The sequence below is a fragment of the Oncorhynchus clarkii genome, chromosome 28 (genome assembly GCF_045791955.1).
Source record: "Oncorhynchus clarkii lewisi isolate Uvic-CL-2024 chromosome 28, UVic_Ocla_1.0, whole genome shotgun sequence".
Lineage (NCBI taxonomy): Eukaryota > Metazoa > Chordata > Actinopteri > Salmoniformes > Salmonidae > Oncorhynchus > Oncorhynchus clarkii.
The window spans coordinates 13,468,420-13,605,052 of record NC_092174.1 but is presented as its reverse complement, the minus strand read 5'-3'; the positions used below and the strand labels follow the sequence as shown (position 1 = coordinate 13,605,052).

Sequence of the window (136,633 nt, the reverse complement as noted above, 5' to 3'; positions counted from 1 at the left end):
AAAGGCCAGGGTCCGATGGCAGCCAGGGTGGCAGGCAAGCATGGAGGAATGAGCCCATTCCAGCGCCTCAAGGACCTGGTTCTCTATTACGCAGCCGAGGGTTGCCGCCAGGCATGAGGAGGATAGGATTGTCTCTGGGTACGAGGGTGTAGATACGGGGCTATAGTGGCGTGAAAGCTTGTCCGGCTTAACATTCTTAGACCCCGGGTGGTAGGAGATGGTGAAGTTGAACTGGGTGAACAAAAGGGCCCATCGAGCTTGCCTGGAGTTGAGACACTTGGCGGTGCGGAGATATACCAGGTTCTTGTGGTCCGTCCACACTATGAATGGAAGTTCTGCCCCCTCTAACCAGTGTCTCTACTACACCAATGCCTTCTTCACCGCAAGTAATTAGCGATTTCCCACATTATAATTTCTCTCAGTGGCGTTAAGACAATCGGAGAAGAAGGCACAGAGATGCAGCTTAATAAGGTCCAGGGCAGAATGCTGGGACAGGACAGCCCCCACTCCGACATCCGACGCATCTACCTCCACCCCAAACTGACGGGACAGGTCCAGATGGATCAATATGGAAGCTGTGGTGAAGCGGTGCTTAAGGTCCAGGAAAGCCCGGTCAGCAGCTGGGGGCCACGCGAACAGAACCTTGGGAGAGGTGAGTGCTGAGGGGGGAAGCCAGGGTGCTGTAACCTCGGATAAAACGGTGATATAAATTGGCAAATCCTAGGTAGCGTTGCAGCTGCACTCTGCACTGTTCTTGAGCCGAGCGGGGAAAGATAAACATGTCGTCAAGGTAGACAAGCACGAACCGGTTCAACATGTTCCGGAGAACGTCATTAACCAGGGCCTGGACACAGCAGGAGCATTGGTCAGACCGAATGGCATCACCAGGTATTCATAGTGTCCGCTAGCAGTGTTGAAGGCTGTCTTCCACTTGTCACTTTCCCGTAAACATGGCAGGTGATAGGCATTTCACAGGTCCAACTTAGAGAAGATAGTGTCCCCTGGAGCGGCTCGAAAGCCGAGGCAATGAGTGGTAGTAGGTGCACGGGTGCCTCAATGTCATTGAGGCCCCGGTAGTCGATGCACGCGTGCAGGGTTTTGTCCTTCTCCACGAAGAAGAACCCTGCGCTGGCAGGGGAGGCAGAAGGACGTATACCCACTGCAGCCAAGGAGTCCTCGATGTCTCCATAGCCTTGGTCTCCAGACCCAACGGTGAATACAGCCCTCCCCGGGGTGGTGTAGTGCCCGGGAGAAGGTCGATCCTATGGTCATACGGTCGATGCGGAGGGAGTGAAGTGGCCTGTGCCTGCGCTGCAAACCTCCCGGAGGTCCTGGTATTCTGCGGTAACGGCGGAGAGCTCTAAGGCTTCTTCCGAGCCAACAGGAAGACGTCCCGGGGCAGGCTGCGCTGACTTCAGGCAATGGCCATGGCAGAACGGGCTCCAGCCCATGATAGTACCAGCAGTCCAGTTGATAAGGGGATTGTGGCGCTGGAGCCAAGAAGATCCCAATAACCCCGATTGGGACCAGAATAGACCAGAATAGACCTCCTCTCCTTCTTATGTTCCCGTAGTCGAGATCGGTAGGCAGCTCCTGTCCTTAACCACCTCCGATAATCCATGAAGGAATGTGTCAAACAGGGATTCCGTGTTCCAAGCACTCCCGTCAGCCACCGAAACCTTTTTTTTTACCTCAGTCACAAACTCCTCCAGGCTGAAACACACGGCAGATTGTTGTTCCCACAATGCCATAGCCCAGGCGAGAACCCTCCTGGACGTTAGCGCTATGAGATATGCTATCTTCGAGCGGTCCGAGGGGAAGGACGAGGGCTGCATCTCGAAAATGAGGGAGCACTGGGAGAGAAACGCCCGACAGGTTCCTGACCCTCCAACGAAGCATTTTGGAGGAGGTAAGCAGGGTTCTCGGGAAGCCGAGGTGGCGGGGCTTCTGACTTTGCAACTTGGCCAGATAGTGATGAACACGCACCCACCTGTTCCCGTTACAATACCATAACATCAATTTGTAGTTTGATTTGCTAACTCACAGTTCTACCCCAAAATATTTTCCTCTATTACAAATAGTTTGTAGATGTATCATTAGACTGTGAGAATAACTGATAACCATTTTAGTTTAAATATTTTGCATTGTATAGACTACTCTTGCACAGCAGGTGGTGCTAGTAATGCCGATGATTAACAGTTATAACGCTGACTAGCATTTTTCCACTCATTAGATTTGCTACAGAACACTCTGAGGACTTTCAAAGTGATTTAGAAATTATATAAGTTAAGGGCTAAAAGTTAAAACAACCACTCAATGTAGTATGACAACTGTGAAACTAATAACAGGAAGGAGGTCTCCCCACCCAGGGAGGGGAGAAACCCTTAGGCTTGTAGTAGATTAGGAAACATGTTGCAGAATATGATAAGCAATGACCATTTGGAGAAGACTTGTACATGGCATTTGTTTATTGAGTTAATGCCAAATAATAGAAGGGGACATTTAACACGTGTGTGTGTGTGTGTGTGTTTCAAAGTAGATTAGAGAAATATTGACAATTATAGGATGGAACATGTCTGTGTGGATTTGCAGGAAACAATTTGGTCTATTACTCTGACATTATAGACTAGACTGTGCTCTGAGAAGAAAAGTAAGTCAGGCACTGGGAAACCACAGAGGTGTGCTGTTTTGAGCTCGACTTGTCAGTTGCAGACATGTAGATAGAGTTAGATGAGAGGAGGGGCATTTATAAAGTGTATGTCATAAACAAATGTGTCAGGTATAAAAGGCTATGTGCATTGTATGATATTCAGAGCTCTCGTGAATAAAGAATCTGACTCTTGAAAGCTTGGTCTCCGTCTGCTTCATTTAAACCAGAACCTTACAAACTCTGGGTTGCAGACTGAGTAGATTAATTAAAGTTCCGTTTAAGAACATTGAGAACATAATTCTCTTAACACATAGTCAACTATCGACTGGACAGATAAGCCAGTTATCTAGACAGGCCTACATTTGAGCTGTTGAAGTGAGATAGGTACAATGGAGGACAGAAGCCTTCCTCGTATTGTGGTCATTACACTGTCTGTGCTGATCTACATTTCTGCTTTGGCAATAAATGCCATGGCAGGAGCTGGAAAGGGTGAGTGAGTTTATCATGTAACTTTGAACTCAGTGTGTAATAAAGTGCTATCATATGCTGCAACTATCTATGTGATGGCTTCTTCTAGTAAATGTTTGGGCAAGAAACCAAACATGTTGGGCAATGATACCAATGTCATTATTCTGTTAATTTGGTAATATTAAGTTATTACTTTGGAAGTAGAGGCACAAATGTAAAAGCAGAAGTCCCCCCAGCATGACATAAACTTAGGGAGGAAGTCCTGTGCTTCAGAAAACATAACTTACTGACACAGAAACATCTACTGTAGTTTCGCATCTGTTACAATGCACTTGTTTTGCTACACTTTCTCTCATAGGACCATTCCATTGGAGTACAGGGAACATCTCCAGGAAGTATGAGACTGACATAACTCCGTCCGGATGGACCTTCTCCATCTGGGGGCTTATCTACACCTGGCTGGCCCTCATGGTCATGTAGATCATCTCCTTGATCTACAGAGGGTATGGACACACAACTATTGGCCTGCCTATATCAGATAATCCAACCATGCAGCCATCCATCTGCCTACTATTCTATTGTATGTACTGTCATCTATTCTATTACATATTTTAGGCCACCATCCTACTGTAGCGTCAACATGTAGACAATGAAGTGCAGTAATTCATTTATTAGAAATGAACATTGTATTATTATGTAGGTATTGAACAGTTTTGATGTTGGTAGCTACTGTAGAATGTGTGTTCTTCTGACACCAACGTTTTTCTTCTTCTATTCCTCAGGAGCTGGACCCTCTCTATGCTACTGTGCGGTTTCTACCTGTCCTGGATAGTTAACATGGCCCTCAACATGACCTGGCTGCTCCTATGGGATCAAGAGTGCATAACAGTCTTTTAACACCTTAAACCAATGAGATCCAATGTCTTTATCAGCCATGGGTGAATCATGTGCTGTTCCTGTTTCCTGACTAGCCTGATTTAAATGGATGTGTGGATGCAAAATGGCAGCATCTCTCCACTTACTGTAACCGTACAACACCGCCCACACATGGGCCTCTGCCAGTCCGTATAGAACATTGAGACAAGTTGAACCACATAGGCCTAGCATTTCCCCCAACTCCTTTGCTTTTCAATGTTGTTACTACATAAGGTACAACATAATACCCATTGATATTCATCATATTGCTCTGGGTCTCTATCATGCTATGACAAATACCAGGCATGTAGATTGGCAGCTCAAAACACAGAGGTAACTTGTCGATCAAATAGAGTGGTCTTTTTTCTTTTTTTTACTGTTCCTGACAGGCAGGTGACTGCTGCATTGATTGTAATGGCGACCATTGCTGTCACCTACTACTCCGTGGGCTTCTTCTCCTGCTATGGGCTGAGTGTTTACGGAGCCTGGCTCAGCCAGAACCACCCCAGGGACCTCTGGTGCATTCGGTTGCTGGTGAGTTTAATTTGAGGGTTAATCGAGTTAGTTGTTCGATAATCTCACGCCAGCATCATGATTGTAGCCTGGTCCCAGATGCGCTTAAGCCAACTCCAGTCAGCGTATTGTTTTTCATAGGATTCATGCACGCCATTTAATTGAATGGCAAAATGTATATTGAGAGGAGTTGGCTAAAGCACATTCAGATCTGGAGCCTGGCCATCCTAGTGCTTTTTACTTTACAGTAATTATATTGTGCTGTTGTTTCCCTAGTTATTTTAGGTAATCCACTTTCAGTTCCTCTATCCTTCATTTGTCCTCTTATGAGGAATCCCACAATTCTACAGTCATACTACAGGTATAATTTTCTTAACTCTTAGGTGCAAAATAGCATTGCGCTGTACAGCACGTGGACAACCATCGCCACTTTGATCAACTTCACTCTGGTGTTGGACCTCTCTGGAGTGGCAAGGAGCACTGCAGCCACCGTGTCTCTCTGCATCCTACTGGTGGAGGTGATCGGATGGTGAGCTCAGTTTAACAAAGTCTGTCGTATGAGAATCAGGCTCATCACTTTTTATATTACAGTTTTGGGCATATGATCCAATCTCACGTACTTTAGGCATATCTTTCATTTGTTCATTATCTAGATGTTACTAAAAATTGGACCTCTCAGCACATTTGTGCACACAGCCACATACTCTCAATGTAATTGTAATGTGTTTTCATTGTAGATTTGGTATTGAGAACTTCCTGCTGCATCAGCATGTGAGGTACATCCTGACAATTTACCCTGTGGTGATCATTGCAGCACCAAGCGCTAATGCTATCTTCATGGGTGAGTAGTCGTCATCTCTCAGACTAGAGATCTATTACCAAGTGCAAAGTCAACGACACCTGGTATACTCAGTGTAAATGTAAATGATGTCTAATAATTCACTCTGTGTCTTCTGTCACTTCCAGTTGTGCTCTTGGTGATTTCCTGTGTGCTCCTGGTGGTGCGAGTCTCCCTGGTGATCAGGAGAACCAGGAACCAGACCCTTCACCCGGAGGCTCTGACCTCACCCAGCAGCCTGTCCAAGAAGCAGAGGAACATACTCATGTAGACAACTGGTACACACTTACTTACTTACTGACTTTATTGTCCCCATGGGGACATTTTGTTGTAGTGTCATATACACGTTTAAAGTGGCATTTAAATACAAAACAAAATTGACAATACAACTTTCATAACAGTTACATACCAATAAAACATTTAAAAAATAAAATAAAATAAAAATAATAAAGACTAGCCTGCTGGCCTTACTGAGTCGATAGGAACATTATCCCAAGCTATTTAGGAGGGATATCACACCTGGCACAAATGATTGTCTGGTTCTGTTTTTCCTGCTGAGGGGTGCCCTATACCTGCGCCCATAGGGGAGTATTTCAAAGTCCGGGAACAGGGGGTGGCTTGGGTCTAAAATGATTTTGTGAGCCTTGCGGAGGGCCCTGACCTTAAAGATCTCATCCATGCCTGTCTGTTTGACTCCAAGTACCTTGCTTGCTGTGGTGATAATCCTTCTCAGCATATTTCTCTGGCTGACAGTGGCATTGCCAAACCAACAAACTATACAAAAAGTTCAAATACTCTCATTGAAAGATTGGTAAAACAGAGTCAGTATAGTACAGTCTACACCCCACTGCGATCTGTCTTATCACCGAAATGTCAAAGCCCAATTGCCTATAACATACATAGCACATATTTGCCTATCTTACACCATACACATTCATTATTCAGTTTGGACAGGTTTTGCGGCTGGAGTCTACGTGTCACCTTACTGCCTTTAAAACGTTTTCCCCTTTACACTTTACATTCAGTATTCAAATATCTGTATTTATCCAATCACAACACTTCGCTCAGCTGATATAATACATATAACCCATCTCTGTATGCTAATCAATGCACTGAATCATGATCATGATCATACGATTCCAGTGTAAATAACACTATATATTTTAACATGATTAATTCTTACTATTTTGCGTAGATTTTATAAATAAAAACACATATTTTGCCTAGAGATCCTTTTATTTTGGTTAGGTCTCTATTTTGGTTAGGTCAGGGCTGTCTATCGTTGTCTCTGAAGGTTTTCCCACTGGTTTTTTGTAGGATCTTGTTTTTTGTGTAGCTGCCTGTGAGCAGCCCAGAACGTCACATTTCATTTCTATGTTGTGGTGAGTTTCATATTTATTAAACATGGTATGGTTCCATTCATTCAGACGATTGTGACAGAGACAGCTGTCTATCGTTGTCTCTGATTCACCAGTCCGGGAAACTGTGCCGGTCCCACGCATCAGGCCTCCAGTGCGCCTCCCCAGACAGCCTTTGTTTATTAATCATGTGGAACACTAAGTACGCTGCCTTGGTCCATTAATTCAGACGATTGTGACAACAGTCTACTGTGCTGTATTTATAATGACATGTTCACTTATGAAAATCTATTAGTCTAGACACTGATGATGTTATTTTATTTATTCAACCTGGTAAATTGACTGAGAACACATTCTAATTTACAGCAATGACCTTGGGAATAGTTACCAGAGAGAAGAATGAACTAATTGAAAGCTGGGGATGATTAAGTGTCCATCGGGGTATGGGGGTGTCACGTGTGATCCCTCTCCAGCCTCTAGGTCACCAGGCTGCTCATTATGGTGCACACCTGTCACCATCATAATGCGCACCTGAGTGTCATCAAACTCACCTGGACTCCATCACTTCCCTGATTACCTTCCATATATATGTCACTCCCTTTGGTTCCTTCCCCAAGCGTTATTGTTTCTGTTTCTGAGTTATGTCTGTGCGTTGTTCATGTGTTCTTGGTTTGTATTATGTTACGTTTATTTATTAAAACACTCACTCCTTGAACTTGCTTCCCGACTCTCAGCGCACATCGTTACAGAATGATGCCTCACCCAAGGGAAGCATCAGGGAGTGTTTTTATTTATGTATTATATTATTTATTTATTTAATATATTAATATGTGTGTGTATTTATTTATTTATTTTTGGGTGGGAATGACGTCAGGTCCGGGAGCCCCTACAGCCTCTCATGCCTCAGACAGATCGCCAGGCTCCCCTGCCTCCGCCGGCTCGTCAGGCTTTCATGCCTTCGCCAGATAGCTAGGCTCCCCTGCTTCCACCAGCTCATCAGGCTCTCATGCGTCAGCCGGATCGACAGGCTCCCCTGCCTCAGCTGGTCAGGATCCCACGCACGCATCAGCGTGGTGACCGGTTCGCTCCTGATCCTCAGGATTGTCCCTTTGGTTGGCGTCCTGCGGCTGGAGCCAACCGCGTCGGGGAGGGGGTACTGTCACGTGTGCTCCTCTCTTGCCTCTAGGTCACCAACGTTACGCAGACCTTGGTTCATTCCTCTCCCTGGTAAAACTCACCTGGACTCCATCACTTCCCTGATTACCTTCCCTATCAGGTCAGTTAGGATCACCACTTTATTTTAAGAATGTGAAACGTCTGAATAATAGTAGAGTGATTTATTTCAGCTTTTATTTATTTCATCACATTCTCAGTGGGTGAGAAGTTTACATACATTCAATTAGTATTTGGTAGCATTGCCTTTAAATTGTTTAACTTGGGTCAAACGTTTCGGGTTAGCCTTGCACAAGTTCCCCACAATAAGTTGGGTGAATTTTGGCCCATTCCTCCTGACAGAGCTGGTGTATCTCAGTCAGGTTTGTAGGCCTCCTTGCTCACACACGCTTTTTCAGTTCTGCCCACACATTTTCTATAGGATTGAGGTCAGGCATTTGTGATGGCCAGTCCAATACCTTGACTTTGTTGTCCTTAAGCCATTTTGCCACAACTTTGGAAGTATGGTTGGGGCCATTGTCCATTTGGAAGACCCATTTGCGACCAAGCTTTAACTTCCTGACTGATGTCTTGAGATGTTGCTTCAATATATTCACAATTTTCCGACCTCATGATGCCATCTATTTTGTGAATTGCAACAGTCCCTCCTGCAGCAAAGCACCCCCACAACATGATGCTGCCACCCCCGTGCTTCACGGTTAGGATGGTGTTCTTCAGCTTGCAAGCCTCCCCCTTTTACCTCCAAACATAATTATGTTTGGTCATTATGGCCAAACAGTTCTATTTCTGTTTCATCAGACCAGAGGACATTACTCCAAAAAGTACGATATTTGTCCCCATGTGCAGTTGCAAACCATAGTCTGGCTTTTTAATGGCTGTTTTGGAGCAGTGGCTTCTTCCTTGCTGAGCGGCCTTTCAGGTTATGTCGATGTTTTACTGTGGATATAGATACTTTTGTACCTGTTTCCTCCAGCATCTTCACAAGGTCCGTTGCTGTTCTGGGATTGATTTGCACTTTTCGCACAAAAGTATGTTCATCTTTAGGGGACAGAACACATCTTCTTCCTGAGCGGTGTGACGGCTGCATGGTCCCATGGTGTTTATACTTGCGTACTATTGTTTGTACAGATGAGCGTGGTACCTCCAGGCGTTTTGAAATTGCTCCCAAGGATGAACCAGACTTATGGAGGTTACAATTTTTTTTTCTGAGGTCTTGGCAGATTTCTTTTCATTTTTCCCATGATGTCAAGCAAAGAGGCACTGAGTTTAAAGGTAGGCCTTGAAAGACATCCACAGGTACACCTCCAATTGATTTGTGTATGTAAACTTCTGACCCACTGGAATTGTGATATTGTCACGTTCTGACCTTTATTTCCTTTGTTTTGTATTTATTTAGTATGGTCGGGGCGTGAGTTGGGTGGGCAGTCTATGTTTGTTTTTCTAGGTTTTGGGGATTTCTATGTTTCGGCCTAGTATGGTTCTCAATCAGAGGCAGGTGTCATTAGTTGTCTCTGATTGAGAATTATACTTAGGTAGCCTGGGTTGCTGTGTTTGTTTGTGGGTGATTGTCTATGTGAGTGGCTTGTGTCAGCACAGGTCTCATTTGTAGCTTCACGGTCGTCATTGGTTTATTGTTTTTGTATAGTGTTGCAGTGTTCAGTGTTTTCGTTATTAAAATTCACTATGGACACATACCACGCTGCATTTTGGTCCTCTGATCCTTCTCGCCTCTTCTCTTCAGATGAAGAGGAGGAAGACCGTGACAGAATCACCCACCAACCAAGGACCAAGCGGCGTGGTAAAAGACAGCGACGACAGCAGCAGCAACAGCGGCCAGCATCACAGGACTCCTGGACATGGGAGGAGATACTGAACGGAGAGGGACCCTGGGCACAGGCTGGGGAATATCGCCGTCCAAAAGCAGAGCTGGAGGCAGCGAAAGCTGAGCGTCAGACACCTGTTTAACATGCCATCTGAAAGACATGCCCTAAACAGGGCAATGTCCCCAGTCACTGCCCTGGGTGTTTGGGATTTTTCCTTTTCTTTTGACCAGAGGAAAGAGAGCCTCCTACTGGCCTTCCAACACCACTTCCATCAGCTTCAGGTCTCCCATATAGAGACTGACCGGGACCAACCCTGCATAACTTCAGGGATAAGTCACAAGTGGGATGCAGGGTGGCATGCTGCTGGGATGGGTATGAGTGGAAATGTGGAATGCTTGTATAGACTTCTCCTGCACTGACGGTGGCGCTAATGCCTATGATTGACAGTGAACATGCAGACAAGCATGCCCTGAAGAAGATTATATTTACACTCATTACATTGTTTACCAAGCAAACCACACCATACTGTGGGGCCTTTTATCGACTGGGTTAGCCAGTTATCTGGATACATTGTAGCAGATGTAGTTAGATATAATGCATGTGAGAAGCCTTCCTCATTGTGGTCATTGTACTGTGTGCTGATCTACAGGTAACTGACAAAATAATGGAAACACCAACATAAAGTGTCTTAATAGGGCGTTGGGCCACCACGAGCTGCCAGAACAGCTTCAATGCACTTTAACATAGATTCTACATGTGTCTGGAACCCCATTGGAGAGAAGTGACACCATTCTTCCATGAAAAATTCCATGTTTATGGTGGTGGAAAATGAGAAATTCCAAATATCTGTATTTATCCAGTCCTAACACTCAGCTCAGCTGATATACATAACACTATCAGTGTTTATAATACATGTAATATATTATTTATATTTATGCACTGAACGATCGATCGTAAGATCATAATCATACAATCCCAGTGTAAATTTTACAAAAAACAAAAAAACACTATAATTTACGTGATTGCAATGATTTTTTAAATAAAAAAACACATTTTGCATATAGCCTCATGTTAATTCAGTTGCTGAACATATATTAGTCTACCCCCGAGTACTGATTAGTTTTAGTAGAAAGGTGGAACGCTACAATAACATGGGATGTTAGTGTTTTATTTTATGGCTTACGTCCTATGATTACATACATCTTTATCAGTCTGTCAGGCAAAGTCAGCTCTAAGTCAAAATGGAAATGATCTTGTAGTATGAAAAGAGCTGCAGAAAATAGTACATATTTACTACATGATTAAATAGACCGCACTATTGCGTAACACATGTCCCGTTCATGTAAAAGCAGCGCAGCTTTGTTTACGATTTTATCGTGTATCACTTCTTAGTTAGTGTTTTGCATTGCAAAATTTGGTGATTAAGACGAATTGTGCTATGTAGTAACCCCAGATAAAGTTGCCAAACGGATAGAACTCGCACTGCATCTGTCTACAATAAATTATAATAATACAATCTTATATTCGTAAATGTACGGTAGTCGGGGTAAAGGTTCATGCAACATTGATACGTCCCCCTCAGATGCGAAACCTCTTCTTCAAACTAGGTACAATTAAGCCTGTAAACTCTTATCTTTACAAGTGACACTCAAGCGACTCTTCACGATGGTTTGAGTATTTGAAGTTGAATGTAACAGATGCATAACGTTTGCTTTTTTGACAGTTTGTAAGCTAACCATAATGCTTCAACACTACTTGGTGTACTGTGTGCGCATCAGCTTTTTTTCGTCCCAGAACGACACATTGTTTACAAACGAAGCAAGTTGCCTGTTTGGTCCTTACATAGGGACAGACAGACTGCACACGGTAGACCGAGCATTTAAAATAGTTCTGTTGGCCTTTTTAACCGACTAAATTCTCGACCTAATCGAGAATGAGTTATGAGTTAAAGGGCAAGTCCACCACTTGTCAACCTCGTTTTCATCATCCCCACCACAATACCAGTGTCAGTATACGTGACAAAGGCGCATCTAACTTTTTGAGAAACAAATGAAAAGTTAAAAAGTTATACCTGATGACATGGTAGTTAATCTTTTTTTTTTTAAACAGTGACTTTTATACACTGAGATTCACAGTGACATAGGGAGCAAGAAATTACCGTTTGAAAATCAGTGTGTTACTTCTAATCCTACCCTGCAATGTCACAGAAAGGATGTATTTTTACACAGATCATAGAAACGTGCTGGTTTCACATATGTAAACACTGGTTTGGTGCTGGACGTTATGAATATGATGTTGAAAAATGTCGGAATCTTAAATATGGACACATGCGCTGTGCAACATCAAGTAGGGGTATGTTGACAGTGTGTGTTGTATGCGAGAGAAGCCGTTGGATACTTGCAGTGAACTAAAATAACTTAACTTAATTCTTCCGAATTTAGTTGATATGGACCAAATTTAAACTGGATGTGGAAATACAGTACCAGTCAAATGTTTGGACACACCTATGTATTCAAGGGTTTTTCTTAGATTTTACTCTATTCTACATTGTAGAATAATAGTGAAAACATCAACTATGAAATAATACATATGGAATCATGTAGTAACCAAAAAAGTGTTAAACAAATCAAAACATATTTTATATTCTTCAAAGTAGCCACCCTTTGCCTTGATGAGAGCTTTGCACACTCTTGGCATTCTCTCAACCAGCTTCACCTGGAATTCCTACAGTCTTGAAGGAGATCCCACATATGCTGAGCACTTGTTGGCTGATTTTCTTTCACTCTGCAATCCAACTCATCCCAAACTATCTCAATTGGGTTGAGGTCGGGTGATTGTGGAGGCCAGGTCATCTGATGCAGCACTCCATCACTCTCCTTCTTGGTCAAATCGCACTTACACAGACTGGAGGTGTGAATCGCTGCAGAATGCTGTGATAGCCATGTTGGTTAAGTGTGCCAGCCATCTTGTCTCATGGTGGGAACTACATATGCAGAGATCATCCTTTCACCTGCTCTGTGCCTCACAAAAACACAGTGGTTGGAACCAAAAATCTCAAATTTGGACTCATCAGACCAAAGGACAGATTTCCGTCTAATGTCCATTGCTCGTGTTTTTTGGCCCAAGCAAGTCTCTTCTTATTATTGGCATCCTTTAGAAGTGGTTTCTTTGCAGCAATTCAACCATGAAGGCCTGATTCACGCAGTATCCTCTGAAAAGTTCATGTTGAGATGTGTTTGTTACTTGGAACTCTGTGAAGCATTTATTTGGGCTGCAATTTCTGAGGCTGGTAACTCTAATGAACTTATCCTCTGCAGCAGAGGTAACTCTGGGTCTTCTTTTCCTGTGGCGGTCCTCATGAGAGAGAGTTTCATCATAGCACTTGGTTTTTGCAACTGCACTTTTTCCAGATTGACTGACCTTCATGTCTTAAAGTAATGATGGACTGTAATTTATCTTAGCTTATTTGAGCTGTTCTTGCCATATAACAGAATTGGTCTTTTACCAAATAGAGCTATCTTCTGTATACCAACACTGCCTTGTCACAACACAACTGATTGGCTCAAACACATTTAGAAGGAAAGAAATTCCACAAATAAACTTTTAACAAGACACAGCTGCTAATTGAAATGCATTACAGGTGACTACCTCATGAGGCTGGTTGAGAGAATGCCAAGAGCTGTCATCAAGGCAAAGGGTGGCTACTTTGAAGAATCTCAAATATAAAATATATTTTGATTTGTTGAACACTTATTTTGGTTACTACATGATTCCATATGTGTTATTTCATAGGTTTGATGTATTTGCTATTATTCTACAATATAGAAAATTGTAAAAACTATTTAAGAAACCCTTGAATGAGTAGATATGTCCAAACTTTTGACTGGTACTGTATGTTTTGATTTAGCTTGCACATGTTTTCCACTTTTGGATAAGGCTGACAGCTCCACTTCTAAGCACTTCACCTTTGTAGGGACTTTTTCAAATTACAAATGCATTGATCTTTAAGAACTTCATCCACTAGTCTAATTTGAACCACACCATGTGAGCTGTCACAATGTGTCAACAATATAGTGTTACAAACTGTAATGGGCTGCTGCTAAAATGTAACTATTTTTAGACAGCTGGAATAGAATTTATGATAATTGGTTCAATTTTCAACTGGTTGTGATGTAGTCATGCATATTCTGGGGAATAAGACTGGCCTCAAGACTGTACAACAGAAATTGAAAATGTTGAATGTTCAGAAATATATGTAGCTTATGTGGAGAAGGAAAGATGTGAGTCAAATGTCAATATGAATGTATTTGGAAACATGGGCTGATGGCTGGTGACACATGACTCTCTTTTTTTCCCCACAAGGGGGTCTCGAGAACTAAAATTCCAAAGCATCATCCCCTGTACAGTAAAGGGCGTCCTATATAGGGAAAGTCAAAATGTCCCTCCAGGCGAAACAAGTCAGAGTCCTGGTCCTCAGAGATATGGAACAGCTGGGAAGGACACTCTTCCGCCTGGACCAAGGTACTTGGACATTTTTCCCGTTTATGCATGGCTTAGGCTACCATGATATTGACTTATTGAGAATGAGAATAACGTGATATTTTAAGTGGTATTTAAATATGATACTGGTAGAAATATTTGCCAGTGTGCTATTTCTGTAGCTAGCCCATGGGGATTGGGGAGTGGTGTGGGTGCAGGCGGATATGTACACATGTCCTAGTCTTGTTGCGTTGCAGTTTTTTTTCTACGTTTTGTTGTTTTTGTGATGTGGGAGTTGTCTTTTAGTTTATTATAGTCCAAATTATGGCATGGATTCAGACACGTTTTAATCCTGTGTGATATCTGGTAACGTGAGACTATATTATGAGATATATCCAACATAGTTTGCTTCTTTAAGACAAGATTCTGATTTAGAGGATTTGAATAACCGCTTTCATTGTCGATTCTTTTCATAAACCACAGCTACAGATGCACAGCGAAAACTGGATTGAACAAGTAGAGATCCAGTATCACTCAGAATCTTCCAGTTGAGCAACTGTGCAGGCGCAACCACACTTGATAAGGCAGCTGCTGCTGAGCTTATTAGCAGTACCTATTTTCAGATATCAGAAAGAATTTGTTTAGTTACATGCACACTATAATATGATTATTGTGAATAGTCAGATTAACATACAGTGCATTTCCGAAAGTATTCAGACCCCTTGACTTTTTCTACATTTTTGTTACATTACAACCTTGTTCTAAAATGGATTACATTGTTTTTTCCCCTCATCAATCTACACACAATACACCCATAATGACAAAGCAAAAAAAAACTTTTAGAAGTTTTTGCAAATGTATTAAAAACTGAAATATCACATTTACATAAGTATTCAGACCCTTTACTCAGTACTTTGTTGAAGCATATTTGGCAGAGATTACAGCCTCGAGTCTTCTTGGGTGTGACCCTACAAACTTGGCACACCTGTATTTGGGGAGTTTCCCCAGTCCTCTCTGCAGATGCTCTCAAGCTCTGTCAGGTTGGATGGGGAGCGTCGCTGCACAGCTATTTTCCGGTCGTTCCAGAGATGTTCGATTGGGTTCAAGTCCGGGCTCTGGCTGGGCCGCTCAAGGACATTCAGAGACTTGTTCCGAAGCCAATCCTGCGTTGTCTTGTCTGTGTGCTTAGGGTTGTTGTCCTGTTTGAAGGTGAACCTTTGCCCCAGTCTGATGTCCTGAGCGCTCTGGAGCAGGTTTTCATCAAGGATCTCTCTGTTCTTTGCTCCGTAAAGGCCGGATTGGTAGAGGGCTGCAGAGATGGTTGGCCTTCTGGAAGGTTCTCCTATCTCCATAGAGGAACTCTGGAGCTCTGTCAGAGTGACAATTGGGTTCTTTGTCACCTCCCTGACCAAGGCCCTTCTCCCCCAATATCTCAGCTCTAGGATGAGTCTTGGTGGTTCCAAACTTCTTCAATTTGAGAAGGATGGAGGCCACTGTGTTCTTGGGGACCTTCAATGCTGCAGAATGTTTTTGGTACCCTTCCCCAGATCTGTGCCTCGACACAATCCTCTCATGGAGTTCTACGGACAATTCCTTCGACCTCATGGTTTGGTTTTTGCTCTGACATGCACTGTCAACTGTGGGACCTTCTATAGACAGGTGTGTGCCTTTCTAAATCATGTCCAATCAATTGAATTTAGCGCAGGTGGACTCCAATCAATTTGTAGAAACATCTCAAGGATGATCAATGGAAACAAGATGCACCTGAGCTCTCCTATCAAAGAGTCTGAATACATCTGTAAATAAGGTATTTCTGTTTTTTATTTTTAATAGATATGCAAAAATTACTAAACCTGTTTTTTGCTTTGTCATTATGGGTATTGTGTGTAGATTGATGAGGATTTTTATTTATTTAATCCATTTTAGAATAAGGATGTAACGTAACAAAATGTGGAAAAAGGGAAGGTGTCTGAATACTTTCCAAATGCACTGTAATAGTTTGATTTAAATGTTTACATGCTTTGCAGAAATAACTATTTTCGTAATCATCCTTTTTTCATGGACACATCTGAAACCAGTCTACCTGTTTTATTTCTTTAAACTTTTAGGGGAGGTAGATCAGCTTTAATATTGTAGATAGATTGTGGCTTCCATCAATGTAATTGTCTGCATAATTTCCATTTTCCCATATTCTTTTAGTAAATATATACAGTACCAGTCAAAAGTTTAGACACACCTACTCATTCAAGGTTTTTCTTTATTTTTTTTACTATTTTCTACATTGTAAAATAATAGTGAAGACATCAAAACTATGAAATAACATATGGAATCATGTAGTAAACAAAGTGTTGAACACGTTTTTATATTTGAGATTCTTCAAAGTAGCCACCCTTTGCCTTGACAGCTTTGCACACTCTTGGCATTCTCTCAACCAACTTCACCTGGAATGTTTTTCCAACAGTCTTATATAGTTTTTTTTCCCCTTCACACTGTGGTCCTTCCCATCCCAAACCATCTCAATTGGGTTACGGTCGGGTTGTTGTGGAGGCCAGGTTATCTGATGCAGCACTCCATCACTCTCCTTCTTGGTCAAATAGCCCTTGCACAGACTGGAGGTGTGTTGAGTCATTGTCCTGTTGAAAAATGAAAGATAGTCCCACAAAGGGCAAACCAGATGGGATGGTGTATCGCTGCAGAATGCTGTGGTAGCCATGCTGGGTAAGTGTGCCTTGAATTCTAAATAAATCACTGACAGTATCACCAGCAAAGCACCCCCACACATTACACCTCCTCCTCCATGCTTCACGGTGGGAACCACACACGCGACTGCACTTGAAGAAACTTTCAAAGTTCTTGAAATGTTCTGGATTGACTGACCTTCATGTCTTAAATGAATGATGGAATGTGGTTTCTCTTTGCTTATTTGAGCTGTTCTTGCCATAATATGGACTTGGTCTTTTACCAAATAGGGCTATCTTCTGTATTCTACCCCTACCTTGTCCCAACACATCTGATTGGCTCAAACGCATAAAGAAGGAAAGAAATTCCACAAATTAACTTTAACAAGGCACAGCTGTTAATTGAAATGCATGCCAGGTGACTCTCTCAACCAGATTCATGAGGTAATGCCAAGAGTGTGCAAAGCTGTCATCAAGGCAAAGGGTGGCTACTTTGAAGAATCTCAAAAATAAAATATATTTTGATTTGTTGAACACTTTTTTTCTTACTGCATGATTCCATATGGGTTATTTCATAGTTTTGATGTCTTCACTATTATTCTACAATGTAGAATGGAGTAAAAATGATTTAAAAAAACCTTGAATGAGTAAGTGTGTCCAAACTTTTGACTGGTATTGTATATAACATTCTATTGGTTGCAAGAATTTTATATAATAATTTAAATGGAAAAACTCTTAAGTTTTGAATCCAGAGCTGTTGTGTGTATCAGGTCATAAGCCATGTGCCATGGAATCGAAAATCTCTTCCCAACTGCAATCTAAGCTCAGCAATAAAAGAAACGTCCATTTTTCAGGACCCTGTCTTTCAAAGATAATTATTAAAAATCCAAATAACTTCACAGATCTTCATTGTATAGGGTTTCAACACTGTTTCCCATGCTTGTTCAATGAACCATAAACAGTGAATGAACAAGCACCTGTGGAATGGTCGTTAAGACACTAACAGCTTACAGACGGTAGGCAATTAAGGTCACAGCTATGAAATCTTAGGACACTAAAGAGGCCTTTCTACTGACTCTGAAAAACACCAAAATAATGATGCCCAAGGTCCCTGCTCATCTCCGTGAACGTGCCTTAGGCATGCTGCAAGGAGGCATGAGGACTGCAGATGTGGCCAGGGGAATAAATTGCAGTGTCCGTACAATGAGGTGCCTAAGACAGCGCTACAGGGAGACAGGACGGACAGCTGATTGTCCTCGCAGTGGCAGACCACGTGTAACAACACCTGCAGGATCGGTACATCCGAACATCACACCTGCGGGACAGGTATAGGATGGCAACAACAACTGCCTGAGTTACACCAGGAACGTACAATTTCTCCATCAGTGCTCAGACTGTCCGCAATAGGCTGAGAGAGGCTGGACTGAGGGCTTGTAGGCCTGTTGTAAGGTAGGTCCTCACCAGACATCACCGACAACAACGTCGCCTATGGGCACAAACCCACCTTCGCTGGACCAGAGAGGACTGGCAAAAAGTGCTCTTCACTGACGAGTTTCGGTTTTGTCTCACCAGGGATGATGGTCGTATTCACGTTTATCGTCGAAGGAATGAGCGTTACACCGAGGCCTGTACTCTGGAGCGGGAATGATTTGGAGGTGGAAGGTCCGTCATGGTCTGGGGCGGTGTGTTACAGCATCATCAGACTGAGCTTGTTGTCATTGCAGGCAATCTCAACGCTGTGCTTTACAGGCAAGACATCCTCCTCCCTCATGTGGTACACTCCCTGCAGGTTCATCCTGACATGACCTTCCAGCATGACAATGCCACCAGCCATACTGCTCGTTTTGTGTGTGATTTCCTGCAAGACAGGAATGTCAGTGTTCTGCCATGGCCAGCAAAGAGCCCGGATCCCAATCCCTTTGAGCACGTCTGGGACCTGTTGGATCGGAGGGTGAGGACAAGGGCCATTCCCCCCAGAAATGTCCGGGAACTTGCAGGTGCCTTGGTGGAAGAGTGGGGTAACATCTCACAGCAAGAACTGGCAAATCTGGTGCAGTCCACGAGGAGGAGATGCACTGCAGTACTTAATGCAGCTGGTGGCACACCAGATACTGACTGTTTATTTTGATTTTGACCCCCCTTTGTTCATGGACACATTATTCCAGTTCTGTTAGTCACATGTCTGTGGAACTTGTTCAGTTGATGTCTCAGTTGACGATCTTGTTATGTTCATACAAATATTTACACATGTTAAGTTTGACAAATAAATGCAGTTGACAGTGAGAGGACATTTTTTTTGCTGAGTTTATATGGCACAGCTGTCAATTTTTGGTCCTTAAATGAAACGTATATACTTTTTTATTAATCACAATTTTCTTTAGCCAGTTTTGGTCTTTTAATGCAGGTCGGACAGACAAGTTCCTTACTTTCTCACCCTTCCACTTGCCTCTTCTATTTTTGTGGTATTGCTGCAATTAGCTGGTTCTAATTCTGAGTAAAGCATTTCCATATATTTGTATTATCTGCATGTGTGATATCACTCCACCAGTCCTATTTTATGATATCATTTACAAAGATCATACCTTTTTTATTTTTTATTCCCAAAATATAGTTTTTTTTTTTATCAATTCGTATATTTGAGTTTAATCATAATGTTTGTTGTAATATGTGTTCTGTCTTTTCAGATGGATTAAACTGAAATTGCAACCAACTTTATATGGCTTATTTTAAAAATAGCAATATTTTGGAGATTGTTTCCTTTTCAAATAACTGAAAGTGAGAGGTTGTAATCTGAATAAAGGGAAAAAGGTCAAGTATAACTTTTTGTATGACTGTGAGATGTTAAATGCTTTAATATTTAATAATATCTGCCCTCCAAAGTCGTGTTCATTATATAAATAGGCCCGTTTTATTTTATCTGGCTTGCCCTTCCAAATAAAATGACATATATTTTGCTCATAGAATTTACAAAACAAGCCATTAGGTGTAAGCAAGCCCATAAGCATATAGGTAAACTGGGATATTGACTAAAGACTTAATGTAGTACGTAATATAGTAAGTAAACTTCTCATCATTTGGTTGTAATCCAGATAGGTTAGAAAATTGTGGATTTAAAAGAAAACGGGAATCATCCGTGTACAATGACACCTTTTGTTTTTAAGCCACGGATTTCTAGGCCCTTGATATTGTTGTTGGATCTGATTTTAATGTAATCTGATTTAAGGTGTTGACGTGGCCTATTCATTTGAAAGTTTGCTCCGAAAACCATGTGTTTTAATCAACGTCTGTTTACTTCCGTTATGCCGATTTAAGATCAGCAGAGTAAGGTGTTTACATGACTAATGCTGTACTCGGCCTACTGCCATAATCAGTTTAATATAAAATGACTAGTGTGCATGTAAACGCACTAATTTGTTATCCCTATATCTAGCTGTTAGCTAATAACTAATAGTCTACATGGTATTTATAAACCCTTTCTTACCCGTTCATAAAGAGTAGCAACATGGCAGGCTACCGTTGAATTCTCGCTAGCGGGCATCGTGTGACCACTAAAGACATTCTTCTATCCCCTTAACAGTGGCAACAGGGTTGGAGTGCTACGGTCTGGGTTTCAAAACAGGCATGGTGGCAACTAGACTTTAAGGGGTGGTGTCCACAGATTAGGCTAAATACGGGACTAAAAAGTCATCTCATTAGAGAGTCTCCATTGAAGATTCTTTTTTTTGTCCGGGACTAGGCTAAATATGTCTGGGGAAATTGGTCCCAAATTTGTTAGCTGGTTCATTAATAGCGATGTGCAAAATGTCCTGAATTAGTAAACAATTGTAAATTGGAAGGGATTGTATCAGTTAGTGGTGCATTCGAAAGCATGGGGGAAGGGGCGGCGTAACTCGATCCATGTGCCTTGTGCCATGCTTTTAGCTAGATCTGCCATTACAATCTGGGGATGTTACCTGAGTAATACCTGAGGACATATCTGTCGAGTTGTGTACTTTTATCATATGCTATGGAATGTATTGTATCCTCAGGCCTTGTTTGTACCATGTGTTTCTTCTAAGGCTTTGAGCTCCAGTTCCGTCTGGGCCCTACTCTCCAGGGGAAACATGTGCGCGTGCAGACTAACTACCCCGCCCCAGGGGAACACTTTGACCGTCACACCTTCCGGGCCCTGGACTGGCACAACCCCACGGGAAGAGAGGACGACTCTGATAAGTTCTGCTCCCTAGACCTACAGATCGCTGGATCGTACCAATACAACTTTGGTCACGGGTGAGACGCTATTGTGATACAGACGACATGTAGCATTCATATTCCATTTCTCTATGAGACACGGCATCACTAGGCAACTCATTGGAGCTTCATGTTTTAACTAAATATTCAACCCCCCCCCCTAGCCACGAGGAGAAGTCAGGCGGTGGCTACGTGGTGGTGGACCCAGTGCTGCGTGCCGGAGCTGACAACCACCACGTCCATCTGGATTGTATCACCATCCAGACCTACCTGTCCAAATGCCTCGGGCACCTGGATGACTGGCCAGACAGACTGAGGGTGGCTAAGGAGTCTGGTGAGAGAGCAGGGAACAGGGGACAATCCTTATGCAAGCCTGCCTTTACCTGTTGTGTCCTTTTGAAGGCTGTCTAGTCTGTGTAGTGCTTTAATTGATCAACTAGTCGTCAACTAAATTAGGTGGGTCAGGTGTGTAATGCCTGCACACACGGCGGTCTTCCAGGATCACGAGCGAAGAATACTATTTTAGTGCATTGTCTCACCTGGAATTTTGAATCCCATGTAATCACAATGAACAGGGTTAGTCTAATTTCTTAGGTCACTTATGGACAACAGTGTAGTTCAAGGTCCCAAGCCAATGTTTACACTACATTTCACCTTGTCATTCTGCAATATCCCATTCTTGAAAGAGGGCTAGGTTAATCATTAACATGCTGACGGGTTACAAAATGCCTACATCTAGTAAGTGACAGAAGTAACATAAATGATGTCGTATGATTGACAGTGTTCCCTGTGTCATTTGTATGGATGTATGTATGTATGTATGTGTTATTCACATATTCACATGTATGTGAATAAAGAACATTCAGCTAATGTCTTCGAATATGTCTCATAATATCTTATAACATGTTATTTCTTATAGTACTCATTTATTACATTGTTGATTTTAAGATATTTTGTTTGTTTCCCAGGCTACAACATGATCCACTTTACGCCTCTGCAGACGCTCGGTAAATCCAGGTCCTGCTACTCCCTAGCTGACCAACTAAGCCTGAACCCAGAGTTTTCGCCACCGGGAAAGAACTACACCTGGACAGATGTGGGAGAGTTGGTGCAGAAACTGAAGAAAGAGTGGAACATGATCTGTATCACTGATGTGGTCTACAATCACACAGGTGTGTGTTTGCGGGAGAGCATGGACGTGTGTGTGTGTGTGGTGGTGGGATGGGGCGTGAACGTGGGTGTGCGTCTCCCACTCCTTGGTTGAACGACTAGCTGCCCAGTAGAATACAGCAGTCTGTTACAATGAGGCCATAAGTAAAGAGCAGTTAGTTCAGGGGAAAAATAACCAGGGTTTGTCAGCAAATCTCACAATTCACAGTTTAGTAGTCACCCCTAAGAGTCCTCTACATGTGTGGGGGGGGGTTGTTATCTGTGTAGTGTCGTGTGTTGACTAAGTTGCCATAGCAGAACTCCTAATATCACAATATCACAATGCATACTGCATGCCTCTGACTGAATATAGACTAGGGAAAGGCCACTATTGAAAGGCCACAGTCACAAAAAAAAATGGTCCTAGGATCTAGTGCAAGCTTTAAGATGAGTGCCATGTTATAAATACCCTCCCTTGATAATTCTGCCATAACTTAGTTATGGGTGAACTTCAACCTAGCCACTGTGTGCAGCTCTGTAGTCAAGCTGTTTGCATAGCAGTTCAGGCAGACACTATGTGGAGTCTTTGTGACCAGCATGCTCAACTAAAAAGGGAGAATGAAATCATTGACTTATGCTCCAATTGATTAGATGTGTTTTGAATAGAACCTGCGTCAAAGGGACTCGTTGCCATTGGTTCAGAATTGGTTTCTTTTGTCCTAGTAGTTGAGTTGTTTTTCTATTGTCTACTTGTTCCTGTTTAGTGCAGTTACCCTTTTTGGTTTGCAAGTTTATCTAACGAGGGTCATTTATTATAGTGCAGTGTAGTTAGCCTGCTTCAAAAAAAACGAGATAAGGCTTGGAGAGTATAAAGGCTTGAAAACAGAATTCTCTGGCCCAGGCCCAGTATTGTAAAAGGTTGGATGGTCAGAGAAACCTTATCTCCATGGCAGCTTAAAGGCCATGTGCTAGCTGACACCCAACCTGGGCTGGCTACTGGTCTGCTCTGTGATCAGTGCAGCTCATGGTGAACCAATGGGTGTGCTCGGCTGTTACCAGATGTAACATTACGAAATAGTTACCGTAGTTAGATTTCCCCTTTTCTGTCGTATGTGCTCATATCATAAGCAGGCACACACTATGGTTAGAATGCTTTTCGTACTCACAACCCTGGCTCGAATCTTATCCAATGTTATTCACAGCTGTAATGGCTTCCAAAGGTGCTTCGAACAAGTATTAACTCTGGGGTGTGAAGACATACGCAATCAAGACAACTTTTACATTTTTAAAATTAATTTGGAAACATATCTATACTTTTTTACACTTTGGAAATGTGGAGTAGGTTGTGTACATTTGTAGAAAAAAAATGAAATGAATCCCCTTTTTTGAGGCTCCCGAGTGCCGCAGCGGTCTAAGGCATTGTATCTCAGTGCAAGATGCGCCACTACAGTTCCTGGTTCGAATCCAGGCTGTATCACATCTGCCCGTGATTGGGAGTCCCATAGGGTGGCGCACATTTGGCCCAGCGTCATCCGGGTTTGGCCGCGGTTGGCCGTCATTGTAAATAAGAATTTGTTCTTAACTGACTTGCCTAGTTTAATAAAGGTTAAATAATAAAAAAAATATTAAATTTTAAGGCAGCAAAATGTGAAGACTGCATTTTAGTCATATGCCCAACGATTATCCTACCACTGACAGAAGGTTAGCTTTTACATCATCAGGGAGTGTCTGCGTAGGGAGAGTCCATTAACCTTCATTGACCTCTATATTAACCTCTTTAATATTCCTTGGCAAAAGGCCTCAATGTCCTCCATAACATTTAGGATGTCTGTGTGGTAACTCTTGCATTGTCCCCTTCCCCTTCCATGTGCAGCCACCAACAGCCCATGGATCAAGGAGCACCCTGAGTGTGGCTACAACCTGGTCAACTCCCCCCACCTGAGGCCAGCCTGGGTCCTGGACCGGGCCATATGGCACATGACCTGCAACATGGCTGATGCCAAGTACGCTGCTAACGGCCTTCCCGCCCAGGTCCAGAATGAGGGGCACCTCAATGTGAGTGTCTGAAGGTCACTTTCACAGCTAGGGTTGCAACATTCCCAGAAACCTTCCTAAAATTCATTTTTTTCTCCTGAAAATCCTCAAACCGGGAACTTAAGGAAAGTTTATTGAGTTTTGTAACCCTCTGGGTCCAGAGTTTTTCCTGGTCATGCCATGATGTGGTCAGGAAAAACTCAAGGCCTTACACATATCACCTTATTGGCTTTGTCTCGATGAAATTGTGAGCTTCGTTTGTGAAGAGCTGAACCTTGAACCGTTTATATGTATATATTTCTCTCTCTCAGGCAATCCGTGATGTTCTGTGGGGGCAGGTCTTCCCCAAGATCAAGCTGTGGGAGTTCTTCCAGGTCAGAATCGAAAGCGCTGTGGAGGAGTTCAGGGACCTGCTTGCAGATGGTGAGAGCATTCAACTGAGCGCTGTATGTACTGTTCTGTCTTTCTGTTCATGACATCTGCTGTTCATTATAATAACTGGGATGTATTCAGAAAGAACCAAACAGATGCAAAGAGGCCGAAACAGGGAGGGGCTTGTCCAATAAGAAACTCTCGCTTTCGTTGCAAAAAGTTTTCCGCCGTGCACTAATGAATACACCTCTGTGTTATAAACCCCTAACGCCAGAGGGTTGTGCGAAAGAGTAACCGTCTCCCCTTCTCATGAGCTCCACCTGTCCAAACAGTGACCGTGTATGGATTCGCACGAGAAGTAGATCCAAGTCACAGTCAAACAGGCACCTTACCTCAATGAAAGTTTGTCCATGTCTGATGTGAAACAAAAGGAGTCAATAAAAAAGAAAAAACACATAAATGTTGTTGTTGAATTTATCGTTATCCAATTTGTATTTTAAGATGAATTTTGGCAGCTACAGTACATGCAACCTAATCCACCACCCTTGTCAATCAGAGAAATGATGTGTGTTGGTATTGATTCATTAATTGAATGGGTTGTGGTATTATGTGGTTGTAATCAGGAGAGAAACCAGACCAGAAGAAGACTGGGGGTAAACAGGGACTGAAGATCATTCAAGACCCCAAGTTCAGACGCTTCGGAAACGAAGTGGACATGGACTCTGCCCTGGAGACCTTTGTGCCTCAGAGGTAAGTACATTGACATTCTAATTTCCTCAATGCTTTAGTTTGCAATTGACCCCAAACCTGGTGTGTGTTTGGTACTTTATAAAGCAGTGTCAAACCTATTTTACCACCTTGCCCCATGGGACCTCGTCTTCCACGAGGTAAGGAGGGACGGGCCGCACAATGTTTTTAAAACATTTCCTTGCCGGCAAAATGTGCAGAAAACAGTCCTCTACCTACAGTTTTGGGAATTTGCAATGCTCCCTGACTGTCTAGCTTTTGTTAGGGTGATTGTTAACAAGCTGGACAGAGTGAAGAGACTGTATAAATGTAGGTACGTTATCATGTCTACTCAGTTTCCATTTGGTTTTAGTCATTTCAATTGAAAGAAGAAAAACAACAAAAATGGTTTAACTCAAACCACCGTGTTGATTAGGCTCGCAGGCCTTATGTTTGACACTTCAGACTGTAGTTACTTGGATTGACAACGTTGATGATCCTAACTTTACATCAGTTGATTGAGTGGATTCTGAATCAACCCCCAAATCTAAAGTCTCATTCTGCACCTGTCAATCCTTTTCCCTGTCCAGCCACAGTACACAAGCCATTCTGGAGGCCTGTAACAGGCTGTGGGGGAGACTTGAGGAGATCAATAAAGAGCAGTACCAACAGATGATACAGCACCAGGAGAAGGTAGGTACCAACCTTAGCCTAGTGGTTAGAGCATTGGACTAGTAACCGGAAGGTTGCAAGTTCAAACCCCCTAGCTGACAAGGTACAAATCTGTCGTTCTGCCCCTGAACAGGCAGTTAACCCACTGTTCCTAGGCCGTCATTGAAAATAAGAATTTGTTCTTAACTGACTTACCTAGTTAAATAAAGGTAATATATATATATATATATATATATTTTTATCAGTAGCTTTGGTATGCTCCATATGCATGTTTGGATAATGTAGTCCATCCATTTGACAATTCTCTGTTCTGCTTATTTCTTTCTACCCAGGCCTCTAACTGCATTGTGGGAAATGTAGTTTATGAGCGCCTTGCTGACCATGGACCCAAACTGGGCCCCGTCACCAGGAAAGACCCTATTGTTCCCAGGTAGGCCAGTGGTCGGGTCGGGGGAACTGCAGTGGGGTCGTAAAAAAAATATAATATATATATATATATATATAGCCAAATTCTGGCTGAAAATATGGGGTCCTCGCTGAAAAAGTTTGAATACCACTGAGGTAGGCTGTGTGCTGACTGTATGTAGATGTTAAAATGCTTCATGACCTAGTTTATTTCACTCACATTAATATAAAAAACTGCTATAGAAACAAGGTCGACATTATTTTGACTATAATGTTAGATTAACTTTATTGAAATCTCTGCAGTGAATAAAAAAAGTTCCATCCTTGACATAAGAGATTTTATCATGCTAAACTTCTTTCTACAGGAGTTCCCTCCTCAGGGCCGAAGCAGTAATGCACATGCAAATCACGTTTCATTATGGTTCCAAGTCAATAAATGTGTGTGCGTTGACAGATACTTCACCTTTCCGTTCGAGGAGACAAGCCTGGAGGATGACCTGAAGATGACGGACCAGCCAGACAAGGCCTGTCACTTCCTGGCTCACAACGGCTGGGTGATGGGAGACGACCCTCTTAGAAACTTTGCAGAGCCTGGTTTGCACTTTTTATTTGACGTTCATTCACTTCTCCCAAATTGTGCGCGGCTGGCACATAGGGCAGCAACAAAAGTCTTCTCAACTGTGCCCCAGCTCTGCTGATGTTGGTGCTTAGTAAAATGTTCTAAACATTATAATAATTTCAAAAGATGCTCTTATCCAGATCAACGTACAATATGTGCTTTCCGCTAAGGAAGATGATAATACCTTACACTCACTTATTTCATCAGGCCAAAGATCAGTGTCTCTCTATTGGGTCATTGGCACCCAAACAGTCTGGAGATGCATGATCCAGTCACTCTCAACTGCTATCTTACCATGTGTAGCCTAAGTGATATAGAATGCTTAGTTTAGACTTCCGAGAGTCACTCGGGGAGGCTCCCGAGTGGCACAGCGGTCTAAGGCACTGCATCTCAGTTCCTAGAGGCGTCACTACAGACCCTGGTTCGATCCTGGGCTGTATCACAACCGGCCGTGATTGGGTGTCCCATAGGGTCGGCTCACAATTGTCCCAGCGTGGTTAGGGTTTGGCCTGGGTAGGCCATCATTGTAAATAAGAATTTGTTATTAACTGACTTGCCTAAAAAAAAAAAAAAAATGTAAAGCTGGAAATAGCAATGCCATTCCAGTGGTAACCTGATTATTCCACAAGGGGGAGCCAGTGTGATGTAAATATCATTCCCAGTGTTACTAAAGACCCAGTCCCTGAGAACGTCAAGAAACAAATGCCTCTTCTTCTTTCCAGGCTCCAACGTGTACATCAGGAGAGAGCTGATCTGCTGGGGCGACAGCGTCAAGCTTCGCTATGGCGACAAGCCCGACGACTGCCCCTACCTGTGGACCCACATGCAGAAGTACACAGAGATCACAGCCAAGCACTTCGCGGGAGTCCGCCTGGACAACTGTCACTCCACCCCCCTGCACGTGGCTGAGGTACATTCCATTTAGTCTGAGTCCTTTTAGTTTGTTATTACAATCCGTGTAGCCCATGCCATACCCCTCTCTATGAAGTGCATAGCGTTACTGCGTCTAAGTATCTTCCAAGGTAACAATTGATACACTTGATGTATGAATAAAGTTAGGGATCATTTGCTGTAAAGGGACAAAACAATGTCATTACTGAAACCACTCTCCTTCCGTAGCACATGCTGTCAGCAGCCAGGGCGGTCAGGCCCAACCTGTATGTGATCGCGGAGCTCTTTACAGGCAGCGAGCTCATTGATAATGTGTTTGTTAACCGCCTGGGGATAACCAGTCTTGTCAGAGGTACCCGGATGTTAACATGTAGTAGACAAAGCACTGGAGTGGTGGGGGTTAAACCCTAGGTTACACTTTATTTGACATATCTGGTGCTTACTTACTAACATTGAAAATGTGTATTTAAAACCACGTCATAATTACATTTTGTATAATCTGTTACTTGTTTCTTCAATGTAAGTACCAGAAAGTATCGTTGGTTACCACATAATTTTCGAGTAAACGCCAAGTACCATATTAGGAGTGTAAAATAAAGTGTTACCAAAAATGTTTTGTTATGGCATGACACTAAATCTCTGTTTTTGTCTCTTTCTGCATGTCTCTCTCACTACATCTCTTACTCCCACTGATACTTCACATACCGGAACTATTGCTCTGTCTGATTAACATTTTTGCATTAAACACATCACCTGTTGTTTACTTCCTGGTCTAAACACCTCATTGACCTTTTGACCTTTATAATTGGTTGTTTTCCTCACCCCTTTGTCGGTTCTCTTCTCATTTTCTGTCTCTTTGTTTGGTCTCTGTTTTGGGTTTTTGGCATGTTTTCTTTTGCACTTTGACCCCCCCCCCATCCATCACTCCTACATACTAACCTCCTCTCCTGCTTAGCTTTGCCGCCTCCCTGCATTTCTACTTCGTCTTCCCTATTCCTCATCCATCCATTCCCTCCCTCCCTCCCTCCCTCAACCTAAACCTATACCCCCTCCTTCCCCGCTTTCCACCCTCTCTCTGTGATTTAACCCCTTGTTGACTGGCCTGTGGATGTGGACATGTAGTACATGTTGGACGTGGCTCGTGTGGCGATGCCCAGTCTGTACGTGGTGGCTGAGCTGTTCACGGGCAGCGAGGACCTGGACAATGTCTTTGTAAATAAGCTAGGCATTACCTCACTCATCAGAGGTAGGACTACACACCACTAGTCTGGTCCCAGATCTGGTTTGGTCAGCCTTGCCAACTCCTTTGGTCGTTGTCATGAATGACCATAGGAGTTGGTGAGACACCACAAACAGATCTGAGACCAGGTTAGTGCATCACTGCATCTTTGAAGGAAAAATGGCATCAACGGGCATTCTCGAGTCCTGCATGTTGGCTTCGTATGTGATTGAAACGACGACAAAGTAATACAGTAGTATAACTGTACATCCCTTCTTCCCTCTCTTTCCCTCTACCTGGTCCCTCCAGAGGCAATGAGTGCAGGGGACAGTCACGAGGAGGGCAGGCTGGTGTACAGGTACGGAGGGGAGCCCGTCGGAGCCTTTGTCCAGCCCAGCCTCCGGCCCTTGGTGCCCAGCATCGCCCACGCCATGTTCCTGGATGTCACCCACGACAACGAGTGCCCCATCCAGGTACCTTTATTCTTAAGTGCCCTATTTAGGTAGCCTATACTTGAGTTTCACTATTCGGGTACAGCACAGCATTATAGTGGCCATTGCTAGTTCATTGCTCTAAAACATATCTAGGCAATGTTTCAATATGCAGACTAGCTAGCATACTACTTAGAATGAAGCAAATACACTGGCCATGTATTCTAAGTGATATGCTAGTATGTACATTGAAACATATTGTTAAACGATATAGGGGCTTCACACTGTTCAGAACCTGGTTAATTTCAGTATGAACTTTGGGTTTAAATCCAGTGCTATATGAAACTCCAGTGAGTCTGTTCACTAAAATGGGAACATTGCCCCCCCAGTAAAAAAAAGTAAAAAAAGGAGAGCTCCACAAATCTGGTTGTGTCAATTCCTTTCGTTGTTGTCTATGTTCCAGCTCCGCTCTGCGTACGACTCGCTCCCCAGCTCTGCCATCGTCTCAATGGCCTGCTGTTGCTCTGGCAGCACCAGGGGATACGATGAGATGGTGCCTCACCAGGTAACACACAGACACACGCAAACACGCATACACACTCACACCGTTTCTCTGTCATAACATTATAATGACTTTTGTCTTGATATTTGCATATGTTAATTGCATATACACCACTATAGCATCACTATATATACAGTGCCTTGCGAAAGTATTCGGCCCCCTTGAACTTTGCGACCTTTTGCCACATTTCAGGCTTCAAACATAAAGATATAAAACTGTATTTTTTTGTGAAGAATCAACAACAAGTGGGACACAATCATGAAGTGGAACGACATTTATTGGATATTTCAAACTTTTTTAACAAATCAAAAACTGAAAAATTGGGCGTGCAAATTTATTCAGCCCCTTTACTTTCAGAGCAGCAAACTCTCTCCAGAAGTTCAGTGTGGATCTTTGAATGATCCAATGTTGACCTAAATGACTAATAATGATAAATACAATCCACCTGTGTGTAATCAAGTCTACGTATAAATGCACCTGCACTGTGATAGTCTCAGAGGTCCGTTAAAAGCTCAGAGAGCATCATGAAGAACAAGGAACACACCAGGCAGGTCCGAGATACTGTTGTGAAGAAGTTTAAAGCTGGATTTGGATACAAAAAGATTTCCCAAGCTTTAAACATCCCAAGGAGCACTGTGCAAGCGATAATATTGAAATGGAAGGAGTATCAGACCACTGCAAATCTACCAAGACCTGGCCGTCCCTCTAAACTTTCAGCTCATACAAGGAGAAGACTGATCAGAGATGCAGCCAAGAGGCCCATGATCACTCTGGATGAACTGCAGAGATCTACAGCTGAGGTGGGAGACTCTGTCCATAGGACAACAATCAGTCGTATATTGCACAAATCTGGCCTTTATGGAAGAGTGGCAAGAAGAAAGCCATTTCTTAAAGATATCCATAAAAAGTGTTGTTTAAAGTTTGCCACAAGCCATCTGGGAGACACACCAAACATGTGGAAGAAGGTGCTCTGGTCAGATGAAACCAAAATTGAACTTTTTGGCAACAATGCAAAACGTTATGTTTGGCGTGAAAGCAACACCCTGAACACACCATCCCCACTGTCAAACATGGTGGTGGCAGCATCATGGTTTGGGCCTGCTTTTCTTCAGCAGGGACAGGGAAGATGGTTAAAATGGATGGGAAGATGGATGGAGCCAAATACAGGACCATTCTGGAAGATGGAGTCTGCAAAAGACCTGAGACTGGGATGGAGATTTGTCTTCCAACAAGACAATGATCCAAAACATAAAGCAAAATCTACAATGGAATGGTTCAAAAATAAACATATCCAGGTGTTAGAATGGCCAAGTCAAAGTCCAGACCTGAATCCAATCGAGAATCTGTGGAAAGAACTGAAAACTGCTGTTCACAAATGCTCTCCATCCAACCAACGACTTACAGCTGTAATCGCAGCAAAAGGTGGCGCTACAAAGTATTAACTTAAGGGGGCTGAATAATTTTGCACGCCCAATTTTTCAGTTTTTGATTTGTTAAAAAAGTTTGAAATATCCAATAAATGTCGTTCCACTTCATGATTGTGTCCCACTTGTTGTTGATTCTTCACAAAAAAATACAGTTTTATATCTTTGTTTGAAGCCTGAAATGTGGCAAAAGGTCGCAAAGTTCAAGGGGGCCGAATACTTTCGCAAGGCACTGTGTATATATATATATATATATATATATATATATATATATATATATATATATATATATATATATCTCAAATCACTTTAAAGGGTCATTTAGAAAAATGTCATCTTCATATTCATCATCTCCAGTATGTGAAAATGGGGTGTTTCTATATTTTGTATGTATTTTGTGTTTCCAATGACATCGTCAACCAATTTTTAGACAATTATTAAGCAATACCTACTCACAATTTGTCGAAATCACACAATGCACACCGATGATGTCGTTGGAAACACTTACCTTCCTCTATCTTTTTTACTACAAAACATAGAAACGCGCCATTTTCACATAATGTTGATGTTGGGGTGGTGCCGGAGATGAAAAATTGTGAAGTTTCCCTTTAAGTATAAAGCCAAAGGAATGTTTAGAATTATATTAGGTACTATAGTAGTATTGTACAGTAAATAGCCATGGAGAATGAATGACTAAGCTCTACAGTAACCATCTCCTCTGTGTGTCTGCCTGTAGATCTCAGTGGTGAAGGAGGAGCGTTTCTACCCCAAGTGGAACCCCGACGCCAAGGCCTCGTCCCCCGGCGAGGTCAACCTGAAGACGGGTATTATCGCCGGCAAGCTGGCCCTCAACAAAATGCACCAGGATCTGGCCTCCAAGGGCTTTAACCAGGTGGGTGTGTGGAGGAGTAAACGAAAACTGAAATGAAAACTAATCATGAAATAACGAGTTAGTAAACTGAAATTAAATCGAATGGGGTTTTCAAGCTTTTTTCCCCCTCTCTAATTGGGTTGTCAGGCTTCTGAATCTAGTGTGGTGACTCAGCGAGATGACATTGTCATGAACGGCACCGCAGATGCTGGTTGGTCGCGTTCCCCTGCTTAGACGTTGCATGCGTCAATAAATGGTTTCGTGCCACGTCATCGACTGTGCAGTCGGGCACCAGATTGCTGTAACATGTCAGTCATGTTCCTCTGCTCAGACATTTGTAACGCATGCCAGATCTTACAACTCCTGGATAAGTATTTTACGTATCAGTTAACCACTTTATGTTATAGCAGTCTGGTATCCGACTGCACGGTCGATGATGTGGCCCGCAACCATTGGTTGATGCATGCAATGTCTGAGCAGGGTAACGCGACCATGATGTGGTTAAAGGGTACGTAAAAACACCCATCTAGGTGTTGTAAGATCTGGCAGGCGTCAGCAGCGTCTGAGCAGAGAAACGCACCCATTGAGATGAGCGCGATGCAAGACTTTGCCTCTATGGCTACACTCGCAATGGCCACCAGTCCACCCATTATGCCTTTATTGACTTGAATGTATCAGGCTCCCGACTGGCACAGCGGTCTAAGGCACTGCATCTCAGTGCTAGAGGCGTCACAACAGACCCTTGTTCGATTCCATGCTATATCACAACCGGCCGTGATTGGTAGTCCCATAGGGCGGTGCACAATTGGCCCAGCGTCGTTAGGGTTTGGCCCGGGGTAGGCCGTCATTATAAATGAGAATTTGTTCTTAAACTGACTTGCCTAGTTAAATAAAATCAAAATGGGGATGCTCGTTCTATTCATTATATTTCTATGGCAGCACATGCAGTCAGGAGTGAAGGAGAGGATAAAATGTGTGTCTTTTTTGCTTTTCAAACGGTTATTATATTGAGCTCGGCCATTTGGCTGGCCAATTACCATCATCCAAAATGCCATGACCGTCACAGCCCTACTTTAAACCTAACCTAACCAATCACATAACTCATCACCTTATGTATTAATGCCCCACAGTAGCTTGAAGTGACATCCCCAAAAACAGAAACTATACAACACATAAATGGCTGTTAGCCTCCCACGCACAGGTTACTTTTTGTCCCCAACACTGAAACTAAATAATATTAAAAAAAAAAAGAGAAATGCCTCTCAAAAAGCACGTTATTTTATTTCCGTTTACTAAATCGTTTTTTCATGCTTATTTTTAGTTTCCGTTTTCTATAATAACCTTGGTGAATGTATACATGTATTTGTATGATAAGAGTTATGTGTAACAGTGCTTGTTATTTCCTCTGTTCCCTTCCTAGGTGTACGTGGACCAGGTGGACGAGGACGTTGTGGCGGTGACGCGTCACTGTCCCAGCACACACCAGTCTGTGGTCGCCGTGTGTCGCACTGCCTTCCACAACCCCAAACACCACCAGTATAGGAAGGAGGTTCCCCCCATGTTCATCCCTGGTATGATGCTTCACTGTTACCACAAACAGGACACTGCCCTCAGAATGGACCATCCATAGAAATACAATAATACTAGAGTGTCATTCATTCATCTTCATAACTTTAGAATGTGCTGATAATGGCAGACATCTTGGTCAGGGATTAGTTCCAAACCAGTATTGTTGGAACAAATGGCAATAGAGGTACAGGAGATGACTTGGATGCAGGACCTACCATTTTAACACAATCAACTTAATCTCTCTCCGTCTTCCAGGTAAAATTGACGAGGTGGTTCTCGAGGCGCGTGTCATCGACAGGCAAGCCGGCACCTACAAGAAATGTGAGAAGTACATTAACGGCATGCCGGAGTACACTGTGGAGATTAAGGAGCACATCCAGGTAACGTGATGCCGGGGAACGTGGGTAATTACAGTTGTTTAGGCCCCCTGTCACAATGGGCTTGAGATATAAAGTCTTTCCTCTCAAACAAATCCATTGTCAGACTGGGTCTTGAAGAACAAGCTGCTTCAGAGGCATCCGGTTACATTTCACAAGCTGCTATTGTGTCTGTATTCTGTCTGGCTTGTTTGTGAGTTTCTATTGAATTCCATTTCGTTTACATAGCTATTTACTCAGTGTTATCTGCTTCGCTAAATGTACTTTTTGCATTTTAGTTAAAGTAAAACATTTGGTAATGATTAACGCCATGTTTTTGCAATGATTTACGCTAGATGACTAACAGGAGCCGCTTTTTTGAAGACACCCCACCACCATCTTGGTACTACTCCTCCATTGTAAAAAAATAATATATATATATATTGGAAGCTATAGAAATGGATTTTTTTACATTTTAACTAGACAAGCGAGTTAAGAACAAATTCTTATTTACAATGACAGCCTACCGGGGAACAGTGGGTTAACAGCCTTGTTCAGGGGTACATTTAGTTTTTGCCATGTTTATTCTATTACAGACGCCTTAATGCATATTTTTGTATTAAATTATGTTAGCTAAACATTAACATGTCAAATGACAAGATATATACCAAAATGTACCTTAAAGCATCATTTTTTGTATAAAAAAAGTACAAGTTATAATTTTACTGTCCCCACTACTACAACATCAAAATACTTAAATGCATGTAATTTTGTCCTTAAAACATTTGATTTCAATGCTGTAGAATTCCATTCACTCCTATGGAGTTCTGCATCTTCTGGAGAGTGGCAATATCGCCAACCGGTGGCTTCAAAGCGTCTCACTGGTCAATACTTAGCAATCCAGTGTTTATATACATAATTGATATAGACCAGCAAAAGCCAATTCAGAATTGTCTTCAACTCTCCTCTCAATAACCCATTGTGGACCTTGATACTGTTTTGTGTGGCAGTGAAACTGTATTCACCCATGGTCTTATTCACCCCAGCTAAAGGACAGTGGCGTTGTGAAACATGCAGGGGTGACATCCAAGGGCAGCAGTGAGTTTGTCCAGGAGATCGTCTTCGAGCGCCTCACCCCCGGCAGCGTCATCGCCTTCAGGTTAGAGGTCATGATGAGTAGCCCAATATACCCAGACATTGAATAGAATTTAAAGGTCTACTGTAAAACTCACACATATGTTAGTGAGGGGTGGGGGTGTTCTTTGGCCAGTTTGGCCTCATATTGTCTACTCACAGCTCACAGGTAATACTGTTAACTCTTCAGCCCTTCGATAGCTCAGATGGTAGAGCGTTGGACTGTAAAATAGCAGTGGTCTGTAGGTCGCTGGTTCAAATCCGTCTTGAAGGAAGAAACCTTTTGGCCGAGAAATCTCTTCAGCATTGCAGACTGTATGTCTCCTAGCCTGGTCCAAGATCTGTTTATGCTGTCTTGACAACTTCTATGTTCATGTCAGGCCAATGGCACAAACAGATCTGGGACCAGGCGATATGTTTCCCTCTGAGATGTATCTGTGTTTCCCTCATCAGGGTGAGTCTGGACCCCAGGGCCCAAGAGCTGGTGGGAGTCATCAGACATCACCTGATCCAGTTCAGCCCAAAGTACAAGCTTGGCAGTCTGCCCGACCAGCACACACCAACCATACTGGAGACACCCCTGGCACAGTGAGTATACATCGCACAAAGACACACTTGCACACACACACACACACACACATACATACATACATACATACATACATGCACACAAATGTACCGCTACACACACACACACACACGCTGCTTTGCAAACACACCATTTTGCAAGCACACCATGTCTTTTGGAAAAGTGCTGAAAAGGTATAGTACAGATGTCGTATCTTAATTTGATCATCCTGTTGCAGGATAACTTTCCTACAATGCAGGGGATTAAAAACGTGTATTGTATTTGAAGTTTAAAAGGCCTTTTGAAGTTTGTAATTTCCACCTTCCACTTGATTTTCCCTCACGAAAAATGTATCAAAAAATGTCCGTTAATTATAATCTGCGTAATAATTGGCATGTCCTGTTGTTGCTGGATTATTTTCCTGCTGTAGCAAACTTGCTCAAATTAAAATCCTACATCTGTATGTTTTTTTTAATGATGGTCATATATTTGTATAGTGAGGAATTGATCAACACACTGATCAACATACTGATCAGTGGAACTCTGTAGTCTCCAGTTGTGCCCAGTAAGGTGAGTGTGTGTTGTAATGTTACGTGACACTATCCTCTATCCCCATGCAGGATCATGTCTAAGCTGACCCTGGCCGACATGAACATGCTGCTGTTCCGCTGTGACTCTGAGGAGCAGGAGGAAGGAGGAGGCTGCTACAACATCCCCTCCTGGACTAGCTTCAAGTACGGTGGCCTGCAAGGTACAGTACAGTTCACACAGAGGAGGGGGTCCAGTCAGCACCATGGTTGGGGTCAATTTCCCATTTTAACTCAGTCAATTCAGTGGAAATTGAAATAGAAATGAGAATTTTGCAGTTTACTTCCTGAATTGACTGATTTTGGAAGTGAATTGATCCCAACCCTGGTCAGCGCACATTGTGTTTGTTGCCCCTAACCACTGATACTTTGTCAGATATTTTTCCACCCCTCCATGGTTAAGGTTAGGATTTGGGTTGGTAAGCTGGTCCTAGATCTGTGCCTACGAGCATCTGTACACATGAGAATATTGTTGAATGAAACTGGACATAGACATTAAAAATCTGATTCATTGTTTTGATACAGGTTTGATGTCAGTGATGGCAGACATTCGTCCCAAGAACGACCTGGGCCACCCGGTGTGTGACAACCTGAGACAGGGTGACTGGATGATTGACTACGTCAGCAACAGGCTGGTATCCCGTGGTGGCGCTCTAGGAGAGGTGAGCACGGTTTGAGTGACAGTAATTCAAACCGAATGAATCCCTCTTGATTTTCTATAAGGCCTTATGACAAAGTAGACTGCCAAGACGGTCTGATGAACTTGACAATAATGATGCTAAATAGAAGGGAATCCATCCTACAACTCAGCCCATCTAAGACCTGAGTTTTAAATCTACCAGTGTGGCAGCAGTAAGATGAGGATTCACTCGCTGTCACCATTTTCCACAGTCGTCATTTCCAAGGTTGGTGTTTTCCATATAGCATGTGTGTTGTCCGAAACGTTTCCAGGTGGGGAAGTGGCTGGAAGGGATGTTCCACTATCTGAAGCACATCCCTCGCTACCTCATCCCCTGCTACTTTGACGCCATCCTCGTGGGAGCCTACACCACAGCTCTGGACATCACCTTCAACAAGATGTCCAGGTATGTCCCCACAGAAACAGCCCTGTAAATGTTTCTCACACACTCAACATACAGTCAGAAAATGATGCAATAGAACAATTGAAGAGACTTCAATTAGATTTTGTATTTGGTGTTAAAAAGGCCCTGCACCTTTAACTTTAAGGGTGTGCCGAAAATCTTATTTACATTTGATGTGTTTTTCTGCACAGCAGTTTTCATGTAAAACCATGTTTTTCTCTGTGTTTCTCTCTTGTTCAGTTTTGTCCAGAACGGCTCCACCTTCGTCAAACTGCTGGCTCTGGGCTCGGTCCAGATGTGTGGTGTTGGCAGTTTCCCGGCTCTGCCCCCCTTGTCCCTGGCGCTACCCGACATCCCCTACCGCCTCGACAAGGACACCGGCAAGAAGGAGCAATGCTGCGTCTCCCTGGCTGCAGGTCTGCCTAGCAACAACTCATGTATATTCTACAACTGTAAACAGTGGTGGGACGCCACCCAAATAACTCATCATACTTTTTCTGTTGGTATTCTGGAAACGAATGATAATAATCCTCATGCTGGACGACATTGAGTAGCCAAATAACTGGTGTTTTAGAAGTCTCCTGGTAGTCATCAAAACAACCTATCATTGTCGCTTGGTATTTTACTGAAACGATGCCGTAAGCTTCAGTTCATGACCAGTTCGTTAGCTGATAAAGTCCTATTTGTATCTCGATACCACTTGAGAATTGGTGTTTGAATTTCAGCTGTATTCGAACATCTGCTTCCTTTATTCATCTCTACCTTCCTGTTTCACAGGTCTGCCTCACTTCTCCTCTGGAATCTTCCGCTGCTGGGGCCGAGACACCTTTATCGCTCTGCGTGGACTCATGCTGGTCACTGGTCGTCACCTGGAGGCTAGGTGACTGTTCCCTGCACTGCACTAGTATCCAAATGGGACTTCTTAGGTATCATTTGATACAATTGTATATGTTAATTCAATGTTTATTTTCATGAACAGAAACATCATCCTGGCGTTTGCAGGCACCCTGAGACACGGTCTTATCCCCAACCTGTTGGGCGAGGGCATCAGTGCACGCTATAACTGCCGTGACGCAGTGTGGTGGTGGCTGCAGTGCATCCAAGACTACTGTACCCTGGTGCCCGAGGGCACTGCCGTCCTCCACTGCCCTGTGGTCAGGATGTATCCCCATGACGACTCCGAGCCCCACGCCCCTGGCACTCCGGTAGGTCACAGCAATGCACATACCGTACACACACATTTTCTTAATCTCTCTCTCTCTCTCTCTCACTCACTCACTCACTCACTCACTCACTCACTCACTCACACACACACACACACACACACACACACATGTAGACACCCACAATCAAACACATAAATGCACACACAGACACACACTCTTAATCTTTCTCTCTCTCTCACACACACACTCCCACATGTACACATACAGCATATACATTGTAATATTTTTGTATGCTGGTATTGTACGTTCTGTATTGTAGATATGTAGTGGTGTAATAATGTTATATGATGTACTGTTTTATCTTTTGTTTTATGTGTAATGTAAGTACCTTAATGTGTTTGGACCCCAGGAAGAGGGAGAGCTAATGGGGATCCCTAATAAATACATTCACTCACACACTCTCCCATCGCTCTCTCTCTCACACACACACTCTCACATGCGCACATATTACCTGCACACATTGTGCATAAATCCACACATGTCCACACAAACACGTACTGGACCTCAAGCAGGGGTACAGTCTAACGTCATCCTCGTGTGTTTCAGTTCTCGTTCACACAGCCCCTTTGTGATGTCATCCATGAGGCCATGACTCGTCACATGCAGGGCATCGACTTCAGAGAGCGCAACGCCGGGCCAAATATCGACATGCACATGAAGGACGAGGGTGAGTCTGCCATGGTCACCTCCGGTCACGGTCACCTCCGGTCACGGTCACACTTTGAGATAATAAGTAGGACCAGTAGTTTTTCCTGGTTACGTTACCTTCTGGGCCCCGGTTATTCCCTAAATGGTTATTATGTTTGTTCTTATGGTGAACATTGTCATGGGGTCTTGCTTCAGCAAACAAGGTGTATTGTTGTTCTCCTTGCTCCCAGGCTTCAATGTTGTGGCCAAAGTGAATCGTTATACTGGTTTTGTGTACGGCGGCAACCGTTTCAACTGCGGAACGTGGATGGACAAAATGGGAGAGAGTGACAAAGCTCGCAACAAGGGCATGCCCGCCACACCCAGGTAAGACCTTTGTCATCATAGACCACCAATATAATAGAATACAAAACCATACATTACAACACAATGTTAACCAAACTGTGAGGCAATCGTATTATTCTTCAAATATTAAGCTGTTGTAAATGCACAATGAATTCATGTTTCGTTTGATCTGATTTGACTCATGTCCCTGGTGGTGTGTGTCTCCAGAGATGGGTCAGCGGTGGAGATGGTGGGTCTCTGTAAGTCTGCGGTGCGCTGGCTGGTGGAGCTCCATAAGAAGGGCCTTTTCCCCCACAGCTCCATGAAAATACACCGGGACGGTGAGTGTTGCCTGGGCACAAGCACACACACACATACATTCTATTGTATGCAAACACACAGGTACCCGACTTCCCTTTCTTTAATAAGACATAATGAAAACATTGTTATTCTATGATTGTTTTCCCTGGCAGGTAAGGAGTTGAAGGTGTCCTATGAGGATTGGAACCATAAGATCCAAGTCAACTTTGAGAAGAACTTCTATGTGTCCCATGACGAGAAGGACCCCGACGAGAAGCACCCCGACCTGGTCCACAAGAGAGGCATTTACAAGGACAGCCACGGAGCCTCCAGCCCCTGGTGTGACTACCAGCTCAGGCCCAACTTTTGCATCGCCATGGTGGTGGTGAGTTGCTATCAGTGGTGTCAGCTCATGCCCGGTTTCCTGTTTTTTTTTCTCATTGTAATTTTAGTTTACTTGCATGATCGACTGATTGAAATGGAATTGACCCCAAGACTGGTCCTTAGCCCTTTTCTTGCAATGATCTACAGCAGTGGTTCCCAAACTTTTTATAGTCCCGTACGCCTTCGAACATTCAACCTCCAGCTGTGAACCCCCTCTAGCACCAGGGTCAGGGTGAGTTTTTGTCACAATCCGGCTCGTGGGAAGTGACAAAGAGCTCTTATAGGACCAGGGCACAAATAATAATATAATAATAATCAACCATTTTGCTCTTTATTTAACCATCTTACATATAAAAACGTATTTGTTCGTCGAACATTGTTAATAACTCACCACAGGTTAATGAGAAGGGTGTGCTTGAAAGGATGCACATAACTCTGCAATGTTGGGTTTCATTGGAGAGAGTCTGTCTTTAATCATTTTCCACACACAGTCTGTGCCTGTATTTAGTTTTCATGCTAGTGAGGGCCAAGAATCCGCTCTCACATAAGTAAGTGGTTGCAAAGGGCATCAGTGTTTTAACAGCGCGATTTGCCAAGGCAGGATACTCTGAGCGCAGCCCAATCCAGAAATATGATTAAATAAAATGTTCACAGAACCGCTTGTTTCAATTTCGATGAGGCTCTCTTGTTCAGATATCGGTAAGTGGACTGGAGGCAGGGCATGAAAGCCATAACGAATCCAGTTGTTTGTGTCATCCTTTTGTATCAACTCTTCAACTGCTTCGCTGTATCACATTGGAAAGACCTGTTTGTTGTCCTTTAAAATTGCAGATAGAGAAGAGCTCCAATTTCTTAATCATAGCCTCAATTGTTTCACACACATTGAATATAGTTGTGGAGGCTCCCTGTAATCCTAGATCCAGATCATTCAGGCGAGAAAAAACATCATCCAGATAACCAGCGCACGTCTGTATATTGTAAAAGCATTACATGGTCGCTGCCCATATCTTTACAGAGTGCAGAAAATACACGAGTTCAGGGGCCTTGCTTTAACAAAGTTAACTATTTTCACTGTACTGTCCAAAACGTCTTTCAACCTGTCAGGCATTCCCTTGGCAGCTAGAGCCTCTCTGTGGATGCTGCAGTGTACCCAAGTGGCATCGGGAGCAACTGCTTGCATGTGCATTACCACTCCACTATGTCTCCCTGTCATGGCTTTTGCGCCATCAGTACAGATACCAACACATCTTGACCACCAAAGTCCATTTGATGAAGCTGTCCAGTACTTTAAAAAAATTCTCTCCTGTTGTCCTGGTTTCCAGTGGTTTGCAGAAGAGGATGTCTTCCTTAAGTGACCCCCCATAATAAATGTAACAGATATATACCAGGAGCTGTGCCAGTCTGTTGACTCATCCAGCTGTAGCGCATAGAATTCACTAGCTTGGATGCGAAGCAGTAATTGTTTCAAAACATCTGACATGTCACTGATCCGTCGTGAAACAGTGTTGTTTGATGAAGGCATTGTCTGTATAGTTTTTTGGGGCCTTTCCCCCAAGAATTGTTCCAGCCATATCCACAGCAGGAGGAAGAATTAAGTCCTCCACAATAGTATGAGACTTGCCTGTCCTAGCCACTCGGTAGCTCACCATATAAGACGCTTCTAGCCCCTTCTTATTAATGGTATCTGTTACTTTTATACATGTCTTACTACTCGAAAGTCATCTTAATTCTCGCTCAAAAAACTCCTGTGGCTTATTTTTCAAATTGGCATTTTTTGTATCTAAATGTCTGAATGTTTCATTGAGTTGTGAGAAAGTACTTTTGCACATATAACACACACTGTGGCTGAGGAAAGGCACTACTCCCAATATAAGTGAATCCCAAATCAATGTAGTTATCATATTTGCGCCTCTTTGATGGTCCAACATCCCTGTCTTTGTTCGGTGCTTTCCCGGGTAAAAGGGCAGTAGCTCTTTCGGCTGCATCAGATTCACAACTGTCAGTGTCCATGCTAGCTGGGCTAACAACAAGTGTATAATTACTGATGCTAGCATTGGATGTGCTCGTGGCAGCAGAACAACTTGTGTCGTCAACAGGTACAGGTGTAGTACGGCTGGTAGTAGCAGTACTACCAGTAGAGCTGGTATGTGTCTCTATGGATACGGGCCTTCATTTTTGGCTACATTCGGACCATTAATGGAATTCCCGCGAGAGAGTAACAGTTAATATGATTGGATGTTAATTATTTGACTAGGCTACCTGTATTTGACATTGCGTTGTTATTTTGCTGAACAGTAGATGGTTTCATTTTATTTTTGCCAGTAAAATGAGGCTACTCAGGCAAGAAAAAAACCTTACCCAAATGTGTAGCCCCGTTGGAAAATATAAATGGACTGTTTGAATATTATACATATATATTTTTTAAAATGTGGATCACATTTTTATTTGGCGTACCCCCGACGACATTGTACCACAGTTTGGGAATACCTGGTTTAGACCGTTTGTATGTTTTGACAGACTAGGAGTGAGGTTCTCTTCTTCTCCCACTTTGACCATGCAGTGCGGGAATCTTAGCTCTATTCCGTTTAGTTTTATCCTAAACAAAACTCCCTAGTCCTTGCCAATGTCAAGCATGCCAATAACATGATGCTGCCATCACCATGCTTGAAAATATGAAGTGGTACTCAAAAATGATATATTTTTATAAAATTTTTAGTTTATGTGAATCACATTTTTATTTGGCCTACCCCCGACAGCATTGCTTACCCCTGGGGTTAAAACTTTTTTTTAAAATCATATTTTAAGGGAAATGTTTTTGTATATCTTATATATCTTTAGCTCACATAATATAATTTAAAAGTATTCATTAAGGTGTCTGTAATAGAATATATGTGTCAAAACAAATGTAGACATGAATAAATGCATTTCTATAGCTTCCAATATGTTTTTTACAATGGTGGGGGGAGTGCCAAGATGGCGCGGTGGCTTCAATACAGCGCCCCCTGTAATTTATCTAGTGTATATATAAATCATTGTTTTCTTGACTACCCCTTGGGTGTAAATATATCTAAAGAACTGGGGTGGAGTTTGTGAGGTATTAATGAGTTGAATATTTTCTCTATTTTGTCCCTGAGGCTCCTGAGTTGTTCACGGTGGAGAGAGCCTGGAAGGCCCTGGAGGTCGCTGAGAAGAAGTTGCTAGGACCTCTGGGAATGAAGACCTTGGATCCAGAGTAAGATACCTACAGCTATTAGTCATTATTATTAGTAGGTCCAAGTTCTTCCTATTCAGGTCATATTGTTAGGAAAAGCTCCTGGAGCCCTCTTCATTTACTGATTAATTTTCTATATATATTTTCTTGGCTTGTATACTACTGACATCACGTTTATTTCTCCCCCAGTGATATGGTGTACTGTGGTGTCTATGACAACGCCCTGGATAACGACAACTACAACGTGGCCAGAGGCTTCAACTACCACCAAGGACCGGTGAGTGTGCTTCACTCAGGATTGGAGTTGTAACACACCTTAAATTGTTCACCTTCTTATGGCAATGCTCCTGAGCAGAAAAATAAAGTTGTATTGAGTTGATCTGTTGGGTTTAATGACTTGTTTTTTTTTAGGAGTGGCTGTGGCCAATTGGGTACTTCCTTCGAGCAAAGCTCTATTTTGCCAAGAAGCTTGGGAAGGAGACCTATGACCAGACAGTGTACCTGGTGAAGAGCATACTCTCTCAGCATTATGTCCACCTGGAGAGGTAAATGCACACAGACGCACACACACACATTTACGCACACTATTTGAACACCCATCCATGTCTCTTCTAACCCCCCAGGTCTAGTTGGAAGGGTTTGCCAGAGCTGACCAATGAAAACGGACAGAATTGCCCCTTCAGCTGCGAATCCCAGGCCTGGTCCATCTCCACGGTGCTGGAAGTCCTCCACGACATGTAACAACACCTCAATTCCTGTGGGAGGAGACCCGCCCTATGATCTCACTTCCTGTGGGTGGAGACTCGTCCCCTCTTGTAGTCCGGCATTGTTTAATTTCACCTTCGTAGTGTGGTCTTTGTTGTCTTGTTTTGGACCTCATGTACACCCCATGGACTAACCATACTGGGATCTCAAGTATACAGCAGGCTAATGCCTAGTGAACATGTGAACACCAGCACTTGCAGTTTGTTGTGGAGGGCATTGGGAAATTGTAGTTCACAGCCTCATTTGACACCTGACTTAGTGTTGTCAAGGTATCTGTTACAGTAGATATGAGCTAATGTTATCACACTTAAAGATGAGGTGATGTATTCTAAGGTTGGAAGACCGACTGTTTTTAAAACCAGATTACCTCCTAGGTAGATAAACTTTCATCTTGTCGCCTTAGCTGCTAACCTGTCTCTTTTAAAGACTGTATCAAAGTGTACTGTACTATGAAATTTGTCAATTGGTGATCCATTGTCGTGTGCTACCATGCCTTTTACTGGAGTTTAGATCCCTAAATAGAAGCCTCTGTGGAAACGTGTCACTGTGACTGAAACCTTGTAGAGTTGCTCTTCTATCTATGACCCTCTAAATGTGAAGCATCTCTCCTTGTGAATCTGATGCCTCATTTTATTGGTCAACATGCATCTAGCTTATAGTGTGTTTAGTGTGTCTAGTCTACATAGTGTTGTCATGGTATATAAACAGTCTGCAACCTGAACTATTCTGTGTCTTTGTCTTCATGTCTGTGTTGAGGTGAAGAAAAACAATAGTTTGACTGACTGAGTAGCCTGTACACTAGCTCCCAGTTAGCTCTCTGGGTTGTGTTAGACACAGCATACAGTAAAACCTTTTATTTATTGAAACTTAATCTAGTTTTTTTTTTTTTTAATACAATTTTCAAGAGAAACCTGGTCAAAGACCACAGTAGATTTGACCATTTCTACAATTATTTATAAACCTATGTCATGAAGAATGTTTTTTTACAGTATAATAACTGTCTCTAGTCCTGTTCTTTAGGATCAATTGAAGACAGAGGGATATCATGGGGATCCCGAACACTGACAAGACACAGGCAGAGAGCACCTGGAAAGAGAAAAAGAAACACTAAAAATTACATATCTACACATTTTCACATGCACATTTTCAAAGTGAAGTCATTTTGGGGGGAGTTGTTGAATATCTCTTAAGGACTGACACTGGACCATTCAGGATCAATTAACACCTATTGCCATTATAGTGTGTCTTTGGCATTAAAACGTGTGTAATTGTACTGCTGAAAAATAAAACTGTATCCCAGGGTTAGGTATTCAGAAGACTGAGACAGGGTTTAATCTAATTTTTTAGCTCGGCTTTGCTCTTTTCATATTTATTTTGATCCTGACAAACTTCCCAGTCGCTCCCAGTGACAAGCATACCCATACAATTATGCTGCCACCACAATATTTGAAAATACAGAGGATCAACAACATTGCATTCACTAATTACTGGCCTGTTTGACAAAGTCGTTTAAAAAAATCCACTTCAAATCATCCATTCTGTTTGCAACAAGGCTGGTAAGTAATACTGGAAGATAACATGACAGAGAAATACATTTTTCAGCATAAATGTACAACTACAGTGCATTTGGACAGTATTTGGACCACTTCCCAGTTTCCATATTTTGTTACATTACAGCCTTATTTTAAAATGGATTTAAAAAAATGTATCCTAAACAATCTACACACAATATCCCATAATGACAAAATGAAAACTTGTTTTTAGAAATGTTTGTAAATGTATATATTTTTTAAAATAGAAATACCTTATTTACATAAGTATTCAGACCCTTTGCTAGGAGACTCTAAATTGAGCTCAGGTGCATCCTGTTTCCATTGATAATCCTTGATGTTTCTACAACTTGGAGTCCACCTCTGGTAAATTCAATTGATTGGACATGATTTGAAAAAGCACACAACTATTTATTTAAGTTCCCACAGTTGACAGTGCATGACAGCAAAAACCTAGCAATGAGGTCAAAGGAATTGTCCGTAGAGCTCCAAGACAGGATTGTGTCGTGGCACAGATCTGGGGAAGGATACCAAAATATTTATACAGCTTTAAAGGTCCCCAAGAGCTTCTCTGTGGAGATGGGAGAACCTTCCAGAACCATCTCTGCAGCAATCTACCAATCAGGCCTTTATACTAGAGTGACCAGACGGAAGCCACTCCTCAGTAAAAGGCACATGACAGCACGCTTGGAGTTTGCCAAAAGGCACCTAATGACTCTCAGACCATGAGAAACAAGATTCTGTTGTCTTATGAAACCAAGATTGAACTCTTTAGCCTGAATGCCAAGCGTCGCGTCTGGAGGCACCATCCTACGGTGAAGCATGGTGGTGGCAGCATCATTATGTGGGGATGTTTTTCAGCAGCAGGGACTGGGAGACTAGCCAGGATAGAGGGAAAGATGAACGGAGCAAAGTACAGAGAGATCCTTGATGAAAACCTGCTCCAGAGCTCTCAGGACCTCAGACTGGGGCAAAGGTTCTCCTTCCAATAGGACAGTGACATTAAGCACACAGCCAAGACAACGCAGGAATGGCTTCGGGACAAGTCTCTGAATGTCCTTGAGTGGCCCAGCGAGAGTCCGGACTTGAACCTGATCGAACATCTCTGAAGAGACGGGAAAATAGCTGTCCAACCTGACAGAGTTTGAGAGGATCTGCAGAGAAGAATGTGAGAAACTCCCCAAATACAGGTGAACCAAGCTTGTAGCGTCATACCCAAGAAGACTCGAGGCTGTAATTGCTGCCAAACGTGCTTCAACAAAGTACTGAGTAAAGGGTCTGAATACTTATGTAAATGTGATATTTCCGTTTGTTTTCTTATATGTTTGCAAACATTTCTAAAAAACTGTTTTTGATTTGTAATTATGGGGTATTGTGTGTAGATTGATGAGGGGGGAAAACAATTTAATACATTTTAGTATAAGGCTGTAGAGTTACAAAATGTGGAAAAAGTTAAGGGGTCTGAATACTTTGAATGCACTGTATATAGGGCAGGGTTGAGTTGGTAGCAGGCTAGTGATGGCCTTGAGACAGAAGCTGTTTTTCAGTCTCCTGGTCCCAGGTTTGATGCACCTGTACTGACCTCGGCTCCTGGATGATAGCGGATGAACAGGCCGTGGCTCGGTTGGTTGATGTCCTTGATAATCTTTTAGTTCTTCCTGTGACATTGGGTGCTGTAGGTGTCCTGGAGGGCAGGCAGTGTGCCCCCGGTGTTTTGTTGGGCAGACCGCACCACCCTCTGGAAAGCCCTGCGGTTGCGGGCTTGTGCAGTTGCCGTACCAGGCAGTGCAGTAGTAAATACATCCCTGATCACCCGCACACAGTTCACTTTCATAGCAGCTACATACAGCATCAACTCTTTGTTCATTCTCGTATAATTCCATCTACGCGCTCTCAACTGTTGAATTGTCTTTCTTTCTGAGTGAACAACTCACCACACTTTATGCACTGCAGTGCTAGCTATCTATCTGTAGCTTATGCTTTCAGTACTAGATTAATTCTCTGATCCTTTGATTGGATGGACAAGATGTTAGTTCGTACTCCAAGAGCTCTGATTGGAGGACGTCCTTCGGAAGTCATAAATAAACACTGTGTAAGTATATGGACGGGGGTGAGAACCATGAGACCCCTAGGTTTTGTATTGAAGTCAAGAAGAGAATGGAAAATAGCTGTCCTCCGGCTACACCATGGTGCTCAAGTGGTGGCTCCACAGGGGAGGAAGGGGAGGTCCATCCTCCTCAGTGAATTTCATAAAAATGTAAATGGTAAAACATAATAAAATGTATCCTTAAAAGATAAAACGATACTAAATATAATCACATCACCAAATATCTGATTAAAACACACCATTTTGCAAAGAAGGTCAGTACAGTAGCCTCAACAGCACTCTGTAGGGTAGCACCATGGTGTAACCTGAGGACAGCTAGCTTTCGTCCTCCTCTGGATACATTGACTTTAATACAAAACCTAGAAGGCTCATGGTTCTTACGAAAGCATAAGCTACAGCTAGCTAACACTGCAGTGTATAATTTGTGGTGAGTAAATTATGGTGAGTAGTTTTTAACAAATGTATTTCTTCAAAAATGAAGGAGAAGCAAGAGACAAATGGAGAGAGAGTGTCATTTTTTTCACTTTCAGTTTCCCTTTCTTAACTAGCAAATGCAGCTAACTAGTTTAGCCTACTGAAACACCCTGCTCAGAGAGAGCGATGCTATGTTAGCTAGCTGGCTGTGACTTTCCAACACAACACTGGAACTCTTCCAAGTCAAGGTAAGATTTTGGTGTCACTCAATTATTGCCCCCGGGGCCCACCGGTGTAACTGCTTACATACACTGTAACGTTACTGCATGATGGTAGCGGGTTTACTAACATGTTAGTTCTATTAGCTATGCTGACTATGACGTTACTTTAGGTTTAGCTAATATGATGACAACGATGTAGGCTGTGTGTAGCGGTTTGGCTTGGAACTATTTTTTTGCCTGGTCACATACAGCTGATGTGTTGTGCATTAAAGTTCACAAGCGAAGGGAAGAGGTGAGAGGAGGAGAGCGCATGGATGCGAGAAGGAATACAACGTGGCTTCTATGAAATTGAACTGTGTTTACGTGTGATCAGGGGTGTATTCATTCTGCCGATTTCGTTGAAAAACGTTTCTTAAACGGAAGCAAAAGGAACAAAACCGGGATAAACATACCTGAATTTGTCCAATAGAAACTCTAGTTTACAACAATTGGACTAATGATTACACCTTATATCAGCTAGTTGCAGGCAAGAGTGTGCAAGGCGGCATTGAGTGTCACTGTCTGTCCATGTGTCACCTCAAATTTGTCTCTCAACCTGTGTGCACCTACGTTATAAACTTGTATTCATAGGCTAGGTTGTAGCAACCTCATGATGGGTATAGGAAAAATGTTGTATCGTGTAGTAGTCTAAATTTATCGCTATTACATTGAACTGGGTGAATGGAAAATTAATGAGAGTCATCCAATATGCTGTAGTAGAAATAAGGCCATGCTAGTTAAAAATAAATCGTCCTCCCTCATCTGGATGCTACCCTAGAGGGTGCTATTTTAATCAGTTATTTGGTGACATGAATAAATTCATTATAGTTTTATCTAAAAATTATAACTTTGTTCATTTTTCACTATTTTTATTTGTATGAAATTCACTGAGTAGGATGGTCCTCACCGTCCTCCTCTGAGGAGCCTCCACTGGTTGACGTTGTTGCGCCCCAATGTGACTAGTCCTCCCATCTCCCAGGCCTGTGAACAGGAAACCCTGGAATTCCCAACAGTCTCCATAGTAACTGTGGGGAAAAGGTGAGGAGTGGAGCGGTGAACTGGGCAGTCTCAAACGGCAGTCACGCCCAATCCTAAACACTTGGCCTTTGACCATAGAGAATGGCGAGAGTACGAGTGAGAGAAAGACAAAGCATGCAAATTGAAATCGACTCTTTCAACGAAGATGAACAAGCTATCAACATGATGTACTTTTTCTAAGACAAATCTTCCATGACCAGTAACACAATAGTAATTGCTATGTAACTATCAACTGCACACGGCCATGCACTAGCTTACTACGTGGTTTAGCTCCACTTTCTCCGAGGTTGAACTATATTTTCCAAACTGATGATAGGCTGCATATGATAACCCAAGCGTTATGAGGACTAGAGTCACCTTTCTCCTCCGTCCATTGACGGTAAAATAATAACCCAATTTTCCATCCCCTCTGACCAGGCCCTTGGGCTGTAGGAGGCGCTGCTGGTTAAAACTGTATAGAGGGGGGGGCCACAGAGCCATTTGGGGAATGACAGGGCTCCCTCCATGAAGGCAGATGTCAAGATAATGGGTAGAACGTGTGGATGCATCTAAAAAAAACTGCTATCAAAAGGAGACTGTATCACGGAAATACAACAGACAATTGACAATATTTCTCATGTACAAAATACAGTGAAAATTGTTGATTTACCATACATAAAGCAAATAAGGTGTAACCAAACCATTACGAAATGCGAAACAAGACTACTGCAAATGACATACCGCTGACATACGATAAGACGCAATTCAGAAAGAACTGTTCTGTAATTGGCCCTAATGTATCATTATGTCAATCTTCTTCTGAGTTTTGGCTATAGCCAAATTCACTCTCAGTAACCTGCCAAGATAATTCCAGACAATTTAAATACAGACTAATTGAACAGAAAAAGAACCGACAGAAAACCCCAGTCATACAGCGGGTGCTGTATCCAAGTGCTATACCGAAACTGTTGAGTGAGTTTCAATGACGATGGTAGTAAAAGAGCGAGGGGGGAGACTTTAGCCATCCGAGTATTACCTCTTACCTCTTTTCAAGTCAAATGATGAAATTTAGGTGGCGGCATAAAGAAAAAGGAAGTGAAGGGGTTAACTTCACACTGAATGTACAAAAACAGGCCATTGCTAAACTCTTGCCCCCCACTTGCTAACAACGTCAAAATGGGGTTGAAATGCGCTCAGATTACGCATGACATCATGAAACACTAATCCCGTCTATTTGCCAAAGCGAGTGGTCACCCTTGTTTTATTTTTTTTTATGTTTCCCGTCATCTCCAACTCAACCGTCAAGAAAAAAAGGACAGGGTTGTCTAAATTGTAAAGCCTTAACATTTCAGTCTGTGCTTGAAAGCCTGAACGATGCAATCATCTGAAGCCATTATTTCATGAACGTCTTTCCAGATACCATAGTTCTTCTGTGGCCACCAACGTTTATTGTATTACCTCTAACCATTATGTTCTCTTACTATGCTCTATAAGTGTTGTGGAAAAGTCCAAGGGAATGCACTATAGTAGCCTGGTAAAGCGGTGTAAACTCAAAAAAACAACAACCGTGGAACTTCCAAAACAGCTTGGCTTTTATTTTCGATCTTCCTAAAACAGCTGGAGACATACAGTACACATTTAGAACAATTACAGCAGAAGAGGTGGAGAGACCGTGCACTGAGTGGTCGAGCCACGGTTGGACGGTCGGACCGGTTGGTCTCTCCTGACCGTGGAGCTGTGGATCCAGCTCGATATACAGTCACGTAACAGGAGCTGCCTTTGGGGGAGTTGTAGTGTTACTGAGCGGTTACTGAGCGGTTTGCGCCCGACGCCCAGGGTATTATAGCACCTTTGGTGGGAGTTGGTCTGGCTCCCAGGGTTTTGGGCTTGGGGCAAAAGGGGGTAGAGAGGTGGAGGGGGTGGAAGGTCTTGGGTTAGGGGAGAAGATAGGCATGAGGTTCTGGAGGTGGTTAGGGAGGAAGGAGAGATTGGGGGACAATTCTAGCCTGGTCTCATCTGTATGTGCTTTAGGGAACCCCTCTCTGCAACGTTAGTTTCTTATCATTCCAAACGTGTACAGGTAACTGCCAAAATAACGGAAACACTTGAGTAAATGAGGGTTCTGGCGGCTCTGTTGTGGTGTGGGGTACATTTTCCTGGCATGGTTTATGTCCACTCAACCCCTTAGAGGGCAAGGTAAACGCCAACCTATGGTGATAACCTTCAACCTATGGTGAATAATTTCTACCCAGATGGGAGTGGATGACAATGCCCCCATCCACAGGGCACAAGTGGTCACTGAATGGTTTGATGAGCATGAAAACGATGTAAAAACATACGCCATGGCCGTCTCAGTCACCAGATCTCAACCCATTTGAACAGTTATGGGAGATTCTTGAGCGCCGCCTGAGACAGCGTTTCCCACCACCATCAACAAAACACCAAATGATGGAATTTCTCATGGAAGAATGGTGTCACATCCCTCTAATAGAGTTCCAGACACTTGTAGAATCTATGCTAAGGTGCATTGAAGCTGTTCTGGCAGCTCGTGGTGGCCCAACGCCCTATTAAGACACTTTATGTTGGCGTTTCCATTATTTTGGCAGTTACCCGTAGCTTTGGCATGAAAACAAGTCCGAGTTGGCTACAGGCCATATAACTTCTGGAACCAGGCTATAGGACAAGTCTACAATCTAAAGGAAAAGAGTCCAGGGCACAGTGCAAGGTGTCCTGTATGGGGACTGTCTTCACATTCTGTGGGGGGCCATTGTGAGTGCGGGCCCCTGGCCCTTACGGGGCCTTGCCCTTACAGGACTGGCAGCAGGCCTTCCTGTAGTACCAGTGTGTACACAGCTTCACCTTCAGCACCAGGGCACAGTTGGCCGTAGCCTTGTCCTGACACACCTCTTCAACTGGGGGGAGAAGAGGGGGGACAATATTACAGTGGCCATTTTGACAGACAGACAGTTAGGCAGACAGACAGCGTTCTTCCTACCTGGGGCCTCTGTGGGACAGGCCTGCACCTCACACGTCTGCCCGGCCTCAGGTTTGAGGGCAGAATCACAGCTGTGGCCTAGCTCCTCCCCCTGGTAGCACTTCACCTCCCGAACATGCACCCCGCTGCCACATGTCTTACTGCACTGTGATGGGAGGAGAAGAAAGGCAATGACATTACTCATACACAGGAACAAAAAGAGACAAGCGTCCACATTTTGTGTTGTGCTTGAGAAGGGAGAGAGTGAGAGAATCACACAAACCCTACAGTGATTCTTTCACATCCACTACTAAACTATACTGATAGAATTGTCTAAATAACAGTGGAATGAGCTAGAGGAGACTGCCCTAGACAGAGTGCGATGGAGAGGAGTCATTGATAGTCCTAAAGTAAGTGAGTAACAGTGACAGTGGTTGGATTGCTCTAATGACATGTACCTGAGACCAGGAAGTGGTGAACCACTTGGAGCAGGGCCTCTCGAAGCAGTCGGAGCTCTCCTCGGGTTTGAGGGCGGAGTCACACGTCTGCCCGTGGAACTCCTTGAACACGCCGTCCTCCAGGCCGGAACACACCACCTGCCGCGTTTTCACCCCCCGCCCACAGGTGGTGTTACACTGGTGGTACAGAGGGAGAGAGGAGAGGAAGATTGTCACAGCCACAGCTTCTCTGTCATCTTTACATGTAGTTCCTTTGTGGATCACGCATTTCAGACAGTGGTACATGCAGGTAAGAAAGGAAGACTGTTACGCCCAAAACCAGTCATCCGTAGTCCCGCATGCATTTTTTTCATGTCTTTTTTTTTACATTAAGTTTTGTCCTTGCTTGTAAGGCCTGGACTTGTTTGTTGCGTTATTACCATGACAATGTTTGTTTAACGCGGCTACGACAATGTTTGTCAAGCGTATTGAATGAAACGGAATGGAAATAGAAGCGGCTGAAGCTGAACTCGCGGTGAACTCTCAAATGAAAGATCTGACTTGCACTGGGAGGCTGTTGTGACCGCCCTGCTAGGCAAGTCTTCCTTCCCATAAAGCTACCGCACACACTCGCCTGTTCCCACTCCTGTTCTACCCAGTGCGCGGGGCAGTTCTTGTCCCCACAGGGGTACACGGCCAGGGGCTTGAGGTCCAGGTCGCACTGGCCGTCAGAGATCACGTTGCCGTTGCTGTTCTTGCACGCCACGTAGCGCGTCATCCTGCCCTCGCCACAGGCCCCTGAACACTTAGAGAGTACACAGACAGCCAGGGGGGGGGGGGGGGGGGGGGGGGTGTGAGGGAGGGAGGGACAGTAAGGAAGAGTAAGAAGAGAGACAATACGTGATGACAGAGAAATAGAGGGAGGGAAACAAAGGGACAAGGAGGGAGAGCGTATTCAAGATCAAGAGGAGCTGTGTTGATTTCCTATCAATGATATATCATCAAAGTACAATATCAAAATTCTTTATCGGCCCATATTGTTGCTGCCAAGGCGCAAGAACATGACGATCTGAGAGTAGTTGATGAACCTGTACAGGTAAAGGAGTTTCTTCCTGACCACGTGAATACCCCTGGGGGAAAACCCCTGGGTGTTAGCTGTGCCTAGGCTAAGACCGTCGTACAGCTGAGGGTGTTTAACTCACAGGGCCCCAGTCCGAAACGGTCCACCTGCGGTCACAGGGCGGTCCCTCGCACTCCTTCTCACTGAGTGGCCGCGAGGATTCGTTACACAGGCGCGTCTCCATGGAGCAGCGCACCTCCCGACTCCTCAAACCACGTCCCCCACAACGAGCGGAACACTGGAAAAGAAGAAACGACCACACCGCCCTCCATCAATGCTCAGAGAACACTCACTATTATGATCCTTCACTCCGGAGTGATTTTTATTTAACTAGGGCAAGTCAGTTAAAAACTCATTCTTACTTACAATGACAGCCTAGGAACAGTGGGTTAACTGCCTTGTTCAGGGGCAGAACGACAGATTTTCACCTCGTCAGCTTGGGGATTTGATCTTGCAACCTTTCGGTTACTGGCCCAACGCGCTAACCGCTAGGCTAACTGCCGCCCCTCTAACCACTAGGCTACCTGCCGCCCCTCTAACCACTAGGCTACCTGCCGCCCCTCTAACCACTAGGCTACCTGCCGCCCCTCTAACCACTAGGCTACCTGCCGCCCCTCTAACCACTAGGCTACCTGCCGCCCCTCTAACCACTAGGCTACCTGCCGCCCCTCTAACCACTAGGCTACCTGCCGCCCCTCTAACCACTAGGCTACCTGCCGCCCCTCTAACCACTAGGCTACCTGCCGCCCCTCTAACCACTAGACTACCCTGCCGCCCCTCTAACCACTAGACTACCCTGCCGCCCCTCTAACCACTAGACTACCCTGCCGCCCCTCTAACCACTAGACTACCCTGCCGCCCCTCTAACCACTAGACTACCCTGCCGCCCCTCTAACCACTAGACTACCCTGCCGCCCCTCTAACCACTAGACTACCCTGCCGCCCCTCTAACCACTAGGCTACCTGCCGCCCCTCTAACCACTAGGCTACCTGCCGCCCCTCTAACCACTAGGCTACCTGCCGCCCCTCTAACCACTAGGCTACCTGCCGCCCCTCTAACCACTAGGCTACCTGCCGCCCCTCTAACCACTAGACTACCCTGCCGCCCCTCTAACCACTAGGCTACCTGCCGCCCCTCTAACCACTAGGCTACCTGCCGCCCCTCTAACCACTAGGCTACCTGCCGCCCCTCTAACCACTAGGCTACCTGCCGCCCCTCTAACCACTAGGCTACCTGCCGCCCCTCTAACCACTAGGCTACCTGCCGCCCCTCTAACCACTAGGCTACCTGCCGCCCCTCTAACCACTAGGCTACCTGCCGCCCCTCTAACCACTAGGCTACCTGCCGCCCGTGATCCAGCGATGAAGTATGATAGCTAACATTATACAACTTCATATAGTTCCTACTGTTACCCAGAACACATATTTGAAGATCTATTTCTATCTTAAAGATTCCTTGTCAGATACACAATAAAAACACACACACACACACACCTCAGACCAGTCAGAGACTTCCCACTGTGGGCCACAGCCTTTGCTCTTGCAGGCCTTGCGTGCCATTGGTTTCTGCAGCTCTGCAGCCACACACAGCTCGTCATACACGGAGCTGTCGAAGCCTGGCGCCATCATCTTCCAGCAGCGCACCGTACGGAACTGGTAACCCTCGCCGCACGTCCTCGAACACTCACTCCACCGACTGGTCTCCCACCTAGGGTGAAGACCCAGTCAGCCCAAGTACAAACCGTTAGTATAAGGCTTTAGCTCCTCCTGCTAACGCAATCTTATGGCATGCAGGGCAACCAGATTCGAACTCCAGTCGGTCGCAATTGTACTGGAGAAAAGTTTGTTATTTGTGTGAAGGGAATGGCAGACTGAATGCCAACAGGCACATTGATTCAAAGGAGCTGCAAAACCCAGTCATTATTCTGAAACCATCAGGTCCTAGCCAACGGAAGACCATGCAGAATGCTATTTCCTGGTCCACGAGGACCCCAACCTGATGTGGCAGTGGAACTGATCATATGGGATATCTAACCTTGGTGGACACTCCTTCCCGGTGCAGAACTCGTGTGTGGGTTCAGGTCTGGTCACAGCATCACAGTAAGTCTCGTCCACCTCAGAACCGTCATACCGGACACACAGGGCGTAGGACGTACTGATACCTGGGCAAGGAAACGTAGACTACCATGACCAATATAATACCGAAACTCACACCGCTGTTGAACAGTCAGGGTTAAACAAAACATCCCAGTGAACATGTATCCTTTACGTTAAGTTGGTTAATGAGACTAAAGTATATTTAGTGAGAGGTATGATCAACGTGGAGAGAAGAGACACTAAGTGATTTGCCAGTACCGGTGCGTGTCTATGTTTGTGTAACGTGTGTGAGAATATGTGTATACAGTGTGTGTACAATGTGGGGGGTGTATGTGTGTGTGTGTGTGTGTCTGTGTACACTGTGTGTGTGGTGTGGCTGGTAGCTGCACCTGTGGTACATGTTGAACTGCAGGGTGCATACGCAGATACCTTCCATCTGTACATGTCAGCAAGGCTGATGTCACGGTCAAGCAATCCCACCTCAAACTCATTGCTGCTGGAACGCATTGGGAGAGAGGGAGGAAGATGGACAAAACCCAGAGAACGGGAGGAAGAGATCGAGGGAGAGGGAGAAAGGTGATTGAATGTCTGAATTGAACCAAATTGAACCTAGCAATGTATCTACTTAATATAAAGGTAGGTACCATCGAGGGGAAAGCATGTCATGGTTGTTCAATATGACAAAGGCAAAGGGCCAACACATAACATCAAACTAAAGTGCATATAATGCGGCAGACCCTCCTCACCCCCCACCCCTCCACTAAGGCAGCTCACCTCTCTGTGTCGGGGGCCTGTACCGGCTCTACCTGGTGGAGGTTGACGAGGTTGGAACTCTCTGTCCCGTTGGGCTCTGGTTCGAAAAGGAGTCCATAGGGGGCGTTGTCCTCAGCTGTGGCCTCGTGGAGTTTGAGGCTGCCTGGGTAGATCTCCAGCTGGGCCAGGCTGTTGTCCAGGGAGGAGCTGGTGTTGAGTTCCAGGAGAGGGCAGAGGTTGGAGCCATCCTGGCAGGGTTGTCTGAGGCCTCCTGGCTCAGAGACCAGGTCCAGGAACAGGCCCCTGTGGAGGGGCTTGGATGGTCGGTGGGTGCCGTTGGGACCAGGAGAGTCGCCATCGATCAAGTTTGAGTCTGTCCCTTGTAAAATATTGTAAAATACATAGAAATGATTTCAAATCTCATTAAAAATTCTACAGAACATTCCCATCACAAAAGGGCATCAAAACTGTTTGCTGATATCCCGCAATAATATACTTCGAAGAAACTTCCCAACTAAAAGTGACAGACTACCGGCCAATGTCCTTGTTCGTTACAGATACGTCAATGCATGTACATTTGAAAGTCAAAACTCTCTGTAAAATAGTCAAGTGGATACACAGCCCAGATATCAACTTCATACTCAAGACTCACTGTAGTTAGCAGGTGCAGGATGTCCCTGGTCTCCTAGCTTATTCTCCAGGTTGTTGTGGTGGATCTCACTGGGCGGTCTGAACACCAGCATGGCTGGTGGTTGACTGAGGTTGAGAGGAGCCTGTAGTTCCCACACAAGACCTTCATGGTCATGATCCAGGTCATGGTCGACCTCCGGGGGGTTGTCCGGGACCCGAACACCACTGTGGTTTCCCAGCTTCCCATAGTCCTCGCTGGCCTCAATCTCATTATCATTGAAGGAGAGTTCAGTGGCAGTGGCGTTGGCCATTGTTTCTTGGGCCACCGGGGGCCATGGTTCTGGGACCGCTGGTTCGACAACGGACAGTGCTCGTATCTGGACCTCCTCTGGAGGCGAGGCTACTGGGGTTGTTGCGCGGGCTTCTGGGGTGCGAGGTACGGTGTACTCGTATGTGATGTGGGGCATCTTTCCGTTCAGGTTGTAGTACTTGTATAAAAAATGTAAGAGGCCTTTCAATCATACTACAACAAAACCAACATGTCAATTGTCTATTTGAGGAATCACTGGAAAACATGCCCTAGTTACCTACAGACAGTACATACCTAAATACCTACCATGACGTTTAGCCCCTGGTCAGTGGGTCCTTGGGCGATGATGTACTCAAATCCATCTGATAAGAGGTTAGCGGGTCTCCTGTACTTGAAGACTGTGCCAGCAACACGGAAGTTACGGGGATTGTCGATAATTGTGTTCCCATTGAAAAAGAAGTGTCCTGCTTCATCGGATAGGGCTGGAGGAAAGCAATATGATCTTATGGACAACAGCTGTAACAACTTTCTCGCTAAATTAATTTTGTTTTAGATTTATTCCACGAACCCAGACACAAGTTTTGATTGGATAGGGCCTATGGTAATCGCACGGAAATCAACAACAGCTCATATTTCTTAATTCTAGTAACTATGAAGGTTGTTCTGCTCCAAAACATGTTCCGCTTGTTAAGTTTCACAATTTCTAGTTACTGTATCCCAATAAAATTCAATACAACATGATCTGAATCTTACCCAGTATATTTTCGGTTTTCCGTCTCTCAATGATCTGGATGTCGGTGGCACCAACAGGAATGTTGGTGATAAACACATAACCTGATTCAAAGGGGGGAAAAAACCAAGATCACCCACTTTAGTTGTGCCTTTATTTCCAGGCACACAGTGACATGGAGGTTAGGGCTCTTTGATTTTATAGATGTTTAGAAGGGCACTTAAAAAGGTAGGATAATGCTGTATAACCTCTTGGTACTACTTAAGATATACCTAACTGTGTGCTCCCTTTCCGGTGAGATCCAGACACTCTGTAGCAGGAGCTGCCATTCCCGCCACACACACCGCACGTATCTACCGTTTTACTGGAGTAAAGCTTCCCGTCACAACCCACCGTCTGTAGTACAGGGCAGCCAGGGGAGAGGAGAGAAGAAAGTCCTCATGAGTTTGGGATCCTTTTCCTAACCCTGTGACCTGACCAGGAAAAACTAGGTATATTGTTTGGCAGATGCTTTGAACCAAACGAGACTCAAGTGGCTAATCAGGTTAAAAAAATCTCCTGGCAACAACTCATTACAGACCTAAGTCCAAAGGGCATTGATTGACATTGCTTGGCAGATGCTTTGAACCAAAAGAGACTCAAGCGGTTGATCAAGGGAAAAAAGTGTACGGTCCTAATAGCGATCCCTGTGGCGCACCTGACACTGGCCCTCGATGCAGACGCCCTGGTAGATGCCGTCCCGGCAGTAGGTTCCGTCGTGGGCCGGGACCAGCAGCTGCCTCTCCCCTGTGGTGCTGGTGCACTGTAGGTCACACGGCTTGTTGGAGATACTGATGTAGTCATCTGAGACAGGAAGTGACCGAGAACAACTTAAAGAAATGTTCAGATACTCTTAAGTTCGTTAAGGCTGTTTTGACGCTAGCTACAAAAGCCAGTCCCCGAGGTTATCGTCTAGAACGGAGATTTGATTAGAAAGGGATTGAGAAATTCACTCAAATGCGATTAGATATGAATGAGAATGTTTTTAATTTGTCATGTCTATATGTCATTTACCTAGAAACCGAGACATAATAGTCTGAGTTTAAAGATGACATAAGCCTTGGACTGGGGCCTTAAAGCATGATGCAAGACGTTCTATGGAAAGGTACTCGTTTCCTGATTCTGGCAGGCAACCGCCAAGCGAGGCAGACAAAAGAATGAAAGAGAATGAGACAAATGAAGGAGTAATCATGAGAGAGAGAAAAAAAATGAACATCAAATGAATGCAACTAGGCAAAAGCTTGAGAGAGCGAGAGGGGGAGAAATAGAAGGAGAGCGAGAGGGGGAGAAATAGAAGGTGCATCCCAGTAACAGCTTCTATCTCCTGAAGTATGCACATGTTCATTACTTCCCACAAATCTAAAAGCATAGGATTGGTGGAGGCATGGGCTAGTGGGAGTCTTCACCATATTTCTTATACCAGTCATTTCCTTTTCGAATCAGTGAAGGTGAACAACCGCACACTTCTATAGGAAGGAGAGATAATTGGGACTGAGCAAAATAGCGTTTTAGAGAACGAAAACCACCTATGACTAATTCATTGCTTACCTGGATAGAGGGGCACCCACTCGTAGTGTCTCCTGCCGAAGGCTTTGGCGTTGAACTGGGAGCACTGCTGCTGCTTGAAGCTAACACTGGTACTGACACAGGGCTGGGGAGAAAGACGAGAACAGCAGGATGAGACAAGAGTAAACCAAGTCTCAGAAACGAATGGAAGTAGAGTAGGCAAGGCATGTTTTTTGGACCGTGACACTGAAACATCTTCAGTCTAAAGGGTCATATTCCCCATTAACAGGGCAGTCTGCAGTTGAAAACAATTACAACGGGTCACCCTGCCTCTGTTTAGGTAAAAAGCTGAGGGATGGGCCTGGAGAAATGTAAACAATCTTAAATGCATACAGTAGACTGAGCTATTGATGCAAGGACTGACCATCCAAGATATCAAAATGACAGTTTTGAGCATATTTGGAGGCTATAGAGAGTTTGTTTACATGTATAATGTTTCCAAACATTGGAGTAAAACAAGCATATTATTTGGGTTCCGATAGGTTACGACAGTTAAACTTAGCTCATCTGGAAGTTATAAGCTACCTGTATATTCTTCAGGAATCTATTAGTATATATCCTTCATTTATAAGTCCAAAAGGTTTGTAGCAACTGCAGATTGCCCCTTTCAAAAGGGTGCTGAATCAATGTAAACGTAATCCATTAGAAATTGGTTCGGGCAATGGTGCATAAGCTAATAGATGCCTAGCAAAAACTGTTGTTGAGACTCAGTTGAGACTCCCAAAATGAGAGGAGAAAATTCAATTCATGGTTTTGGTGTAAAAGCATACCTGAAATGGACATAGCTGATACTGCTTCGGAGAGCCGACACAGAAGGAGCTGTTGATGTTCTGTGTGGCAGTGAGTCTGGAGAGAAAGGGTTTTAAACATACTTATCTGGCATGAGCAGACACAATGTGATATTACAATAAAGATACCTTAGTTTGAACCTTGTTATTAAAGGTCTTACAGTGTACTCCTTAAGATTTGTAAAGTGGAAGTGGCCTCAAAGGTTCACGATAAGCTCAGGTTATACATTAGGTACTTGGAAGAAAAAGGTGAGTTACTCTAGTATCTCCACTGTGGTAATCTCTTTAAGGAGTCAGCCCTTCATGTTTAGCCTACTTTTCTAACATGAAATAGACACATCTAGCTCTCACAGTCTGAGCCCCACCAAGACTCCAGATGTTGAACGTTCCCAGGCTTTTTCAGAGCTTTCCCCAACACTCCTTCCACTCCTCCCCTCCAGATGTGGGTCTCCTCTTCTCTCTCTCTCTCTCATTCTCTCTCTCTAACACACCCTTTCCATCTCCCCTCTTTCGTTCCCTTGTTCTCTTTCCCTCTCTCCCTGTCTCTCTCTTTGTCTTCATTCACCCACCCACCCCCCACCCTCTCTCTCTCTCTCTCTCTCTCATCTCCCTCTTTCTCTCTCTCTCCCCACCCCCCTTCACCCTCCCCAAACCCCCACACCACACAGGGGGAGTGTTAATGGGCGCCAGGTGGAACAGCTCAAAGTCAAACCCTGGTGCTTATCTGGGGAGGAATCTCCCCCTAAATGGCCCAGCGCCTGACTAAAAGCCCTTTTATAAATATGGCTGTCACTCCGGCCAGACTGGCCCGTGTCATGTGGAACCGCTGACCGGCGGGATTGATGTTCATTCCACAGGACATTCCTCAGACCGCAAGAGGGTGCCCCGGAGGTTATTTGTCAGGGGGGGGCACGTCTCTTTTTCACGCTCTCGCTCTCTGTCTCTTTATTTCGTTCCCTCTCTCTTTCTCTCTCTCTTTCTCGACCTCCTATTCTTTCAAAAGAAAACTGGTGGGGTCAAAACCTATACTTACATCTAAGCCATATGGAAATATGACGTTTTGTATTCGTCTCCCTAGAAACTGCTAATCCACATAACTGTCAAGTTAATGAAAACCCCAATCCACCTTCCATTAAACAAGCCCAGTTCTCAAACAAATCCATCAGCATTATTGCTTGATCACTCCACAAACAAAACACATATACATGTTATATGTTATAGTACATGTTATGTCACACACACACCAACAGCAGGGGCAGTCAGGCAGGATTGAACATAGACACTTCAGACCGGAGGTCACTGAGCCCCCAATTACCAGCCGTTTAAATGAACTCTGGAGTCAAACCCGCTGATGAGGACTGACACCCCCCAGTATGAGAAGTGGGTTCAGTTCAGGGTCAAACTGTGTGTGTGTGTCTGTGTGTGTGTGTGTGTGTTTGTGTGTTAGCAGCACTGCAGCCTGTCAGTCCTGGTCAGACCACTGCTGGGAGACATTTCCGGAACACTTGGAAGTAAGTGTGTGTTGTAATGCCTACATTAGGCTGTCATAAGTGTAATGGTGTAAAGAGTGTCATAACAGTTTGTGACAGCAGGAAACAGGAAGTGTTTTATAAGTCTTGATTGGTTGACTCTGTGATGGTTGAACCTCAATTTCCAAGCTTCCTGAATGAGCCTTTAGAGTATGGTAGAATTGAATTGGAGTTAATTTTGGTAGCTGTCATCATAGCTAGCATGTTGTGGGAAATATTGTCACTCTTACAGAAATCTCATACAGTGTGTTATAACTCAAAAACAAATGTAAGTGTTGGGTCTAATTTTCCTCCAGGAGAGTATTCCACAAACAACATTAATGAGTTGGCACGCTAACTTTTCTAAACTTTTTTTCAACCAATTTGAGTAGCCATAATGATTAGCAGCCTGACTCCTTGGTCCCACTGGCCTAGTTAATTCTAGCATTGGGTTGGCTCTCTACTGCCTAAAGACCATAGCAGGCAGTGGCAGCTTCAGAGAAGTGCTGGCCTTTATTTTCTGACCAGGAAAAACTGGTTGTAGAGATAATGTACGGCCCCGCACACGCGATTGCTCCGGCACATACCTTTTTGTTAGGCAACGTTTCAACCAAAGAGTGGATCTTCGTCAGGTCAGTGATGGTGTATCTTTACCTCTGCTGCAGACAGTGTCGTTCCTGAGAGCGCACCCCTCCTCCACAGGTCCTGGAGCAGGTGGACCAGCTGCTCCACTCTCCCCACCACTGGGCCACCTCGTCGGGCTGCTGTCCTCGGATCTGGTACCTCTGGCTGTGCCGGCTCTGCCGCTGGACCTCCTCCCTCCCGTCACTACTGTCCTGGCAGAGACAGAGTATTTTACATGTGTATTACACTGTGTGTACAGTATGCACATGTGTGTGCGTGTGCGCGCGCGGGTGCTTGCTGCGTGTGTATGTCCGTCTCGATGTGGTTTAGGTTGTCCAGAACCGTTTTGTCTCCTCTTCTCTCTCCCCATAAGGAAGGCATAAGGGACAGTTGTGTTGTTTCCTATATGTGTCGGGAAAAGCCCTGTAGCTCTAACAGTAGGGTTGCTGTGCAGACTGCAGTTGGCAGCAGCAGCTGGCCGGACTGTTCCATTAAACCCCGAGCGGGTACGGAAAACGAAAAGACCGAAAATCACTTTAGGTGGCCTTCGCACAAGATTCCCATTGTAAGTGTTCCGTCTGTGTGTAGGAGTAAGGGCAGCAAGCAACGCAGTAACATGGTTGACTTTGCTCTGCTTCTCTCTGTTCCTGAAGTGTGTCCTCCCTGCATGAATAAGCACACACTGGGGAGTGTTTCCCTAAACCATTCGGTGAACACATTGCGACCACTTATGGTGCTCTGGTACACTTTCCACCGGACAAACCTGTTAACACGTGTTTGGATACACTGACTGGAGCAGAGTCCAAAAAGGCTGCCGCTACCTCCTGGGGTATGCATTAAAACCTATAGACATTCAGAGTTTATTCCAAGTGGTGAAAGATGCAGGGGTAATACAGTTTACTTCTGTGACTTAAAGGAAAGCAGAAACCTAACCAAAACCTGTAATCCATTTAGGAGGGAGAGAGAGGGGGAAGGAGAGAGAGGGGGGGGGGGGGGGAGAGAGAAAGAGCCTAAAATTCAAAACAGAGCTGGTGGTTGGCTATGAATATCTTTTCTTTACAGAGGTAGAGACAGGCCAAGACTTTTAAGAGCATTACTGTGCTTTTGATGAGTTAGAGAGGTGGATGAGAGACTGGAGGGAGGAGGAGGAAGAGAAGGAAGGAGGGAGGGGGAATGGAGACAGAGGGAGGATTGAGGGCTGCTAAAAACGAGTGCTAGATGAAAGGGCCAGTGACTGTCTGTGAGTAACTGAAGCTGACTCCTGTTGTCTAGACTTCAGGTTAATCGTAGCCCTCTAAACCTGACCATTAGAGTGCATTAACAGCACACAGACATTGCCATGGCTGGCCACACTGTTCTAGGGCCTAGGATTTCTTCCCAATGATTAATGTTTCACACTCAATAGCTCTCAAGAGTAGAAACTCTGTTTATAGAACCTATATTCATCTGCACATTTTGAATGATTTGCAGACATTTTTTGTTTGTATTTTTAGTTTTATGATGTTGGGAAGACTTGTGTTTGCATATTTTGCTGGTCTATAGTCTATATGACAGTCATATAGATTTCACAACACGCTCATTTTACATCACCACAAATTTGAATACAAGAACTGGTAATGGCAACAAAAAAAATTGTTTTGCTCAAATCACAAACATGAGCAAAAATCCGAAAAGACTGATAGTTCTGTAACTCAACTAGGGGGACTAGATGCTTGTCCAAACAAGAATGTGCAAGCCCCACATGTTTTTCTGAATGCCCTCTGGATATCTAGGAATCTAAATAGACTATTTACTTTTTTTAAACGTTTTAATGCTCCAGGCTCTCAAACAATGGACCTCCCGGGAAGTACAAATTAGTATACTTTTGGAGGCTGCGGCGAGAAGGGGGGGGGGGGGGGGTAATTGTGCATGGGACAGTTGTATTACAATGTTACTGGAGTTAAGCGGGTCAGCTGCTGCCGCGACCGGGCACCGGTCAGGTGGATGCCATGTGGATGATTCAAGAGCCTGAGTTGTTACGCATACATCAATAATGGACACGAACCCTTGGAAATGGAAAACCATATCGTTGAAAAATGCTGTACGTAGACGGTTTGAAGCTTGTCTGTAAAATGTTCCCATAACTTTTTTTTCATAAACTGTATTATAACATAGTTCCCTGATGTTGGTTAGTGGTAAACGAGCCGCGGCTACTTTGTTAGCCCATGGGATCCTCTTGTAATATCCCATGTCTCCAGATTACCTCCCTTCAATTTGAACTGAAGTACAATCCAGTACCGTATCCTTCCTCGTCTTCCGTCCCTGCCTCATTAGTTTTAGTCCAGTGGACCACGAAGCTCTCTAATAATGTGCAGCTACTTCAACAGCTTCGGGAAATGCCAGGCAGGCAGAAATAAAGGCTCCAGCTGGGGCTTTGATCTATCTTAAAGCATAAAGAGTCTAGAAAAGGAGTTCGGCATGAAACGGATAGCGGAAAAGAAGGCGCAAAACATAGACTTCACTAATAGCCCACAGTACCGAATGGATTGAAATTGTTGCAGGCAAGCATGGGTTAGAAGGCTATTCCAGAAAACAGCGTAATCTCTTGCCATTTGAATGCTTTCACACAAATACCGGCATACACGAGCAGACATTTGCGTTGAGAACAATGATGTTTGAAGCGCACGGCTTTATGGATAAGAATTTATTTTTTTAAAACAATTTTTGAATTAAAAGTATGCGATTTACCTTAATGTTGCTGGTGGATGCTCTCTCAAAAGTTTCGAATAGGAAGACAGCGCTGTGAATAAGAATAATACCGAATCTTGCGCTCCAAAAACAGTACATGGTTCATTTAGGAACAAGGAGACCTCGCCCCCCCAACCTTAACCACAGCTTGAAAGGGAGGCTCGCACTAAGAGGTCTATTGGGAAGAAAATCCTTGATGCTTTCTTTAATGGCTTTACAACCTGCTGGCCCGAAGGGAAAAGGGGGTTGGTCAAGCCGGCTTTGATTGACGTTGTAGACTTGCAGAACCTTGTACCCTAAATCTGAAACCCACTTCTGACTCTTTCAATAGTGACTACCTCCACCAGGGGTAGTGGGATAGTTCTCCTGTGTGTGTGTGTGTGTGTGTCTGTGCGTGCGTGAAAGAGCCAGAGAGAGAGAGAGAGAGAGTTTTGGCACCATAAACAAGAGAGAACATTTTCACATCGATTTGCCTATATTTATAGGGTGTAGAGAAACAACTATTGATAGTATAAAAAGGGGAAAGACCTATGGTGTTATGATGTAACAGAATGGGGAGGTAGTAGGGTAGTTGAACTCACATCTCATGTCCCCTTATGCATAAGGGAGTGACCGAAATTTACACAATTGTTACCCGGAGGAAAATGGAGGAGGGTCATGATTTTTCAATTTCAGTCAGGGAGAGGTTTTAGTATTTTAAAATGTAGTCCAGGGGAGGGTCATGTAATTTGTAATTGAGGGGGGGGGGGACAAATATTTCTGCTATTTTCACAACCAACAATTATCGGTGGGGTGCTGGTGGCACAAAAGGGCTGGGTTTTGATGAATTAACCAATTGTGGGTGTGTCAGGCTTGGCCCCTCACTGGCCAATCAGAACGTTCTCCAGGGCTAAATATGTGGTTGCTTCAAGTTGTGTATTTACAGTCTTTTATGTATATGCTTTTGAATCAACTCCAATTCCAATGTTAGTCCATTATACATTGTTTAACCGCTTACAGAAATGAAATGACAAAATCTAGACCTTTCCCATCTTTGCTAAATATCATAACTTGAACCTGTTTGCAGTCCACATTGTTCTAAATAATTGCATGGCTTCAATGTTGAAATATATACATAGGATTCGCGCTGATATAGGGGCTAGGCCTACTGTAAATGACATTATGGATGAGCATGGACATGCCAAACGTTGTCAATTAGCAAGATACAATTCATTATTGATAAGGCCTAAAAAAGGAAGCAAATAATTCAAATAAAATTGGAAACAAATCAACAACTTGTTGTAAATAGCCTATGTCTAAATACACTTACAGGCACAATAATTACTCCTTGCGGGCATATAATAGAGTATTACAACAATGCAGACTATGGAGGGTTTTAAGCACATCCAAACTTTTCACAGTAGCTGAACAAAGATCACCATTTTTTTTAAAAGGGAGAATGTCCACTCACCTTTAGAGTGCTCCTAAATATCATGTTTTGTATACATATTGGAACCATCATACAGAACACATTTACACTTCTCCAGAAGCTGAATTGCATGCGCATCATGGACGTTTTCACCACATAACAAGGACAGTGTGACTTATTCTAAGTTTGGTTTGAATAAAATGGAACGAAAAACAAGCAATCTGTTCGTCTTTTTCTTCCAACAACAACAACAAATGAATATAAAATGTAATGATGTCATAAAATCATCAGGATAAAAAAAACACCTAAGCATTGCTGTTGAACCAGCCTTCATTATAGTAGGCCTAGGGTAGGGGTAGCCTACAGAACGATTTGGGTTTCACAAATGTGAAACGGGAAACGAGCAATTGTTACAGGAAAATAACTTCTAAATACAAAGTTTACCGGTATTCACCGAGGTTCTCATCTCTCGTTTCATGATGGGCATGGACACACGTAGCCTACATCCAGGCTGTATCACATCCGGTCGTGATTGGGAGTCCCATAGGGCGGCACACAACTGGCCCAGCTTCGTCCAGGTTTGGCCGGGGTAGGCCGTCAATTGTAAATAAGTATTTGTTCTTAACTGACTTGCCTAGTAAAATAAAGGTTAAATAATTACTTTTTTATTTATTTTTTAAACATCATGGAGGGGACTGATGTCCTGTTCAGTTTGAGAGGGAGAGCACGAAGATGAGAAGGAGGACCAGAGGTAAGCTTGCTACTGCTATAATATATTTTAATAAAAACATGTTTAGTTGCCCTTAATGAAGCTATTTATCAGAGTTATTGACCTCACAATAAGACATATTTGAGTAATTTACATAACTTTACATTAATATGAAGCAGCAGTCGTGGAGATGGACAGTGCATGGGTGCTGAAAGTTGGCTAATTTGAGAAGTCCTAAGTCATTTAAACAGTCTTCATTTTAATGTGACTTTAGGCTATTCACAACAAGAGGGCTTTGTGTTGGAGCCTATTTCTTCCTATTCAAGAAATAAGAGGTTGGTCTACCTGTTTGACAGACTCAATTATAGTCTAGTATCCATAGATTTTGTCAACCAATTTCGTCAGTCACCACGCACTCCTCAAATATCTTAGTGTCAGTGAGTGAAGGGCTTAAAACCAGGGCTCGAATTGAGGAGTATGTGAGGGTATTGTGGCTTTTCACTTTGTTCTCAGATCAGCTGTTATTTGGCGCCATGGAGTCTGCTAGCTCAGTGCTAGGGATACTTAGCAAGGCTCCGGCCCCAGTAAATCCATGTCCATACAGGGCAACCATATCCGTAAAGTCATGGAGTCTGCCTGAGTCTCGAACACATGGAAGCAGCATTCTACGACCCCCGGTCATGCATCCATTGTAAAGATTTTGCTGCTAACACCATCCATCGGAGAGTGTACAGAGCAGCCCAATGTGGTTCGTCTCACACACTGCCTTCGAGCAGGGAGACTACCTCACAGACCAAGCCCTCATGGGTCGACAACATGGATGGCTATCCCAAGGACCTCCACCCACTTTTCCAGGGCTTGGCCCTGGAGGAGGGGGAAGGGGACTTCGTCATCAGCGGAGGAAGAAGAGGACAAGGAAGTGCAAGTCGTTACCTCTAGGCCCTCTTCTGCCCTTAGCGGGGTATCGGTAGAGGATGACAGATATTTGGTCAGTGATGTCTTCAAACGGGCAGCGACCACACTCAGCATTGAGTGGCCTGAACCCAGAGAGGAACTGGTAGGACAGAAGGAAACTCCCCTCTCTCCCCGTCCCAGGCATGCATCTCCGCCCAGCTATCCCAGCTTGCGTGGTGGAAGCCAAGCGCAATTGGGACAAACCCTTGACCGGCAAGGTCCACACCAGACTTATTGCAAGCATGAATGTCAAGGACATTGAGGAGCTGGGCCTCAGCAAGCCACCGGTTGTCAAGCCGTCACTGGCTAACCACCCAGTTCCAGTTGCGTCACTAACAGGCAGTCCTCCCTGGTAAAGATAGACAATTTCTTCACATACATCTACCAAAAGGTCTGGTTGTCTTCTGCACGTTCTGTACGGGTGTTGAAAGTTATGTCCCTACTGTTGTCATACCAGGCCAATTTGATGCTAGAGATGCATAATAATTGAAAGAAGGAAAGGGAAGCCTTCAACTTCTGCCTGCTACATAAACCCAGGAATTGTGGCTACCTGGCTTACCCCTCCACAAGCCAAGGCTTTGTGGCAGGAAGAGGCCAATTTGCTGGCACCAAGGCTTTCCACGGGAAGCCCCCAGCAACGCAGTGGGCATCAACACCACAGTTCAGAACCCCAGTGGGGAAAATGGTCCTTCGCAGAGCAATGCAGTGAAACGGAGACTCGCTCCATCGCCACCAGAAGGAGCTCTGGCACCACTAGTGAGCGAGAGTCTGCCAGCCTGTGGGTTACTTGCCACCAGAGCAGGGAATTTGCGGGCATGCAAAGTCCAGCCTTGGGTCTGGTCCGCAGTTACAAAGGGATACAGACTAGAGGTTGACATGGGAACAGGACTCCTTTGGGTCTTGCGGGCCCCGCAGGATTCTGGCAGGAATGAGAATGAAGTTCTACAGTCAAGTTTGGGACAGGATCAACAGTCAACAGGAACGTGCAGAACAGGAATCGTTATGAACTGAGTTTTTGGGGCGATTAATATGTTGTTTGGAGCATTTCATAAAAACAACAACTGTGTAGGCTAGGCGTAATATAGTTTCCTTTAAAAAAATCTATAAAAACTAAAATGCCTCATTCCACTCTCATGCCTCGTTCCAGTAGTACATGGTTTGTAAAAAATGTAGCGGTTTAATCAAAGAGGCTACCAACTGGAGAGCGGGACAAGCGGCCTGAAGCGGCATAGCTGCTCTACTTACTTTACCGTCAAGCCCAATTGTTCGCGTATTAAACTAAACCTGTGACATCCGAGGTGAATAGTGAAATAACCTATTACAGTCGCATATTACTGAAATTGTTTGTAATACTTCCTATACAAATACAATAGCCTTATATTTCTGCGTTCAAAAATTAGCACGGGATGGGAGTGATTTTTATCGGGAAAGGTTGCGAAAGTTCCACGGTTATAGAACTGTTGTAGGATCAGGTCTGTACAGGACAAGGCGAGACAGGAAGGAGTTTTCCCTCCCGTGTCAATCTTTAGTACAGACTGCAGTTCGTTCTGAGACTACCCGTTTTCAATGGAATTTTGGAATCAGTAGCAACTGGTGACTAAGCACTAGGCATGCTAGAGCAGGAAATCTCCATTCTATTACAAAGGGGCTATCAGGGCGATATCAGCGGCAGAGAGCCACCTCCGTTTCTACTCTTGGTATATCCTGCTTCCCCAAAAAGGGGGAGGGGTTTGCCCCATTCCGGACCTACGTGTCATCGACAGCTATCTGAAGAAGTATGTTTAAGTTCAATACTGTCTCGCTCTATTTGTCGAGGCGACACCTCAGTCGATCTGCAGGACGCTTCTTTTCACATAAGCATCCTGCCAGCAGGTTTGCTTTTCAAGGCACAGCCTACAAATACTTTGCTGTTACATTCGTTCAAGAGGTGCCTCTGAGTGCTGGAGTTAATGGCGTCCACCTTCTCATCAGTACCTCTCGGCCTAATGAGGATGAAAGACTTCCAGCGTTGGGGTGTTTGCCCAACGTCTGTGTGTGTAACAGTATAACTTTAGACCGTCCCCTCGCCCATACCCGGGCGCGAACCAGGGACCCTCTGCACACATCAACAACAGTCACCCACGAAGCATCGTTACCCATCGCTACACAAAAGACGCGGCCCTTGCAGAGCAAGGGGAACTACTACTTCAAGGTCTCAGAGCAAGTGACGTCACCAATTGAAACGCTATTTAGCGCGCACCGCTAACTAAGCTAGCCGTTTCACATCCGTTACACTCACCCCCCTTTTGACCTCCTCCTTTACCGCAGCAACCAGTGATCCGGGTCAACAGCATCAATGTAACAGTATAACTTTAGACCGTCCCCTCGCCCATAACCGGGCACGAACCAGGGACCCTCTGCACACATCAACAACAGTCACCCACGAAGCATTGTTACCCATCGCTCCACAAAAGCCGCGGCCCTTGCAGAGCAAGGGGAACTACTACTTCAAGGTCTCAGAGCAAGTGACGGAACAGTTGAAACTGGAGCAGCAGCATGACCAGGTGGTCCTGAGGCATGATCCTAGGGCTCTGGTCCTCCGGGAGGGGAGGGAGAGAGAGAATTAGAGGGAGCATACGTAAAATTCACACAGGACGCCAGATAAGACAAGAAATTTACACCTCTGCATGTCTCTCGGCTCTCCATCACTGGATGGCACAGTTCACGAGGGGAATGCAATAAACAGAGTGTGGACCCCACAACTCTGCATTGCGCACATAAATTACCTTAAATTGCTGACAATGTTTCTTTGTGATAGCTACTTGCAGGGGTGCAACTTTCACTGGCGTTGGGAGGGACATGACCCTCCCACATTCAGAAATTACATTGCTGCCCCTCCCCCCCACACTTTTATCATTGCACTGTGATACAAAAAGGGACAACTGTGTGCATTAGGACAATGCGGAAGCCTCAGAGCGGTCAGGTAGGTTGTTAGGCGGTTTCAGCCGGCTGGATTTAGGACCAAACCAAGTGGACACCACAGAGCGTGTGAACAGAGGCAACTGTAGTCTGCGTATCTGCCTTTTCTATGAGTTTTAAAAGCAAGCAGAGCAGAAACTGGCCACACTTTATTTGACTGATGTAGCTGGCAAGGTAGCTGCTGTTTGACTTAGCAAAAAAAAAAGTATTTATTCCATGTGCCAAGCTAGTAGTGTAACTGACATGTAATGTTAGCAAATGTTTCATCCCCTCTCGACTGAAGTTCTGTCTGAAGTGAATGAACTAGCTTGCTAACATTAGTTAGCTAATAGCTACCACAGTCAGTCCAGCTCTAGCTACAGTATCTGTCAGATAAAAGTATCTAACAGATGTGTGTATGGAAATGTCTGTCCCGTTTCAACAGAGGTAAATTAACTTGGCTAGTTTTCGCCAGTTGATGTAGCTACCATTACAGATAGCCAAAAGTTGTCTAACGTTAGCTAGCTCACTAACTTTAGCTATTATTTCTGCCTCAATCACACTAGATCTGAATCAAACGATGAAAACAACGGCCAAACAATTGAAGACCGATATTTTAACGGGTTTTTTTTACAACGCAATTTTAGTTTTGAGTTTTTATTAGAGTCAGTATAGTATTGTAACGTTATTGATTTGTCAATTTCCCTACTGTAGGTAATTCTCTACTTCTCAATGCCATGGTATAAACAGCTCTACAGCCTTCACTGTCATGATGCACAGTCAGTACACAACACTATGCTCATCATGTCTTAGCAGGATCAGATGGTGACAGAGGTCTCAGCAGGGTCAGACAGCCAGGGAAGACCAGTCTGTGACTGCTGAGTATAACTTTTTCAGATGCAACACTTTATTCTCTCTGTGCAACAAACACTGCATGAAGGCTCAGGCTAAGACCCAGATGCAGACACAGGAGATGGATAGTACGAATCTCAAGGGGCAGGCAAAAGGTAAGTCAAAGCAGGCAAAGAGTTGTAATCCAAATCAGAATCAAGCAGGTACAGGACGGCAGGCAGGATCAGGGTTAGGACAGGCAGAAAGGCCAGAACTGGAAAGACAAGGAAAACAAAAACTAGCGCACAGGAAACACGGGAACATGCTGGTAGGACAGAATGGGACAAGACGAACTGGCAACAGACAAACAGAAAACGCAGGTATAAATACACAGGGGATAATGGGGTGGAGATGGTAGACATCTGGTGGGAGGTGGAGACAAACACAAAGACAGGTTAAACAGATCAGGGTGTGACACACTGGACAAGCCAGAAGTTTCAAAGATTGAAACAATTTTAAGGCAGTTTGACAAACCTAAAAATTTGATTTCCAAACTGTATCAAGGGTTGATAGAGGCTTTTCCTGATTACACAAAACATGTCAAACAAAAATATGAGGAAGACCTGGGAGACACTATTGATAATGATGAATGGATACGGATATGTTTTAATGCCCATTCATGTTCATATAATCCCAGACCGCCCATAGAATACTATATGCCACACTCAGAAATGTAATACCTCTGCTGGAGTTGTAAAACACAAAAGGGGACATTCTGTATTTGCATATGTTATGAACTTGTGAAGGCTGGCTGAATTCTGGCAAAGAGTATGTTATTTTCTCTCAGCATGTCTACAGATTCTCCTTCTTCCCTGTTTTTGTTTGCTTGGAAATGTTGATATTTCAGACTGTTATAAGAAGAAACTGTGTAACCATAGCATTTATAGAAATGCATTGCCATTCATTGGAAGGTTGATGGCTTCTTTCTCCTCCAACAATGTCACAATGGATGGCAGAAATGTCAGGTTATGTATGACTTGATTTGATTTATTACAAGTTTAAGGGTACACTGTGCAACTTTCATAAGGTCTGGAATATTGTATGACAAAAGGGGTCTGTATTGAAACATTCTTTTTTTTGTCACGCACTCACAAATAGATGACATTTTTTATGGCACACCATAAGGGTAGGCAACAACACATCTGTCACGCTGAGTCTCAACACGGGGGCCCCTCAGGGGTGCGTACTTAGTCCCCTCCTGTTCTCCCTGTTCACTCACGACTGCGTGGCCAAGCACGACTCCAACATCATTTTTAAGTTTACTGACTACACAGCGGTGGTGGGCCTGATCACCGACAACGATGAGACAGCCTATAGGGAGGAGGTCAGTGCCAGGACAGCAACCTCTCCCTCAACGTGGGGAAGACAAAGGAGATGTTCGGCCCTCCTTTTCCTGTCGTCCACGATCATGCCCCCCTTCACATCAACAGGGCTGTAGTAGAGCGGGTCGAGAGTTTCAAGTTCCTTGGTGTCCACATCACCAACAAACTATCATGGTCCAAACACACCAAGAAAGTTGTGAAGAGGGCACTGCAACATCTTTTCCCCCTCAGGAGACTAAAAATATTTGGCATGGGTCCCCAGATCCTCAAATAGTTCTACAGCTGCACCATCGAGAGGATCCTGACTGGTTGCATCACAGCCTGGTATGGCAACTGCTCGGCATTCAACCGTAAGGCGCTACAGAGGGCCAAGCTTCCTGTCATCCAGGACCTATATACCAGGCGGTGTCAGAGGAAGGCCCCAAAGAATTGTCAAAGACTACAGACCCAAGTCATAGACTGTTCTCTCTGCTACCGCATGGCAAACGGTCGCAGAGCACCAGGTCTAGGTCCGAAAGGCTCCTTAACAGCTTCTACCCCCAAACCATAAGACTGCTGAACAATTAATCAAATGGCCACCCAAACTATTTGTACTATCCCCCTTTGTTTTTACACTGCTGCTAATCGCTGTTTATTATCTATGCATAGTCAATTTACACCTACCTACATGTACAAATTACATCAACTAACCTGTACCGGTAGCCCTTGTATATAGCCTCATTATTGTTATTTTATTGTGTTACTTTTTAATATTTTTTTAGTTTAGGTTATTTAGTAAACATTTTCTTAAAACTGCAGTGTTGATTAAAGGCTTGTAAGTAAGCATTTCATGGTAAGGTCTACCTACACCTGTTGTAATCAGTGCATGTGACAAATAAAATTAGATTTCATGTTTTTTTCATTTTTTGTGCACCTGTCTCAGTGGACTAATCAATTGAGGAGTGTGTGGGGATGCCACTGTCCAAGAATATGGCGATTGTGGCTCAGATGCACAAGGCACATCTCTCTCCAGAATGTGCTCTGTCCCACCATTTTGTGGGTATTCATTGTTTATAACTTCAATGTGTGCATTGTTTGCTATGTCTATCAATTTGGCTCCCGAATGCCGCTTTGGTCTAAGGCGTGTGGTCAGTGCTAGAGGCGTCAATGCAGACCATGGTTCGATTCCAGGCTGTATCACAACCGGCTGTGATTGGGAGTCCCGTAGGGAGGCGCACAATTGGCCCAGTTTCCTCCGGGGAGGCCCTTCTCGCGTCAACGGTTGTCACATTGTATTGTGGAAGCTCTTATATTGGCCTATAATAGCAAGGGGTTCCAGCCTCCGGAGGGCCTGAGGGCTCACTCCACCAGAGGTATGGCTACATCTTTTGCACTGTTCAAGGGCATCTCCTTACAGGGGATTTGCGATGCGGCTTGTTCGGCATCCCCACTTATATTGTGTTCTACCGGTTAGATGCCACTGCACCTTCATTGGGGCCTCTGAGGGTTGATATGTGAGACCACCTGGCTTCAGAGAGCATGTGCAATATGGGAGTTAGCCATAACCCATAGTGAGATATAGAAACAAATAATTGAAAGAGAACGTAAGGTTACTTGGCTCTCTGATATGAGTGAGATATCTCACCACGTTCCTCTACTCGCAAGAGTGTGAGGACGTTTGGCCAGAGGGCGGGCGACAGGCGTGTATGATTGGTTCTTCGAGCTACTTAGAGATTCTGGGGAATCCTACAGTGAAATATTTCACTTATAATATCAGAGAGCCGGGGTTATTTTTTCTATATTTTATCTTTATTTATACAGGTTTTTTTTCTCATTGAGATAACATCTCTTTTCCAAGAGAGACCTGGTCCAATAGCAGCATTATGCAAGCAACATTACGTTTCCTGGAGAGCATATCCTCTTTGTCCTGGTCTTTTCAAGAAAATAATGTCTTACAAATCCTATAAACACAGACACAATGTTTCTGGCAATGAGTGAACAATGCATAGGATATACTGTGCAAGACCAACTTTTCTATTGCCAGTCAAAAATGGTTAGAGTTCCACAACAAAGGCAACATATTATATTTTCCATGCTGTGAGAAAGCATGTTTGAATGAATATGCCACAAAGTTTATTTTGTCTCGAGTATATATTATACTGTTTACATTATTTTATTGATTACACAAACTTAAACTCACATTCATTCTCTCAGTTCCAGAAGAATGTTGCTTTTGTCTTCCTCAGGAAACATGGTTACGGACTTTGATTGAATAGAACCCCAACAACTGTTCCACTTAAAGCCGAAAATCTATGAAAACGGTATATTCTACTAAATAGTCTTATGGAAATCAAACCCAGCTCCAACAACTGGAAATAAAGCCTGCAGCTATGTTTCACTTGGTTTTCTGGCCAAATCTCTCCATGTTTCCATCAATGTGTATAAGCTGTTCCATATGGAGCGATGTAAGAAGAGGGGAGTTGAAAACACAAGAGAAGACAAGGGGGACTTATTTGTATGTTTTGTATTAGTTACGGTTATCACTGTATGTGAATTATTTAATGCTCCCCCACAGAAGGTCTTACATAGATGCCAATGTAATATTTATGGAGGGCTTTGATGTCTCTTTGAGGAACAGATTGCAGGAGATTTCCCCTTTAGCTAATCTGCTGAAATATCTTTCCCATGGTTGCACCATCCCATCTGAACTCCAACCAGACAATAGTATACCACCTAGGATAATGCAAGCTTGTTCTTGTGTTACCGTAAATATAGAGGTTTGACTGGAGAGGCATGTTCAGACGTTTCACACCCCCCCCCCAAAAAAACGTTCCTGTCAGAATCCCTCTTTTAGGAATTCACTATACACGTGGTTCACTGAACACATCCTATGGAATACCATGCAAAACATTTGACTTAAAAGTCATCTATAACGTTCAAAGTTGTTGGGGAGGAAAGGGAACTGTATCGAATTTAAAACAGTCCTAAAAACAAATCTTTGGACATGTGTTCGGGCTGACCATTATTAGATGCCACAAACTCTCCAATCTGTGTCTGTTATCAGATTAAAAAATCTAAAAAATAAACCTTCCCATGGTGTATTACTTTCTTATTACTTCTAAAAGGGAAAGAGGTAAACCAATAAGACGTTATACCCAACAAACAACTCCAACCTCCTATGCTGACTTATACACAGTTCATTTCCTACTTTTCTTCAAAGTTCCCCAACCCCAATGATAAAAGAAAACACTATCCCTCAGATCAGTATCTGCACTCCCTGGCACGTCTCCATAATATTACAGGTACCTTTGAAACAAAAAGGATCTGTGATTTCACTCACACACAGGTACCCATTAAAGAGGACCTCTAGTGGCTGTGGCATAGTTGTCGGTGTGTGTCAAAGCAACAACGTCAACCTCCCGAGCTGCCCCAAACTGCTGGAGGGCTCTATACCTACACAATAGACTGTTGTTCTAATAGCTTTGAATGAGGGGTGCCAAGCAACAAGGATCTGCACCTCTCACACTTAAATAAACACTGACATATGCACATTCCATGGCACAGGGAATTATCAATCAAGTATTACTCAACCACGAGAACTATCCTTCAAATCAAAGTTTATTGGTCTCGTACACAGATTTGCAGATGTTAACACAGGTGCAGCGAAATGCTTGTGTTTCTAGCTCCAACAGTGCAATAATAATATCTAGCAATAAAAATGCAATACACATTTTAAAAACCATACACAAAGAATGCATAAAAATTAAGCAATTAAGAAATATCAGAATGAACAATGTCAGAGACCGGAATATAAATATACTGTATATATACATATAATGGTGTGTAAAGAAAGCATGAATAGAAAAGGTGTGTACAAGGCCTCCCGAGTGGTGCAGCGGTATAAGGCACTGCATTGCAGTTTTGAGGCTGTCAGTACAGCCTGGGGTTCGATCCTAGGCTGTGACACAACCGGCCGTTACTGGGAGTCCCATAGGGAGGCGCACAATTGGCCCAGTGTAGTCTGGGTTAGGAGAGGGTTTGGCTCATCGTGCTCTAGCGACTCCTTGTGGCAGGCTGGGTGCCTGTCAGTTGAAAGGTGTTTTCTCTGACACGTTGGTGCAACTGGCTTCCGGGTTAAGCGAGTGGGTTTTAAAATGTGCTGGCAGGGCATGTTTCTGAGGACGCATGACTCAATTTTCGCCTCTCTCTCGAGCCTGTTGGGACTATATCAACACTGGCCTAATGAAACAAATACCAAAAGGTATTTTTTTTAGGCAGAGTCGCAGCGATGAGACAAGATCGAAATCATGAAATTGGGGTGAAAAAGGGAGTAAAAATGCCTCAAATAAATAAAAAAAGATGTGTGTAGTGACTGACATATGACATATAGGATGAGACATCAGTATAATACCGTTAATACATACATATAACGTGGGTGAGACAATATGTAAAGATTATTAAAGTGATGTCTAGAATACAGTATATACTGTACATTTAAAGTACGCAAACATTAGTAATGGAAAACTCTACCTAAAACAACCTTTTGGTATTTGTTTCATTAGGCCAGTGTTGATATAGTCCCAAAATGTTTTGCATGTCAACAATCAAGTTCTCAAGATATATTGAATTTCATTTATTTTGGGTAACAGACATATACAACAAAATGTACAAATGTACAATGCCTGAAGGCCAAGCGTCGCGTCTGGAGGAAACCTGGCACCATCCCTATGGTGAAGCATGGTGGTGGTAGCATCATGCTGTGGGGATGTTTATCAGCGGCAGGGACTGGGAGACTAGTCAGGAAAGGTGCTTCAACAAAGTACTGAGTAAAGAGACTGAATAGTTCTATAAATGTGATATTTCAATTTTTTTTATATAAATAAAAAAATAAATAATAATAATTGTTTTCGATTTGTCATTATGGGGTATTGTGAGTAGATTGATGAGGAATAGTTTTTATGTCATCCATTTTAGAATATGTCTGTAATGTAGCAAAATGTGAAAAAATGTGGGTCCTTCCGGACAAGTCAGTTACAATTACACATACCCGAGACCCGTGATAATCATATCAGATCCGACCCGACCTGTGACATTATTTAGAATTCTGGATCCGGACCCGCTCAGGTCCCAGATCGGGTCTCGGGTATTTGGGTACAGGTGGATCCGTGTAGACCTTTAGTTTGTACACATCCATGTTCCCAGTTTTGCGCGTGAATGCTACCTAGGTTTGGATAAGTTCTAATCATCACAATGGGAACAACATCCTCTATGCACTTCCTGATGAACCCCGTCACCGAGTCTGTGTATACTCCAATGCTATTCTCAGAGGTGACCCAGAACATTTCCCAGTCTGTGTGATCAAAACAATCTTGAAGCATTGATTCCAATTAGTCTGACCAACATTAAACAGTATATACCAGGGGAGCTTATTGTTTAAGTTTCTGCCTATAGGTGGAAAGGAGCAGAATGGAGGCGTGATCTGATTTGTCGAAGGGAGGGCACACAAGGGAAGTGTTGTTAGAATTTCGATAGCGTTTTCCTCCGATTTCCTTTATTAAAGTCCACAGCTTCAATAACTGCAGCCTCTGGATATGCGGTTTCCAGTTTGCGCACAGTCCAGTGTAGTTCCTTGAGAGCCGTTGCGGTGTCTGCTTGGAGGGGAATATACAGGGCAGTAATGATGACCCCAAAAATGATCTTGGGAGGTAATGCGGTCGACATTTGATGGTGAGGTATTCCAGATTGGGAGATCAAATGGACTCGAGTTCCTGTACATTACCACAATCACCACACAATCCACCTTTCTTTTTTCCGGAAGGTTCTTTCTTCCTGTCCACGCGATGGACAGAGAACAATATATCCGGAGAGATCCGTAAAACATAAGTTACAGTCCCTGATGTCTCTCTGGAAGGAGATCCTTGCCCTGAGCTTGTCTCCTTTATTGTCCAGGGACTGAACATTAGTGAGTAATAAACTCGGAAGTGGTGGATGGTATGCCTGAGTCTGACTAGGGCCTCACTCCTTCGACCTCTTCTCTGGTGACTGTTTTTTGGCGCAGCCCCTGGGATGACTAGAGCTGCCTCAGGAAGTTCAAACAAAGGATCCAGATCAGGTAAGTCGAATTTCTGCTTGAATTTCTGGTGAGTGACCGGCAATCTAATATCCAAAAGTTATTTCCCGGCTGTAGGTAATAATATCAGAAACGTTCTGAACAAATAATGTAAGAAATAACACCCCCCAAAAAATGACATACTGCAAAGTTGGTTAGGATCTAGAAACAGGGTGACCGTGTCTGTTGGCGCCATTTTCAGAGGATGGTGAGGTTATTGTAACTGGTTTGAGAAGATTGAGAGGGTATTTTTAGATGTTTTTAAGTGCACATACTAATGAATCTTTCTATTCAACCTGGGTAGTCGTAGCATAGTAAATGAAGATACAGGACACTAATATTAGTATGATACGTTACGTTTGGTATGGCATGTATTCATTTGTTGCAAAATGCAAATCGTATGATATGTTACGAATTACAATTTGTATAATACATTACGAATTTGCAATACGTATGATACAGTATGTTACGAATTTCAACTTGTTGTGGCTAACGTTAGCTTGGCTAGCAGTTGGGTTAGGGTTTAAGGTTAGGGTTAAGCCGGGCGTACACTCCACGACTTTGGCACTGATGTAGCTGTCCCAGACAAGTTTTTGCGATTGGAGACAAAATCCCCAATGTCATTGCCTACTCAGACTGGTGGCCATAGAGACACAATCTGAAGTCTACCGATCCCGTCATTGAGCCATCCCAGACGTTGCAATATTTTCAAATGTTTGATTTTATCTGCACAAAATGGGCAATGCTCTTGTAGTGTGAGATGTGCAACGACAAGTTGAGAACGGTGATCAGCAGTAGCCAATGAGAGCTCGCCAGAGAAGAAGAAAAAGATGATGATGTTGTGTTGCATCACCCAGAATGTGTAGACTATCGAGCAAGAGCGATGACTACTACTAATATGCAGGTGTACTTTTTAACCAAAGCCAAAGTATCAAATCAATACAGCTCTGAAGTTCACAAGCAATGTTATTCAATAAAAAATATATTGGCTAGATATTTCAACTCTGTATGGCAAGCGTGAATGTCTTACTGAAAACGTTTGAGGCTGCTTTGAGCCACAGCTCGTTCTAGCTACATTACCAATCTAATCACGTCATCACATCATTGTTTTCACGAGACTGCGTGGTATCGAGAATCCTCACGATCAAATGAAAAATCTTGTAGTGTGTGACCCCTGTCTGTGCCACATTGTTTAGTGTGCGCACCACAATGTTGGCAAGAGAAAAAACTACAGGAAAGACGGTTGTTTAATGTGAGAGGCTCAGTGATGTTAGGTTAAAGGGTTAAGGTTAGGTCTAGGGTTAGGGGAAGGGTTAGCTAACATGCTAAGTAGTTGCAAAGTAGCTGTAAAAGTACTAAGTAGTTGCTAAGTTGCTAATGAGCTCAAAATGTCCGTGATGAGATTCAAACACCCAACCTTTGGGTTGCTAGACGTTTGCATTATATGTTGGCTTTTGCGTTAAGTAACCCTATGACTTATGTAACCATACCAAATGTAACATACTAACTTGAGTGTCCCAGATTTTTGTTTACTACTACAGTTGAAGTCAGAAGTTTACATACACTTAGGTTGGAGTCATTAAAACTGACCATTGTTATGTTTGGAGGAAAAAGGGGATGCTTGCAAGCCGAAGAACACCATCCCAACCGTGAAGCACGGGGGTGGCAGCATCATGTTGTGGGGTGCTTTACTGCAGAAGGGACTGGTGCAATTCACAAAATAGATGGCATCATGATGTAGGAAAATGATGTGGATATATTGAAGCAACATCTCAAGACATCAGTCACGAAGTTAAAGCTTGGTCGCAAATGGGTCTTCCAAATGGGCAATGACCCCAAGCATACTTCCAAAGTTGTGGCAAAATGGCTTAAGAACAACAAAGTCAAGGTATTGGAGTGGCCATCACAAAGCCCTGACCTCATTCCTATAGCCAATTGGTGGGCAGTACTGAAAAAGCGTGTGCGAGCAAGGAGGCCTAGAAAACTGACTCAGTTACACCAGCTCTGTCAGGGCGAATGGGCCAAAATTCACCCAACTTATTTTAGGAAGCTTGTGGGGCTTGCCTGGCCGGATCCCCTCTCTCCACTGGGATTATCTGCCTCTAACCCTATTACAGGGGCTGAGTCACTGGCTTACTGGTGCTCTTTCATGCCGTCCCTAGGAGGGGTGCGTCACTTGAGTGGGTTGAGTCACTGATGTGATCTTCCTGTCTGGGTTGGCGCCCCCCCTTGGGTTGTGCCGTGGCGGAGATCTTTGTGGGCTATACTCGGCCTTGTCTCAGGATGGTAAGTTGGTGGTTGAAGATATCCCTCTAGTGGTGTGGGGGCTGTGCTTTGGAAAAGTGGGTGGGGTTATATCCTTCCTGTTTGGCCCTGTCCGGGGGTATCGTCGGATGGGGCCACAGTGTCTCCTGACCCCTCCTGTCTCAGCCTCCAGTATTTATGCTGCAGTAGTTTGTGTCGGGGGCTAGGGTCAGTTTGTTATATCTGGAGTACTTCTCCTGTCTTATCCGGTGTCTTGTGTGAATTTAAGTATGCTCTCACTAATTCTCTCTTTCTCTCGGAGGACCTGAGCCCTAGAACCATGCCTCAGGACTACCTGGCATGATGACTACTTGCTGTCCCCAGTCCAGCTTCTACACCTGCATTGCTTGCTGTTTGGGGTTTTAGGCTGGGTTTCTGTACAGCACTTTGAGATATCAGCTGATGTACGAAGGGCTATATAAATAAATTTGATTTGATTTGGAAGGCTACCCGAAACATTTGGCCCAAGTGAAACAATTTAAAGGCAATGCTACCAAATACTAATTGAGTGTATGTAAACTTCTGACCCACTGTGAATGTGATGAAAGAAATGAAAGCTGAAATAAATCATTCTCTCTACTATTATTCTGACATTTCACATTCTTAAAATAAAGTGGTGATCCTAACTGACCTATGACAGGGAATTTATACTGGGATTAATTGTCAGGAATTGTGAAGAACTGAGTTTAAATGTATTTGTCTAAGGTGTATGTAAACTTCCGACTTCAACTGTATATGTTATGGCTAGTCTACGAGACCAGGCTGTTCTATTCTATTTTTAAGACACACCTTTAGAACTAGAACACAGAATAAAGTACCTTAGCAAAGGTGAGATGAAATTACATGAAAATACATGACTGTTTCTGGCCCCCTGACATTATATAATTTGAGAAACAAGAGTTCATTAACCCAAAACAAGAGAATCAAAAGTCTGTTGCAAGTAAAACATACAATATTGGCATTATTATGAAATACACCCTGTATTGTGGCTGTTCACTAAATAATATATGAAGAATAATACTCACTTATCTTAATTCCCACATTGCTGGAATGTTGGTAGAATCATTTCCATCACATAAATCGATGCTGACAGAAGTAATCCCCTGGATGGCGCTATCGCGTAAAGGTTCGCCATCGGGGTAAGCCTTACCCTCACACATTTTCCCTTTATTTCTACACAAATAGCCTATTCTCAAAGTAGGTCAGATTTATGAGCTTTAATGACTTTGAATCAAAATCGAATAAAATGTTATACGTCACATGCTTCATAAACAACATGTGTAGACTAACAGTGAAATGCTTACTTACCAACAATGCAGAGAGAATTTATTTTTATTTTTATATACAGTACAAATAATAATAGGAGGAATAGATACACAATGAGTAATGATAACTTGGCTATACCGAGTCAATGTGCAGGGGCATTAGGACATTTAGGGAGATATGTTCATATAGCTGGTGCGGCAGGTAGCCTATTGGTTAAGAGCGTTGGGCCAGTAATAAAGGTCGCAGGTTTGAATCTGCAAGCCGACTAGGTAAAAAATCTGATGATGTGCCTTTGAGCAAGGCACTTAACCCTAACTACTCCTGTAAGTCGCGCTGGATAAGAGAGTCTGCTAAATGACAAAAACAAATGTAGGGCTAAAGTGACTAGGAAGCAACGTATGTGATGAGTTAGTTTGCGGTCCATAAAATAAAATCACCTATAACAATAGCCTACTAGCCAGGAATTTAAATGAATTCACTCAAACATTTCCCAAGAGGCATTTAGGCTACAGTTTAGATGGGGGTATACAAGTAAAAAGAAAGAACATCCCTTCTAACGTTATTGTTTCACATCCAATCTGTGGGACAGACTCCACCCTGTATCCAATATGGTCAAGTCCTTCCCACCTATCCATAACCAACCATGTTCATTCACCTCCAACTATCAACAGGGATCATACCTATCACTTACAGCGAAGGCAACACAATGCTTTTCACCTGAGAGGATTCAAAATTAATTTCGGATTAATTTCTATTGAAAGATCACAGACATTTACTTTAACCATGGACATTTTCTTATAAAATGTGGATATTTCAAACTAGTTGATTTCTTTTAGAATTCGCTGCAGATCGTTTCAAAGGTATACTTTTTTGATTGGCAACGTTTCAACTGGGCACCAGGTAATTTAGATGATGATGTCTAGGTTGCAGCTATTGCTCCTGTTGTGGTGCGCCATCGCCCTCACTTGGGCACCAGTCGCATCCAGCGATGTGATGGAGAACTCTTTGACAGATGTCCATGATGGAATTAAAGAGCAACTAGAACAGACCCAGGGACCACTTCTGGATGATGAGATGGACAACCAGGAGAACGTTTTAACTCAGGTATTTACGACCTCGCTCTGAATTTGTTCGGATTGACAGGCTAGCATAGCCTACCTATACAAAGCCAGGTGCGACAGTTAATCACAGGGGTGAGGAAGAAAATTGCATTTTCTCAAGCATTATAATTCATAACTTTTGAGTATAGAATAATAATAATTGATACTTTATTGTCTATGAATATTGGCCTGGGAAAAGTTTAACTATTATGTTGCGCACTTATCATGCGTAATTACACATGCACACAGAGCATTGCCATTATAGTCAGTATTGGCGTTTTGCTATGAACCATAAAGCATCTGCAATGCGATAAATTGACGGTGGTTGTTTTACCCAGCAAACCAAAATTGGTTCTTTGAACGTTCCCAGAACATTCATTAGGTTGCCTGAAAAGTTTTTACACAAAAACGGTCCAGTTGTGCTGAAGATTATACAGTGTTTGTATAAATAATTTGCCTGATGTTGCAAGAACATTCCCAGAACCCATTTTGTTATTACATTACCTGGAAACCTAATAAGAACATTAGGGGAATGTTCTGCGGGTGGTTGTTACAGACGTTGTGCACAACATTCCAAATAAATTTTGTATTTTTTTTTTTAATTCTGGAAAGGAAAAAAACATTTTGTTATCAAAAAAATCCTTTGAATGGTTTTTGAGATGTTTTCATCCTAATGTTAGATACAATCCTAACTGGAACTTTATAGGAATGTTAGCTAATGTCCTGTGAAAAAAAAAAATGTTTTTGTACATTAGTCGATTGTTAGTCATTAAACCATTTTCAATGTGCATAGAGTATTTGGTATCTGAGAGATGAGATGGTCGTTTTTCCTATGTAGGACTAAATGTATGCATTCTCATGAATATGCGGTGTTGTTCCATATAAGTAATACATTTAAATAGTTACTTATATCTTATAAGTAATTGCACCAATGCATGGGTCTGTGTGAATTGTGTAATGCTGTGCTCCTTCAAACGGTGGACTACCCATGCTCTACCCATCTCTCCCCCATCGTAGCTGCTGGGGGATTATGACAAAGTGAAAACGCTGTCCGAAGGCTCAGACTGTCGCTGTAAATGTATTGTCAGACCCCTGAGCAGAAGTGCCTGCAGGCGGATAGAGGAGGGTGCAGCAAAGGCAGAGGACTTTTACACCGTGGAGACTGTGACATCGGGGCCTAACTGTAAAAAGTGTGCCTGTATAGCCCCGCCCTCTGCTCTGAATCCCTGCGAGGGAGATTACAGGTTCAAGAAGCTGCAGGAGGCGGGGAAAGATGACATCAAGGTAATACACAAGCGCCTGCATCTCTCTGGAGGGGAAACAACACCACACCGGTTCCTTCTTAGAACAACCCCCGTCTGTGTATTACATTTATCAAACAAGGAGTCACCACCCATGTCCTTTCCAGTGGAATATTTCCTCAAACTGTACTTGATCTGATGGAAATGTCCACGTCATAAGCGGGTATTGAATACAGCGTACATGACAGTGAGTCTTTACAACTAAAATAACATGGAAAGATGTACTGGGATGGATTCTGACGACTGTGATCTTGCTTTTACAGCTCTCAACAATAATGGAGTTGCTGGAAGGAGCGTTTTACGGGATGGATCTGTTAAAGTTACACTCAGTTACAACTAAACTTCTCAGGAGGGTTGACAATATAGAAACGGTTCGTATACTGACACTCGTACGCCATTCACAGTCACAGCTGATATACCTTAAAGTCCGTGGTGGTGGTACTGGCTTCTCACCCTTTAACTTTGCCCCTGTCGGTGTCCAGACCTTTTCTCGTAACCACACGGAGAAGGAGAAAGTGAGTGTGAGGAGCCGCTCTAGTGAGGAGAATGAGAGAGAGAAGGAGAGAAGAGCACAGCAGAGGATGGAAAAGAGAAAACGTCTAACTGAGCTGGAGCCGTCCCTGCAGAAGGATACGGCTGCAGCCTATACTAACACAGAGGTAACGCAGCACACACACTATGCTAACACAGAGGTAACCAAGGCTGTCAGTCACTCCAGATGTAGAGTGGAAACAATGGTGAGGGATTTAAGGTAGCCGGTAGCCTGGCAGCTTCTTTAATACAGTGGCGAGATCCAAACTAGTCTGGGTTCTTGACTACAACAGTTTCCAGACAGCCCAGAAAACAATGACTTAAAATGACCGTCTTACTTTGAACCTCGACTGCATTCATTTTCACAAAACCAATGCGATCAAAACCATAGCATTTGGTTCTGTAGCCTAGTATTAGTGCCATGCAACAAACAAATGGTTGCTAAGAACTTATTGTGTAGTCACAGTTCAACATGTATAGTACAGTTGTCTCACTAGAAGCTTTACGAAAACACATGTGATTTGCTCCTTTGTGATTGGATCCTCCTAAAGAAGAAGTATGAGGAGCGCTACGTGGGGGCCAAGGGCCAGGGGGCCACCAGGCCCATGCTGAAGAGGAGCCAGCCAGAGGACAGGGAGGAGCCCCAGTGGCCCCTGAAAGGCAAGGTGGGGCCCAACGGCATGGTCATCAGAGGGGTGACCTTCTACAAGGCCAACACAGTGGACGATGGAGCCGCTGAAGAGCTCAGTAAGTCAATTTATATACTGGACATAATACTAGAATAACTAGCATAGCAGTAGTCCATCCAATTCAGAACATACAGCAAACCTTCCCATTGATTTTAGTGTTGAAGGCTTTTTTTCTGGGGGGGGGGGGGGGGGGGGGGGGGTCTCTACATTGGGGCTATGCCTATAGACATGTTTTGTTCTGGGTTTTTAATAGGACATTGGAGAGGCTTCTTGAGTATATTGGTGTAAATGCTTCTTAACCCTTTGTGCTGCTCATTCACCACCAGCAGCAGAGGAAGCCCTGAGCGGTGATGGTTCCATGGACCTGCTCATCGATGACCAGCTACTGAGACCCACCCAGCCCAGGCCTGTGGCAGGCCCCCCGACATCTGCATCCCAAGACAGGAAGGGGAACCCAGATGACCAGGCCACTGACACCCCCAAAACAGCCACTAGTCCCCAAAGGAATTCCATTACATCTGCCCCTGGAGCTACCGAGACACCATCAACCACTGTTTCCATCCCGACCACCACCACCATTCAAACAAACACTAACACACCGGTTGCGACCACCACAACCACCATTCAACCAGCGACTACCACAACCACCACTCAACCAGCGACCACTAGAAAACTTGAAACCTTGTCTGTTTTGACCACGTTTCCAACCACTGCACTGCAAAATGTCAACAGCACCACAGCTCCGACTAGCAAGGTGACTAGTGTGCCCAGACCCAAGCATCACATCAGCTGGACAGAGGGCCACTCAGAGGTTCCCTCGGCGACCCCTAAAGTCCCTGGTAAAAAAAATACCTTCGGTTGAGGGGGTATTAGGTTTTCCAAAGTCACATTTTAATTTGATACTTTTTTCTGGTGGAAAATAGTGTTATTTGTTTGAACTTTAAATACTTGAGGAAAGTACATTTGTTGTCTTTATTTCTGTATGTTTACTAACAGGCCTGTGCAAAGACACTTTGGCCACCATCTCTGACCCAGTGACCCATAATACCTACGGCCGGAAGGAAGGTGCCTGGATGAAGGACCCGAAGGGCAACGGAAATGTAATCTATGTCACCAACTACTACTATGGCAACAACCTACTGGAATTCCGTGACATGGACACCTTCAAAAAAGGTATTCTCACAATTGACTAGTCCCAAAACCGAGTTGCTGTTTAGGTTCTGGGTGCCAAGATTACATTACATGTAATGGTGGAATTTGATTCGTGTGATGCGCATTGCTCAATATATAGAATACTCTCTTACTTCTGCATTGTCTTTTTATCCGTCAGGACGTTTCACCAATTCCTACAAGCTGCCGTACAACTGGATAGGCACCGGCCACGTCGTATACAACGGAGCCTTCTACTACAACCGGGCCTTCTCCCGTGACATCATCAAGTTTGACTTGCGTCTACGCTACGTTGCGGCCTGGACAACGCTGCACGACGCAGTGTTCGAGGAGGAGGAGGACTCCTCCTGGAGGTGGCGAGGACACTCGGACATCGACTTTGGGGTGGACGAGAGCGGCCTGTGGTTGGTGTACCCTGCGCTGGACGAGGAGGGCTTCCACCAGGAAGTAATCATGCTAAACCGTGTGAACCCGGCTGACCTCAGCCTCCAGAGTACGTTCAGAACAGGCCTGAGGAGACACTTCTACGGAAACTCCTTTGTCATCTGTGGCGTCCTGTACGCGGTGGACAACTATGAGCGTATCCACGCCAATATATCCTACGCCTTTGACACGCACACACACACCCAAATGATCCCCAGATTACCGTTCACGAACAACTACACGTACACGACGCAAATCGACTACAACCCCAAGGACAAAAAGCTGTATGCATGGGACAATGGTCACCAGGTGACATACGATGTTATATTTGCATATTAAAAGCTGTGCAGTAGTGCTAAAATAAAAAGGGACCAGCACTTTTTTTGTATAAAAGTAAAAAAAAATATATATAAAAAAATGGTCTTAGTGGATTGTAGAGCAGTCTACATGGCCTTTATGTGTCGTACTGTATAATCCACATGTATGTTGTTCCAGGCTCCCGTGTTGTCCCAGCGCATGTTGTTGTATTTTATATAATGGTCATGGTATTTAACTGCCCGAAGGGCAGCAAGCAAGATCATTCAGCGAAGCAAGACAAGGTATTTTCTTACTGCTTGTTAGAAGTTTAAAGTGTATGTTGTATATACTTCAATGAAAAACTGTTAATAAAATATGCATTCAAACATGAATGCTGACACACAAACAAGTCATCAATACTAGGACTTGTTACTGTCCATGGTTTTATTTCTGAAAACCCTTTTGAAGGTACTGCAAATACCATGACAAACCTTGCAGCGACTCAAACAAAAGTAGGTCATTATCACACCCTCATTTGACACATTTCAAATAATGCAAATAATGGCCACATCTTACACAATGTTTGTATGATATATACAAATTAGTCTTGCGTATCATTGTTTGAATGTCTCATTTCGCTCAGTCACCAACATGGCTTTAAAAAGCAACAAGCATAATATCACAGGATAGGTCTATTCAATTTTAAATATGTGCAATATATCTTGTTAACATGGCTCAATTCCATCAATAGGGTCCAGAATCAATTCATGTTGTGTATTAAGCTATTTTCAATTTAGTTCAATTTTTGCTCATCGAAAAGAATGCCATAGCAGTAGGGTCAAGACAGTGAAGGTAACCAAAGGGTTCAACTTTAAGTCCACTATTTATTCTACCTAAAGACCTACAGTAGATGCCTGCACTGGCATTCTGTCCATTTAACATGAACCAGACGCACTAAACCAAGCAATATGGAAGTAAACAGTTGCTGGACAACTTCTTAAGAAGTCTTAATATATTTGGAACATCTGAGGCACAGGGACTTGTGGAATGTGGAAGACAGAGGATGTGCGAATCTGATGCTAAGCATTTCCAAAGAGGAAGACAAGGCTACTTTTTTGTCACAGTTTATTAAATACACCAAAAGGTTGGTAAAATGATAGGTTTTTAGATTGCCAGGCCTTTTAGGTAAGGCCAATTTCAGGCAGAGTCTGATAGAACACCAACCGATGCTGATGTCTTTCCGTTGGCATGGGTGGATTGGAAGTCAGTGGTGTTGGCGCGTAGGATCTCTGGGATGCTGGAGGTTTTGATGTGGAGGATCTTGGTGTCCATGACCTCACAGTCAATCTGCATCATCACCTCAAATGTGTCGTCCTTGATGACAGAGTCTGTAATGGAATACGATAAGTCCAAAATATGATTATAATGAAAATCAAAACCATTCATTGGTTTATATTCAGTTGTCTGGAGTCTAGATGCCTCAACAGTCAGAAGTCACATCTGAAAGTTTTATGTAGTACAAGCCTCAGCACCATCAGCACTTTTTAGCAGACATCTAATGTTGTTGAGTTTCACTGTATAGGCCATTTGAGAGGATCTCCTGACAAGATCCCATTATACTGTCTCTCCATAAGGATCCCATCCCAAAAAGTCTGTCCCCTTTGTACTCTAAATCCCAAATGCAATAGTCATTATCTGGTTCACCGCCTTCTCTCGGAGACGCTGTCTGGCGTCAGGTGGCTGAGGAGCCTGCATTACTGCTGCAGGGTGAGCCCCGGCTCTTAGAATAACACCTGCTGAAGCCATCAGCCACACAACCACCGGAACGGCCAGGTCCATGTGGCTTAGCTAGCGGGAGGAATTTACTAGCACATGGAGGGATCGGGTTTTGGATCTAAAAGGTGATTAATGCATACGGAAATGACATCGGAAAGGTTACGCAGCCGGTGCATTTTGCGGACACGTGGTGCTGTAGTGCGAGGGAAGTATGTGGGTGTTTTCTACTGAAGCAATAAGACCAGAGGAGGTGTGGTATATGACCAATATACCACGGCTAAGGGATGTTCTTACGTTCGACGCAACGTGGAGTGCCTGGACACAGCCCTTAGCCGTGGTATATTGGCCATATATCACAAATCCCAGAGGTGCCTTATTGCTATTATAAACTGGTTACCAATGTAATTAGAGGCAGTAAAACTCAATGTTTTCTCATACCTGTGGTATACGGTCTGATATACCACAGCCTTCAGCCAATCAGAATTCAGGGCACAAACTGCCCAGTTTACGATATAAGTTTGATGATAAGAATGCAGCTGATTTGGATGGTCCTTCTGTTTGTGGTCTGAATATCTGATTGAGAGAGAAAAGAGATGGTCATGGTTTTCTCTGCCGACGGTCATGGTTTTCTCTGCCGACGGTCATGGTTTTCTCTGCCGAGTGAGCGTCGGCAGAGAAAACCATGACAGTCAACTGTGAAGACTGTATGTAAAACGGAGCTGTATACAAGTTATAAAAGACTCTGCATGCCTGCATGCATGAGATAATCCACTATATAAAAAAAATATTACCCAATAAAGTGAGATAAATATGCCTTGTACATTAAATGACATTGAATTTAACACATTATTTTGTTACTGTTCTTTTTCAAGAGTGCTGAATCTGACAGACAGTATTTTTGTGCACTGAATCAGAGTTTTTGAACGCCTGCATTGTCTCTAGATGACAGTTTTAAGGTGTTCAGTTGTTTGGCACACCTGTATGGCACACCTGTATATTGATACAGATCATGAGCTCAGCTAATTACAAATGGCACGCCTGTATATTGATACAGATCATGAGCTCAGCTAATTACAAATGGCACGCCTGTATATTGATACAGATCATGAGCTCAGCTAATTACAAATGGCACGCCTGTATATTGATACAGACCATGAGCCCAGCTAATTACAAATGGCACGCCTGTATATTGATACAAACCTGAGTTTGGAACCGGGTTAAGGAACAGAACAAACAAAAAAACGGAAAATACACATTTTTCGAGGGACAAAATCTGAATCGGGAACGAAAGTGATTGATACTGTTCCGAAACAGAACTTTTATGTTAAAAGCATGGTAATCATTTATTAACTTTATTTTACTTCCGGGCATTTTTTTCAGTACCACAAAAATGTGAAACAAACGAAGAGCCTATGCAAAGCTCTCACTGTCACTCAGAAACATATTCCAGTGTCTGCCTGCCAGCTGAAAATCTTAGCCAGTGTGTGTGCGTGTCGGCTACCTTCCCCTCTGAAGCATAGGCTACTGTAGCCTACAATACCTTACAAGCGCGATTCAGAAATTAAGGAGAGATGTTAACTTGGATACAAAAAGTAAGCGATTGGGAAATAATTTAGGTTCCAACCCGATACAGACCATACCAGAGTACAGCGAATTTCCAAATGGCACCTCTGTATATTGATAGACTGGACAAGCCCATACCTAATTCCAAATGGCACCTCTGTATATTGATAGACTGGACAAGCCCATACCTAATTCCAAATGGCACCTCTGTATATTGATACAAGCCCATACTGGCACAAGCCCATACCTAATTCCAAATGGCACCTCTGTATATTGATAGACTGGACAAGCCCATACCTAATTCCAAATGGCACCTCTGTATATTGATAGACTGGACAAGCCCATACCTAATTCCAAATGGCACCTCTGTATATTGATAGACTGGACAAGCCCATACCTAATTCCAAATGGCACCTCTGTATATTGATAGACTGGACAAGCCCATACCTAATTCCAAATGGCACCTCTGTATATTGATAGACTGGACAAGCCCATACCTAATTCCAAATGGCACCTCTGTATATTGCTAGACTTTACCTGAGCATAACTGATTCCAAATATCACCCTTGCTGATACACACCAGGCAGGTCTACTAATTCGAGTCAGCCCACAGCCCCTCATCTCACTCCCCCCCCCCCCCAAATCCCTCTCTGTCAGCTCCCCATCCAGTTTCCCTTTGGGGTTACTCTGTGAGATGGGTCTTTGGGTGAGACCAACCAGAAACATAACCATGTTAACACGGCAAAGTGAAGTGGCGTATTTCAAATCATGAGGGAAAATACTCAATTGCCCTTCATTATCCTTCACATACCACGCAGTCCCTTCAACTGAAGCCAATATTGGTTATGATAAGGTTACCCAAAAGGCCAACTGGCATTTTTGCACAGTATGCTGCAGACCCGAAGAGTGATTCGGAGGACAAATCCACTGTTTTATTAGAGTAGTAAGGAATATCAAAGACATTTCTACAGATGGAAGCTATTTATGGCAAAAGGGGGTCTTTCTAAACAACCACACTCTATGGCTGGGGCAAATTACAACCTACCGTTACAATCATCTGGCAATCACAGCGCATTCGGAAAGTATTCAGACCCCTTTACTTTTTTCACATTTTGTTACATTACAGCCTTATTCTAAAATTGACGAGGAAAATATTTAATTCAATCAATCTACACACAATACCCCATAATGACAAAGCAAAAAAAATAAATAAATACATTTTGGCAAATGTATTAAAAATAAAAAACAGCTATGCTATGAGACTCGAAATTGAGCTCAGGTGCATCCTGTTTCCATTGATCATCCTTAAGATGTTTCTACAACTTGATTGGAGTCCACATGTGGCAAATCCAATTGATTGGACATGATTTGGAAAGGCACACACCTGTCTATATAAGGTCCCACAGTTGACAGCGAATGTCAAAACAAAAACCAAGCCATGAGCTTGAAGGAATTGTCCGTAGTCCTCTGAGACAGGATTGTGTCAAGGCACAGATCTGTGGAAGGGTACTAAAAAATGTCTGCAGTATTGAAGGTCCCGAAGAACACAATGGCCTCCATCATTCTTAAATGGATGAAGTTTGGAACCAACAAGACTTTCCTATAACTTGCCGCCCGGCCAAACTGAGCAATCGGGGGAGAAGGGCATTGACAAAGCTCCAGAGTTCCTCTATGGAGATGGGAAAACCTTCCAGAAGGACAACCATCTCTCCAGCACTCCACCAATCAGGCCTTTATGGTAGACTGGCCAGGCGGAAGCCACTCCTCAGTAAAAGGCACATGAAGGCCCGCTTAGAGTTTGCAAAGAGGCACCTAAAAGGACTCTCAGACCATGAAAAACAAGATTCTCTGGTCTGATGAAACGAAGACGGAACTCTTTGGCCTGAATACCAAGCATCACATCTGGAGGAAACCTGGCACCATCCCTACGGTGAAGCATGGTGGTAGCAGCTTTATGCTGTGGGGATGTTTTTCAGCGGCAGGGACTGGGAGACTAGTCAGGATCGAGGGAAAGATGAACAGAGCAAAGTACAGAAAGATCCTTGATGAAAATCTGCTCCAGAGCGCTCAGGACCTCAGACTGGGGTCGAAGGTTCACCTTCCAACAGGACAATGACCCTAAGCACACAGAGAGAACGATGACCCTAAGCACACAGACAAGACAACGCAGGAGTGGCTTCTGGACAAGTCTCTGAATGTCATTGAGTTGCCCAGCCAGAGCCAAGAATTGAACCCGATTTAACATCTCTGGAGAGACCTGAAAATAACTGTGCAGCGACGCTCCCCATCCAACCTGACAGAGCTTGAGAGGATCTGCAGAGAAGAATAGGAGAAACTCACCAAATACAGGTGTGCAAAGCTTGTAGCATCATACCCAAGAAGACTTGAGGCTGTAATCGCTGCCAAAGGTGTTTCAAGAAAAGAACTGAGTAAAGGTTCTGAATACTTATGTAAATTTAATATTTCCGGGGGTTTTTCTCTTTCTAAATTTGCCACAATTTTAAAAAAAAACTGTTTTTGCTTTGTCATTATGGGGTATTGTGTGTAGTTTGAGGGGGGAAAACAATTTAATCCATTTCAGAATAAGTCAAGGGGTCTGTTAAGTTCTCCAGTTTCTGTGTTGTTGTGGGTTTGTATGTGTGTGTATTTCAGGAAATGGATTCCTGGAATCCTAAAGCAGCTGATTGGTCAGCCCCATCGTTGATTGGAGCTCTGACCCCTCCCTCTCATCAGGGGAAACAGCAGTCTCTTCAATTACCAACTCCTTCACCAGCTTGATAAAAGCCAGTGTTCCTTTGTCAGGGGGGAGGAGCTTCTTTTATGTCCTGTGTTGGTTAGTGAAAGTTTTGTTGGTATTGTTTTTGTAGCCGCTCCTTCAGAGGTATGTGTATGCCAATAGGACTTAGTGTTTTTGGTTATTGAAATTGTACACTTAAAGTATTGGTAAATGATTATGTTTCATTTGTTCCCAGGAGGGGAAGGGGAACGCACCTTGGGAGTGTTTAGGCAAGAGGCCTGCGGGCATACATTACCTGTAGTATTGAATCTGTCTATGCACACGAGGTAAGACCTGTGCGGACCACCAACTTTATTTTGGTTAGCGCGCCAGTTGGTGCTAAAGGTTAGGTAAGAAGTGGGAAGGCAGGTAAGGTAAGGAAGGGGACTCTTTAATTTGTACTTTCTTTCCTTTGGTTCCATCCAGACATTTTCCCCCACATTACCGTGTAAACTGTATTTTTCTATGCCTCTGTCGTCCTTCCTACGCACCTATGGTCACATACTTTTATCACTCCACGGGGAGTTGCGTTCCCTCCTCCAAGAGGCGTACGTAACAAGATCTGAATACTTTCCGAATGCACTGTATATGCAGACACCTCTGTGCCTCTCCAAGGATATTATCTAATGATATGCAATAAGCATAAGATATCCTTTCAACAAAGCCATAAGCACATCAAACTAATTCCTCTCTGGAATCCACTTCTGCACGTCCCAAATAAACTGAAAGCAGGAGAAAGAGGGTGAGAACAAGATAAAATATTTGTCCGGATATATATATATACACTGCTCAAAAAAAAAAGGGAACACTAAAATAACACATCCTAGATCTGAATGAATTAAATATTCTTATTAAATACTTTTTTCTTTACATAGTTGAATGTGCTGACAACAAAATCACACAAAAATTATCAATGGAAATCAAATTTATCAACCCATGGAGGTCTGGATTTGGAGTCACACTCAAAATTAAAGTGGAAAACCACACTACAGGCTGATCCAACTTTCAAGTAAGTCAAAATGAGGCTCAGTAGTGTGTGTGGCCTCCACGTGCCTGTATGACCTCCCTACAACGCCTGGGCATGCACCTGATGAGGTGGCAGATGTTCTCCTGAGGGATCTCCTCCCAGACCTGGACTAAAGCATCTGCCAACTCCTGGACAGTCTGTGGTGCAACGTGGCGTTGGTGGATGGAGCAAGACATGATGTCCCAGATGTGCTCAATTGGATTCAGGTCTGGGGAACGGGCGGGCCAGTCCATAGCATCAATGCCTTCCTCTTGCAGGAACTGCTGACACACTCCAGCCACATGAGGTCTAGCATTGTCTTGCATTAGGAGGAACCCAGGGCCAACCGCACCAGCATATGGTCTCACAAGGGGTCTAAGGATCTCATCTCGGTACCTAATGGCAGTCAGGCTACCTCTGGCGAGCACATGGAGGGCTGTGCGGCCCCCCAAAGAAATGCCACCCCACTCCATGACTGACCCACCGCCAAACCGGTCATGCTGGAGGATGTTGCAGGCAGCAGAACGTTCTCCATGGCGTCTCCAGACTCTGTCACGTCTGTCACATTTGCTCAGTGTGAACCTGCTTTCATCTGTGAAGAGCACAATCTTGGTGTTATCTGGCAAATGCCAAACGTCCTGCACGGTGTTGGGCTGTAAGCACAACCCCCACCTGTGGACGTCGGGCTCTCATACCACCCTCATGGAGTCTGTTTCTGACCGTTTGAGCAGACACATGCACATTTGTGGCCTGCTGGAGGTCATTTTGCAGGGCTCTGGCAGTGCTCCTCCTGCTCCTCCTTGCACAAAGGCGGAGGTAGCGGTCCTGCTGCTGGGTTGTTGCCCTCCTACGGCCTCCTACACGTCTCCTGATGTACTGGCCTGTCTCCTGGTCGCGCCTCCATGCTCTGGACACTACGCTGACAGACACAGCAAACCTTCTTGCCACAACTCGCATTGATGTGCCATTCTGGATGAGCTGCACTACCTGAGCCACTTGTGTGGGTTGTAGACTCCATCTCATAATACCACTAGAGTGAAAGCACCGCCAGCATTCAAAAGTGACCAAAACATCAGCCAGGAAGCATAGGAACTGAGAAGTGGTCTGTGGTCACCACCTGCAGAACCACTCCTTTATTGGGGGTGTCTTGCTAATTGCCTATAATTTCCACCTGTTGTCTATTCCATTTGCACAACAGCATGTGATATTTATTGTCAATCAGTGTTGCTTCCTAAGTGGACAGTTTGATTTAACAGAAGTGTGATTTACTTGGAGTTACATTGTGTTGTTTAAGTGTTCCCTTTATTTTTTTGAGCAGTGTATATATATGAGAGAGAATGGATAGAGGGTGCTGAAGGTACACAACAGGGTGGCAGGCATCTTAGTGGTTAAAGCGTTGGGCCAGTAACTGAAAGGTTGCTTGTTTGAATCACCGAGCCGACAAGGTGAAAAATCTGTCGATGTGCCCTTGAGCAAGGCACTTAACCCTAATTGCACCAGGATGGCCGTTGATAATAGCTGACCCTGGCCGTGACCTCTCTGAGGTTGTCTCAGTTGGGATATGCAAAAAGAAAAAAACATACACATGCGTATTAATACACACTTGTACATGTGTGAAATAGGACAAATATAAGCAAGCAACAAGCCGTCCGCGCACTGTTCTGTTTTGTAAGACGATGCACGACTGCATAACAAAGTTGATCCATACGACTCAGAAAACAGGTCGTGGAAAGTTTCAGACCATTAAGAGTGTAAAGAGGGTAAGAGAGGCCTCTGCAGTGCTCGATACCCGAGGGGCCTCCCGAGAGGCACTAACGTATGTTCACAAGGGCCTGGCTGATAGCCATGACGGTGGGGCTCCTGGATTGAGGGCAGCCGTTCCCCGGAGGACTCCGAGGAGGCCCCTGTCTGTAAGGGCTGAGCTCTGAGAGACAGTGTGGTTGCGGAATGGATGCACCATGATAATAGATCCAAAGCACAGCGGTCTCACAGCACTTACTGCTGAGCATAGCGCTTCTATGAGCACGTTTCTATGAGTTTCTACATGGGGAAACCTCAGACGCTATGAGAATCAAGTGCAGTGGTTGTTTTCCAATTTGGACTTTTCACATTTTATACATCTTAATAAAACGTTTGAATGCTAATCATAGTACATATTATGGCAATACTTAGTAGCTTAAAATACAGACATATAAAATGTATCAATAATGAATCATAACTGCACACACACAAAAAAAAAACACATTCTGAAGCCTGAGGGGACAGAACCCAAACAAAGGAGGGTGAGTAAATTAAACAGGGAGCCAGCCCCATGACCTAGTCAAATCTGACTCATATTTTCAAGCACTTCTCTGAAACGGTCACTGGAGAGACAGTAAATCACCTAAGATTAGAAAAGAAAAATGTAATGTACAGTACTCTCTCTGTACTCCAGGAAGTATATATTCTTTCCTTAAAAGGGCATGGAAAATACAACAGCGTCCCCCTATCATCTGTATCCCACTTCCTTTCCTTTTCTTCAGGGTAGAAGGGACACCAACAGACCAATACAATTCCCCTCAGCAAAATACCCTAATTCATTGCACATGCCAGAAATACAAAGAGCTTAGCTTACACATGAAAGCTATTTCTGTTACTAAATCAATAGGAAGTAAATGCAGAGGAAAGCTTTCAAGACTACAAGAAAAAGGGAGTGAGTATTCATCCACCACACTAACAATCAGTTGTTGAAGCTGGTTCAAGCTTTCACTAAACTAATGACTACAGTTATAGTGAGTGTAGGTTTTCTGTTTATACACTGTGGGTAGGTGGAGGTGTAAATTGGCCGTGGCTTCTGATTACGTGAAAGCTCTGCTCTAAAACGTACAATAAAAACTTCCTTAGAGTTCAGAGTCCAAAGTTTATATTTGGCATGCTGTTGCTCAGTTCACATTGTCTACTGGTCCTTACCATTCAGATTAATAGCTGGTAACACCAAGGACATCTTTGGCCTGCTCCCCTTGCTGTGGTTGGTTGCAGGGAGCAGAAGGTGATCCTAGAGAAACAGAGAGAGAATGGGGGGATTAGAGAGTGAATGCAGTGAGTCATTACTCAAGAGTTGACCTAGTCTTTAGACAATAAGGAGATACATTTGACAGTGGAGATGTTGTGCTGTTCAGGGCGGATTTTCTCTCACAAATCCCAGTAGGACTGTGCATGTGGACTCAATTTGATTGAACCTTCATTTAACTACAGTACCAGTCAAAAGTTTGGACACACCTACTCATTCAAGGGTTTTTCTTTATTTTTTCCACTATTTTCTACATTGTAGAATAATAGAAGAAGTCAAAACTATGAAATAACATGTAGTAACCAGTGGCGTAAAGTACTTAAGTAAAAATACTTTAAAAGTACTACTTAAATATTTTTTTGGGGGGGGTATCTGTACTTTACTTTACGATTTATGACAACTTTAACTTTTACTTCACTACATTCCTAAATAAAATATTGTACTTTTTACTCCATACATTTCCCTGACAACCACAAGTACTTGTAACATTTTGAATGCTTAGCAGGACAGGAAGTGTCATATTCACACACTTATCAACAGAAGACGTGGTCGTCCCTACTACCTTGCGGACTCACTAAACACAATTGCATCTTTTGTAAATAATGTCTGAGTGCTGGAGTGTGCCCCTGGCAATACATACATAAAAACAAGAAAATTGTGCTGTCTGCTTTGGTTAATATAAGGAATTTGAAATGATTTATACTTTTACTTTTGATTCTTAAGTATATTTTAGCTATTCAATTTACTTTTGATACTTAAGTATATTTAAAACCAAATACTTTTAGACTTTTACTCAAGTAGTATTTACTGGGTGACTTTCACTTTTACTTGAGTAACTTTCTATTAAAAGGTATCTATACTTTTACTCAAGTATGAAAATTGGGTACTTTTTCCACCACTGGTAGTAACCAAAAAAGTGTTAAACAAATCAAAATATAATGTAGATTTAAGATTCTTCAAAGTAGCCACCCTTTGCCTTGATGACAGCTCTGCACACTCTTGGCATTCTCTCAACCAGCTTCATGAGGAATGCAGTCTTGAAGGAGATCCCACATATGCTGAGCACTTTTTGACTGCCTTTCCTTCACTCTGAGGTCCAATTGATCCCAAACCATCACAATTGGGTTGAGGTCGGGTGATTGTGGAGGCCAGGTCATCTGATGCAGCACTCCATCACTCTCTTTCTTTGTCAAATAGCCATTACGCAGCCTGGAGGTGTGTTGGGTCATTGTCCTGTTGAAAAACAAATGACAGTCCCACTAAGGGCAAACCAGATGGGATGGCGTATCGCAGAAAAATGCTGTGGTAGCCATGCTGGTTAAGTGTGCCTTGAATTCTAAATAAATCACAGACAGTGTCACGAGCAAAGCACCCCCACACCATCACACCACCTCCTCCATGCTTTACGGTGGGAACCACATATGCAGAGATCATCTGTTCACCTACTCCGCGTCTCACAAAGACATGGCGGTTGGAACCAAAAATCTTACATTTGGACTCATCAGACCAAAAAGACAGACTTACACTGGTCTAATGACCATTGCTCATGATTGTTGGCCCATGCAAGTCTCTTCTTCTTATTGGCGTTCTTTAGTAATGGTTTCTTTGCAGCAATTCAACCATGAAGGCCTGATTCACACAGTCTCCTCTGAACACTTGATGTTGAGATGTGTCTGTTACTTAAACTCTGTGAAGCATTTATTTGGGCTGCAATTTCTGAGGTTGGTAGCTCTAATGAACTTATCCTATGCAGCAGAGGTAACTCTGGGTCTTCCTTCCTGTGGCGGTCCTCATGAGAACCAGTCATCATAGCGCTTGATGGTTTTTGCAACTGCACTTCAATCTTTCCGGATTGACTGACCTTCATTTCTTAAAGTAATGATGGACTGCCGTTTCTCTATGCAAATTTGAGCTGTTCTTGCCATAATATGGACTTGGTCTTTAACCAAATATGGCTAGCTTCTGTATACCACCCCTACCTTGTCACAACACAACTGATTGGCTCAAACACATTAAGAAGGAAAATGAACTTTTAACAAGGCACACCTGTTAATTGATATGCATTCCAGGTGACTACCTCATGAAGCTGGTTGAGAGAATGCCAAGAGTGTGGAAAGCTATCAAGGCAAAGGGTAGCTACTTTGAAGAATCTCAAATATAAAATATATTTTGATGTGTTTAACACTTTTTTGGCTACTACATGATTCCATTTGTGTTATTTCATAGTTTTGATGTCTTTACTATTATTATACAATGTAGAAAATAGTAAAAATAAAGAAAAACCATTGAATGACAGGTACTGTATGTAGTCCCACTGACATCAGAATAACTATTTCCCAAGGGCGACCTGATATCAATAACTGTACATAATTTACAGTCATGGGTGCCATGGTCAAGGGGAGTGACTACAACCCAAACAATGCCTCAAGCCGCTGTCTGTCCACCTATAGGCTGACAACAAGAAAAAATACACGTGATGACAGACCAGTGACATCCAGACCCTTCCGTGGCCACTGCGGCCATAACTCTGAAGTGCACGCACCATGAACCCCACAAGGCACGAGAGGTACGGAATTCACACACAAAAAAACGTCCTAAAGAGAACGTAAGGCCAATAAATCTCAACATACATTGACCTCTGACCATACCTTTGACTGTACAATGTTTTCACAGTTTGGGGTGACAGTCATTGTTTGAGGAGACGGGCCAAAAACAGTAGTTAACAACAGCGTTGACACCTGGACAGCAGGTTGTGACATACACATAAAAAGAACAGGAGAATGATGTGGTTGTAAAATGTATTTTAAAAGTAGACAGCTGGGGCTCTATGAAAATAATCAACGATGGGCACATTAGCTAGACAAGCCATCCATTGTTCAAAGAAATAGTCACAAATCAAGCACATGGCCATTAAAACCCAGACCATATCAGAGACAGTCATTTCTTGACACAAACCAAGGCTACTTTTCCTCCAGTTGTATTAAGTTGGCAGAGATCAAATGCATCTACATGCTGTCTGATCAGCTAGTCAGTCATCTAGGTTCCCTCCGTGGAATCCTAGCCTTTATTAGAGGCATAAACACAGTAATTCAAAGTCCTGTTAAACATCTGTGGTCCGGGAGAGGAGACCCATGCATGGTTGAGAGACCACTGTCCTTCTGTGTTTGATTTAGCCTTCCTGCAGTGCCAGGTGGGTCGGTTCCGCAGTTTGGCGACTATTCCATTGGTTCTATTGCGGCAGGCAAACTCAATCAAGCCCAGCTAAAGTATTTGAAAAGATTTTAAAGAGTTAAAACGGAGCTGTTCCTGCGAGACAAAGTCATGGAAAAACTAGGAACTTCAGCCCAAAACTCACTGATGTAGAACAGATATACAGTAAAGTAGGTCTATAGACTGAAGAAATACGTGGTCAATTAGAATCATCGACGTGAGGGCTCCCAAGGACTAGTTAACATTTCAAAAGACTAAAAAAAACTTTTTTTTTAAAGTCAGATGTTTACAGTAGACTAGAGTGACGGCACAGAGGTAAATATTTTGTTTTGAAGCCAGCTGCCACTCTGGGGAAAACATATGACTTTACCTCAGATGGACATAGATGGCTAACATAAATGTTAGCATCTGCTAAAAGTAGCTAGCTACACGATTGGTCTGCTTCTGAGTAAAACATCGGTGCCAGTACGGAATGGCTTGGATCAGCACAATACAGTGTCTAAATAACAGTGTAAGTAGGTGGAGATTAACATTGAGAAGACATGGAAGCCAGGGTCAACTGCACTTGAAATAGACTGAGACTCTGGTTCTGATCCAGCCCTTGAAACAACACCAGTTCTAAGAAGCTGACAGAAGTAAGGAGCTTAGTGAAAAACATACACCAGGCACTGTTCCCTATTGGGTATTCACAACACACACACGTACACATGCATTTTGTATTGTAGATATGTGGTAGTAGAGTAGTGGCTTGGGGGAACACACTTAATGTGTTGTGAAAAGTGTCAGGAAATGTAATGTCATTTTGATTGTATATAGAGTTGAAGTCGGAAGTTTACATACACTTAGGTTGCAGTCATTAAAACTAGTTTTCCCACCATCCACAAATGTCTTGTAACAAACTATAGTTTTGGCAAATCAGTTAGAATATCTACTTTGTGCATGACACAAGTAATTTTTCCAACAAATGTTTACAGACAGATTATTTCACTTATAATTCACTGTATCACAATTCAAGTGGGTCAGAAGTTTACATACACAAAGTTGACAGTGCCTTTACACAGATTGGAAACTTCCTTAAATGATGTCATGGCTTTAGAAGCTTCTGATAGGCTAATTGACATCATTTGAGTCAATTGGAGGTGTACCTGTGGATATATTTCAAGGCCTGCCTTCAAACTCAGTGCCTCTTTGCTTGACATCATGGGAAAATAAAAATAAATCAGCCAAGACCTCAGAAAAACAATTGTAGACCTCCACAAGTCTGGTTCATCCTTGGGAGCAATTTCCAGACACCTGAAGGTCCCACGTTCATCTGTACAAACAATAGTACCCAAGTATAAACACCACGGGACCACACAGCCGTTATACCACTCAGGAAGGAGACGCGTTTGGTCTCCTGGAGATGAACGTACTTTGGTGCGAAAAGTGCAAATCAATCCCAGAACAACAGCAAAGGACCTTGTGAAGATGCTGGAGGAAACAGATACAAAAGTATCAATATCCACAGTAAAACAAGTCCTATATCAACATAACCTGAAAGGCCGCTCAGCGAGGAAGAAGCCGCTGCTCCAAAACCGCCTTAAAAAAGCCTTACAAAAAAAAATCTGACTTTTCAGAGAAATGTCCTCTGGTCTGATGAAACAAAAATAGAACTGTTTGGCCATAATGCCCATTGTTATGTTTGGAGGAAAAAGGGGAATGCTTGCAAGCCGAAGAACACCATCCCAACTGTGAAGCACAGGGGGGAGGTAGCATCATGTTGTGGGGGTGCTTTGCTGCAGGAGGGACTGGTGCAATTCACAAAATAGATGGCATCATGAGGTAGGAAAATTATGTGGATATATATTGAAGCAACATCTCAAGACATCACTCAGGAAGTTAAAGCTTGGTCGCAAATGGGTCTTCCAGATGGACAATGACACCAAGCATACATCTAAAGTTGTGGCAAAATGGCTTAAGGACAACAAAGTCAAGGTATTGGAGTGACCATCACAAAGCCCTGACCTCAATTCTATAGAAAATTGGTGGGCAGAACTGAAAAAGTGTGTGCGAGCAAGGAGGTCTACAAACCTGACTCAGTTGCACCAGCTCTGTCAGGAGGAATGGGTCAAAATTCACCCAACTTATTGTGGGAAGCTTGTGGAAGGCTACCGAAATGTTTGACCCAAGTGAAACAATTTAAAGGCAATGCTACCAAATACTAATTGAGTGTATGTAAACTTCTGATCCACTGGGAATGTGACAAAATAAATAAAATATTAAATAAATTATTCTCTCTACTATTAATCTGACATTTCACATTCCTAAAATAAAGTGGTGATCCTAACTGACCTAAGACAGGGAATTTTTACTAGGATTAAATGTCAGGAATTGTGAAAAACTGGAGTTTAAATATATTTGGCTAAGGTGTATGATAACTTCAGACTTCAACTGTAACTGCCTTAATGTTGCTGGAACCCAGGAAGAGTAGGCTAATGGAGATCCTTAATAAATACAAATAGAGCCTATCAACAGCCACCTTCAGGAGAATGAAAGAGGATTGATCATGGCTGCGTTGGTGCTTCAAGGGCTCATGCTAGCAGTCTTCAAAAGGACACATGCTAGCTCTCTTCATGGGGATACAGTAGGCCTGCCCCCCATTCGGCTCTTTGGCAGAGGTTGTAATAGCGGGTAGGTCTGAACTCTAAGAGACCACACGTTTCCATGAGTTTTGAAGAAGAAGAAAAAAACAGAAGGAAAAGAATTCTACCATTTCGTTCAAAAACATATTTTCACTTTAGTATAGTACCCCAGTGAGCCAATTATCCTCAACAAAAGTGATTCAGGCAGTGTAGGTATGTATATATTCCTGATAATCACATTCCCCCACAAAAACCTTTGGGTTCTGCTTTTCCTTCCCACAGCAGCCCGGGTCTACCCATGTGCATCAAGTTAGTGTTCTGCTCTTTCCATCACTTGCATTGTGGCGTGCGCTTTGGAACAAGCCAATGGAATCAGAAGCTGCTCTGTTCATTCCATCAGGCCAGAGAGAGGGCTGAGGCTGAGGAGAGCCGACTGCAGCTGTGCAGTCACTCCCTCCCTCCCTCCCTCCTCTACTGTACATTCTTGTCTACTGGTAGGACTCCATGGCTGGCTGAATTACCCATTTGAAGGCTAGAAGTACAGATCGTACAGAAGCCGGCAGCCACATCCAATAATGTCACAACTATTGTTTGCATGATTGCCATTCATCCAGTTTCTGTAAATACGTGGCACTCCCAAAAAATAAACATTTCACAAATGTTGAACTTCGTATTCATCAACTCCAGCGCCACCCCAACATATGTGAAAATGGAGTGTTTCTATTCTTTGTAGTAAAACAGATTCAATGTAGATATGTTCCTTTAAGACCGTCAAAGTGTGGAGGGTTTGACTAATTGACAACAACTCAATGTACAGCTTATGTACAGTAACTACTGGAAAGAAGCATACTTGGTTTGCCAGCAAACGGTTTCCATTGATGCCATGATTCCAAAATATACATAATAAACAAGGCCTTCAGGAAACATATCTGGTCCTTGGATAAAGGGCCCTCAGAGAGCAGAGCTGACAGGCACACAAAAGAGCTAAAGAGGGGCCCCTGGGAGTTGTTGGTCCAAATGGAGAGATTGTGATCAGAGTTCACTTTCCTTCTCTCTCTCTCCTCTGCCTGTTTCTCTCGCTCTCAGGTTCTCACAAAACAGACGTTGGCAGGCCATCAGAGAGAATGGTCCCTGCTAACTCTCCTGAGCAGTCATCAGGTTGGAATAACGTTGCCAATCAGACCTAAGACTTTCTGAATAGATGGCTAATTTAATGGGGGGGTGCAATGGAATAAGACAGTCAGTACTTCTGGTTGAGAATGACAATGAAAGCCTTCTCAGTGTAACAGAGGCAGAACTAAGAAGGGATTCAGCCGATTGGCATCATGAGAATACTTTTACGAAGCCTCAGAAGACTTACAGGTTTCCCTCTATGATATATCTAAAGGAATGTCTGGAAACATATCAGAGGAGAAGGACTAACAGATCTAGGGGGTCTCAGAGTTCATAGTTTGTGGTACTTTTATGAAAATGGAGGTATGTTCATTTTGGTAATCGAATACACTTTCCTGGCAGAGGTTGCTGATAAACAGGTTATTTTGATTTCTGCTTTAATGTAATGTAAATGTATTAAATATGTGTCAGTACAATGGATACATCATTCGAATTGACCAGACAAAAGATGTCAAAATGTGTAGGACGGAAGGAAGATGTGCTTAATCAATAAATCAAAAGATTATCTGTGGTTAGGCTACACCAAATAAAAATGTGAAATTCCAATCTTATAGCTTAGGAGAAATGGACATCGTCGGTAACCCTAAACGGTCAAAACACCACACAGAATAAAATGAATAAGAACAGCCTCAAGGATCTTCTTTATTGTTCTAGATAATTCCTACCAAATGTGCTCCCTCAGAATTCTATACATCAAACACACAAATGAAACTCGACAATTGGTCAGGCATTAACTGAACACTGTTAAAGCTACAAATCACATACAAATGCATTACATATGCTCATTTGTGACGATTGAAATGCCAATGTACATATTTAAATCAGCCACAGCCATTTTTCAAGCCTCATTCATTCATGCATTTCAAATCAAATCACATTTTATTTGTCACATACACATATTTAGCAGATGTTATTGCGGGTGTAGCGAAATGCTTTTGTGTTCCAAGCTCCAACCGTGCAGTAGTATCTAACAATTCACAACAATAAACCAATTTAAAAGTAAATGAATGGAATTAAGAAATATATAAACATTAGATTGAGCAATGTCGGAGTGGCATTGACTGAAATACAGTAGAATAGAATACAGTATATACATAAGAGATGAGTAAAGCAATATGTAAACGTTATTTAAGCGTTATTTAAACATTTGGGAGGAGAAAAAAAAAGGAAAGGAAATATTTTCCTAAGCTTCAAAAGACCATCTGCTATTTCAGTTGGGGCTTTCCGCCTTCAATTAAGACAGAAACTTGGTACCCTTGGTTATGCTCAACATGCCCTCCAAAATTGTTTCATGACCGCTTTATGATTCTGTTTCTTTCCCACTCAGCAGTTTCATCTGTTGAAGACATGCTGATGACAATACTGCGTCATGAAACCGGATCTCCATTTGGCCTTGAGATCAGTCACAATCCGAAGGACGCATTGTCGCCTACTTCTATGGAAAATGCTATGGAATATGGGGCTCCCCAGTGGCGCAGCGGTCTGTTTCTCAGTGCTAGAGGCGTCATTACAGACCCTGATTCGAATCCAGGCTGTATCACAACCGGCCGTGATTGGGAGTCCAGTAGGGCGGCGCACAATTGGCCCAGCGTCGTCCGGGTTTGGCCGGTGTAGGGCGTCATTGTAAATAAGAATTTGTTCTTAACTGACTTGCTTAGTTAAATAAAAGTAACAAAAAAATAAAATGAAAATATGCATGGGGTGACTCACCCTGCGAAAGGACACCACGTAGAAAGTGTCGCCTCGTCGATTTAACTCATCAAAGAAGTCCCTGTAGCTTTGATGGCGTGAGTAGTACACCTGAACCTCACTCCCTGGCCTACTGAGAGAGAGACAGAGGTGACAGTGAAATACATTATATGACATCAAAATATGCCATATCAAAACTAAATCAAACATAACTTTAATTATCAGATTTATATTAACTGACGCCTAAGACGGTCTGACAACAACAGTCAGAGACCTAGAACATGCTGATGAAATTTACAGTAACTACATTTACTGTAACAAAAATCACCATCTCCTCTACATTTACCATTATTACAATGGTATTATTATGCCTATTACTATGTTTTAAGATAATAGGTAAACTAGTAAGTTCTCAGCTCACAGTGTAACAAGTTGTATGTGTACCACAAACATATTTGTTTAATTCACCTTTTTTTTTTTACTTTTTACGTGTCCCATCCACGGGATGGTTGAGCTAACTTAGAGGCTAATGCGATTAGCATGAGGTTGTAAGTAACAAGAACATTTTCCAGGATATAGACATATCTGATATTGGCAGAAAGCTTACATTCTTGTTAATCTAACTGCACTGTCCAATTTACAGTAGCTATTACAGTGAAAGAATACCATGCTATTGTTTGAGGAGAGTGCACAGTTTTGAACTTGAAAAGTTATTAATAAACAAATTAGGCACAGTCTTGATAGAACATTTTGAACAGAAATACAATGGTTCATTGGATCAGTCTAAAACTTTGCACGTACACTGCTGCCATCTAGTGTCTAAAATCTAAATTGCTCCAGGGCTGGAATAATACATTATGGCCTTTCTCTTGCAAGATGATGGTACAAAAAAAAACAGTTGTTTTTTCATTGTATTATCTATTACTAGATGTAATGTGTTATAGTATCCTACATTCCTTTCACATTTACACAAACCTCAAAGTGTTTCCTTTCAAATAGTATCAAGTATATGCATATCCTTGCTTCAAGGCCTGAGATAAATGCAGTTAGATGTGGGTATGTCATTTCAGGCGAAAACTGAAAAAAAGGGTCAGTCAAATACAATTCATGTAGCATAGGTCTCCCATTTGGTGACTTGGTAGACAAGGCTACCATTGTGGTTGGGCAGCTAAATAGCAACACCACTGGTTTGGCCTCTCATTCTACTGAAGAAACAGTAGTGGAGACAGAAAGAAAACCATGGTTATAAAATAATTTGGAGAGAAATATGGTGAACATCTGAAGAGTTTGGGAAAGTGAGACATCGAAAATACTGTAGGGTCCATTTACAATGCAATTTTTTGATAAATACTTACTCAGAGTAGCGGACTGTTACAACCGAGTTACTGGACTGGTTCGTCTGGGGTCTCTCCTCAGGTGACTTCTGTGAAAATGTGATAAAATGCTGGTCAGTGAGTCATTTCAGTTAAATTCTGAAACTTGAATTCATATACTGAAGATTGGAATGCCATTGTGTTTTTTGTCTTGGCTGACTGATGACAAACTAAAAAACAAGTAGAACTTAAAAAGAGATTTGTTTGGTAGTTGACCATTTCCTTAGCCAGTATGCCACATGAATAGACTTCAGCATGCTCTCTAAGAGCAGTGCTCTGTTGTACTGGCCATAAGAGCCTGATCCTCATCCTATCTCTGCTATACATATGGCTTGTGAACTACATGTGAAACTAAAGTGCAGGAATAAAACCTGTCACCATGCAAAATACATGTAAGCTGAAATGTTTTCCTTTAAAATTCAATACACTTCCCCCTTTTAAAACGTTCCGATCCAAATCTAAAAACATTTCTGTTATCTTCTTTTAAGTCACGTTTGAGCACTTCAGGAATAATTTGATATGACCCATATCGTTGGGTGACACATGCAATATTACCATAAAAACCAACAAGGCTGGGATGAAATGAACACTTTAAAAACAACTGACTAAAGCCTATCAATCAAAGGCAATGACAGTGAGTCCAGGCACGTAGGTTCAACAGGATGAGTGGCCAGCAGCTGTGTGGCCAGCAGCTGTGCAAACAGCATCAGGCTCATTTTGAGAAATTAGTCTTCCTAGCATTTCGTGACATGCCGAGGCTCTGAAAAGGGGTTTAATGTTTCACTGTGGTTAGAGATTTGTGCCTAGAGCGATGTACATTTTAGGTCCCCCTCAGTCTCAAACCTCACCCCTCATTGAGTCAATCAACAACTCTCCTTGCTGTAAGTCAATCGTCATGCCTCAGCCTCACGCTTCAAGGAGGGTAGACAACGGACTTAAGGAGGGGTGAGGAATGAGGCTGAGGGTATAGAATGTACACCTTAGGGGGGCCGAAACTGTGGACATAATTAAAAGAGATCTTAAAACACTCCTTTTTAGCTTAGCTTTTCCTTAGGGTGCTTTTTAATCGTTCTGTTTTTAGTGTAATTCTTTTGTTTTTTTCAATCCTCTTATGATGTGTGGTAAATAAATATTTAATGTATAAAACGTGCTGTATAAATAAAGCTTGATTTAATTTGATTACACCATACCGCTGTACAGATGAGGGGGATTAGGATTCCAATGAGACTAATTGAGTCTAACTCTAGTCTGCGATAAATCCTACCGAATGTAGTACAAGTTTACCACAGGCTTTTTAGGACATGGCAGAAACAGAAGATTATGGAGCTGCATCCTGGTGTGGAGCAGAGATGAGATTGGATAGACTTCAGCTGCACTGTAATAAACTTACAGTCTGGGGGTTCAACCTCTGCCCTGCACTTTACTGGAATGAAATAGTCAGCCCTTCTAGCTTCTTCAAAGGACTTCTATCGAACAGACTGCTTCTCATCAAGTTATACTGCAGGTTCAAAGTGGGAAACCAGGAAAAAGCGCTAAAGAGGTGCAAATATTCTGCAAAACCAGGATAAATAAAATCTCCAGGTCGGAGAAATCACAGTTCTCTATTGTTAGCCTTTCTTCAGCTTGTTCTGCTGCAGGTAGAGGAACATGCATATGGGGTTTTCCCAAAGGACAGGAAAGTCTGGAAGAGTTTAAAACACACCCAAAGAAGTGCCGTATGAAATATGTTTCTCTGAGTCGTATAAAAGAGTACCTTGAGCAGAGTTGATCACTCACACCATGTATGTCCTATAGCCTATAAATTATATATAACCAATGCAACAGGGCTCGAGTCAAAAGTAGTGCACTTCATTTCTTCACAGCCAGTAAGAAGAAATGTCCAGGGTCTAGCCCTGAGGGTTACGTGCGTGGGAGAGATGGTGGTAGAAGTGCCTGTAAATAGTTTGGAACGGTCTGCTCCCAGTTTCCATCTGTTTGTGAGAGGTCTTAGCCTTGAGCACGAAACGCTGTACAACTCTTAACGTTATAAAACATTCATAGCTTTACATGCTCTCACTCCTACCTACCACGACGATCATCACAGAGAATTCACTAAACTTCCTGGAAGACCCAGAGGGTGTCATAAACAGCGCAAAACCCCTCCTTCCAATTAGGCAACCCCCTTAAATATATCTTACACAGGAAGCTAGATAAATGTGTAATCTTCTCAAAATCAAAATTCCAAGCTGTCGATTTCTGAGTGGATAGACTATTGTAAGAGTCTAAAGCAAGCTACATCTGAATCAGCCGTCTGAGTTTGGGTTTGACCTGGATATCATTTGCGTCCCATGTCGACTAATTTTAGTGGCACCATTTCTTTGGCTGTCTAAACTAGTATATTTTTCTCTACAGTAAGTGGTACATACAGTAACAAAGGACAGTTTTGTGTAGCTCACACGTCATGAAGACAGGGTTAAAAGCTTTATGTGAACTCTCTCAACCAATGTTAACCCTTTACACTTGTACCCGTAAACGGTCCAATGGGAAATCTGCGGCGGTACAGTAACATACGTCAGAGCTCAGGCTCAGCGATGGGTTTTGACTGACAGGCGTTTTGAATTTGAGCACATCGCGCGACAAGAAGTTGCTCCCATCCCTCCCGTGCATTTGTTGTTGTCGGAACGAGGGAAATGCTGTAAATTAAGAGGACTCTATGTCTTTTTGAAAGACGAGACGTTGAGGATTATAATAAATAGTGCTCGGATGTCATGCATGCAAGCCAAGCACCCGTTAGTCAAAATGTGCGCTTTTCCATATCATAAAACTCCTGACATTTACAGTGTCAACGTTGATGATCACTATGTTTGATGTACAGTTCCAAGTTGACTTGGTGTCATACCCTTGGTGATTTGAACCCGAACGAACGCTTTGATTGAAACGAAGCACGGGTAGGCTATGCTACAGTTTGTTAACACCATCTGCTCTACAGTTCGCTCACTACATCGTTCAAAACACAGTAGGCTACTTGAAACAACACTGCATAACTGTAGAATATCGAAATGCATATCCCCATGAAACTGGTATGGATCAAATGGTTGGAATGACTTTTTGGACATTTAACTGGTAAAACATGAAGAATTGTCATTCAAGATTGACAAGTGGGAAAGGGGGGAGGTTATAGCAACAAGTCTTATACCAAAACCAAGTCAAATGCCATCAACTAATATCAGCATCTAACATAACAAAAAGGCTTTATAACCAAAAAACGATGAAAATAAAACCTAATATAACTCAAACGGAAAGCATTTGCATTTTTGCGCAGTCCAGTCCAGTAAGTTCAATTTCGTTATTACCTATAACAACAAAAAAATAAATATTTAGCTATTAGCCAAATTGAGTCAGATGTCGGCAGCTGTGACCTCATTACAAGATAAATACACATATTGTCACTAAACTGTTTATGTTCATGTGGCAGCTCTATTAAATGGGTCATCATGGAGAGCCGTCTTGACACGGGCCTGAAACCCGAAACCTCTATTGGAGTAGACGTCGGCCTACGTACTGACAGTTTAAATATCCTCTGAGGTACTGCTTAATAACCTGTCTGAAAAATATGCGATGACCATTACGGGCGTTTGATCACACTTTAAAACGTCTCATTATTTGGGCCATGGGACCTGACCAGGGAAAACCAACGACCTAGTTAGTACAGCTTTTTCGCTGTTTTGTAGACAAGCAGGTCATAGAAGAGTCGTCTAACCTACCAGGACAGTTTTGGTTGTGTGCTGATCTGCTGTTGTATGTCTGGACTGATCAGTGGTAGAGCGTGTGGACTTGGTTCTCTCCTCTTCGTGTCGATGAACCCAGCCTCGCAAGTTCTGAGTCAGACTGGATTATAGGGGAAGAAGGAATATTCAGATTGAAGTTAATAAAGTATGGCTTCTATGTAAGAACTGTTGAAGGCAGCTGCTGGCTTTCATGTGTACCTCATCCGTCTCAAATGATGACGGCTTGAAGACTGAGTGAGTTTCCCAGTTCCAGCCACCTTTTCATTCCACTGTGACGGCGTCAAAATGACTGGTGAACAGTTTGGTTTCATGAGCTGCCAACATGGCTCACACATTACAGTCTAGTTAGCAGTGGGAAAGACAAAGGCTAGCGCTACAGAGAGTACCGAGTGGACTCATTTATGCTCAATTCAGGTAGGTAATACAGTGAGTTCAATATGGAATTGTATTCTGAAATCGAGGTACCTAGCCAGATGTTCTAATCTTACTTCCATACTGGTGGTCGAGACAAGAAGGCTGGAAGACTGAGGCTAAGTAGAACCAAATTCTCGGCTGTTAGTAGGCTACTAATCAGATGGACTTGGTTAGTACTGACCGGAGAGACTTGGACCTGGAGACAGGAGAGTGGGGTTGGCAGGGGGGCGAGGAGGGTGACCCAAACAGGAGAGACTCCGTCTTGACCACAGCTAGAGCCATCTCCTCTGGGGTATAATCCTCCCACCTATAGCACAGAGAGGGGAGAGAGAGGGAGGTGAGGGGAGAGAAGAGAGGGAGGTGAGGGGGAGTGAGAGGGAGGTAGGTAAGGTTAAGGCGAGAGAGGTAGATAGGTAAGGGGAGAGAGAGAGATGAATCAACACCTCATCAACAACACATTCACCTTCCCTTTGTGATCTCATTGTGATCCAGCTGCTGATATGCGGGTGTATGCTGTGGGTTTTCCTTGTGGCCTAAGGACTGGAATATGAACCCGGAATAATCAGTCACTTACTCCGGACGTCCCAAGTGTTCATCAATTTTAAACAAGCAGCTGATTCACATCTGGAACAAACAACAACTCAGGTGACTTGAAAGCCAAACACTTCCCCTTAGTTGATGAATTAGGTCATAAGTTAAAGAAGGGGGTTACGTTGAGTTCTACGCAGTGACCTGCAACAATAACCTGCAGAGCCAGTGGCCTCGTCTTCACGCAAGCACACACACACGTTGGACTGGAGGTCTCCTGGGAAACGGTTTGATAAATGGTCTGTTCCCGACATCTGTGTGGAACTTCCACTTCCAAACCCGTTGACCAGATGAATGAGCCCTGGGCTCCAGATCAGAAGGACACAATAGGGTAGAGAATGCGGGCATCAAAACGGTCCATTAGCCCCAAAAAATGCCGTATTGTGTATACATTCTATAGCCTAGTCCCAGATCTGCTCATGCTATGTAGCCTCCTATGATGACGAGGCTATATGTTCTACGACTACTCATATCGAACGGCCCATTACCACACAGTTTGAGTTAGCCTAGCACTGTACTATCATCTGCTCAAAGCAGGCTATTTGCAGTAGGTGATGTAGTACTTTGTAGCAGGCAGCTAGATACATGGGGACGGACCAGTGGTGACTGTAAAATTAAACTGGCCACTAAAAAGACACCCCTAGTAATACTATTTTATTGTGCTCTGCTTGTAACACTCCAATTCAACCCACAGATTTGTCACCAGAGAATGATGTGTCTAAATAAGGTAACATTCGTGAGTCCTGGATGTAAATATTACCACCAAGATAAAATGAGCACTCTCAATCCCCCCCCCCCCCCCCCCCCAAAAAAAAAAGCAGGGCTGGAAATAGATGCTTAGTCAAACAGAAACAACCAATCAATTAGTCTACAGTTCTGTTTTTTGGGACAGAATTCAGTGCTCTTGGATGCCTCCGATTCTACTCCAGAAGCCTGGTAAAACACTTGAGTCCACCTACTTCTCTTCAATTCAGCATTATTATTTTTTTTACTCATCTTATTCCTGGTTCGTGAGCATTTTTCCAAGACAAAGATGTGGCTTTAAAGCATAGGTGAAATTGCCACGGGGATGGGGGGGGTGACGACAACATGCTCCCCGAGATATAGAACAGTGCAAAATGTTTTAAAAGCAGGAAGTTAGCAGTTTTCCAACAAACCAAAAATGTTTTGTTTGTTTATTTTTGGGTTGTGGGGCCCCCTGGAGGTAGGTGTTCCCCAGAACATAGCAGGGACAAGATAACAGGAAGAGGGCTCTTAATGCCACATGGTACAAAGACTATTCATGGCTGGAATATTCACAAAACCAGGACTTGCCAATTGTTTTGTACGCAGACCCTTTTCACTACACAATGCCCCTCAATCTGCCTTTACTTACCTCTCTGGTTTTGCTAACTAGAAAAAAATATATCCTAGAATTGCCTGATTTCAGTGTGTCACTCAACCTCATCCAAGCCAGCACTGGCCTTGCAGTCAGGTGTGTATGTATGTAAGCCAACTTTAGAGCCCAGCCTGGAACCAATTACGTCAACCCTCAAGCTTCGGTAACAGTAAGGGAAATATTACTCCTGGACTAATTTACAGTTTCAATGGAGACTCTCCCCTGACTCTCTCTTTCTCCCAGTCTTTTCAACAGGCAATCAGCCAGTCCTCAGTTCAACTTAGACCACACTGAACCCTGAGGTGTCCCAGTGTCAGTGACCAGATTTATTTAATATTCAATGAGATATATCTTAAATGACAGCTGTTATCCTGGAAGGTATATTTTAGCTCAGCCCCCCCAAGTGTATGCCTTCCACCTGTAAACGATGAAAACTACAAAACGTGATCGTTAATGTATGATCAACTTAGTAGATTATATCCTATGTACATATTAACGTGCATCCTTACAATAGTAGTCAGTGTTTATCGTTTGTGTCTTCTTAATATTTGCCTTGAAATACCGTCATTAATGATGGTGAGGACTTATCGTTCCAATTATCCTTCCACATACTGCTTTCAAAATACCCCTCAAGAGAGGCATAATAAGTCATGTCAAATTGTGTAGAATTGCAGAAAATGCATTTAAAAATGTTTTTTACAAATTCTGGGGGGGGGGGACCCCCAGACCACATGTCTACTGTTCATCTCCCCCAAGATCTATACCACAATTCCGCTCTTGCTTTAAAGATGAAATCTGCATTAGGATAAACAGCGCCACAAATGGGCGTGCCTTTGTTGTTTTGGCTCTGTTGATAAAACAGAGTGACGGGTCAAGCAGCGTGCTTGCAAAAATTGCAGTACGTATTCTGCTGTTCTATCGCACGTGCAATGACGTCCGAGGAACAAGTCTTTGATTTTTTTTTTTTTAAGAGTTTGTTGTTTGCCTTTACTACTTTGTTGTTGTAATATCCCAAATGGACGTGGAAGTTTCACCAATTAACAATTCCAGCTTTAAAGCCAATCAATCTAAGCCTGTGCGTGATCTGGCCGATGGTGTGTAAAATAGTAGAGTTCCTGTCAGCGTGCATGCAAGATTTGGTTATTCTGGGAACCAAGATTATGTGAATAGTGAGATAATTGACAATTGTAAAGAGTACCTGAACACCGAAAACACTTATGTAACCTCACACCTCTAGTTGATTTTCCATTAGTCCATAAAAACAGAAAAGTACTGATGTGGAACATACTGAGGCAAGAGAAGACTGGGTCCGTGTCCAATGAATTAACGAGCCTAGGGTGTACCCCAGACATATGATTACAGTAATTTACATTCCCGTACAGTAAGAGCATCCCATCTACTTACTTAAGTCATTCTTCAGCTTCTGGTAAACGAGTGTCTCGAGACAGGCTCTGCCAGAACACTGAGGTACAATCACAAGTCAGTGAGAGACTTAGCAGGAACCATTGGTTCTCGTTGATACATAACAGGGCATCACGTTTCCTACAGGGCTAGAGTGCTGTGCTAAGGCTTCTTTGGTGCTACTTATCCTTATATGAGAAGGAACCATCTGGTGTTAGACTGTGTGGAACAAATGGTTAAAGATGAGGTTTCTAAATCATTGCGGGCAGGAAATGACAGTGACATAAGTCCAATACAAACCGATAATGAATCAGTTTGCCATGGCAGCAGACCGCATTTAGAAGCAATTCAAAGGAAACAACTAAAAAAACTGACGTAAAATTAAAAGAAACTCCTGGGAACAAAAAATAGGGTAACTATGTGTTCAGTTACAAGGGTAGTGTGTTTGTATGTGCACACACTGTATATTTGTGTGTGTGTGCATGTAAGAGAGAACATACAGTGGGGCAAAAAAGTATTTAGTCAGCCACCAATTGTGCAAGTTCTCCCACTTAAAAAGATGAGAGGCCGGTAATTTTCATCATAGGTACACTTCAACTATGACAGACAAAATGAGAAAAAAAATCCAGAAAATCACATTGTAGGATTTTTTATGAAATTATTTGCAAATTATGTTGGAAAATAAGTATTTGGTCACCTACAAACAAGCAAGATTTCTGGCTCTCACAGACCTGTAACTTTAAGAGGCTCCTCTGTCCTTCACTCGTTACCTGTATTAATGGCACCTGTTTGAACTTGTTATCAGTATAAAAGACACCTGTCCACAACCTCAAACAGTCACACTCCAAACTCCACTATGGCCAAGACCAAAGAGCTGTCAAAGGACACCAGAAACAAAATTGTAGACCTGCACCAGGCTGGGAAGACTGAATATGCAATAGGTAAGCAGCTTGGTTTGAAGAAATCAACTGTGGGAGCAATTATTAGGAAATGGAAGACATACAAGACCACTGATAATCTCCCTCGATCTGGGGCTCCACGCAAGATCTCACCCCGTGGGGTCAAAATGATCACAAGAACCGTGAGCAAAAATCCCAGAACCACACGGGGGGACCTAGTGAATGACCTACAGAGAGCTGGGACCAAAGTAACAAAGCCTACCATCAGTAACACGCTACGCCGCCAGGGACTCAAATCCTGCAGTGCCAGACGTGTCCCCCTGCTTAAGCCAGTACATGTCCAGGCCCATCTGAAGTTTGCTAGAGAGCATTTGGATGATCCAGAAGAAGATTGGGAGAATGTCATATGGTCAGATGAAACCAAAATATAACTTTTTGGTAAAAACTAAACTTGTCTTGTTTGGAGGACAAAGAATTGCATCCAAAGAACACCATACCTACCGTGAAGCATGGGGGTGGAAACATCATGCTTTGGGGTTGTTTTTCTGCAAAGGGACAAGGACGACTGATCCGTGTAAAGGAAAGAATGAATGGGGCCATGTATTGTGAGATTTTGAGTGAAAACCTCCTTCCATCAGCAAGGGCATTGAAGATGAAATGTGGCTGGGTCTTTCAGCATGACAATGATCCCAAACACACCGCCCGGGCAACGAAGGAGTGGCTTCGTAAGAAGCATTTCAAGGTCCTGGAGTGGCCTAGCCAGTCTCCAGATCTCAACCCCATAGAAAATCTTTGGAGGGAGTTGAAAGTCTGTGTTGCCCAGCAACAGCCCCAAAACATCACTGCTCTAGAGGAGATCTGCATGGAGGAATGGGCCAAAATACCAGCAACAGTGTGTGAAAACCTTATGAAGACTTACAGAAAACATTTGACCTCTGTCATTGCCAACAAAGGGTATATAACAAAGTATTGAGATAAACTTTTGTTATTGACCAAATACTTATTTTCCACCATAATTTGCAAATAAATTCATAAAAAATCCTACAATGTGATTTTCTGGATTTTTTTTCTCATTTTGTCTGTCATAGTTGAAGTGTACCTATGATGAAAATTACAGGCCTCTCTCATCTTTTTAAGTGGGAGAACTTGCACAATTGGTGGCTGACTAAATACTTTTTTGCGCCACTGTATGTATAAACAGTATTATAAGTATATTGAGTCAGGAAACCCTCATGTTCATGTTGTGTTAATTACCTGTCCTGGGATTGGTGGGATTGTGGGTACTGGGCATCCAGGGGCTCCAGTGGGGACTGGGGGTCTGGTGTCTCCTCCCCTCGCCTTTGTTGTTGGTCGGGGGAGAAGCTGAGCAGATGTCGGCTGCTTTGTGGCTTCCCAGTGGACAGGCTGGAGTTGCTGGTCTCTGACTCCCACACACTGAGACCAGAGGGACAGGGCAGGGCCTTCAGTTACACAAGTCAGGCCAAACACAGCAAGAACAACATAGACTAACACGTTGATCTGAACATTAGTAGAGTATTAGAGCATTTCCCTTTAAGGACAGAAATGTTCTGAAGTGAATCAGTCACACACAGACACAGACACAGACACATACACACAGTGGTTGAAGCCATTACAAGGATCAAAAATGGATTCCCATTTGACATTTTGATGTTAACTTAGTGTTTAATTTGTTATGAATCGTTTTTATCAATCGCTCGTTTTTATCAAAATTGTCAAAATGCTACACAAGCATGAAACAACCATGATGGGCGATGAAGACAAGAGGAAGAGTGATCTGAACAACAGATCAGGAAGCAAAGCATTGGTTATAGTGGCCAGACTACAGATCGAAAACCGCACAAAACTTAATGTGGCGTAGGAGAGGGAAGGCACTCTTGGCTAAACCACACAAACAAACACACACACACACACACACACAAAGACACACGGCCATGCGCGCGCGCACCCACAGCGAGAGAGTGAGAGAAAAGAGGATAAACCGTGTGGTCTCCTACTCGAGCCAAAACAATACCAGACACTACAGATCTGAGAGCAGTGTTCAACACAAAGACACACGTCGTCGGGCTCCTTATATAGACAAGTTGTGCAGCAGTGTCAAATGAAAACAGTTACACACAAAAAAAAGTACACCCCTCAAATTCCTGCAAATGAAAACCAAACGTGGGAGTGAAAAAAAGACTCAACTCAGCAGCAGGAACTTATTCATTGAAAAAAAATATTTCATATTGACTTGAGCTATGACTGGAAACACTGGTGTTGTTTTTATTAAAACTAGTCTCACCATGAGCAGGAAACATTAGCGAAAGTTCGCTCAGTTCCTGACTGGGGTTTACTGAACAAATTCTTGTGAGAGGATTTAAAAGGGACATGTCCATTCAGAACGGAGTGGTAGAATACATTTAGAGTCTAAAAATGAAATATTATCTCCAGGCTGTTTCTCCGAACCGGCCGGCCGGTGTGGAAGGGAAGCTACGCTCCCACATTCCTAGTTCTGGGAAGCTTGAGCGTATGGAAAACTCCCCTCTCCTCTCCCGACTCACATCCAACTTTCCGAAGCCTTCCTTCGTGAGGGAATTTTTTGAGGGGGGGGGGGGGGGTGTGGCCTTTTTTCCGAGACATTGGGGGGAAACGCCTAATTTATAAGGCATGTTGGTGAATTATCCAACTCTGGACATAGCAAAGAGCTGACTGACTGACTGGCTGACATAAAAGCCACCCATTGATAGATCATTCATTTGCATTCATTTGCATAGATGATCATATGTAAATGTGGTTGATGTTAAGTCTGGAAACTGGAGGAGAGAGACTCAAACACATTGGTTGTGACATATACTACAGTGACACACTGCATGAGGGCTTGTGGAGGGTTGTCGTGACACACTGTATGAGAGCTTGTGGAGGGTTGTCATGACACACTAGTGACACACACACACACACACACACACACACACACACACACACACACACACACACACACACACACACACACACACACACACACACGCTCACCTTATGGGACCCGTGTTGAGCACGAAGAAGACCAGGACGACCATAAGGCACACAGCCCGTCTCTTTGGAGCCGTCACCTTCAGAACAGTGTTCTGTGGAGTAAGAGACCAATCGACTGATTTCACCTAGCTGGATCTACGCAAGCTATGCATTGGCAAAAGCTTTCACCTATCAAATCATGTTAGATCAGTGATTACTTCAATAAAATGAATCAACCCTTAGGGCCTTGCCCCTGTGCACTTGCGGAAGTCCAAGAGGATTGGATAGGTGTTAACAATGTGGCGAAAATCCCCTCTCGCTTACCATAGGCCAAGGTGGGGTTACTGCCATATTGCTTAATGCTTCACCTATGAATTCCTCTGAAATCTGATCTTGTCCTATCAGATCCAAAAAGTGATCAAGGGATTGATCAAGAGCACAAGGGACGAAGCAACTTCCTGGACTTAAACACATCCCTGCTCTTCGTGCCTGTGGCACCGTTCAAATAGATTCAAAAACGCAACCCTTCTTTAAGACAATCACTGCTATGTAAGTGAGTGAAAAGGACAAGTCATGGTTTCCACCCCATTGTTTCCACTTATCTTACGTTTTCGATCTGTGGTTTTCTCAAGCTAAGAAGGAACGGTGCAATTTTAAGGTTTCCAAACCCGGGCCGTCCCTCACCTCCGTGAGAAGTCCGTCCAGCTGGGTCCTAAGGGATCCGTTCTCCCGGAGCAGCCTCTGGTTCTCACACAGTGCCCCCCTGAGACGGGCCTCCAGAGCCTGCTGGGCCTCTTTCCTCCTCAGCCTGGACAGCGTGGCCGAGTCACGGTTCTTCACCATCCTCTGCTGCCGCCGCACCACACACGCCTGGACAGGTGGAGAAGGAGGGACTGATATAATGAATGTGACATGGTCACAGTTCAAAGTTACCACACATATTCAGCATACAGATGAAGTCGGAAGTTTACATACACCTTAGCCAAATACATTTAAACTCAGTTTTTCACAATTACTGACATTTAATCCAAGTAAAAAGTCCCTGTCTTAGGTCAGTTAGGATCACCACTTTATTTTAAGAATGTACATTTCTGAATAATAGTTAGAGAGAACTATTTATTTCAGCTTTTATTTCTTTCATCACATTCCCAGTGGGTCAGAAGTTTACATACATTCAATTAGTATTTGGTAGCATTGCCTTTAAATTGTTTCACTTGGGTCAAATGTTTCGGTTAGCCTCCCATAAGCTTCCCACAATAAGTTGGGTGAATTTTGGCCCATTCCTCCTGACAGAGCTGTGGTAACTGAGTCAGGTTTGTAGGCCTCCTTGTTCGCACACGCTTTTTCAGTTCTGCCCACAAATTTTCTATGGGATTGAGGTCAGGGCTTTGTGATGGCCACTCCAATACGTTGACTTTGTTGTCCTTAAGCCATTTTGCCCCAACTTTGGAAGTATGCTTGGAGCCATTGTCCATTTGGAAGACCCATTTGCGACCAAGCTTAAACTTCCTAACTGATGTCTTGAGATGTTGCTTCAATATATTCACAATTTTCCTACCTCATGATGCCATCTATTTTGTGAATTGCACCAGTCCCTCCTGCAGCAAAGCACCCCCACAACATGATGCTGCCACCCCCGTGCTTCACGGTTGGGATGGTGTTCTTTGGATTGCAAGCCTCTCCCTTCTTCCTCCAAACATAACGATAGTCATTATGGCCAAACAGTTCTATTTTTGTTTCATCAGACCAGAGAACATTTCTCCAAAAAGTACGATCTTTGTCCCCATGTGCAGTTGCAAACCGTAGTCTGGCTTTTTTATGGCAGTTTTGGAGCAGTGGCTTCTTCCTTGCTGAGCGACCTTTCAGGTTATGTCGATATAGGACTCGTTTTACTGTGGATATAGATACTTTTGTGCCTGTTTCCTCCAGCATCTTCACAAGGTCCTTTGCTACCTGTTCTGGGATAGATTTGCACTTTTCACACCAAAGTACGTTCGTCTCCAGGAGACAGAACGCGTCTCCTCCCTGAGAGGTATGACGACTGTGTGGTCCCATGGTGTTTATACTTGCGTACCATTGTTTGTACAGATGAACGTGGTACCTTCAGGCATTTGGAAATTGCTCCCAAGGATGAGCCAGACTTGTGGAGGACTACAATTATTTTTCTGAGGCATTGGCTGATTTCTTTTGATTTTCACATGATGTCAAGCAAAGAGGCACTGAGTTTGAAGGTAGGCCTTGATGTCAATTAGTAAATCAGAAGCTTCTAAAGCCATGACATCATTTTCTGGAATTTTCCAAGCTGTTTAAAGGCACAGTCAACTTAGTGTATGTAAACTTCTGAACCACTGGAATTGTGATACAGTGAATTATAAGTGAAATAATCTGTATGTAAACAATTGTTGGAAAAATGACTTGTGTCATGCACAAAGTAGATGTCCTAAACGACTTGCCAAAATTATAGTTTGTTAACAAGAAATTTGCGGAGTGGTTGAAAACATGAGATTCCAACCTAAGTGTATGTAAACTTCCGGTTTCACTGTACATACAGTATGTGGTCCACGTGAGAATCAAACCCACACACCAACACCATGCTTAACTCCACCTATTCCGAACAAACATGAACAATTAAAAAAGGATGTCCGCAACACAGCAGAATTCAAAGATGATATGACACGTGTACATTGGCCTTGGCATGCAGATGGCATTGGCTGTGTGTTTACAAAACCAAATCTGGTGACACCAGTTACACCAGACGTAAGCCATATCCGGCAGTAAACCCTTTTGGACGCCATCTTGAATGTTCAGACAGAGCAGGCTATTTGTTTGTCTAACACAGCACATCACACTCAGTCACATACTCACTCAATAAAACCCAACAGGTGCAGCTGCTGCGAAAGGTGGAAAAAGTGACCCGGAATCATCAATTACAAGCTGATAATGACTCCAGCATGTTTCCCCAGAACGGACCTCATACGTCCTAACTTCACGCACGCTCGCACATGTACAGACACACACACACACACAGACTTTTTCCATGTCTGAGTGGGCTGGGAGCTGGACGGACATTGTTAGGACGCCGACATAATTAATGGTGGGATTATTTAAGAACGGCCATCCAGGGAGAGAGAGAAGGGGACAGGACATTCTCAGTGTTAAATAATGACCCATAGAGGAATGCTCTTGCAATGTTTTAGGAAAAAAATAAATAGGATTCAATGAAACAGGATAAAGTGCACAGGTTAGTCCTACCAGTTCCATTTTATTTTTAGAAGGCAGACAGCCATTGTTTACGTAAACTCAGAGCCAGACACTCAAGAGTCTAGTAACTGGCATACATTCTGTTGTCCTCCAATGCCCTCAGAGTCTTTCTACCACTGAGCCACTGACCACAGGAGAACCCTGCTATAGCATTCAAACGGCTTTGTCTGCTGCAGCCCATTTCTGAGGCCATGCGTCATAGCATTTCCAACAGCACAGATTTCAGGGCTATGCAAATGCAGACCACACATTTTATTTGGTCTCCGTTGAGGGGGGAACCCTGCCATCGGTGACCTCTTTGGAAAATCGAAAAGTGCATGTCTGGTTACCCAATAGTGGGGTTGGAGGGTGGGGTACGTGTCCTGCAAGGGGAAGATGATACCCTGCCTTTAGTAACTACTACATTGCCAACAGTACAAACTCCCCCTCCTCCACAATGGTAGACAGTCAGCAATCTAGCACTTCAGTGACTGTGGGGTAAACTGTGAGTCGGGAACATAATCTGAATACGAGGCTGAAAATTAGAATTATGTGAAACAATGAGTTGGTGCTCTGAAGAGATGTAGATTACAGCGTGGTTGTTGATTGGAGGATGGGATGTTTGTTGTTGTTGATGTAAAACTCTGGACAGTGGGGGGGAATGGGGAAATAAGCAGTTTTTGTGTGGTGAGATAACATCAAGCTCGGAGGACCATGAAGTTATTGTTTTACGGTATTGCTTTAAATTGCCCTAGCCCTTCTTATGCAGTGCCTTTGTTAACAAACTACTCCCAGACATGAGTGTGGATGCATGCACAAGCATGTGTTAATCTTAGAATTGGCATCTACCTGTGAGGGATGTCTACTTTGTACTAGTAAAGAAATTGGTTTTAACAGTACCCAAAGCCATCCAGTGATTTTATTTTATCATGGGAAAAGAGCTAATGCGTACAGCAAATACTACAATGTGGGTTTGATTGGATTAAGCCATACGCTACTGTACTGTACACAGACTTACAGTACAGTACATGAACAGGATGTCTTCAAAGATAGTGAATTACGTTCCAGAAAAGGCTTTTCGAGCCTTCTCCACCATGAGCTATTCAAATGATCTATCTATCATCCCTACTGTCCTAGTCTGTTCATTTTTCTGAATCAAGATTTTTTCTTTTTTAACTGCTTTTTGAAAACCATTCATCCTATTCCTTGGCCGTCGATTCCAGTTCCCAGGAGCATCAAGAAGACATTTTGGCAGGAAGTTGGCCTCCTAAATTACACTATGATTATCTAGCAGCGTCTCTGCATAGCCTCCCCCTGCTTTGTAGAAGCACAGCCATAAATTGATATGAAATGTAATTTGTCAAAAACAGTGCAGCCAAGCCAGTGATGCTACTACAGTGCATTAAAACAACAAGGAACATGGATTATGTCAGTGAGAGGCTAAATTGGCAGTGGCAAAACTACAGGGTCCTACATAGGTTACTGTATTGAGTCGCTTCATGTAATTTCAGCAAGCCATGACACCCACCATCTCTGATTGTTCCGAAATCGTTTCTGTTGTTAGAAAAAGATAGGATTGGCATTTCTGAAACGTTATTTTGTTAAAATGTAATTTTATGAATTTATTGCACCCATAAAATGGTCCATTTTAATATATAGGGTTTAGATATTCAATAAATATAGTACCCAACATCCGATTTGGACCAAACGTCTTCCTAACAATGATTAAGACATGAGGAAACCCCCCCTCCCCAAAATTCAAAAGCTACCCACGGAACTCCCACAACCCCATGCCAATCCAACCCCAACAACCAGTATACAGTATCAGTTCTCTATGTTTGATAATATGAAGCTGAAGCTTGGAGTAATGCTTCTTCATACTATGTAATGTATTCCCTGTGAATCTGTTGAAGTTGCTCACATTATTTACCATAAAGTAGTCTACAAGTTCCAGGTTTTACCCACTGGATGCCACAGATCCAAAAAACATTACGAGATTCACAGGGAATACATGACATAGTATGGAGAAGCAATATTCAAAACCACAGCTTCATACTACGTGTCAAACTTAGATAACTAATACTGAATACTGGTTGTTGGGGTTGAGATTGGCATGTGGTGTGGGGGTCCATGGGTGGCTTTTGATTTCTCATGTCTTACTTATTAGTAGGAAGAAGTTTGGTCCAAATTGTATTTGGGTACTACATTCATTGACTATTATCTGAAACCTATACATTTTAAATGCCAATTTGGGTGAAATAAATTTGCCTCATTTCTGAGATCAAATTATATTTCAACAAAATAACTACAGAAACGATTTCAGAACATTCCGAGATGGTGGGTGTCTAAATCCTCTTTCTTGTGCGTACCTTTTTGGAGAGTAGCTTCCAGCATTGTGTTCTGGTTTATTCCATGATTTATTCACTCAAATTAAATGCACACAGTGGTGACACGTCTAGCCTAAGTCATATCTTACTCCAGTCAACATATGTGCTCACTCAACAAGCCTGGGTCTGCCCAGTGTCCATCCAGACATCAGGAGGGAGGTGGGAGTCATCAAGAGATATGGGTGTCTATTGCCTGGAGGGCTTGGTGGTCCCAGACAGGTGGAGGAGGGATGAGGCTGGTAGTTAGGAGGGCAAGGCCACTTTAAAACCCACAGGGCCTGAGAGTGGTCAGACAGAAATGGAGCACCTGGATTTTTACTGTGGTAACACTTACCTGGAGGAGTTTGTCTCACGGATGCAGAACATGTTGTCTCACGGATGTAACATGTTGTCTCACGGATGTAACATGTTGTCTCACGGATGTAACATGTTGTCTCACGGATGTAACATGTTGTCTCACGGATGTAACATGTTGTCTCACGGATGTAACATGAGTAGAGTGATGGGGTCTGTCCTTATGTGGTTGGTAAGTTAAATATTTATATCATCAACATTTTGCAGCCTAAAATAGGTAAATAACATGATGTGGTGAGGAGAGATTGGAAACATCTCAAACAATGTTTTCTTGTAACGTAGAACATATATCTGAAACGTATACCTGTCTCATAACAACTGGGATATTTCAGCTTGTTCTTAAAAAGTTCCCTCAAGTGAAGATATATTTAGATTTGGCGTGTTGGCACAGTGTTGCGTCATCGCTGAGTAAATGTTAGTAGTACTGGGGATGGAGTGCTGGTGCCTGGTCGTTCATGTGACATAGGAAAGCCCCTCATATTAGGCTACTCACCCATTCCAACAAGGTGACATAAGGACAGCTGGGGTGACTGGTTTATTTAGCCTTGTCTTGAAGAAATAATAATGTATAACAGTTAACCACAGTTTAGGACCATGTGTAGCACTGTGGTAGTGAAAATTATATTATTTGACTTTTCTAAAAGTGAAGAAAGTGGATAAGCTAAATATAAAATAATTTATTGTAAATAAATATAAAATAATTTATTTTATGAAAATATCTTATTGTTTAGGAGGCAGGAGTTTCTCCAATACAATTTCTAATTATTATGTCTGTGTTAAGCTACAAAATGTGGGTTTTACAGTGGTAAAGATTGGCAAACATATTTCACCCATTAGTAGCCCTAGTAATTGCTATCGAGTTGTTGGCTCAGTCAGATTATTTACAACTTGTCGACCAAGACTGGAAATTATGATAATTAAATATTTATATAGTAGCTCAGAGATGTAAAACTATAAAAAAATATAAAAAAATAATAATAATAATTTCCTACTTCCTCACTATGATGGTGCTATTTTCAGACCACATCATGACCCTAGCTAAACTCTTAGACAACTTCAGAGAATGAGAGGCTGTGATAGGTTGAGCTACATTTTGAATATATCAGGGCTAAGGGATGATATTAGGTACAAGGCGAAGCCAGAAACAACTGTCATGTTTTACCGGTGATGGCAACGATTGTTTTATCTCCTCTTTGGTTTGAAACAGGGAGATAAATCACCCATCTTCCTGTGGGCCTCCTTGTCCTTACTCTCTGGGCACAGCCACAGACTGTTAGTCCTTTCAAAAGACCCATTCAGACATTGTGCCCTGCTCAGGTTCCCAGGGGGTTAAAGGTCAAACACAATTGATTACCAGCCTTACATGAGCCCCCAGAATGGGAGGAGGAGGAAGACTATGTCGTGTTCTCCCTGACCTGACGGTTGGTCCGTCAATGTAAGCAACCCCCCCCCACACACAAAATCCATCCTTGCCTTCTAGCAAGGAGACAAACCATGACACAGCAAAATGCTTGATTTCAAAGAAAATTCCTGGCACTACATTCTGGCCATCACTTAGCCACGTAAGCTTTGGAGATGGCTAACAGTTCTAACACATAGTGAGACTCAAAGAAGTTCTAGAATCAAACAGTTTCCTTTGGCAAATTGCAACAGGATGTCCATCCAGCCCTAGGCTTCCATTTTGGATACTTAATTTCATTGCAATTAATTAGACTGAAGTAATTCAATTTGATAGAAAGCAGACACACAGAGGTCAGATCCATTTCAATGTCAAACGTACCTCAGTGTTCACTGCTGTGCTGTGATAGGTCACCGTCATGGGATGGGCATGGCCAGTGAGGGCAGTGGTCCCCATGGTAACATGGGGGACAGTTGGCACGGTGACCACCTGGTTGGTGACAGCGAGGAAGGCAGGGGCTGGGGAAGTGATCTGGGGTCCAATCAACTGTTTCGGCTTGAGATGCATTGTGTGAACTGCTGATGACAAAGACCAGATGCAGAGTTAAGAAATAGTTCAACCCTTCTGTCTGTCTGTTTTAGCCCTGTCCCAGACCTGGATGAGCTTTAGGCTATGGCATGACAGAGTAAGACGAGTTAAAGCGCATGCAGATCTGAGACCATCCCATGTCCCACTGGGGCCTTTTCCACTTAAGAGTACATCACTGTAATAATTGATGGATTACTGTCATAGTAAACAGCATTTTTCAGCTGGGGAACATGTACAATCGCTCTTTACAAAGCTCATCTCATACGATCAGACCTGGATTCAGATAGTATTCTATTTTATCTTCTTCCTAACCAGACTGTAGTTTTTTTCTCACCCTCACCCACGATCACTAAGGATGTCTGGTCACCTGTATGGGTTATGGACCCCCCCCCCCCCCCCACCAAAAGAAAACCTCATCAACACCCCGAATCCATCCCACTAAAGATCCAGAGTCAGACTCTTGTTTAGTGCTGAGAGCCTGTCCCTCCCTCAGACCCCTTCAGTCCCCCGAAGACCCATTATCAAACAATGAAGCCCTGCCACAGTCACCTTCAACGCCCTGGCTCTCGTGAAGTCTATTGGAGTGTAGTAGGGAACTGCTCCCATGCTAGTTAATCTGAAATAACACAAGTAGCCCTGAATTCCTATTGAGGTTAAAGTATTTTAGTCAGGCTACTAATGGGCCAAGACATTACTGTCTCAGAGAGAACATGGATGACTACTGTGAATAGGGACCATCGGAGGAGGTGAGTAGTTGTACTGATGACATCAAGGCCTATACAATGGATGTATCCGTTTGATCATTGGCATATAAATGAGGGTTACGGCAGTTACAGTTGATATGAGTGTGCTTTGTGCTGACGTTCATGAAATACATGTTTTTAAACATGAATATTTCCACACAGTGGTTTTCAAACTCTGTCCTTGAGGTTCCTGCAGGGTATACACCGGCCAGTCATAAGCCAGACACAGTGTTGCTGTAATTGAGGAGGAGGCAGTAGTCTTCTTTGAACAAGAGACAACAGACTGAGGACACCTTGTGGTCAAGAGCCACATGTGCAGTCATAGAGGATACAAATGATTCGAACTGTTCCACTTTCATTTTGGATGATGAGTCGGCTTTTACTTTTCTTTCAAATGCCACAATCGGGTATACAGACAACATGCACTTAGACCACTTCAGATAGGGAAATGGGTCACTAGATTTTTTTATTTGAGTCATTTAGCAGAAGCGAAATATACAGAGCGACTTACTGTAGTGGGTGCATACACCTTCCACTGGTCCCCCGTGGGAATTGAACCCACAACCCTGGCATTGCAAACGCCATGCACTACCAACTGAGCTTCACGGGAGCAAGTCAAAGGACTATTGGACTTTGAGCAAGCCAAATAACCTGAATTACTTCAGTGAATGAGACACACCAATATAGATGGACATTAATGACAACAAACTGTGCACATTATTCAAATCACCGGTAAAGACATTTGATTGTGTGAAGACAACACAAGACTACAACAGAATGAACTTTCTCTCACCAGTAGAGGGGGCAGTAGCATGGACGGTCACAGGCGGTGGTGCCTTGACCACTGAGACCACAGTCTGTAGGCTAACGGGCTGGATGACAATGGTCCTGGTTTTGAGAAAAGGGGCCACAGGCTGTGTTAGAGGGACAGAGGGGGGCGGTTTGGGCTGGATTGACACCCTCTGGGGTGGGTGGGCAGGTCGCTTGGTAGGCTTGGCTGGCAGGAAGAGAACGATAGAATAAGAGATCAATAAAAAAAGAGTGTGATAAATACATTCACATTTACGTCATTTTGCAGACGCTCTTATTATGAGCGATTTACAGTAGCGAGTGGGATAAACTATAATATGTGTATTACCAGACAGGTTCAATGATTTTCTGAAGATAAAAAAAAAAGCGTCCCACATTTTGACATACACGACACCATATATCCACCATATTGTTACATATCAATGATTTATCATGAATGTTTTAGCTGACCTGAAGAGACGTCCTACCTCTGGGAGATTGGCTGACCCACTTGTGCATTTTCTTTCCAGGAGTGAGCATTGTCGGCAAAGGCTGCACAGACACGGCATCCTCCTGTTGGTAGGGATGTGCATGCACAAGAGAGAAGTGAGTGAGACTCGTGAGTGGTTAGCCTTCTACTTAACACAGAGTGTTATGTGAAGCGTAGACTTACTTTCAGAGACAGCGGTGACAGTGAGGAGGTATCACTGAGTGCTGATCCAGGTGATAGGGAGGACCCAGGAACTCCAACACCTGCCAACGTAACAATAGGAACTCAATCCAACTATCTGTCAGCAGAGGCATCACATTACAGTGTCCCTTCCTCTTTAACGTCCCATGTGAATGAATAGACATTCTACCCAACACAGTACGGGGGGGGGGGGGGGGGGGGCCTCACAGGTGCAACTTTCCCACGCTAAAGACATCCACCTAATGTCTACTGACATGGGGGTGACCAGGAGACGTAGAGGGACTGTGTGTGTGTGTACTGTATGTGATTTCTAATCTATTACCAGGAAGTCACTGGGTTCTTGGAGGGTTTCTGACAGTCTTCTTCACTTACTTTGTCTTGGTATGGGGCCAACAACCCAATCTTGAGTCATGGCTGTTATAGGTTAACTGAAAGTGACGCAATGCTGGTGATTTTTTTTTTTACCTGTGCAGCAAGCGTCAGTATCTCCACTGGTGAAGGATCTCCATTGTAACAGATTAATGTCATTCACCTGAGGAAGGTGCAGTCTTGTTAACTGTCACACAGTAGGATAATAACACACAGCATTACATAGAGGCTGAAATGTGTTGCACTACCTCTTTCAGTGCTGTTTCATCACGTGGTGTGAACTCGAATTCTTGAAGGAGTTCCTCTGCATCACTTAGGTTCTCAAGTTCTTCCAACAAGTTGATGTCTGTAACAACGTTGCAGGAGGAAGAGATCCGTGAAATATTACAACGTCGCTAATTATATATGTTTCAAGGTTGCAAAAGATTATTCAAACTTTCCAAAGTAGCTTCAATACATTCAAATATGCAGCAAGATGGGGAGGAAGTTGCTTATGGCCATCTCAGTCAAAACGTTGGGTTTGTACTGCTGAGTATGAGCACCAAAACGCATGTTATATATTGAACACAGCAGTGATTGAATTGGGCATGAGCTCACCGAAGCAGAATACCGGCCCTTCAAATGTTCTACTGTTTGAGCCCGTTCCTCTTATAGAATATTATCTCAAAAGTATTGTGGAGCTCCTGCACCTAAATGTAAACAATACCGGCACCTATTTTATTCCAAGTCAAGCAGTGGAATACGTACACAGTTTAATGATACTGTTAGGTGGCATCTAATTTCCTGACAGTCAATGAAGTTGCACGCAATGATGTATATAGGGTTTATACACATCATTGGTCGCATGTAGCTAGCGTTTACAACACAGCTATTTATGTAATAACAAAGATTATATACGCATCGCACCTACCCCATTCACCATCCTGGTCAATGCAAATATCCGCTAAATCGCTGCCAAAAGGGCCATACTGTAAATTACTGTCTAAATCCAACCGTAACTCTGCCATTTCGCTAATGTTACGAATTCTCAATATCGTCACAACAAAGAATACGTGGTCACATTTCCTTGTTTGGCGTCGACTTTCCACCATAGAGATAGATAGAGCACTCATATTTGTATCACTGCCAGTTTAGCATATGTGACAACATGGGCTATCTCAATTTTAAAGTAGTTAATTTTCTTCTTTATTGGCTATTTGCTCCCAACCCATAGAAATCCACACCCAGTTGGCTACTTTAAAATGGTGAAAGCCCTCAATGGCAATCTCCATTTTAAAATGGTTATAGCCATGATGAGTCCTCTATCTATCTCAACGTTCTCCACTGTAACCGCTGTGTAATCCTCTGTGTAAACCAACACGTCCTGCTATTAGTACGGACCACGAAGAGGGACATTTGGCTACAAACCAAGTGTTCTCAGAGGCTGTACCAACCAAGTGTTCTCAGAGGCTGTTCTTGACAAAACACAACAACTATTTGAACTAGCAGCACACCTGACATCCACAATTTTAACATAGACGGTAACTTCATCATGTGGATTATAGAAATAAAATAAATGGATATAAGTATTTGGAAGTAGAAGGGTATCCTTCTGGTAGATGTATGTTTAGACAGAAATTCTGAAATAAGACATCTATTCCAGATACACCATGGAGCTCAACAGGCATATTTACAATTATTGTAATCTGCTTTGATCAAACTTTTTAGACCTTACTCAATGGATATGTCCGTAGTAGAAAAAACTGTAGGTGTCCTGCATCGTAGACAGACACTTATGAAACATTTACTGGTACACAGGGGAAAATGGAGACAGCTATTCTGACAGCTATGTAGTACTTTATTATTATTGATATAAATCATCTTTGTCATTTTAAATGTCCTTGATTTGAGTGTGGCTATCGGATCCGGCTCCACGAGGGGGCAAAAGGGGCTTAACCCCATCAGTTGAAACTTATGCCCTTAGTTTTATGTCACTATATAAAAATAGCAAAAAAAATGTAAATGATTGAGTGACAGGTTAGCGCAAAATCAGTATCTACACCGCGCTGTGTCAGCACAATGGACAGAGCGTGCCCTGGTGTGCGTAGGGGGGCTATAGAAAGCCCATGGGGTGGTTAGGTATGACTGTTTTGGTTTTCCATAAAAAGCAGGGGGAAAACGCTTCTCATTTGTGGTAGGATAAGTAAATAATGTGATACACCTCTGCCTTTAATATTTGATTTTGATTTATAAATGTGGGGTCAGGTTTACCGTTGAAGCTGCTTCACTCAACTCTGCCTCATGCCCCACCACTACAGAATTCAGTTAGCTTCTTAGCCAAGCATTAGTGTTATTAGCCTTAGCCTATTTAGCTAGCTCAAACCAGCTAATCTGCCACAATGGCTATCAGAAATTGATGATGCTGTCGAGCTCCAGCTAGCTCCGCATGAGGGGCTATTATCCTGGCGATGCTTGTTGAAGGGTAGGTAGCACCCTTCAGCCTCCTCCAACTCTGACTGTTCCTGACGATCTTGGAACAGAGGAGGACTCATACCCTACCCGCTTGTTTTCTGTCGAATTTTTTTTTTCTTTTATAGCAACTGGTTCATAGGGAGAGAGTGTCTGGATTACTCAGTTACTGCAGATGTAGTATTTTGTTTCCCATGTCAAAAGTTCTGTGTCAACAGGTCTGAAGCCTATATTCAGTCCCAAAACAGCCTTACTTTAGTTTGTAGGGTGCTGTCCATTGTGCTGATATAGCGAGGCAAAGACTGGCTACAGATTTCGCACCGACCTCTCACTTCAAAATCATTCAATCAATGGTCTCGGACTCTCGGCATTTGAACTTCATGTTTATTGTGGTAAAAGCTTGATATAAGCAGAATTCAATATAATTCCAATGCAAGTACCCCCTAAAATTGTTCCCCTCGCTGATTTCAACTGGCCCCTTAGTCACTTTATCCTGGCGCCGGATCTTGTGGCTATACTAATGTGTTTAATTTCATCCACTCTGTTTTTATGTATCAGGAAGAAAGGAGTCACCCATCGACTACAGGAACACTGCTCCCCACACCAGTACAATGAGCCCAACTTTGAGGTGCACTTTGGGCACAAGAGCTGAAAGAAAACAAGGGAGACTATGAAGACACTTCATATAACAAGTAAACGCTGAGTTAGTGGTTCTCAATGGTAGTCATCAAGGAGTCCCATTTGTAGGTTTTCATCCCCACAAACCTATCATTCAGTTTGAATTCTGTTTAATTAACTAATCTGCTAAATGTAGTAAGTCAGTAAGACTGCTTTATATTGTGTTAAGATACATGAATACGAAATAATAATACCAAATGTTCAAGCATAATAAGTGCACAAAAATTAAATGCATTCTTATTTCACACTGAACAATGTGACAAAAATGGACTGATAATAATAAACAGTCCCAAATCTTCACGGACATAACAGACCCTACTGTTGAATGGTATAACAAAACGCACAGCTTACTTTGCTTACTTTACATCAGGTTTAAGTTGCTGGAGTTTGGCGTATGCATCCCCAAAGTTCATTTTGTGACATTTCACCAAGTAAGCAGTCACCACCACCGCCGCACTCTGACTATGCCCTACATGGCTAAAACAAAAAAACTCAATTACATGTCAAATGCATGAGGCTATCATCATGATGTGCATTAGGCCACTCCAGATTTGATAGGGCTCGCACACCAATGCACAAGGACAGCTTTTGATGCCTTGCAAGCATCGCATATGAAGAGGATGCAGTCATCCAGGTGGCTGAGTAGGTCTGTGGAGGACTCGTCCAGGGCATGGACACGCTTCATCCTAAATGACCCATCGGGTGAAGTGGGCTGCTCTGAGTCCACTGTAAGTATGTAGGTAATGCCAGCATTAGTCAGATCCTGGGCATCTTTTAGGTCGGATGCCGCGCCGATGTAGACTCCATCCTCTAGCCGAACATTGGCTTGTTATCAAGGATTTCTCTGGGGTAGAAGACCAGTGGCACTGAAAAGACTGCGAGATGCATGACTGATATAGAGAATATGGAAGTCGTTAGCTAGCTAACTGGCAAATTTTTTACAAAAATTCTGTACTAGATAGCTATGTTCTTGATAATCAAACTATAACGTTTACAGTACCAGTCAGAAGTTTGGACACACTTACTCATTCAAAGGTTTTCTTTATTTTTAAAATTTTCTAAATTGTAGAATAATAGTGAAGACATCAAAACTATGAAATCCTGCAGCCACTACTGGTTCCTCGTCGTCCCTGGTCTCATCTCTGGACTTTGTCACTGGGCTCCCTCCGTCAGATGGTAACACTGTCACTCTGACGGTAGTCAACAGGTTCTCCAAGGCCGCCCATTTCATCCCTCTCCCCAAACTACCTTCTGCCAAGGAGATGGCCCAGCTTATGGTGCAGCATGTCTTCCAGATCCATAGACTCCCGGCAGACATGGTCTCTGATCGGGGTTCTCGTCTCAGTTCTGGAATGCATTCTGCACCCTTATTAGGGTACTGTCACGCCCTGATCTGATTCACCTGTCCTCGTTATTGTCTCCACCCCCTCTAGGTGTCGCTTGTCTTTCCCAGTGTATATATCCATGTGTTTCCTGTCTCTCTGTGCCAGTTCGTCTGGAATGTCCAAGCCTACCAGTGTGTCTTGAATGTCCAAGCCTACCAGTGTGTTTTCCTGCTTT

General features: G+C 43.3%; 5 protein-coding genes across 13 annotated transcripts; 2 read left to right on the top strand and 3 right to left on the bottom strand.

Moving 5' to 3' along the window:
• The first annotated feature begins 11,091 nt into the window (after window positions 1–11,091).
• Window positions 11,092–45,375, top strand: LOC139386562 (glycogen debranching enzyme-like). Of its 3 annotated transcripts, none has more exons than XM_071132213.1 (34): window positions 11,092–11,345; window positions 14,101–14,259; window positions 20,954–21,164; window positions 21,290–21,459; window positions 22,094–22,297; window positions 24,148–24,329; window positions 24,620–24,731; window positions 25,304–25,430; window positions 25,997–26,099; window positions 26,411–26,508; window positions 26,938–27,077; window positions 27,825–28,012; window positions 28,222–28,345; window positions 29,522–29,685; window positions 30,107–30,208; window positions 32,366–32,521; window positions 33,921–34,071; window positions 34,325–34,449; window positions 35,472–35,584; window positions 36,013–36,147; window positions 36,748–36,878; window positions 37,240–37,376; window positions 37,666–37,799; window positions 38,037–38,212; window positions 38,574–38,676; window positions 38,776–39,001; window positions 39,569–39,689; window positions 39,901–40,036; window positions 40,223–40,335; window positions 40,468–40,679; window positions 43,813–43,910; window positions 44,079–44,166; window positions 44,301–44,434; window positions 44,513–45,375. In XM_071132213.1, the coding sequence occupies exons 2-34, from the start codon at window positions 14,175–14,177 to the stop codon at window positions 44,628–44,630; spliced, it is 4,617 nt and encodes a 1,538-aa protein (XP_070988314.1). In that variant the 5' UTR covers window positions 11,092–11,345; window positions 14,101–14,174; the 3' UTR covers window positions 44,631–45,375. The 3 variants fall into 3 exon arrangements, with proteins under 3 accessions (XP_070988314.1, XP_070988316.1, XP_070988315.1); XM_071132215.1 differs by lacking the exon at window positions 28,222–28,345 and adding an exon at window positions 29,116–29,239 and having other exon boundaries at window positions 11,284–11,345; XM_071132214.1 differs by lacking the exon at window positions 11,092–11,345 and adding an exon at window positions 11,354–11,604.
• Window positions 45,376–51,633: 6,258 nt separating this feature from the next.
• Window positions 51,634–87,472, bottom strand: LOC139386713 (ADAMTS-like protein 2). The gene is made up of 19 exons (XM_071132547.1): window positions 87,455–87,472; window positions 87,005–87,228; window positions 63,609–63,785; window positions 61,429–61,504; window positions 60,641–60,743; window positions 59,751–59,896; window positions 59,326–59,449; window positions 59,077–59,157; window positions 58,630–58,805; window positions 58,036–58,501; window positions 57,405–57,762; window positions 57,020–57,126; window positions 56,569–56,695; window positions 56,028–56,241; window positions 54,616–54,771; window positions 54,048–54,218; window positions 53,435–53,611; window positions 52,998–53,142; window positions 51,634–52,914 (listed from the first exon to the last, which is right to left on the bottom strand). The coding sequence occupies exons 1-19, from the start codon at window positions 87,470–87,472 to the stop codon at window positions 52,793–52,795; spliced, it is 3,168 nt and encodes a 1,055-aa protein (XP_070988648.1). The 3' UTR covers window positions 51,634–52,792.
• A 116-nt stretch (window positions 87,473–87,588) lies between these two features.
• On the top strand, window positions 87,589–89,737 carry LOC139386712 (olfactomedin-like protein 2B). The gene is made up of 5 exons (XM_071132546.1): window positions 87,589–87,600; window positions 87,668–87,863; window positions 88,132–88,644; window positions 88,802–88,978; window positions 89,136–89,737. The coding sequence occupies exons 1-5, from the start codon at window positions 87,589–87,591 to the stop codon at window positions 89,735–89,737; spliced, it is 1,500 nt and encodes a 499-aa protein (XP_070988647.1).
• Window positions 89,738–90,108: 371 nt separating this feature from the next.
• Window positions 90,109–133,272, bottom strand: LOC139386645 (cyclic AMP-dependent transcription factor ATF-6 alpha-like). Of its 7 annotated transcripts, none has more exons than XM_071132402.1 (16): window positions 132,858–133,272; window positions 132,196–132,293; window positions 132,044–132,110; window positions 131,561–131,640; window positions 131,376–131,460; window positions 130,892–131,095; window positions 129,149–129,345; window positions 122,072–122,257; window positions 121,409–121,500; window positions 119,633–119,812; window positions 114,294–114,419; window positions 113,675–113,798; window positions 109,914–109,981; window positions 108,580–108,688; window positions 99,766–99,850; window positions 90,109–91,083 (listed from the first exon to the last, which is right to left on the bottom strand). In XM_071132402.1, exons 1-16 carry the CDS (start codon window positions 133,057–133,059, stop codon window positions 90,893–90,895), a joined length of 2,094 nt encoding a protein of 697 aa, XP_070988503.1. In that variant the 5' UTR covers window positions 133,060–133,272; the 3' UTR covers window positions 90,109–90,892. The 7 variants fall into 7 exon arrangements, with proteins under 7 accessions (XP_070988503.1, XP_070988497.1, XP_070988502.1 ...); XM_071132396.1 differs by having other exon boundaries at window positions 108,580–108,691; window positions 132,858–133,059; XM_071132401.1 differs by having other exon boundaries at window positions 108,580–108,691; window positions 129,149–129,342; window positions 132,858–133,009.
• Window positions 133,273–134,878: 1,606 nt separating this feature from the next.
• On the bottom strand, window positions 134,879–135,758 carry LOC139386711 (dual specificity protein phosphatase 12-like). The gene is made up of 3 exons (XM_071132545.1): window positions 135,643–135,758; window positions 135,439–135,550; window positions 134,879–135,043 (listed from the first exon to the last, which is right to left on the bottom strand). The coding sequence occupies exons 1-3, from the start codon at window positions 135,756–135,758 to the stop codon at window positions 134,879–134,881; spliced, it is 393 nt and encodes a 130-aa protein (XP_070988646.1).
• Window positions 135,759–136,633: the final 875 nt, after the last annotated feature.

What these genes read in the sequence shown, in the direction of transcription:
- LOC139386713 (XM_071132547.1), bottom strand. An exon ending in CAGGCCCCCGACACAGAGAG is followed by an intron (nt 57,127 to 57,404) that starts GTGAGCTGCCTT and finishes AATGCGTTCCAG; the next exon opens with CAGCAATGAGTTTGAGGTGG. An exon ending in CTGTCCCACAGAGGCCCCAG is followed by an intron (nt 52,915 to 52,997) that starts GTAGGAAGAACG and finishes TTCTCCCCCCAG; the next exon opens with TTGAAGAGGTGTGTCAGGAC.
- LOC139386712 (XM_071132546.1), top strand. An exon ending in TGGAGCCGCTGAAGAGCTCA is followed by an intron (nt 87,864 to 88,131) that starts GTAAGTCAATTT and finishes ATTCACCACCAG; the next exon opens with CAGCAGAGGAAGCCCTGAGC. An exon ending in CATGGACACCTTCAAAAAAG is followed by an intron (nt 88,979 to 89,135) that starts GTATTCTCACAA and finishes TTTATCCGTCAG; the next exon opens with GACGTTTCACCAATTCCTAC.
- LOC139386711 (XM_071132545.1), bottom strand. Translation starts at nt 135,758, where the DNA reads ATGAAGCGTGTCCATGCCCTGGACGAGTCCTCCACAGACCTACTCAGC. An exon ending in AAAGCTGTCCTTGTGCATTG is followed by an intron (nt 135,551 to 135,642) that starts GTGTGCGAGCCC and finishes TTTTTGTTTTAG; the next exon opens with CCATGTAGGGCATAGTCAGA. An exon ending in TCCAGCAACTTAAACCTGAT is followed by an intron (nt 135,044 to 135,438) that starts GTAAAGTAAGCA and finishes GTTTTCTTTCAG; the next exon opens with CTCTTGTGCCCAAAGTGCAC.
- LOC139386562 (XM_071132213.1), top strand. Translation starts at nt 14,175, where the DNA reads ATGTCCCTCCAGGCGAAACAAGTCAGAGTCCTGGTCCTCAGAGATATG. An exon ending in GAGGGTGGCTAAGGAGTCTG is followed by an intron (nt 21,460 to 22,093) that starts GTGAGAGAGCAG and finishes TTTGTTTCCCAG; the next exon opens with GCTACAACATGATCCACTTT. An exon ending in GGCAGCGTCATCGCCTTCAG is followed by an intron (nt 35,585 to 36,012) that starts GTTAGAGGTCAT and finishes TTCCCTCATCAG; the next exon opens with GGTGAGTCTGGACCCCAGGG.
- LOC139386645 (XM_071132396.1), bottom strand. Translation starts at nt 133,059, where the DNA reads ATGAGTGCTCTATCTATCTCTATGGTGGAAAGTCGACGCCAAACAAGG. An exon ending in ATGAAACAGCACTGAAAGAG is followed by an intron (nt 132,111 to 132,195) that starts GTAGTGCAACAC and finishes CACCTTCCTCAG; the next exon opens with GTGAATGACATTAATCTGTT. An exon ending in TCCAGGTCCAAGTCTCTCCG is followed by an intron (nt 113,799 to 114,293) that starts GTCAGTACTAAC and finishes CCTATAATCCAG; the next exon opens with TCTGACTCAGAACTTGCGAG.